This window comes from Rana temporaria, chromosome 4 (assembly GCF_905171775.1).
Source record: "Rana temporaria chromosome 4, aRanTem1.1, whole genome shotgun sequence".
In the NCBI taxonomy this organism is placed as follows: Eukaryota; Metazoa; Chordata; class Amphibia; order Anura; family Ranidae; genus Rana; species Rana temporaria.
The window spans coordinates 183,252,028-183,383,336 of NC_053492.1; the positions used below are offsets into that span (position 1 = coordinate 183,252,028).

The 131,309-nt window shown below is 44.2% G+C and overlaps 1 protein-coding gene across 1 annotated transcript; it reads right to left on the reverse strand.

The window, feature by feature from the left end:
• Nucleotides 1-2,669: 2,669 nt before the first annotated feature.
• On the reverse strand, nucleotides 2,670-119,547 carry LOC120935667. The gene is made up of 20 exons (XM_040347720.1): nucleotides 118,842-119,547; nucleotides 117,464-117,577; nucleotides 110,923-111,013; nucleotides 106,468-106,643; nucleotides 103,050-103,160; nucleotides 101,185-101,266; nucleotides 99,068-99,213; nucleotides 94,635-94,742; nucleotides 87,062-87,145; nucleotides 80,702-81,433; nucleotides 67,423-67,629; nucleotides 62,630-62,743; nucleotides 58,778-58,865; nucleotides 49,091-49,269; nucleotides 38,195-38,305; nucleotides 36,148-36,232; nucleotides 27,424-27,569; nucleotides 19,708-19,815; nucleotides 16,242-16,328; nucleotides 2,670-3,368 (listed from the first exon to the last, which is right to left on the reverse strand). Exons 1-20 carry the CDS (start codon nucleotides 119,127-119,129, stop codon nucleotides 2,808-2,810), a joined length of 3,618 nt encoding a protein of 1,205 aa, XP_040203654.1. The 5' UTR covers nucleotides 119,130-119,547; the 3' UTR covers nucleotides 2,670-2,807.
• Nucleotides 119,548-131,309: the final 11,762 nt, after the last annotated feature.

Here is a 131,309-nt window from a genome sequence, read left to right on the forward strand (position 1 = left end):
AAATGCGTAGTGGTTAAGCGGTACATACATTGAAATCTATATCTATATTGAAATTACGCCAATTAAGCAGAGACCAGCCATAGTCGATCTATGTATGGGCTAGCTGGTTTTACACAAGTCAATCTATTATCTGACTTGAGTACAACCAGCCTGTCCGTTTTTTCCCAAAACAATCAGTGCTGCCAGCTATAGTTAGCAACACTGATCAATGTATTCACAGGCAGAACACAATAACACTGCATGAGTGATTCCCCCATCCACAGGTCAGCAGGTGAGAGGGTGTGTGGGGACAGGCTGGGGAGAGATACTAGTCAGTCCCTGGGAAGGCCCTGGCTAGTATCAGAGCCAGATACACACAGGTTACATACGCCACGATCATTAGAATGAGAGCAATAATTCTAGCACTAGACCTCCTCTGTAACTCTAAACATGTAACCTGTAAAAAAATGTAAAGCATCGCTTAGGACAGTGGTCATCAACTCCTGTCCTCAGGGCCCACTAACAGGCCAGGTTTGCAAGATAACTGAAATACATCACAGGTGAGATCATTTGCTGCTCAGTGATCCCCAAGGTAATCCATAAAACCTGGCCTGTTAGTGGGCCCTGAGGACAGGGTTGATGACCGCTGGCTAAGTATCCAAAAAAAATTGCGCTAAGTTTAGTGTTTTTTTATATATATATATGCCCACATTCTCGTAGAATCGCCTATCTTTATTCGGGCGTAGCACATCTGAGACACACTACGCCGCCATAACTTAGAGCGGCATGTCCCCGTATTCTCAAAGAACTTGCGCTTTAAGTTACACCGGCGTAGTGTAACTGGGCCGGCGTAAGCCCGCCTAATTCAAATGTGGAAGTGGTGGGCGTGTTTTATGGAAATTAATTAATTGATGCTTTTTTCGAACGGCGCATGCGCGCGCATGCTCAGTATCACGTCGAATTTTCAAATTATATTGTGCCCGCTCAATGCCTAGTCGACGTGAACGTAACTTACGTCCAGCCCCATTCACGGACGTCTTACACAAACAACGTAAAACGTGAAAAAAATGACGCTTGTTCGACGTCCATACCTAACATTGGTACGCCTCATCTACGCCTCATAGAACAGGGGTAACTTTACGCCCAAAAAAGCCTAATGTAAACTACGTAAAAAAAAGCACCGGTCGCACGTACGTTTTGAGAATCGGCGTATCTAGCTCATTACCATATTCGACGCGTAAATCGACGGAAGCGCCACCTAGCGGCCAGCATAAATATGCAACTTAGATACGACGGCGTAAGAGAATTACGCCGGTCGGATCTAAGACAAATCTATGCGTAACTGATTCTAAGAATCAGGCGCATAGATACGACGCCTCAAACTCAGAGTTACGACGGCGTATCTGGAGATACGCCGACGTAACTCCAACGAGAATCTGGGCCATAATGTTTGAAGGTTCTGAGTAATTTTCTAGCAAAAAACAAAAGATGATTTTTACATGTAGGAGAGAAGTGTCAGAATCGGCCTGGGTGGCGAGGGGTTAATTACCATAAGTAATATACAAATAATTATTATAAGCCCTGTGATCTAATTCTCTCAGTCTGCTGCAGAGTGTGTCAGCTTATATTTAAACTGGTCGCTCTGTATGTAGCTTCTAACAGGCTGTGCAAGCAGCCCTGTATCTCCAGAACCATAAATGATAGGAGCCCCATATTTTGACCAGTGGTGGGGTGTGTCTTCAGCTACATAGCCCCTGGTCGCCGAGCTACAATCCCCGGTATAGGCAAGATAGGCAAATGGGCCTATCTTGAGGAAGGGGCATGGAACTGCAGCTCCAATAGCCCCTATGTTAATCCGGCCCTGTCCAGGATCCATCGATGAGCTGTCCATCCAGCGCAGCGCATCACCTGTTTCCACCGGAGACAGCCCAGGAATGATGCGGCTTCAGCCAGTGACAGCTCACTCTTTTTTTTTATAATTGCTTCTTTTCTTTATTTTTTTCCAAATTGTACCACATACACAAAAACAAATAACAATAACAAAAGAAAATATAAGAAGACATATCAATACATAGAAAAAAACCTTCATACATTACATTACCCCCCCACCCCATGAGCACCATCATCCTCCCCCTCCCTCTCCTCCCCCCCGTCCCGCCCCCCACCTACAAGAGGCAGGGAGGGACGCTAGGGAGGGAAAGAGACAGCTCACTCTTACATCACTAAAGACAGGTATTTGCACCCACTTCCGGCCACACAGTCTTGGGCAGACTGCGGGCATGACGTCACCTCCCCCCCGTCCCCCCCCATTGTGTTCTGGGAACACTCGGCTCCCTGTACACAGCGGGAGGCAATGGGCAGGCGTAGCGCGGCTTGCGCATGCGCCGTAGGGAACCGGGCAGTGAAGCCGGAGCGCTTCACTTCCTGGTTCCCTCACCGAGGATGGCGGGGGGCGCTGGACTCCAGGACAGGTAAGTGTCCTAATATTAAAAGTCAGCAGCTGCAGTTTTTGTAGCTGCTGGCTTTTAATATTTTTTTCAGCGGACATCCGCTTTAATTCAGGAAGAGACAAAGGTAGAATTTATTTCAGATTTTAAGATTTGATAGATTTAACAATCTTACCATTGCACTTATACTTTACATTATCTTTGTTTTCAACAGCAAACAAACACGGATTTGAAATGACTGTATTCTCGCAGCATTTTCCAAGATTTTATTGTGATGTATAAGACAACCATCTTTACAATACATTACATCAACAAATATTGGTTAACATGATTTTAGATTCAATTGAACAGCATCATGAATTTATTTGCTCTTGTTATGACTCACATCAACAGGTCTTCGTCGTTAATGACTGAAATTTGTTTTGGGGTGTAAGGTTTGCTCTGTTCTTCTTTTTCTGGCAGAGGTTTGAAATCAGAAATAGCAAATGCAAGATCATCGTCGGTTAAAACTTTGGCTGTTGTAGTCAAACTTATTGGTTGCCATATCTTGCCAGGACATTTTGGCACAGCAGGAAGCTCTAACGTTGATGTTGTTTCAACATCTTTTGGAACTCCCTGTTTACCTGGCATTATAGATTGTGCACTTGACAAATCTGGAACCTGGTGTGAAGCTGCAGTGGCTCCATTTACATTGGCTTTATTTTCAATTTTAACCACCTCCTTTGAAGAAGAGCCATCTTCATGATCATGTTTGTGCTCTCGATGGGATTTTTTGGACCGTTTTCCCTTCTTTTCTTGTTTGTGTTCTTTCTGGTGGTTATTTTTCTTACCTTCGGATTTCTGATTTATTATCTTAGGATTGAAGAGATTCAGGTTTTCATCTCTTTTACCAGGTCTATAGATGTTGCGTAGAGGAGAAAGACCATATATGCGCAGCAGTCTCTGCAACACAATTATATCATATTTATATAACATTGAAAATCCCACATGTTTTTCCACAAATACACCTTTGTGGCCCATGTAATATTTGTAAAAAGTGCTTAAATCTGAGTTGAATAGAACACAAATGGGTTTAATGTTTGCAAAGTTAGTCACTTGAAATATACACATTACAGTCACATATTGCATATGTGTTTAAACGTTTTTCATTCTTGTTTAACCTAAAAGCATATTTATATATGCTATTATATATGCCCACTATAAATTAGCTGACTAATAAAATGTCTATGGGAGGGTTCAGACAGTACCAGACTCTGCAAGTTGGCTGATCTTGGGGTCTACTGTACATAGGTAACTGCGAAATGTGAAAATAAATCTTTATTATATTCTTCACTCATTTTCAGTATTTGGGTTCCCTGCAGTGCCACTGGAACCATACAGCTAAAACTATAGAGCTGTTTTTTGCAGCTTTGTATATCCATTTTTTAAACTTTTCCACACAAATAGATTCTTAAAATTTCCATATATTTTTTTGTCAAATGCCTTTACTTTTTAATAATTATAGCTTAAAGGGATACTAAAGGTTCCTTTTTTTTTTTTTTTATCACAAACCTGTCATAATTACCTCCACTGTGCAGCTCATTTTGCACAGAGTGGCCCCGAACAACCTCTTCTGGGGTCCCTCGGCGGCTCTCGTGGCTCCTCCCCACATTAATAAGCCCCTTGGAGAAGAGCACTCCCGAGGGGTTAGCTTGCAGGTGCGCTCCATAGACGCCGACTGTATGACTCGGCTTGCCCCCCGGAGCCCACGTCATTGGATTTGATTGACAGCAGCGGCAGCCAATGGCTTCGCTGCTATCTAGCCAATCAACGCCAGGACTTCATGGAGAAGAGGACGCCAGGGATGCGCCGAGCAGGTGCATTGGCTCAGGTAAGTAAAACTGGGGGGCTGGGAGGCCGATAATTGCCATGTGTTTTTTCACCTTAATGCATCAAGGTGAAAAAACACGAACCATTACAACCCCTTTAATGCCCTGTACACGCAAGCGGTTTTCCCATCAGAAAAGAAACGGATGGTTTTTCCGACGGATTTCCGCTCAAGCCTGCCTTGCATACACACGGTCACACAAAAGTTTGGTGAACTTTTGACTGCCAAGAATACGGTGACGTAAAAGACTACGACGAGCCGAGAAAATTAAGTTCTATGCTTCCGAGCATGTGTTGATTTGTTCCCGAGCATGCGTCGGAATTTTGCGTGTCAGAATGTGTACACATGATTGGAAATTCCTAGATTTTTTCCTAAAGGGAAAAAAGAGAACCTGCTCTCTATCTTTTTCCAGCAGTTTTTCCGTTGGAAAAAGTCTGATGGAGCATGCACACGATCGGGATTCCCGACCAAAAGCTCTCATCGGACTTTTTCCAACGGGAAAACCGATTGTGTGTACAGGGCATACTTTTGTTAAAACATTTTATGTAATATATACAAACACTACAATAGTAATTTTGCACTTTACTAGGTATGAAAATAAACTTTTTTTATTTAATTTGCAGGCACAAGTATTTGTCTAAAAAAAAGTGAACTGGGCAAGGCTGATAACACTGCTTGGGATTTCAGTGCAGCACAGCTAAGTTAAATTTGTTTATATCAAAAAGATATGTTTTTATACAGGGGCGTAACTAGAAATCACAGGGCCCCATAGCAAAATGTTGTATGGGGCCCCCCAGAGCCGCCCTAGTGTCAATGCAGCGTGACCTGTGCCCCATACAGCGTGACCTATGCCCCATACAGCGTGACCTGTGCCCCATACAGCGCGACCTGTGCCCCATACAGCGCGACCTGTGCCCCATGCAACGTGACCTGTGCCCAATGCAACGTGACCTGTGCCCAATGCAGCGTGACCTGTGCCCCATACAGCGTGACCTGTGCCCCATACAGCGTGACCTGTGCCCCATACAGCGTGACCTGTGCCCCATACAGCCTGGCCTGCCTGTGCCCAATACAGCCTGGCCTGCCTGTGCCCAATACAGCCTGGCCTGCCTGTGCCCAATACAGCCTGGCCTGCCTGTGCCCAATACAGCCTGGCCTGCCTGTGCCCAATACAGCCTGGCCTGTGCCCAATACAGCATTGCCTGTGCCCAATACAGCATTGCCTGTGCCCAATGCGGCATGACCTGTGCCCAATACAGCGTTGCCTGTGCCCAATACAGCCTGGCCTGCCTGTGCCCAGTACAGTCTGAACTGCCTGTTCCCAATACAGCATTGCCTGTGCCCAATACAGCCTGGCCTGCCTGTGCCCAATACAGCCTCACTTGTGCAGAGGAAGAGGCAAGCCTGCCGGATCAGCAGAGAGCGGGATTGCCCGCTGTAATAGCTTTCATTTGAATTTCCCGTCTTCCCGGGGCTCATCGTCACATAGCCCCACCTCTTAGCCCAACGCATTTGATGACGTCACATGTCCGACACTGGACCGGCGTTCTGTCGATCAAAGGTGCCGAACCAAGAGGTGGAGCTATGTGACATGACCCCCGGGAACACTGGAAATTCTAATGAAAGCTGTTACAGCGGGCAATTCCACTCTCTGCTGATACAGACAGCTCGCCTCTTCCTCTCCTCTCTCTTCCCCTGGCTGGGAGACCATGCCGGCGATGCTCTTTTCCTCAGTGTTGCCAACCCCCCCCAAGTGAAATTTACTGGCAAGTTCCCGCGCCGAACGTTCTGCGCATGCTCCGTGTTAAAATTTTTAGACGTGCTTTGCGCGAAATTACGGCGCCCCAATGTTTTTTTTGAACGGCGACGTGCGTTGCGGCGTTTCGTATTCCCGGACGTCTTACGCAAAAAAAAAACGAAATTCGACGCGGGAACGACGGCCATACTTTAACATGGCTGATCTAAAGATAAGCCATGTTAAAGCAGGTGTAACTTTGCGACAGGAAAAAACGACTAGCGTCGACGTACGAGATTGTGACGAACGCGCGGATCTTCGTGGATCGCCGTAACTAGTCATTTGCATATTCTACGCCGACCGCTATGGAATCGCCACCTAGCGGCCCGCCTAGAATTGCATCCTAAGATCCGACGGTGTAAGTCAATTACACCTGTTGGATCTTTTGGCTATCTATGCGTAACTGATTCTATGAATCAGCCGCATAGTTAGGACGGGCGCATCACAGAGATACGACGGCGTATCTCTTCTGTGAATCTGGCCCATAGTATTTAGTCACTAAATTAAGACACTAAACTACAACGGCAAGCATGGCTGGTGCAAAACTATTTTGCACCCAAGGCGAGACCAGCTACTTGCGCGCCCCCCCCCCCCCCCTTTAAAAAAATTAATAATCAACATTAATTCAATAATTTTAGCACCAGAACTCCTGGTGGAAGGATGGAAACAGGTGGACAGGAGTGCAGCAAGTTGGAGGGAGGATGGAGCCAGGTGGACAAGAGAGGGGGGGTCAGCCAGGTAAGGGGATGGAGCCAGGTGGACAGGAGAGGGATGTGTAGCCAGATGGAGGGATGGAGCCAGGTGGACAGGAGAGGGATGTGTAGCCAGATGGAGGGATGGAGCCAGGTGGACAGGAGAGGGATGTGTAGCCAGATGGAGGGATGGAGCCAGGTGGATAGGAGGGGGTGTAGCCAGATGGAGGGATGGAGCCAGGTGGATAGGAGGGGGGTGTAGCCAGGTGGAGAGATGGAGCCAGGTGGATAGGAGGGGGTGTAGCCAGGTGGAGGGATGGAGACAGGTGGATAGGAGGGGGGTGTAGCCAAGCAAAAGGGATGGACCCAGGTGGGTAGGAGGGGGTGTAGCCAGGTGGATAGGAGGGGGTGTAGCCAGGTGGAGGGATGGAGCCAGGTGGATAGGAGGGGGTGTAGCCAGGTGGAGGGATGGAGCCAGGTGGATAGGAGGGGGGTGTAGCCAGGTGGAGGGATGGAGCCAGGTGGATAGGAGGGGGGTGTAGCCAGGTGGAGGGATGGAGCCAGGTGGAAAGAAGGGGGTGTAGCCAGGTGGAGGGATGGAGCCAGGTGTACAGGAGAGGGATGTGTAGTCAGATGGAGGGAGGGAGCCAGGTGGATAGGAGGGGGTGTAGCCAGGTGGAGAGATGGAGCCAGGTGGATAGGAGGGGGTGTAGCCAGGTGGAGGGATGGAGCCAGGTGGATAGGAGGGGGGTGTAGCCAGGCGAAAGGGATGGAGCAAGGTGGATAGGAGGGGGGTGTAGCCAGGCGAAAGGGATGGAGCCAGGTGGATAGGAGGGGGGTGTAGCCAGGTGGAGGGATGGAGCCAGGTGTACAGGAGAGGGATGTGTAGTCAGATGGAGGGAGGGAGCCAGGTGGATAGGAGGGGGTGTAGCCAGGTGGAGAGATGGAGCCAGGTGGATAGGAGGGGGTGTAGCCAGGAGGAGGGATGGAGCCAGGTGGATAGGAGGGGGGTGTAGCCAGGCGAAAGGGATGGAGCAAGGTGGATAGGAGGGGGGTGTAGCCAGGCGAAAGGGATGGAGCCAGGTGGATAGGAGGGGGGTGTAGCCAGGTGGAGGGATGGAGCCAGGTGTATAAGAGGGGGGTGTAGCCAGGTGGATAGGAGGGGGTGGAGCCAGACGAAAGGAATGGAGAGCCAGGTGGATAGGAGGGGCTGCAGCCAGGTGTATAAAAGGGGGGTGTAGCCAGGTGGATAGGGGGGGCTGCAGCCAGGTGTATAAAAGGGGGGGTGTAGCCAGGTGGATAGGAGGGGCTGCATCCAGGTGTATGAGGGGGGTGTAGCCAGGTGGATAGGAGGGGCTGCAGCCAGGTGTATAAGGGGGGTGTAGCCAGGTGGATAGGAGGGGCTGCAGCCAGGTGTATAAGAGGGGGGGGGTGTAGCCAGGTGGATAGGAGGGGCTGCAGCCAGGTGTATAAGAGGGGGGGTGTAGCCAGGTGGATAGGAGGGGCTGCAGCCAGGTGTATAAGAGGGGGGTGTAGCCAGGTGGATAGGAGGGGCTGCAGCCAGGTGTATAAGAGGGGGGGTGTAGCCAGGTGGATAGGAGGGGCTGCAGCCAGGTGTATAAGAGGGGGGTGTAGCCAGGTGGATAGGAGGGGCTGCAGCCAGGTGTATAAGAGGGGGGTGTAGCCAGGTGGATAGGAGGGGCTGCAGCCAGGTGTATAAGAGGGGGGGTGTAGCCAGGTGGATAGGAGGGGCTGCAGCCAGGTGTATAAGAGGGGGGTGTAGCCAGGTGGATAGGAGGGGCTGCAGCCAGGTGTATAAGAGGGGGGTGTAGCCAGGTGGATAGGAGGGGGTGGAGCCAGGTGTATAAGAGGGGGGTGTAGCCAGGTGGATAGGAGGGGGTGGAGCCAGGTGGAGGGAGTCACACATCAGTGATAAGGTCTGACTAGAACTTGGAATCCTTCACCCCCAGCGCTTCCCCGACCACCTCTTACCTTGTACACTTCTCTTCAGATCAGCTCCCTCCACATGGCAGCGGGCAGCAGTCGGTGTCACAAGTCCCAGGATTAGCAGATGAGGTCTCTTACAGGCTGTGAGTCACAGCTCATGCAGGGAGACCTCCTCCAGCTTGTCCCCCGTCCGATCAGCTGATCTGTTGGTTCCACCCCCGGGCTTCGGCAGACGACCGCGGAGAGGCTGGGAAAGCAGGGCAGGCTGCAGGACCCAGCGTGTGTCCTATGGCTAGTCCATCCGGCCGTCTCTGTGCACAATGTCCCTCATCCTGCTCCTCCAATGGCTGCACGCCTGCACATCACCCAGGGAGGGAGGCGGGGCGGGCAGAGAGCTAACACCCACAGCTGCTGGACATTGACATGGTCACTCTCTGGGGGAGGGGGGGTCTGCCTGCTCCTTCTCCCAGCCAGCCAGATGGAGCTGCGGGAGCCGTTTCCCACTACACTACACTCCGCACCGCACCAGCCACCACCTGCCAGGTCCGGCCCGGGCCCCCCTGATCCTCACTCAGCTGCGGGCCCCATAACGCCCGCGTGGGTCGCTATGGCGGTAGTTCCGCCACTGTTTTTATATAAAAAAGAAGGGATGGGCAGAGGTAATGAGTTTGCCCAGATTTCATTTATTTAAATTTGTTTCTCTTTGACAAAAAAAAGTTGGGTTATATATGTATTTTTCCCTTCGCTTCACTTATTTCTCTCTGTTGCCATGCAGTCCAACCTGCACGTTTCGGTTCTTCCACCAGCATGAGTCTAACACCACATAACAAAGACCACCGCAATACCAGACAAGGGCCATCTTTGGGTAAGTAAGAAAATGCGGGGGAAAAGAGTGCATTATGGGCCAGATTCTCAGAAGAGATACGACGGTGTATCTCAGGAAACACCGTCGTATCTCTGCTTTTGGCCCGGGTATCTATGCGTATGATTCCTAGAATCATTTTCGCATTGATACGGCGTAGATCCGACAGGTGTAAGTCACTTACACCGTTGGATCCCAGATGTAATTCGACGCTGGCCGCTAGGTAGCGTTTACGTTCAGTTCTCATTTGACTATGCAAATGAGCCTGATACGCCGATTCCTGAACGAATTTGCGCCGCGTCGTCGTCGTTTACGTCGTTTCCGTAAGCGTAAGGTTACCCCTGCTATATGAGGGGTAACCTTACGCCAGTCCGCCGTATGCCATGTTAAGTATGGCGTCGGGTCAGCGTCGTCTTTTTCCGTCGGTTACGTCGTTTTACTAAGTCGTCCGCGAATACGACTTTACGTCAATGACGCTCACGTCGGCGTTTTCCGTTGTGAGCTGGAGCATGCGCACTGGGCTATTTTTCCGCCCGGCGCATGCGCAGTTCGGTCGGCGCGGGGGCGCGCTTAATTTGAATACAAGCCACCCCCTTTCAATTACGCGGCCATACGCCGGGCCATTTACACTACGCCGCCGCAAATTACGGAGCAAGTGCTTGGAGAATACGGCACTTGCTCCAGTAAGTTGCGGTGGCGTGGTGTAAATGGCTTACACTACGCCGCCGCCGATTCTATGAGAATCTGGCCCTATGTCTGGACGAGCGTGTCTTCTTGTCTATTGCAGCCCCAGCCCCTCACAACCCCGATCTAGGAGGTCCAGGGGCCCTCTGGATCGTTAGGATTTTTTCAGGGCAGAAAGTGACTCCTCCAGTCCTAGCAGACCACAGTACAAAGGCCTTATATCCATTAAGGTGAAAAAACTTTAGAGTATACCAGCCCCCCGTTATACTTACCTGACCCTTCGAAAGTCCTGCGCTCGGTCCTGAGATCCTCTTCGCTGCTCAGCCTGGCCGCTGATTCGGCTAGAGCGAATGGATTGAGCGGATGTCGATGCGGTCAATCACATCCAGTGATGCGGCACACCGAGGGGCGGGGCCGAGTGATACAGTGAGCGACTATGGCCGCTCGCTGTATCACGGGAGTGCGCCCGCAAGTACTACACACAATGCAAGCTCTCTCACATGAACGTGTGTAGTTTGTGCGGGGAGGACCAGAGACAGCCGCCGAGGGACCCCAGAAGACGTGGATCGGGGGCCACTCTGTGCAAAACAAACTGCACAGTGGAGGTAAGAATAACATGTTTGTTATTTTAAACAAAAATTTTTTTTTCCTTTAGTGACCCTTTAAGAGAAAGCTTCTCCTCTGAGTGCTCAGCGCCCGAAAGGAAAATGTTGCAGCAACTGCTTCAGGCAGCTTTCCACAGACCAGGAGTACGAGAGTCAGCAGGTGTCAACCTTGCTCAAGAAAGTAGTCCATGACTCCCTGGCAGAATTTTCCAATCATCTCGGACAACCAGAGACAGAAGCGGACAGAGTGTGAGCCCTGCACCAGGTCTAAACCAAGCCATTCAACCCATTCTAACTAGAGGGGTACCAGGCACTTTAGGGGTGACTCCAGCCCAGCGGATTAGGTGGACTGATTCCCCAGACCCAGTATTACAGCCAACCTTCCAGGCAGAGGGAGAAGATACCAGACTGGCCAAGAATGTGACACTTCCGATGGAAGACTCTTCCTTTTTTTCGCAATATCCTTGATAGACGCATTGACATGAACTTAAGAAAGTTTTACCTGACGGTAGGTGGTGCTTGTAAGCTCGCCATTGCTTAACATCTGTAGCAAGCGTTGTGCGAGTGTGGGTGCAGAACTTGGAGTATGCGATCAAAAACCAGCTGCCAAAAGAAAAAAATCATCAAGGCACTTGATGAGATAAGTCTCTCTGTGGACTTCGCAGGTGAGGCAACTATAGACATCATTCGATGGTCCTCCAGAGCTATGCTCAGCTCAGTCACAGCCAAAAGAGCATTGTGGCTAAAACCCTGGGTGGCCGACCCATCCTCAAAGCAGAATTGCTGTAAACTGCCTTTTGACGGGCGCTGTTTGGCCAAAAAACTGTAAACTACCATCTCCATGGTTACAGGAGGAAAATCGGATCTTCTGCCCCAAGATCGAAGGTCCAGACGCCAGAGGGAGCAACCACCCAGAGGAGCGCCAAACAGGTAACTGGATTTTGGAGGCTTTTGCCCATCCAAGGACTCCAGGAGGGGTTGGAGGGGTACACAGTCAACCTTCGTAAGATCGTGGAGAGCTAAGGCTCCTTCGGCTCCCTCAGATACCTAGAAGCCCAGAAGGCAGATGGAGCCAGGCTGCCCAAAGGACCCAGTTCTGGCAAGACCACTGCCAAAATCAGCATATTCAGTCCACAGTGGCGTAAGGCTATTATTTGCTGTTCAAACAACCGCCTCCAGAACGACCACAAGTGGCTGAATCAATTTATCCGGATAGAGAGATAACCTAATCCAGGTTATTCAACCAGAAGACTGGAGAATTTCAGTAGACTTGCAGGATGCCTACCAGCAGATCCTTCAGTCATACTAGCAGTTCCTCAGATTTGCGTTGGGGGACAGGCATTATCAGAGCCAGCTGGAGCCTACACAGAATATGGTCTACCTAGGTGCCCAATTCAATACTCAGGCGGTCACAGTTTCTTTGCAAAATCAGAAACTCCCCAAAATCAGGAAGCAGTACCAACAGGCATTGGGTGCACCAGTGATGTCAGCATCCCAGTGCATGAGTCTTCTCGGGAGAATGGCTTCATGTATTCCAATGATCCCCTGGGCTCACTGGAAACTTAGACTTATCCAACAAGGCTTCCTGATGCAGTGGAAGAGAGTTCATCTAGCTCAGCCAATCAGGATCACCAGCCGTGGGCCAAAGTCTCTGGTGGTAGACAAAACAAGAAACGCTAAACAGCATCGTCCATTAGGGCTGTAGCCATGGATCATTGTTAACACAGATCCCAGCGCAGCAGGGTAGGGCACCACCTGTGAACAACTCAAGATCCAGGGCAGAGGGAAAATTTCTCACTCAGGGCCTAGTTTCCAATATTCTGGAACTTCGGGCAGCATTCATGGCATTGGCCACCTTACTGCCTCACATACAGGGTCCTACTCCGTCTGGACAACACGGCAGCAGTGTCCTATATACAGCAATAAGGCGGGACACACAGCCAACCCCTCTTGAGAGAGGTGGAACCGACCATGACATTGGCACAACGATATCTCCCAGATTTGAGGGCCATATATCTTCCAGACTGTCAAAACTTGGAAGCGGATCGCCTATCCAGACAATTCAAGGATCCAACGAATGGTCCCTTTACCCCGAAGTGTTCAAACAGATCATCCACGGGTGGGGGTGTCTGCAACTGGATCTTTTTGCCTCATCAACCAACTGAAAGGTGAGCCGGTTCCTCTCACGCCACCCTCATCCATTAGTGGAGGAGACGGATGCATTGACCAGAAAATGGCCTATGCCTTCCCTCCAATTTCTTTAATCCTGAAATTCCTGAGGAGATTGTTGACAGAGACCATTGCAGACCATGGTTCTCTCTGACAATGGATCTCAGCGTGTGCCCACCGATCACTCTGTCGATGACTCCTCATTTCCAGTCACAAGGAGATATCCTACATCCTCAACCATCATGACTGGCCTTAGCGGCCTGGAGATTGAAAGGCAAGGGATACAAGAGTTAGGATGTTCTCCAGAGGTTATTAGAACTTTACATAATTGCAGAAAGGGGTCAACCAATGCCATCTAATACAGAATATGGAATAGGTTCATGAGCTTTGTAGCTGGATGTCTGTTTGACCCTAGTAACCAAATGTATCTCAAATTATGTCTTTCCTACAATCCGGATTGGATTGGGGCTTAGTTTGCTTAAGGTGCAAGTTTCAGTCATCTTGGTTTTTACTCAAAAGAAAGGGGCAGCAAAACTGCTGGTGGAGCACTTCATGAGAGCAATACTTAGACTACGCCCTCACAAGAGAAATAGGTTCCCTCAATGGGACCTGGCAGTAGTCCTCAATTTTCTAGCAAACCCTCCTTGTGCTCGAACATAAGCCTGTTTATTGGGGGATATCACCTTAAAAACAGCTTCCCCAATAGCCATAACTTCAGGGGGTAGAATGTCGGAATGCCAAGAATTTGGGGGCAGCCTCACCTTATTACATGTTCTTCCCAGACAGGGTTATGCTGAGACCATTGGATCACTTTGTCCCAAAAGTGGCATTGATATTTCACCTCTTCAGTGAATGGGAGCTTCCAGCCTTTCCAGTGGAATCAGATGCTGATCTGCACGAGATGGACATTCCAAAAGTTCTCAAAGCCCGTTTCCAGGCTACTTCTACATTTAGACGTTCTGACAGACCTTTAATCATACATACTGGAAAATTTAAAGAGGAAAGAGGCCTTGGCCAGAACCATCTCAGCCTGAATAATAAAAACTATTCACCGGGCATATAGAGCGGCCGGGAAGGATCCTTTAGAGGTGGTTAGAGCTCACTCAACCAGGACGATGTCTTCTTCTTGGGTGGCACGGGCAGGAGTGTCTCTGGAGACAGTCTGCAAAGTGGCTATCAGGTCATCACATCATATGTTCTTAAAACACTACGGGGTGCACCCAGCAGCTCTTACAAATTGGGAGGAAAACTATCCAAGCTTCTAAGTCTATTGTTAAATAAAGACTAGGTTTGCAGCATTAAACCCTTATCATATGTATGCTGCCATGTTGGCGTCAGGAAAATGGAAAGTTGTATTAAATACTTACTGTAATTTTCCTTTCCTCACGCCAATACATGGCAGCATACGAACCCTCCCTCTGATCTTTGTGCTTCATACGGAGAATGGGGGAGGTAGCTCTTAGTAAGAATTTTATAGAGCTAAACAGGTCCTGTGGGTGGATATAGGGGCGGAGCTATATCATATGTATACTGCCATGTATTGGCGTCTGGAAAGGAAAATTACGGTAAGTAGTTGACAAAATGTTCCATTTTGTGTGTGTAAACACACAAATCCACATTCTATCAGGGGTGAGGAGACAGATCGCGTGTTCCTAGTATATAGGAACAACAATCGGTCTCCTCCCCAAGTCAGTCCCATCCTCCCACAGAACACACACTGAGGGAGCACATTTAACCCCTTGATCACCCCCTAGTGTTAACCCTTTTCCTGCCAGTGACATTTATACAGTAATCAGTGGCTATTTATAGCACTGATCGCTGTATAAATGTCAATGGTCCAAAAAATGTGTCAAAAGTGTCCGATCTGTCTGCCGCAATGTCGCAGTCCCAATAAAAGGTGCAGATTGCTGCTATTACTAGTAAAAAAAAAAAAGATAAAAATGCCATAAATCTATCCCCTATTTTGTAGATGCTATAACTTTTGGGCAAACCAATCAATATACACTTATTGCGATTTGTTTATTTATTTGAAAAATATGTAGAAGAAAATGTTTTATTTTTTTATTTTTATTGTGATATTTCATATATCAAAAAGTAAAAAATATTGAGCTAGATTCACAAACACTTTACGTCGGAGTATCTATTGATACGCCGCATAAGTTGAAAGATGCGCCGTCGTATCTATGTGCGCTATTCAGGGAACTAAATACGCCTGAATTCCTGCTTCATCCGACCGACGTAAGTCTTAGTACGCCGTCGTATCTAGGGTGCATATTTACGTTGGCCGCTAGGGGCGCTTCCATAGATTTACGCGCAGAATATGTAAATGAGCTAGATATGCCGATTCACGAACCTACTTGCGCCCGCTACGCCGTTTACGTAAGACTTACGTCCAGGGTAAAGTTATCCCTGCTATATGAGGCGCAGCCAATGTTAAGGTATGGACGTCGGAACAGCCGTCGAATTTTACGTCTTTTACGTAAGTGGTACGTGAATGGGGCTGTGCGTAGGGTTACGTTCACGTCGAAAGCATTGAGCCGACGTTTCTTAGGGAGTATATGCAACGTGATTCTGAGCATGCGCACGCATGCGCCGTACAAACGGCCATTCATTTACATGGGGTCACGGCTAATTTAAATGAAGCACGCCCCCTACCTGCCTATTTTGAATTAGGCGGGCTTACGCTGGCGCAACGTACGGCGCGAGATCTTTGAGAATACTGTTCTGGGCTCCCTGTTTTACGTCGGCGTAGTGCATATGAGATGCGCTACGCCGGCCAAAAGAAGCGCCAAGCTACCTAAATCTAGCTCATTGTGTTTTTTTTAAATAAATTTACACTTTTCTTTTGTTTATAGCGCAAAAAGTAAAATACCACCAAAAGAAGGCTCTATTTGTGGGGAAAAAAGTACATACATTTTGTTTGGGAGCCACGTCGCACGACCGCGCAATTGTTCGTTAAACCGACGCTGTGCCGAATCGCAAAACGTGGCCTGGTCTTTGACCAGCCAAATGGTCCGGGGCTGAAGTGGTTAAAAATGGTAGATTTTGTGATACCCTGATCTTTAGCAAATGCTACTCAGTTAGAGTTTCCTTATTTTAAAGTAAAAACAAAATAAGAGATGCAATATTTCTAATTACATTTGATTTTTATATTACAAATTACCATTTTTCCACTATAAAGGAACACCACTTACCTGTGTTTGTACTATACATTCAGGAGCTGAATGAACATTAATCCTCTTGTCTGTAACATGAATTGTGGTATCACATGATAGTGGACACTAAAAGAAACAAGGAAATGGGAAAGCTTATTTTTAAATATCTTTAAAGGCCAACTCCCCCCAATCCTATTTGTAATATTTCCTAACCCAAAGGCGGAAAGGGTTTCGCAATAGAGTCACCAGGTATTTATTCCACTCTTTTTACATCCATACGCCAGTTTGGAAAATTGAAAATTTAAGTGAAGCCCCCTAAAAATGTAGGAAGCCAGGTTTGATTACACTCGCCAGCAACCATACAAAACCAAAATATTAGCTCTGTAGTGAGCTAGTCTTTATTAATTATCATAGGCAAAAAAACATATACGTTTTTGTTAATGACATTCCACAAAAAAAACAAATCCTTTCTATATTTTTTCCAGCAGTATTTTGTACAGTATGTATGTTCTAACTCAACCCTTTTGTGGGAAAACCCTCAACCTTCCTGGTTTTATAAGTTCTTTGTGTCAAAATTGGATGTAGATTACTACATGTTATTTGTCTATTTCAACTTAAAAAGTATGTTATTGTTGACTTGTGTTGAATTAAAATTAATGGTTTTGTATACATTTTCTTATCTCAGGGTTAAAAAATAACAATTTAAATTATATTTTTATTTTTTGTCTTAAGCCAGGTCAGCATGAAATATTACCTGACTAAACAGCTATGACTTATCCCGGCGCTGGCGCCTTAGGCCGCGTACACACGGTCGGTCCAAACCGTTGAAAACGGCCTGAAGTCCAGTTTCATCGGTCCAAACCGACCGTGTGTACGGCCCATCGGTCTGTTGTCCCTCGGACAAAAATTAGAGAACTTGCTTTAAAATCGAACCGATGGACGGCTGACCATCGGTCCAAACCGATGGTTAGTACACAAAAGCATCGGTTCAAAACCCGCGCATGCTCAGAATCAAGTCGACGCATGCTGGGAAGCATTGAACTTCGTTTTTTTCAGCACGTCATGTGTTTGACGTCACCGCGTTCTGACCCGATCGGATTTTGAACTGATGGTGTGTACGCACATCAGACCATCAGGCCACTTCAGCGGTGAACCGATGAAAACGGTCCGTCGGACCATTCTCATCAGATGGATCGACCGTGTGTACAAGGCCTCACTCTGTCGAAGGTTTCAACATCTTCTCTTGGTATCATTTATCATATATTACAATGTTTATTTGTCAAACATTGTGTGTGTTTCTATGTATGTATGTATATACTGTATGTGTATGATATAACAACAGTTAAAAATACAGTAATAATACTTATAATACTAATCCAAATCCATTATAGTCTTCCTTTTAAGGGCCTTTGACACTTTTGCCAGTTTTGCAGGTGGGTCCAATCGGAAGGTTCATGCATTACTATAGACCCGCGGTTGAAAATGGGCTTGTGCTCGTTTACACCTGCCTCCCTCTGGGTCCGATGAGGCCCGCTAAAAAAGATGGAGGAGGACTGTGTTCTCTTCTGTTTGGGCGGACCAGATCAGAGGCAGCCAGGTGTAAACAGACAGCGGAGTCTGTTTACTCTCAGCTGCCCATAGAGCAGAGCCAATCTGCACAAACTGAGTGGACACGGACCTGTCATCCAGCCCACTCTGCTCTGATGAGCAGGGGATCAGCAGCCAGATCCCCTGCCTATTGGAACAGAAGGTGTCCATGTGAAATGTTTTAACAAGAATTATAATATCCAGGTCACACCCAAAATGCAGCATGCTAGACTTTTTTTTTTGTCTTGTTTTTGCAACGTGGTAAAATGCAGCTAAACTACATTTTTGAGTGTTTTTGATCCCATAGCTTGTGCTTGCTTGCTAAAAATGCAAAAAAAAACACGGCAAAATGCTAATGCCAAAATATGGAAAATATTACATTTTTAACGAAGCAACACTACTGCCATTTTGACTATGTCCAGTGTGCATGGGGCCTAAGTGTGAACAAACTCTCATTCAAAGATAGGCTTCTTTGCTAACTCGGTACACAGTGTACTGAGCAGAATTGATTCAGGATAGGAAACCTTCAGGCTGGGTCCACACTGATGCGAATTAGATGCTGGTTTCCCTGCATCCAATTTGCATGACAGGAGAATGTGATGGGTTCTCAATGGAGCTGGGTCACATATCTCCGGGGTGGCCGTGGCCGTGAAGTGCATTGCACACGGGTCCTGTGTGTTTTTGGCTCAGTTTCAGGTCCGAATTCAGGCATAAATTCTGGCCTTATTCATCCCTAAAACAGAGAACAGGGACGCACCGACCCCTGCTGTGAACACAGCATATGAGTCTTATACCACCCCAATGCTACAGTCTGGCACATCAGTCTGTCAGGTAAATGCCCAAATTGCCAGATTGACAAGCTGGGCCAGATCTTAAATTACTTTTACATGGCCACTAAAGAAAATGGAATGATCCTTACTTGACATCAGATGTTTCAAAATGTTGGAAAATCTCTACAAGATGGCTGAAAAAACTGCCAGAACCTCTGGCAGAAAAAGCAGCATAAAAAACGCTCATAATGGCTTGTATTGCACACGCATTTATGTGCGTTTGCGTTTCTAAGTGTTTTTTTCCAAAACATTCCCCACTGCTCATTTTTCACTATAATCAATTTATACTTGAAAACGCCAAATGCGGATAAAACATTTATTTCTGCCAGAAAGCTCCTCTCAAAAATACGCTTGTGATGTTTTTTTTGTTTAATCTTGCTCAGGTCAATCTTTCCTAAGTCAAATTGGTATTGAAATACAGTGGACCCTCGGATTGCGAGTTACGCGGTTAAAGAGCGTTTCGCAATATGAGCACTGTATTTAAAAAAATCGAGTGTTGTCTCACAAAACAAGCAGGATTCAAGCCAAAGCGGTGTGCAGTACCGCGTTTGGCCTCAGTTGGGGGGCACTGGAGCCGAACGCGCCGATCAGAGGCGATCAGATTTGGATATACTCCATTCCTGAGCCTTTCTGAGGTTTGCCGAGGTCAGCCGAGGTGTCCTCTGGCCTTTCCGTGTTTTTTCCGAGGCTCTTCAGTGCCCCCCCACCTCTGGCCACATGCATTGCTTTGGGAATTTTTTTGAATTTATCCTCAGTGCTGGCTTGCATACCTGTATTTTAATTTGTTTTCTGTTTTATATCCCAGCGCTGAATTTTTTCACTTTATTTCACATGCATTGCATGCCATTGAAGTCAATGCGGAACAAATTATTTTTGTTTCCATTGACTTATACTGGGAAACTCGCTTTGATATGTGAGTACTTTGGATTACGAGCATTCTCCTGTAACGGAATTATGCTCGTAATCCGAGGTTCCGCTGTACCTATTTTCTGTCCTGGAGCTAAAAGCACACCTGTGTGCTGTTAGACTTATTAGAATCCCTTTTCTTGCTAAATACTAATATACCAAGCATTTGTACAAGAACTTACAGCTTTTTCTTCATTGTTACATTCATCTCCCAGCATGGTGTAGTCAGGTTTGGAGCAATTGGTCGGCATCATCGTAAACAAGACTTCATATATCTGTTTATCAAATCCCTGCAATTTAAAGATGCAAGTGTAAGAAAGTATTTATTACAGTGAGGTACTTGTAGCCAATATAATACATTTGTAAAAAAAAAGCTACCACCAGTCCTGAGCATAGAGGATGGGGGTATATCGAAGCCATGGAACTACAACAGCCAATGAAAGTGGTTTACAGAAACCCTTCAGGTATGAGTATGTACCATGTGGTGCATACTGTACAGACTTAATTTTACTTTTGAGCAGAGCTTTTTTTCTCAGAAAATAGGTGCAGGAACTCAACCACGACCCGTTCAGATTTCACAAACAGTAGAAGGGTCTTAAAGGGGCATTAAATACCAGGATTGCATTACATACAGAGTGCAGAGTTCAGGGGGTTACACCCAGTGCAGAGCTGTCACTTGTAAACACAGAAACCAGACTTCTGTGTTACAAGTGATTGTGGTGAGCAGGCACTAAAGGGTCTGAGCCAGAGGTGGTGGAACTGAGTTCCCCCTGAAAAAAAGCCCTGCTTTTGAGTATTTTTCAATCAAAATCATCACAATACAATAAGAGTTTTAGCAAAGAGTTTTAGCAAACAGTAAATCATACCCAGGGCCGTGCTGCCCATGAGGCCAATTGAGGCCACATTCCTGGAGGCACAGTGGGGTGTAGCACATACATATTATGTCCAGGTATGCCCTGTGTATGTTCATCCGCCCGAGCCACACACTGTCAGTGATGGTTATGGTGCAGATGGCCTACGGCTGCTGCCTGTATCCTTGCAATGAATGATGCAATGTGGGCTGCCTGCCAGTTTCCTAGTAACCAATGATGCTATGCAGTACCAATGGTACACAGTGGGATGTATTTACTAAAACTGGAGATTGGAGAGGGCTACATACTGTAAATGGTGACCTCAGGCAACATCCTTTCTTTTTTTAACAAAAGAAAATCTTTTATTCAGATATTTACATTACAAGCGATGCAAACACAGAATCCGTCACATGAATAACATTACACATAGTGACGTAGAAAACAGCAATATTGTTAACCACCGGATGGATGGGATCAAAAGCCTTATGGTTCAATCAAACTTTGTTGAATATGTTGGGGACTTTGCCTTCAGAAAAGAAGGAGCATTGGGGTAATCATATATATCGTAGTGATGGTGCATGCCTATAACAGCACTAGTTATTCCCCCTGTAGCGCCCCCCTTACTTCCAGTAGGGGCGCAACGCTAAAGTTAGTGAGAATGGGAGGGTTAGTTTACTCCCATTCACAATTTGTGGAAATTTAGGCTGTTGTCATTTCAGAGCTGTCCTGTAGGTCAGTCTGCGTTCCAGGGGTGCGTTACCACCCCTGGGTGACAGTTGGCGCTAAAGGGGCTCTGACGGACCCACCTTCTCCTCAGCAGCCAATCAGAGGTGTGGTTTCCTCGTTGGGCATGCTGGGAGGGGGTATATCCGTGGCAACCGCCATTAGTTGTGCTGTTCTGTGCGGGGCCCAAGTTCCAGGTGCGGTATCCACCTTCAGGGTACGCGCATCCATGGGCCCCGCCACCGTGGTCTGCTTCACCGAGGTAGCGCACAATGCAGAGCCTCACCCTAACATTGAAAGGGGCCCCAGCGCCTTGCTGGGTCCCAGTCTTCTGCTGAAAGGATCCTAAGCTGCGAGCTGTGCGATGGGGGATCGGCTCGGGGAGAACCAAGAGATAGAGGTTGTCCAGGAAGCCTAGACGAACCATCGGGGATCCAGTCACCACACTGCATGACAGGTATGCCTGAGCTGTCAGTTGGTGACACTATCTGAACTGACTGGGAGGATTTACTCAATCTGATCTTTATACCTTAAGTTACTAAGCCTGTGGCAGAGGCCTTGAGTCGGGCCTGTGGCAGAGGTCTGTTTCCTCCCAGTGATCTTTAAGTGGCGCTCCGGCTGCCAGGTCTGTGATAACCGCCTGTCCGGGGGCACTTTACCCACCCTGATCTGGGGTGGCGTGGCGACGAACTGAGTCAAGTTGTTGCCGAGAGCAGGCTTGCTCTCCTTCATATCCAAGGCCTGATACTGAAGTTCTCTCTATGCTCATCAACCTTTCTCTATTGTGTGCAATGTTGATGTTGGCCGTGTTGGGCCGTGGAATAAAGCATTGAAAACATATTGGATGTCTGGACACTTGCTCTTTATCTGCACTCACAAGTATCACCCCTAGACCAAGCCAAAAAGGGTAACTTAATACGCCGATCCCAAACTAATCAGCGGTTCCTTCGGGGGTGAGTGCTACACCCCTATGACCTTATGTCTCCACCCAGGACTCGCTCACAAAAGAAAATTCCCTCCCCTGCTGTTCTGACAGATGAAGAGGATGAGGAGTTTGAGGAAGATTATGTGCCAACACAAGTTCCTAGCCCTGTGTTATCTTCAGGAAGAAAAAGGATTGAAAGAGAGGAGGAGGAGGAAGATACAGTGACTGTGCCTTATTGGCTGTGGCTTTTCTTTCCATATGTAGCGCCCCCTTACTTTCAGTATGGGCATAACGCTAAAGTTAGTAAGGAATGGGAGAGTTATTTTGCTCTTATTCACAATTTGCTAAATTGAGGGCTGCTGTCGTTCCTGAACTGTCCTGTAGGTCAGTCTGCGCTCCAGGGGGGTGTTGTTTCCACCCCTGGGCGACAGGTGGCGCTAGAGGGGTTCTGGCAGAGCCACTTTTCCCCAGCAGCCAATTGGAGGAGTTTTCCCTCGCGGAGCATGCTGGGGGAGAGTATATCTGTGGCAGACGCCATTTTGTGTGGTTCTTCCTGCGGGTTCCAGGTGCGGAATCCACCTTTAGGGTGCGCGCATCCAACGGACCCCGGCGATGGCCTTCCAGGCCGGGGTCGCATGCTACGCGGAGCTCCATATTGCAGAGAGGGGCCCCAGTAACTTGCTGGGTCTCCCGCTTTACTGAGAAGATCCCAAGCTGGGTGCCACTCGATTGGGGGGTCGGCTTGAGGAGAACCCGGAGGCAGGTTATCCAACAGGGCTTGAACGAACCATCGGGGATCTGGTGACCGGAATGCTGACAGGTACACTTTGCTGTCATCCGGTGACCCTAACTAAATCTACTGGGAGGATCAGCTCAATTCATTCAGCTTATCTACTTACTAGGCCTGTGGCAGAGGCCCTAGAGCCAGGCCTGTGGCAGAGGCCTGTTCCTCCCAGCAACACAAAGTGACACTTCGGCTGCCAGGCTTGTGGCAGAGGTCTGTCCGGGGGCACTTCACCCACTCTGGCTAGAGTGGCGACGAACTGAGATTACTACTTCTGTGCTACTGAGAGCAGGACTGCTCTTTTCTGTATCCAGGCCTGATACCGCAAAGTTCTCTATCACTTCATCAACCTTTTCCTTCCTACTGCATGTTGATGTTGGCTATGTTGGGCCTGAAATAAAGCATTTGAAAACCTTCCTTCATTGTACTGGACATTCGCTCACTACTTTATTCATCAACTACACCCCTAGACAACGTTAAGGTAACTTAATATGCCAATCCCAACAACAAACCAGCGGCTCCTGCGGGGGTAGCGCTACACATAAACATATTTTTAATTGACTTGCAATGTGCTTCTGAGCTTGCTAGCTAATTTGACTTTAGCAAGAGTTGATCCCCAGTCCCCTTCCTTATAGCTCTCTCTCTTTTTGGGGGAGTCTAATTGCTTTTGCTATCCCAGATCCTGTGCCCCTCCAGCCAGGTTAGGAGCAACTGGGGATGCCATATTGGAGTGACAGTTCTGAGTCTGTTAGAACTGCTGACCTAACATCCAAGATTCAGAGCTCTTTAAAATCTGCACAAGGAGGCGTTTGCTGACAAATAATATGCAAAAAATAATATACAAATAATATACTTAAACTGGTAAATGCATATTTTTTTTTTTTTAATTGGTTGAACTAGATGGACTTGCGTCTTTTTTCAACCTGACTAACTCTATAATTAATAATCTTATAGGAAGATTTTTGATAGATTGAGTCTCTTTAACACAGTAGGGGAAGTCATAAAGGAAATATTTGCATGGCTGCACCCACTATACTAAATTCGTTTTTATCGATTTGTGTTGGAAATGATCATGTGTAAGTGCTTGCTGTTTTGAACGAGCATACAGTACAACGGAGATATCAACTGCAGAAAATTAGGTAAAGATTAAATACAGACTATATACAGTGGATATAAAAAGTCTACACATTCCTGTTAAAATTTCAGGTTTCTGTGATGTAAAAAATGAGACAACGATAAATAATTCCAGAACTTTTTCCACCTTTAGTGTGACCTCTAAACTGAACAACTCAGTGGAAAAACAAACTGAAATCTTTTCGGTGGAGGGAAGTAAAATAAATAAATAATAATAATGATAATATGGTTGCATAAGTGTGCACACCCTTAAACTAATACTTTGTTGAAGCACTGTTTGATTTTATTACAGCACTCAATCTTTTTGGGTTTGAGTCTATCAGCATAGCACATCTTGACTTGCCAATATTTACTCACTCTACTTTGCAAAAACACTCCAAATCTGTCAGATTGCGAGGGCATCTCACGTGCACAGCCTTCTTCAGATCACCCCACAGATTTCCAATAGGATTCAGGTCAGGGCTCTGGCTGGCCCATTCCAAAACTTTAATCTTCTTCTGGTGAAGCAATTCCTTTGTTGATTTGGGTGTATGCTTTGGGTCATGAAGTTCCTCTTCATGTTCAGCTTTCTAGCAAAAGCCTGGAGATTTTGTGCCAATATTGATGGGTATTTGGAACTGTTCATAATTCCCTCTACTTTGACTAAAGCATGATGCTGCCACCACCATGCTTCACGGTGGGTATGGTGTTCTTTTGGTCATGTGCAGTTGTGTTTTTCCTGCAAACATATCTTTTGGAATTATGGCCAAAAAGTTCAAACTTGGTTTTATCAGACCATAACACATTTTCCCACATGCTTTTGGGAGACTTTGATGCATTTTTGCAAAATTTGACCGGGCTTGGATGTTTTTCTTGGTAAGAAAAGGCTTCCGTCTCACCACTCTACTCCATAGCACAGACATATGGAGAATACGGGAGATTGTTGTCACATGTACCACACATACAGTACTTGCCAGATATTCCTGCAGCTCCTTTAATGTTGCTGTAACCTTCTTGGCAGTCTCCCTGACCAGTTTTCTTCTCATCTTTTGATACATTTTTGAGGGATGTCCAGTTCTTGGTAATGTCACTGTTGAGCCATATTTTCTCCACTTGATGATGACTGTCTTTACTGTGTTCCATGGTATATCTAATGCCTTGGAAATTCTTTTGTACCCTTCTCCTGACTGATACCTTTTAACAATGAGATTCCTCTGATGCTTTGGAAGCTATCTGCGTACCATGGCTTTTTCTGTAGGATGCAACTAAGAAAATGTCAGGAAAGACCTACTAGAACAGCTGAACTTTATTTGAGGTTAATCAGAGGCACTTTAAATGATGGCAGGTGTGTACTGACTCCTATTTAACATGAGTTTGAATGTGATTGCCTAATTCTAAACACAGCTGCATCCCCCAGTTATAAGAGGGTGTGCACACTTATGCATCCACATTATTTTAGGTTTTTGTTTTTACTCCCCCTTCCTAAAATATTTCAGTTTGTTTTTCAATTGAATTGTACAGTTTATAGGTCACATTAAATGTGGAAACAGTTCTAAAGTGATTTATCCTTGTCATATTTTTTTACATCACAGAAACCTGACTTTTTATATCCACTGTAAATGAACAATCACACATAAATGAAAAACACATGTCAGCACTTCAAGTACCTCTGCTCTTTTCCACAGTGGCGATGGTAAGCAATGCTTTCCTCGTTTCTGCACTATTATTGAAGACTGGACAGTCATTGTCGAGAGTCGTTGCTGGACCATGCACTGTAGGTGAGATTTACTAAAAGTCGAGCGCTCAGAATCTGGTGCAGCTGTGCTTGGTAGCCAATCAGCTTCTAACTTCAGCTTGTTCAATAGCTTTCACAATAAGGCCTCATGCACACTGGACATTTTTACAGCAGCTGTTTTTGGCTTCAGACATTTTTTCTACAGTCAATAAACTCCCCATCAGGTTATCCTTATCGCTTCCTGAAGACATAGAATACAAAACATATGTCGAGGCGGTACCTGGTCACGCACCAATCGTAACTTCTGGTCCCGCTGGTCTGTGGCGTCAGCAAGGTGGAACGCACGCCACTACAGGCAGAAAGTCGGGACCTCCATCCACCTAGACACGCGAGCAAGCCTCAGTGCCGGGTTCCGGGCACTTTTAAAAGTAAGAAGCCATTTGGCCTTTTTATGTTACCCTTTTTATTAAACAATATTACACTATATTGGCATCATCTTCGTTTTTACATATCTGCATGGGAGCCTTCTGCTAATAGAGGAGAGAGGTGCATCGATCCATCCAATTAAACAGGTTTAACCTGACACAGCGCATTTGACCTCTTTTTCATACCAAAAAAGGGTCAACTTCATTTGGTAGGAGGCCATCTAACTATTGATCACTTCGGGTGTGCACATCAACGGTTGGTGAAGCTGGAACGCTACATTGTCCATTTGACCCTAATCACATAGGAGGAATATTTGGACTTTTTTGATGGACTGAATTTTGCATGCAGCACTTTATTTCACTTGTAATTCTCATATACAGTTACTTTGCACAGTTTCTAGTGACGTATTCATCATTGGCTAATGAGTGGGTTTGCACACTGTTTTTTGTGGATTGTTCATTTATATATTTATTTATTTATGATTACACAAATATGAGGTTATCTTATTTGTTTAATCAAGCTTTGATTATTTCTGGAGCAGCTTACATTAATCTATTTATATTTTTTGGCGCGAGATACTCTTTTCTTTCACAGGTTATCCTATGTGTCCATGCACACATAGGCTGTTAGCTGTAGTGGGTTCTGATAGGAGTTTTTCAGTTGTTTTCAGCTGTAAAAAACGCTGATAAACACTCAAAAATGTGTCTCACCAGCGGTTTTTGATGTTTTTGATTTTTGAAGAAAAAACTCTAATGCGAAAAAATGCTAAAATACGCTAATAAACGTTATATTAACGTCCAGTGTGCATGAGGCCTAAACTTGAAAGCTGAGAGCTGCACCAGATATTGCACTCCAGTTTTAGTATATGAACCCCTCTGTGGCCCCAGTTAGGGTGATTGTGCCTCACTTCCAGCTGTTCTCTTTAGTGTAGGTTCACACTGACAGCGGGAATGAAATTGTGTGAGTTTAGATGAACATGCAGGATTTCAGTCCCACATTTCAGTCCCGACTTCGGGGACGATTTCAGAGACATCTGTGTGGATTGCTGCACAGATGTCAATGGAAATCACAACCCAAAGTCTCCAAAAGTAGTACAGAAACTACTTTTGGGAAGCGGGGTCGCACCAGTTCGGACGGTGCCATTGCCGGCAATTTCCACCGATTTGGCATGCAATTTCACATATCAAATGGCTCCAATGTGAACCAGGACTTAATAAATGAATTCTCCTCAGGCACACTCATAAGCACCTGTGTTTGTGGATGGCAATCATTTCATATTTAGAGATCATTTTATAAATACATATTTTTTAAATAATATCATGAATGCACATATGAACTTACGTATTTTGTTGCCTTCATCACTCTCAATAGCTTGTGCAGATTTGTAACGTTAATGTTGGAATTGTACTCATCTATAACTTGACTTAATAGAGTCAGGAGTTCAGGATCATCAGGGTCCACCTTTAAAGGACAGCTAAGGCAAACTCCTGGGAACATAGTAGTTTACATAAAAAGTAGTCATTTTTTTGAATGTCAGAACATTGTTTTTATTATATTTTAAATACGGAAAACAAGAAGACCGTCGTCCAGGTAAGAAGGATGTCAAATCATTAGGCAGCATAAAGGTTCACATACACAAGAATTTTTGCTTTGATGTGCCAGTGCCAAGCTAGGTCATCCTATTCTTGAAAAGATTACATGTACAATTCAATATGTAAAGAACAGCTGCTAAAGTGCTACTGAATAATTAAAATCTGTCTTAGTACTGGACAATGGAATCAAGGTAGATTTCCATGGTCTACTTCCCAACTGCCATTGGTAATTACTTCATCCATTCAATAGGACCTATGCAACCACAACAAATCCTGCTGTATAAACAAAGAAATTAACCAGAGAATATGGAATGGACTATAACAGTCTGTCTCTGTTCATGGTCTGGTACTTCTAGAGTGCTTTTCAGTTAACAGTCATTCAGCAGCTGATGAAAGCAGTAAGGACCAATTGCCTTCTCAAAATTCACCTTAGATGGGGAATTTCAAAAATAACACCAGATATGGCATGGCATAAAATGAATAGAAAGAGAATAAAAGCTTCTAGTTGTTCCTATTATTTATTAAAAACAGTGTGTTTTGCTTTCAATAAAGTTAATGCACCATGGTAAATGGGTAAAGGGGTTCAAGAAACTCTACCAGTTGGAAAAGAAAGGAGTAACAACCTGCCAGTTCTTTTTTTTTTTTTTTTTTTTTTTTTTCTCTTTTTTTTCTTTTTTTTACCACCTCAGCTTTTGTCATATTCTAGAGACCAGCTCATAATTTGATGCTTCTTACGTCTCTGATTGCAGTTTGCATCATATGTGGTGTTTTTTTTTTTTTTTTTTTTTTATGTATACATATGAAAAAAGTTTGTATATGTCGCCTTCCCACTAGGGTACTTAGAGCTTATCCACACTCCTTTATATTCTTCACCCAGCAAGGGTGGCTGAGACATGCTTTCTCGTAATACATTCACCCCCCGGCCCCCCCTCCAACCCCCCCCCCACCCGCCCCGTGGCTCCCAGAGGTCTAATGCTTATCCAAGGAAAGGCAAAATATAGAGATTCACCAAAATAAATAAAATTTTACAAATAGCGGTCGGGGAGTCAAACTTGAACCGGGACAGCATATAAGTACTGTGTTTATCCGGAATATATAAATTAAGGGCCTCTTAATCTCTCTGCATAGCTCCATGTTTTTTTGTATTCCTTCCACTTTTCCCATTTGGCCTTAATGTCACTATTTGTCTCCAAGAGGCTGTCCTTTAGCTCTTCTAACCTATAGGTTTCCTCCACTGCGTCCACCCAGTTCCACAAATGTGGGCTTTCCATTTCGTGCCACCTTTTTGGGATCAGTCTCTTGGCTGCGTTCAGAAGGTGAGGAATTAGGGATTGCTTGTATTTTTTTATACCCTCTTGACACCCATGGAAGAGCACTACCCAAGGGTCTTTCTTTAACTCCTTGCCTGTGATCTCCTTTATTTGCTTTAAGATTGTGTCCCAGAAAATTTGTATTTTAGGGCATGTCCACCATAAATGGGCCATAGTTCCCCTTTCAGGGCATCCACGCCAGCACTCCGCGGGCTGGGCGGCATTAATTTTGTTAGCTTTATCGGGTGTGATATACCACCCTGAAATGCACTTATAGTTTGCCTCGGCAGTTTGTATGTCTATTGCTGAGGAATGTACTAGTTGCATAGTCCTCTGAAAAGTGTTAGTCCCTCTCGTGATTTTTAACTCCTTTTCCCATTTTTCCAGAAACGGTGCCTCCCCCCGTGACCCTATCTTAACCAATATCCCATATAATTTCGTGATCGTGCCCTTAGAAATCTTAGATTTACATATTTTCTCCAATTGTGTCAGCTCCGCCACCGTCCGCAGAGGGCAGGGGAGGCTTCGTGTAAAGTGAGACAGCTGGGAGTAATGCCACCTATCAAGATCCCAAAAATCTGTTCTAGACTTGAGATCCTCATAGGTCATCATCTCCCCGTCTTTTATAATATCGCCTAAGTGAACCGTGTCCTTTCTAATCCAGTTCCCTCCTATTTTTATTTCCCCAGGTGCAAAGTAAGCGTTTTCTTTCAAATTCATTAGTGGAGAATTGAATTTCCTTTCAAGTAGTGACTGGGTCCTATCCCACATACGTAAAGTGTCCCGTGTTATGTCAAATGCTTTGTGATCCAGTGCTCTGTATTGTGCAGGAATCCAGATAGAGTTGCTCAATTGTGTGTTAGCTTGTGCGTTTTCAATTTGCACCCATCTTTTTTCTTTCCTATCGCGCGCCCATTCCACCGCTCGAGACAGAACCGCCGCCTTATGATAGCTTTTTATGTCCGGCAGTGCCAGCCCTCCCTGAAGCTTACCCTGTTTTAGGATAGATAGAGAAATTCTGTGCTTTTTCTTTTTCCATACATAGTTTAATAAGAGGGAATTAAGAATTCTCAAAAATTGCTGAGGCAGGGCAATTGGAATTAAGAGAAATTTATATAGTATTTTTGGAACTATGACCATCTTCAGCATATTTATGCGTCCGATCCATGATATAGGTTTATTTTCCGTTCTTTTTAATTCATTTTTAATCTCATTTAATAGTGGCACATAATTTATTTTATATATCTTCTGAGCTGTATTAGCAAGTTTAATACCAAGGTATTTTAATTCTTTTTTCCATGGATAAATACAAATTGCTTTGACACAAGCTTTTTCGCTTTTACTTAAGTTTATATTTAAGATTTCAGATTTTGTGGCATTAACTTTAAAGTTGGAGATATCGCCATATTGTTGTAATATCATAGAGAGCTTGGGAATAGATTTAACCGGATTGGTTAAATAAAATATAATATCGTCGGCGAATGCCGAGAGCTTATGTTCCTCCTCTTTTATTCTAACCCCATTGATTTCTGGGTCGTTTCGAATGGTGGCCAGGAGGGGCTCCAAAGACAAAATAAACAAAAGAGGGGACAAAGGGCAACCCTGTCTTGTCCCATTTTTCATCTCGAAGGAATCTGATAGCGAGCCATTTATTTTAATTTTGGCAGAGGGATGGTAATATAGTGTGTTGATCCAGCGGATCATCCTGTTCCCTATTCCCATAGCTGTAAGAGTCTCCATCATAAGCCCCCAGTCTACCCTATCGAATGCTTTTTCAGCATCAACTGATAGGAATAGACCTGGGGGCGCATTCTGCCTTATATTCTGGAGCAGGAGAATCGCTCTTATACTATTGTCTTTGCCCTCTCTGTTGGGGATAAAACCTACCTGATCGGGGTGCACCAAAAAGTGCATCACCCCTTTCAGGCGTTCTGCAAGGATTTTAGCAAAGAGCTTGGTGTCTGCATTGAGCAACGAGATCGGTCTATATCCCGAACAGAGCGAGCTATCTTTCCCCTCCTTCAGGATTATTGCCACCGTGGCCGCTATTGCTTCCCTACTGGCTTCGAATTCGGACCCTAGACCATTAAAATACTTACACATCCTCGGTATTAAGATGTTACTAAATCTCTTATAGTATAGGGCCGAAAATCCGTCCGGGCCGGGGCTTTTCCCGCACGTCGTGTTTTTTAGAGCAATTTTAATTTCTTCTTCAGTTATTGGAAGGCACATATTTAAACTTTCTACCCTCTCCAGTCTAGGAAGACCCGCTTTCTGCAGAAAATCATGAGTTTTAGCCTCTTTTTCACCAACCTGCCACCCTAACTGTTTTATTGTGTATAATTCCTCATAGTAGTTTTTAAAGGTATCTGCAATTTCTCTAGTTGTATGTACCAATTTCCCATCTTTCCTTTTAATTTTTTCAATGTAATTTCTGGTTTTCTTTTTTTGGGCCATTTTGGCTAAGTGCTTACTGGGTTTGTTACCCCATAGATACCTCTCTCTGGCAATGCAGTTCAGTTTGTTCCTTGCTTCCTGTTCCATAATCTCCTTGAGCGCATCTCTTTTCACAATTAGATTATGGTAATTCTCTTTTTGCGCGTGCTCCTTGTGTTTACGTTCTAATATCACTATCTCTTTGATCAGGGTATCAGATTTACATTTTCTCTCTTTTTTTTCCCTGGCGCCCTCAGCGATTAGTATCCCTCTAATATATGCTTTGTGTGTCTCCCACAGGGTTGCGCTTGAAATCCCTTCAGTGTCATTGAAAAGGAAGAATTGTTTTAGTTCCGCCTCCACCCTACTTGCCCTTTCTTCATCGCGAATCAGACTATCATTAAGGTGCCATACCGGCCGTTGGCTCTTTTGTATGGAGAGTTTAATTTTCATGGTTACTGGCGCATGGTCTGAGACCGTCATAATTCCAATGTCTGTCTCAGTGATCAAGTCAAGCAGCCTGTGATCTACCAAAATGTAGTCTATTCTAGTGTACGTTCCGTGGGGAGGGGAAAAGAACGTGTAATCCTTTGTATTTGGATGGAATATCCTCCAAGCATCCACTAATTGGCTGTCATGGATCTTGTGCTTAATTTTTTGTAACTGCACGTTCGTTGTCTCCCTCCCCCGGGACGTACTATCTTCTTTCGGATTCATGGCGAAATTAAGATCCCCCATCATGATAGTGTACCCCTCTGCGAAATTTTTCAATTTGCCCAGGATTCTGCTTAAAAAATGGGTTGGATGTACATTCGGGGCATAGATGTTTGCTAGAGTGTAGGCGGTATCACCAAGTCTTCCTTTTAAGAATAGAAATCTCCCTTCCGGGTCTGTCAACCTCGCTTCCAAAATAAACGCAGTCTCTTTTGCGAAACCAATTGCTACGCCCCTAGAACGCTTAGAGATGGAATCACTGTAGAACCAGGAAGGATACCTAGGTGAATATAACCTTACGTTTGAATTTATCGACAGGTGAGATTCCTGGAGAAAAACTATGTCCGCTCTGTATGATTCAATCTCTGCTAGCACCTTCAATCTTTTAATAGGGGAGTTCAATCCCTTCACATTGTAAGATAAAAATTTTATTTCTGTCATTCCCTACCAGTGAAACCTTTCCCTATATTTTCCAAAAGATCTACTGGGAGCCACTTTCCCTGTCTCTCCTCCCCTCCCCCACCCTCCCCTCTCCCCTCCCCAGCCCTCCCTTCTCCCCTCCCCCCCTGCCCAGGCCTAAACATGGCCTCTGAACCGTAGAGGTTTTCACACCCCACTACTCGTCGGTTCTTCAAGAATGAGGTGAGGCCTCCCAACACCCAACCCTCCCATTCACCCCCTTGGGAAAATCCCTTGGGGTTGTTCTTATCTGGGTGGGGTTGCGGACCTGCTCTCCTAGCCCTCCTCTCTGGTCCCCCTCCCTCTAACCTCCCCTACCTCCCACAGATCCCACCTCTCCTACCCACCCCTCATGAGAACTGGAAGGAAAGAAAAAAAAAGAAAAATGGAGAAAAAATGAGAAACCAAAAAAGAAAAAAAAACACTACAAATCAGTGAGTAGCAAATAGGGGCAGGATAGCCGAAGCAATCCGAGGCTATTCTACCCAACCGGGTAATTCCATAGCTGGCATATCAAATTTGCGGCAGAAAGCTGGCATGTCCTCTGGGAATATTATTTTTGCTGATACCCCATCTTTGTAGCCTATCAGACATGCCGGGAACCCCCATTGATAATTGATATTGAGCTGGCGCATCTGTTCCAGTAGGGGTTTCAGATGTCTTCTTCTGGCTAAAGTTTCCCAGGCTAGATCAGTAAAAATCTGGATCTCCGCTCCATCATAGCTCAGGGGTGGCTTCCTTCTCAATTTTGACCATACCACAGCTTTATCTTCAAAATATCTGAACCTTACGATAATATCCCTAGACCAATTCCCTCCCCCCTCTCTGATTCTTCCTATGCGGTGGACCCGTTCAATTTTTAGGGGTTCCTCCGCACCGTTTTCCAGCAAGGGGAGAAACAGATTGTTAAGAATTTTTCTAAGATCTTCCCCTTTCTCCTCCTTGATTGATCGTATTCTTAAATTTTTCCTTCTATTTCGGTTCTCTTGGTCTTCTAATCGGTATTGTAGTTGCCTCTGATTTTGTTTCAGTGTATGAAACTGATTTTTTAATTCATTTAATTCTGAGTCCTGTTGTTCAATTTTTGCCTCGGCTTTCTCAACTCTCTCCAACATATAAGTTATGTCCGTTCTGAGTGCACTAACTTCTTCTCGTATTACATTTTCCAGTCTCTTTAACATCCCCTCCAATTCTACCTTTGTGGGGATATGGGTGTCTGTGCGGGGGTCCTCAATTTGGCTGGCTTCCTGTTCGCCCTCTGTTGACGTGTCTACTATTGGAGGGAACCCCCCTCCCGCTCCCTTTTTAGTTCCGCTCGTTTTTTCTACTTTTTTTCCCAATACTGGGCTTTTAGAGCTCCCCTCCGGTGTCATGTAGTGTCTAATGGTGGAAGTAGGAGGATTGTCTTTGGGAATTTTCGGGGCATTTCCCCTTGTTGACTTATTCATGTTGTATTTTTTTGTTATTCTAATCCGTTTCCCCAGTTTGGACGGCGGGTATTACCCCTTTTGGTTTTTAATGTCCAACAGTAACTCACTGTATTAAGTATAATGGGGTATAATTTTTGAAGGTCCAGCGATTGTGTTGAATCATTTAGGATGGTGGATGTTTTGTGAGTAATTACCCTCCGCTAATTTCTCTACCGGGGCACCGCCACCATCTCACGAATTAACCTCCCTTGCTGCGTTCTGTGTGCCGTGCTCACTTATCACCCCAAGTACGGTTATCGTGATACAATGGATTTGCACAAAAGTACAGGCCCAGCCCAACCACTTGCGGTGATCAAGGGAGGTTTAAAGGCAGGTATAGTACCTCTGTTAAAGTCTGGAATTGCCCCTTATATACCGAGCCTCCCCCGACCAACGCCCTCAGCGAGCACCGGACAACAACCCCCGGGAAACAATAGGCCAACACCACCAGAGAGCATGAAAGGGTAGAATCAATTTTATGCCTTTGCCTTTACCTTTGCTTGGGGGCTTATCGTCTGTGCCAGTTTATTGGTGTTCTCTGATATTCTGGTATGTTTATATTCCTATTGAAATTATACTTGCAATATATCGCTGAGTTTATTGCGGGGTTGGGATGCTTACCCTCTTGCCGTGCACCCGAAATCTAGACTCAAAACAATAGCAGTAAACCAGTTGCTGAGTACTGTTCAGGGACCGGGGGGAGCGTTGCGTTGCGTTGCGTTGCGTTCTGCCTGGGTAGGCACAGTACAAAGATAAGAGGTCATAAGACAAGTCCCGCTATAAATTCCATCCATCAGTGGCTTCCTTCACACTGTTAACCCGTCATCACTATATCAGTGTATCACAGTCCCATTTCCAATACCCAATCTGTGATATATTTCAATTCAAAAAAAGTTTAAGAGGAGCAGTATACAATCGGTGACTTATACCAGAGAAAGAGTTCTTACCAGTCCCATGTTGTTTTACCTTGATGTTCACTCTTGATAAGCACCTTCCCCGTAGCTGGAGCTGATAAAGCGAGTATATTACCTTACTAAGGCTGTGCTTCCTGATAGCAAAGGGGGGGTGTCGGCATCCACAGGGGGGCGAGTGACCGGGAACCCTCCAACACCTCCGTACTGAGCGGCGCTTCCAAACTACAGCTTCCCGATCAGCTGGTGAGCGGGGATGAGAGAGAGCGAGGGGGGGCCTCGTCTGGGCGGCACAAGGAGGACAGGAGAGAGGGACGCGTGTGGTGTACCATCAGCAAGCTAGCGGCTCAGCAGTCTCACACCCTGCTTCATAGCCGCCGCTGCTGAGACATCCTTACATCCTCCGGCGTCCTCCATCTCCCGTCAGCAGGCTAGGTCCGTGGCGTGGGCTGCTCCTCCCTCAGCATGCGGACCTCACGCACGCCGCGTCATGCCGCTCTTGACCGGGAAATCATTTTTGAAAAGGTTCATGCGCCTTTTTTTTGTGACCTACCCAACCTGCCAGTTCTTATAGGGCACCAATTGTGTGTAAAAGCTCAGCGTCTGACTGATGCTTTGTTATAGCTTTTTCTGCCCATCCCTCAAAGCAGCCTGGAATTAAAGCATGGTAGGTGCCCACTTTAATTAGCCCTTACCAAGCTTGGCACATTGGGCTTCTATCTCTGAGGAGGGAGGACTATCTTTTTTTGTAGGAAATATAAAAAAAAGAGAAAACATTTACAGTAATTGAGTGGCACTGATCCCAGTAATTATAGGAGCAAGGTCAATCGTCTGACCTGATTAAAATCTCTGAAAATAATTGATTAGACTGCTGACACCCTACATTTGCAGTTATTTTATATTGGATTTTTTTTTTAACTTGCACCGTTAGCACTTTATAAACCAGTGTACTGTAAATATTTGGTGATATGCTGCAAATTGTCAGCAAAACACATTGGTAATGAAGACATTTTTTGGATCCTCTGTCAATAGGCCATAGAGATAGTTGTACACCTCCATCTGCTGGCAAAAAGCTGCAGTGCAGCATTGGAAAGAAAAAAAGGAGGCATTACTTTTCTGTTCTTGCACATCTAAAATGGTAAATGGCATATTATTTTGTAGTTTGGTTACTTACCAGCTTGTGTTTTGCACATCAAGAGGATATCATTTACTTGGCCATCGGGTGTTATAGATACGTTGAGTTCACATTCACCTGTTTCCTGGAAGAAACATTTTTTTTTATTTTTTTTTTATTTTGCACTGACTGTGTTTTAGCAATCAGATTCTTTTTTTATTTTGCAAAGAATTTCAAGCTAAAGCCCCTATTACTGTAGTGGCAAGGACTTTTGCTCCTCTGAAAAGCAATCCATGCTCAGATTGCTTTTTAGAGGCATTTGCCAGACACTGAGGAGGCAATGTTTAACATTGACAGGGGGGTATTCCTGCAGCGGCATATGTGCACCCTTGGTCATTGCTTGCCTAGCCTAATGCCCCCCCCCCCCCCTACAAATTAGCCTGATTTAGCCAGTCACACACCTCTGCAACAGGCCATTGGCCCTGCTGAGTTTATCTGTCAACTAAGAATGTTTAATATAATTGCGTACACAATTTTTTTTCTTTAAGGCACATTTGGAAAATTTGGTATATGTACAACAGTTATTTCCAATACTCACACACATGCTTCCTATAGGTTGTACCTGTGGTATATTTATTCTGCAGTACTGCTAGTTTTCCTTTACCCATATTAATTTGCAGTCGTGTGGAATATTATCTAAATATACTAATGGGACCAGATACATTGTTATAGTCATAAAGATGAATTTTTGTTTTCTATGATATCAAACAATACAGTATACATGTCAAAGCTGCAGTAGTTTTCATTGGTTAAAATTAAAGTGGTTGTAAAGCTTAGATATGAAATATGAACAAAGCAGATCCTTCTATAATTTGTACTTGTCTCATTTAAGAGCAATAAGTGTAATTTCTGTCTGCTGCTTTATGCCTCTGCTATCAGCATGAGCCACTTCTGACAAGTTTTCCTGACACCCAGAGGAAAAGGGTGACAGAGGAGGGATCACAAACAGATTGACAGCTTCAGCTATGGCTCCTGTGTGCTGTGTGGAGGGGTGTGTATCTATTCCCTCCAATCAGAAAGCTCTCCTCACTGAGCTCTGCAGAGTGTAACTTCAGCTCTCCACCCCTTTTTTTCTGACATCTCAGAGAAGCTTTATAATTAGGCACTTTGAACAGATGTAGAGAAGAGAAGACTGCCAATAGACAGATACAACTTATGTAGAAGGATTTGTTTTATCTCTGCGTATCACCTGAGGCCAGTATTGGGTATATGTAAGGGTTTACAACCACTTTAAGTCTTAGCCCCTAATCTGATCTAAAAACATATTATCACACTCTTACACCACGTACACACGATCGGATTTTCCATCAAGAAAAGTCTGATGTGAGCTTTTCGGAAATTCCGACCGTGTGTATGCTCCATCGTACTTCGCCTGCTGGAATTTCTGCCCAAAAAAATTGGAGAGCTTGTTTCCCAATTTTTCCAATGGAAAAAATTCCAATCGGAAATTCCGATCGTGTGTAGCAATTCGGACACACACAATTCCGACGCATGCTCGGAAACTATTTGACGCATGCTCGGAAGCATTGAACTTTATTTTCTTGGCTTGTCGTAGTGTTGTACGTCACCTCGTTCTTGACGGTCGAATGTTCAGAGAACTTTTGTGTGACCGTGTGTATGCAAGCCAAGCTTGAGCGGAATTCCGTCGGAAAAACATCCAAGGTTTTTCAGACGGAAAATCCGATCGTGTGTACGTGGCATTACAGACAATGCCTACTTGCTTGTGAGTCGATGTTTGGTGCCATGCTCCTAATGTATTTATAAAGCTCATTCCCTGTCGATCAGTAAGCAGTTAAATTTCCATGTGATATCCACAGTATTTTACACATAATAAACTTCAACATAGACAAAAAATAAGATGTTTCCAACTAGTGATAGAAAAGTCTGGTACCTAATTGAATTGAGATATTACACCGTGGGCTATAATTTGGAATCTACATAGAAGAGGGTCAATAGAGCGTTGTGAGATTTTTAGGCTATATATCAAATTACTGAACTTACTTTTTATGTATATTTATTTTATATCATGATTATTAAAGAAACGTACCCCTTCTTTGTCAAGTTTGCACTCGTTTGAATCTTTGGTTTTAAAATCATGTTTTGAGCAGTTTGTCTTTCTGACCAAATAGTGTATATAGTAGTCCCATCCACTCACCACCTAAAGCATAAGAAGGAAAGAGTGATATAATTACATAGTTAACTAGATTGGAAAAGGACAAATGTCCAAGTTCACATCTTTATAAAACTTAAATAGAATTAGTTTAGAGCAGGAGTATCCAGACTTTTCAGTAAGATGGCCATAAATATTCACAGGCCAAAAAAAAAAAAAAAACAGGAAAAAATTAAATAAAGTAAAACAAAGCAAAACAATATATATATATAAAAAAAAATTAAGCCCCACTTACATCAGAGTTCCCCCTTACTTAAGATTCCCCATGAAAGTCCCCTCTTAGGGCTCTTTCTCACTGGTGGCCAGGGGGCATTAAAACAGGCAATTTAACTGCAGTTTGACTGGGGTTGATTTGCTAAAGGCAATTTCTCCTTACTTCCTGATCCCTAGTAAGCCAAGATCCATCTCCTCTTACTCAATAGAACCAACCACCCTATAAGTGTAAGCCCCACTTAGCCTGAATTCTAGTCACGATACAAGCTGCAAATAAGGATTGGACTCTTATGCTGTCATGTTTATGTGCCAGGAAATGTAAATTGCCAATAGAAAAGTATAACAATTTTCCAGTTTTCCTGCCACAAGCATGGTAACATATGGGGCCAGATCCACAAAGAAGTTACGCTGGCGTATCTATTGATACGCCGCGTAACTTCTAGGATGCTCCAGCGTATCTTTTTTCTGTATTCAGAAAACAAGATACGCCAGAATTTTGCAAAGATACGACCAACCTAAGTCGCCTACGCCGTTGTATCTTAACTGCATATTTACACTGGCCGCTAGGGGCGTGTACGCTGATTTACGCCTAGAATATGTAAATCAGCTAGATACGCCAATTCACGAACGTAAGCCCGGCCGTCACAGTACAGATACACCGTTTACGTTAGGCTTTTTCCAGCGTAAAGTTACCCCTGCTATATGAGGCGCAGCCAATGTTAAGTATGGACGTCGGGCCAGCGTCAAATTTTCCGTCGATTACGTTGTTTGCGTAAGTTGTTCGTGAATAGGGCTGTGCGTCATTTATGTTCACGTCGAAAGCATTGGCTTTTTGCGGGTTAATTTGGAGCATGCGCACTGGGATACTTTCACGGACGGCGCATGCGCCGTTCGTAAAAAGCGTCATTTACGTGGGGTCACAATACATTAACATAAAACACGCCCACATGTTCCATATTATAATTAGGCGGGCTTACGCCGGCCTATTTACGCTACGCCGCCGCAACTTTGCTTTGAAAATACTGCACTTGCCTGTCAAAGTAGCGGCGGCGTAGCGTAACTACGATACGATACGCCTGCTTAAAATTACGCCGTTCTACGTGGATCTGGCCCTTGATGTCCAAGTTTCTTCCCTGCAGATGATTTGTGACTAAACACCTTTGCAGGATGCCCCAGACAGTGAAACTGTTTAGACTCACTGAAGGATCAACCCCTTTTGGAGATATAGGCTTGAGCCAAATTGGTATTGTCCTTGTGGAATCTGTATGCCCCTTTTCGAGTGTGACCATGCTGTAAGCCTTTCAGTCCTCTTAACATACACCTTGAGAACCATGCCCAATAACCTACATACACCTTGGAAGCCCAAAATCCACATTTTGAAATAACGGCAGCACCACATCTTGAGCCAGGTACAATGCAAAACCACCTAATTGTGAATTGGACACAGATAAGTCTCTCTGCACCCCACTGCTTGCAGTTCTGACACTCTTCAGCTGGAAGTTATGGCCATAAGGAAGGCCACCTTCAGCATGAAATTCAATAAAGAGCAGGAGTCTTTTGATTGGAAAGTTGAGGTCTGTCAAAACATCTAGGACCTAAGATAAGTTCCATGGTAGGAAGAGAACTTCATACATGCTTTGATAAACTGGACAATCAGCTCATATGACGCCTAGCAAGTACCTGCCATGGCGGATAAGGCCTCTATGTGTACCTTGAGGGTGTTTGCCCCCAAACCCGTATTCCAATCCTAACTGCAGGATGTTCGACATCTCTAGATTCAGGTGATTGAAGGAGTCTTCACTGCTCACAATCTGGCATAGGCTTACATGGTAATTTAATTTTGGGCTTTCAGCAGCATCTAAATGACTTGAGGGGAACTGCCCCAAATTTCTTGTTTGCCCCTCTCAACCTGTATGCCACCTAGTACAGTCTGCACTAGTTGGAGTTGTTGGCGTTGAATTAAAGGACTGGTCTTGGGTCAGAAGATCTCAGACCACCATTACTTCTGCTGGAAAGGATGTATGATAATTTAAAACTATTCATTGATATTATTATTTAAACATTTTTACTCTGTATTCTAAAAAGAGCTAGGTCAAGAGCTGTATATTATTAGGAAAAAAGGTACTTATATATAATATTTTTATTAAAGTAATTACAGTGCCATCACCCACATTCAGAAAGAGAAGAGACAATGGGGGTTATTTATGAAAGGCAAATCCACTTTGCACTACAAGTGCAAATTAAAAGTGCAAAGCTTGAAAGTGCACTTGGAAGTGCAGTCGCTGTAGATCTGAGGGGTAGATCTGAAATGAGGGGAAGCTCTGCTGATTTTATCATCCAATCATGTGCAAGCTAAAATGCTTTTTTTTTCCCCCTTGCATGTCCCTCTCGGATCTACAGCGACTGCACTTCCAAGTGCACTTTCACTGCAATTTCAAGTGCACTTTGCACTTGTAGGCCACTTTCACACTGAGGTGCTTCTAAACTGCTAGTAAAAACACTGGGCGCTTTTCAGGCGCTTTTGAAGAGCTTTCCATTCATTTCAATTAAGAGGGGAGTTTTTCACAGCCCTGCCAGCACACTGCCCCAGTGTGAAAGCATTCATTGATTTTAATGGAAATACGTTTTCGTGAGCTTTTTAGGTGCTGTTTTTGCGACCTCAGTGTGAAAGTGGTCGTAGTTTGCACTTGTAGTGCAAAGTGGATTTGCCTTTCCTAAATAACCCCCTTTGTAAATTAAACATGTTTAAATTACAATGGGTGTTGTTTACGAAAGGCAAATCCTCTTTGCATTACAAGTGCAAAGTGCACTTGGAAATGTAGTCACTGTAGATCTGAGGGGGACATGCAAGGAAAATTAAAAACAGCATTTTATCTTGCACATGATTGGATGATAAAATCAGCAGAGCTTCCCCTCATTTTAGATCTTCCTCTTAGATTTACAGTGACTGCACTTCCAAGTGCACTTTCAGTGAAATTTCAAGTGCACTTTGCACTTGTAGTGCAAAGTGGATTTGCCTTTTGTAAATAACCCCCTTTATGTCTTAACTGATAACATAATTGAACAGCAGAGGGTGCCAAAAGTCTGCTTACTGTGTATAGTCTGGTGAGACCTCTAGGAAACGACTCAACACTAATATTAGTCCTGGTTATTTTCCTGGTTATTTTCCAAACCATTTTTTTTTCTCTTCACAATTCTCAGCCAAGTCAAGAGTATTACATTAAAGTAAGAGGTTAGAAATGTTTTCATTTTTAAAATGGCTTGGGTTTACTTTTGCTCTTAAATTAAGATTTGACAGATTAAAATCCAATCAGAGGCTTTTATAACTACAATACCGTTCAAGGTGAGCCCATGGAGTTGAATAAATGTAATTAATAACCGGAAGCCGACCCGTCTTGTATATTTCATGGCAATGTTGGTGCAATCAAGAGGTCTATCAATAACAAGAAATATAGCAAATCCAGGCAATGTGCCAACTATGCAGCAAACCCAAATTCTTAGCAGAACGCATACACAAAAGCTCTGGGTTCTGTTTTTGAGTACTCCACCCTGCATTAAAAAAAATTGCGTGAATGCACACTTGGGCTTAGTTTACAAAATGTTCTCGGCACAATAAAGGGCATCCTTCTAAAATTTCAGACACTGCAGTGAAGGGGGAGGATTATAAAACTGCAGCATTTAATAATTCCTTTAACCTGCCACATCGACTTCACATGGAGAAGTAGGTAGCATTTCCGATGCAAGGCCATTGCCTGTGCACAACCATCCAGGTTAAATACTGTAAATGCGTAAGTAGTTGTGCAGGTAAGTAGTTGACAAATTAGTGTACAGTATACTGCCCACTGATTAGAAGAAGAAATTACAAGGGACTGGATGAACAGGCAAATATTACTGAAGGCTAAATTTAAATTTATGTAAACCCTATCGATTAAGTTTTCTTTTTTCCTCCCTTATGGTTTAAAAAATGGCCTGGTCATGAAGGGGGGAAATTTTATGGAGTTAAAGTGGTCAACACCAACTCTGAGCTGGTGTACAGGGAGACGATGATGAGTAAATCTGTACTGGGAACTCATTATGAATGGGACAGCTTCCCTCGAAGGGATGTATCCACTGATGGAAATCTGGGTGTAAAGAAAAAGGCTGGGAATACAGGTGAAGTTTTTAAACAAATATTGTAACGTCCATATTTGGGAAATGGTGAGTAATATGGGAGGCAGACCTGATGGGGAACTGGTTTTCAAGGCTGCAGTGCCTGTTGGGTGGGAAGAGCCTACTACAAAATTCCTCAGTCATGTGCCTGTTTGTGTAATGGGTGTTGTAGCCGGGAAGGGAGTTCAGTAATGCTGTACTACGCTAAGGACAGAATGTCTGGTAGGAACGCTCTGGCCTCAGTGCCACCACAGACAACAAAAGAAAAGGGTGCACCAACCTAGCGCATTTCCTCCATAAAACATATTCAAAATGTAAAAACAATAGATATACTCACAAACACATATTGTCTAAACGCCTGTCATTACAAGTGGGACCAGTCATCGCCAGGTCTAATGTAGCCTATCGCGGTACTGTGGAAAGACCAGGCGGTGTCCGTGATGGCTGATGAGTTTCGAGGGTGAACTCTCTTCCTCAGAGTTAAGGTAGTAAATGACTGTCATTTACCCTCAATGCACATACAGTACAGTATCTCACAAAAGTGAGTACACCACCAAAATTTTTGTAAATATTTTATTATATCTTTTCATGTAATAACACTGAAGAAATTACACTTTGCTACAATGTGAAGATGTGAGTGTACAGCTTGTATAACTGTAAATTTGTTGTCCCCTCAAAATAACTTAACACACAGCCACTAATGTCTAAACCTCTGGAAACAAAAACGAGTACACTCCTAAGGTAAAATGTCCAAATTGGGCCCAATTATAAATTTTCCCTCCCCGGTGTCATGCGACTTGTTAGTGTTACAAGGTCTCGGGTGTGAATGGGGAGCAGGTGTGTTAAAATTTGGTGTTATCGCTCTCACTCTCTCATACTGGTCACTGGAAGTTCAACATGGCACCTCATGGCAAAGAACTCTCTGAGGATCTGAAAAAAAACGATTGTTGCTCTACGAAAAGATGGCCTAGGCTATAAAAAGATTGCCAAGACCCTAAAACTGAGCTGCAACAAGGTGGCCAAGACCATAACGTGGTTTAACAGGACAGGTTTCACTTAGACTTGCCATGGTTGACCAAAGAAGTTGAGTGCACGTGCTCAGCGTCATATCCAGAGGTTGTCTTTGGGAAATAGACATATGAGTGCTGCCAGCATTGTTGCAGAGGTTGAAGGGGTGGGGGGTCAGCCTGTCAGTGCTCAGACCTTACGCTGCACATTGCATCAAATTGGTCTGCATGGCTATCGTCCCAGAAGGAAGCCTCTTCTAAAGATGATGCACAAGAAAGCCAGCAAACAGTTAGCTAAAGACAGGCAGACTAAGGACAAGAATTACTGGAACCATGTCCTGTGGTCTGATGAGACCAAGATAAACTTGTTTGGTTCAGATGGTGTCAAGTGTATGTGGCGGCAACCAGGTGAGGAGTACAAAGACAAGTGTCTCTTGCCTACAGTCAAGCATGGTGGTGGGAGTGTCATGGGCTGGGGCTGCATGAGCGCTGTTGGCACTGGGGAGCTGCAGTTCATTGAGGGAACCATGAATGCCAACATGTACTGTGATATACTGAAGCAGTGCATTATCCCCTCCTTTCAGAGACTGGAGCCACAGGGCAGTATTCCAACATGATAATGATCCCAAACACACCTCCTAGACGACCACTGCCTTGCTAAAGAAGCTGAAGGTAAAGGTGATGGACTTGGCAAGCATGTCTCCAGACCTAAACCCTATTGACCATCTGTGGGGCATTCTCAAATGAAAGGTGGAGGAGCGCAAGGTCGCTAACATCCACCAGTTTGGTGATGTCGTCATGGAGGAGTGGAAGAGGACTCCCATGGCAACCTGTGAAGCTCTGGTGAACTCCATGCCCAAGAGGGTTAAGGCAGTGCTGGAAAATAATGGTGGCCACACAAAATATTTACACTTTGGACCCAATTTGGACATTTTTACTTAGGGGTGTACTCGCTTTTGTTGCCAGCGGTTTAGATATTAATGGTTGTGTGTTGAGTTATTTTGAGGGGACAGCAAATTTACCCTGTTATACGAGCTGTACACTCACTACTTTACATTGTAACAAAGTGTAATTTCTTGGGTGTTGTCACATGAAAAAATATAATAAAATATTTACAAACATGTGAGTGGTGTACTCACTTTTGTGAGATACTATATAAACACCCATCCAGCAGCTCCACCCCTAAGATATTTTTGCTGCATGGGTGTATACAGTATATGTTCATTGAGGGTGTATGACAGTCATTTACTACCCTGGCTCTGAGAAAGAGGGTTCACCCTCGAAACACACCAGCCATCACAGACGCCACCTGGTCTTTCCACAGTACCAATAGACTAAATTACACTTGAAGGTGACTTGTCCCACTTGGTATGAAATGCGTTTAGACAATATGTGTCTGTGAGTATATCTATTGTTTTTTTTAACTTTTAGAATACATTTTTATAGAGGTAATGCACTGGGTCGGTGCGCCCTTTTCTTTTGTTGTCTTTTTTTTTTTTTAAAGGATGTTTATTGAAACATATGTAAAAAAAAAAAACAGGGTTGCACACATTTTTCTTTTTCATAACACAATACAGAAAAATAAAAGAAAATAAACCATGCTACAGTCTCTCCATTAAGAACAACAATGCGCTGCAATAATACAATTAAAGAATAACTGTAAACTCTCACACTCCACAACCCATTCCAGTGCAAACAATGAACCATCCCAGAACCTACTCATCCTCCCCCTATTGTGGGGGTCTATTGATCAAGCTGTGTACATTTACCCCCAACTTTTTAAATAAGCAACCTGTCCATCACCAATTCAAGTGGGGCTAGCCCCGGCGTATTTAGCCAGGGAGCCCATAGCAAATCAAACCTCCCCCGTTGACCCCTGTGCTGGTATATATAAATTTCTCTGCCCGGAGAGTGAATTCCATCTGAGCTATCCATTCACCCAACCTGGGGGGTTCCACATCCTTCCAATGACTGAGGATAAGTTTACGGGCTTGAAAGAGGGCCCTACCAATGGCTTTCTTCGAATTATCCTCAAGTGGCAGATCATCTATAATACCCAAAATACACACTTTAGGGGTCTGTGGTACCTGAACCACAAACACCTCATTCAGGGTTTTAAGAACCCCCGTCCCTTTTGTTGTCTTTCAGTCTATAAGGATACTCAATATCCTAGGAGGGCAGCAAGACAATTGGCGCAGAGAAAAAATCTTTACACTGTGTACCTCTTGCTTAGTGTTACTAAACCCACAACAGTAGCATGCTTGTTATACTCACTGTGGAACTTAAGAGGTTAATCCTCTGCATTGTGTAAAAAGGCTGTTTTATCCTGTATGCACTGATCCTTCCCTCCTGCATTGTCTATCTGGGGAAGGCCAGCTAAAACAGGCAGGGTAGCCAACCTGCACATGCTCAGTTGTGTCTTTTATGCTGGATAGAACATTCGGTTGTTCTCAGAGCTAGCCAGGTCACATGATATTGGTATCATACATGTGGGAATCTCCTCCTACCTGAACTCTCAGCACTGGAGAAACTGCAGTTTATCACTAACCGTGGTATACAAATCAGCCAAAAAGGTATATAGTGGCAATATTTTAATGTGAAAAGAAGATTTATAAGCTGTGGGCACCGTGGGTGGGGGCAGATGAACTGTTTTCATATTTCTGGGTTTAGTAACACTTTAACCATTGTGAGCACAGGATAATGGTTTTTGAACTCAGTACCACCACCTAAGCCAGATTCATATACATGAATCTGTCACAAAAAACACAACAATTTAGGTGCAGAGGTGCAAAAGAATGCTAAAGAAAGTCAACGACATCCCTTATGATTTCTTCCCAAAGTGTTTTACAGGCAGGGTCACCAGGTGAAAATAAAGAAAATATAACCTTAGAAAAGGAAACTAATATAACCAGAACATCTAAAGACCGGTAAGCTGGAAATAAATTTGTGTTCCTGAGTGCAGATAAAAAACTGGCCAAAAATACAAGCTTTTTTTTATCTAGTAGATATGCAGATTTATACCATATGTCTGTGTCAACACACATTGATGCTAAAATTTTATTTATATTGTAGCATTTGAATTGTCACAGAAATTAGGTAGTTTAGAGCAATGACACCATACATGCTGAAGGTTTTACACTTCTTGAAAGTCCAGAAAAAGTCGACACATGGCAGGACCTAATTAAAGTATAAAGGCTTTATGGAAAAATAGGGTTAAAATCTGTAAAATCAGACCTGCTTATGTGTTTCAGCCAAGAGATCTAAGACATCCATACATGCTTTTTTTTTTTTAACCATTGAGTGCAATGAAAAAAAATAACACAATTTTACCATTTACACACTCGATTGAGTTATTGTATTCTGACAGCGGAAATCACTGACCAGTGCTACTAGCTATAGCTAGCAGGACTGAGTGGTAGGGAAAACCCAACAGGGTGGTTGTACAGAAGTCGATTGGTAGATCGACTTCTGTACAACCAGCCTACCCATACATGGATCAAAAATGTATCTGGTCCCTGCTCAATCAGCCGATTTTTGATCCATATATGGCCAGCATTAGTCACAGCTATGACTAAGGCTGCTAGGCCTAAATACGTTTCATTCTTTGGATTTTAACCCTATGTTCCAATAAAGCCTTCAAATGTTTTATTGCATCCTGCCGTGGGCTAACTTTTGCTTTCTTTACTTGAACCTTGCCTACAGCGGAGGTTGTCTTAGCACTAGTGTATCTTGTTTACCTGCATTGGAGACTGGCTTGCGCACAATGGATCTCTTTTGTCTGTATACAGTTTTTGAAGCAGAAAGGGTAATGTTAGTTTACAACAGAATGCCTGAAGAGCACTTCCTTGAAGTTATCTGGCTGCCAGAAGAAGACCACTCCAAGAAGCAGGCAGAAGAGACACCCTGTAAAGTAAAAACTACTCTCCCTTCTCATTTGATACCTATCCCTTACATTGCTCCTTCTCTCTCCTTATACAGTGGGTCTGTATTCCTAACCTACTCCCACACAGCGGGCAAGATGGCTGCACAAATCTCACAGGATTTTTGGCATCCATCGTAAGATGCCAGCTTTGCCAGGATGTCTGCCTTGGAGCCCATAATAGGAGCCAAGTTAGTTGCCAATGGTCTCCTGCTAACTTGAAGAAATGGCACAACTCCACCTTCAGATCTGTGTTTAAACCACAGCCCAACATCTGCTTACACTGTCTATGTACTCAGAAGACACTCTTGCTCCAGCTTTGTCTATTGAGAACAAGAGCTGTTTTCCAAGAAATCCAGCCTAACCCAATCAATTTACTTTTTCCTGACACAATGAGACATGCTAGTCAGGTTTTCTTTATGCATCTAACAGTGCCCACAGGTATCCAGACACATTCCCAATATTGGCAAGACTAGCAGGAAGAAAATGTTCCTCAATCAGTGCTTGTATTACTGAAAATCTATGCAGTATAATGATACTACCTTGATTATATTTGATCTTTAAGGAAACTTTTTTGCTCTGTGGATCTAATGAGTAACATTACATTTCCCTCTAACACAGTGGTTCTCAACCTGGGGGTCGGGACCCCCATGGGGGTCAAATGAAGATTTACCAGGGGTCACCAAATCCTGGGCTGTTCCTGAAGCCTGTACCACTCTCCCAGCCCTTTCGTGGGCTGCCCAGTACGGCTGTCCCTGGAGCCTGTGGAAGCCCAGCTGGGCTGTTCCTGGAGCCCGCGGCCGCCCACTCAGCCTCTTCACAGCCTCCCATTCAGTTCATGGCATGGGTGGGGGGCAGAGACTAGAGGTCAGAGGGACTGCAGACACTAGAGAGAGGGATTGGGGGAAAAACAAGAAATTAGAATAGAGAGAGATAAAAGGGAAAGAAAGGAGAACAAAGAGAGAGAGAGGTACATCCTAAACTGTACCATAAGGGGTTTTTAATATTGTACGAGTGGAAGGGACTCAGGGAGCTCTAAATGTCCTGGGTTAGGGGTGCAAATTACTTGTCTTGCCTTGGGTGCTGACAACCCACACTACGAAAATAATTTTTTTCTTGGGCGTACACACGCCCAAGAAACTCGACGGGCAAAACACATCGTTTTGCTCGTCGAGTTCCTTGTGAAGCCTCCGAGGATCTCGGCGAGCCAACTTTTCCCATTGACTAACGAGGAAATAGAGAACATGTTCTCTTTTTGGCCCGACCAGATCCTCGTCGGTTTCCTCGATGAAAAGTGTACACATGACCGGTTTTCTCGGCAGAATACGTCTCCCATCGAGTTTCTGGCTAAATTCTGCCGGGAAAAACCGTCGTGTGTACGGGGCCTTAGGGGTCCCCACAACTTGGGAAATTTTATTAAGGGGTCACGGCACTAGAAGGTTGAGAACCACTGCTCTAACATAAATAATTTTGTATTGTACTGACCTGGCGAGTGGCATTCACTATTTGGTCCAAATCAAAGTAGTATAGATGACTCCCCTGCGTGTTCATTTTTTCAATAGCAAAGTGTACAAAGTTCAGTATTTCTTCATTGTTTGTGTCTAGTGAATGAGGACAACCAAGGCATTGGTGATGAACTGCAGTCACATGGGCTTCCAATGGCACTGAGGAAAATAAATGACATATTACTTTAATTACAATAAGTCCTGTTTGACATTTTAGGGCCCATTCACAACAGTGCACTGTATATGCCTGACCACCCTGAAATCAAATGAAAAGTAGCACAGTGTTCTGCCTGCTGTATAAAAATTACAGATTATTATTATACAGTATATCAAGCTTACCCAACAAAATTCAGCCCATATTTTTGCTATTCATTTCACACCTTTACAGTAATGTTCATAAATGCTGAAGGAGTTAAACCCATAAAAACCAACATTCAGTCCAAAAATGTTTATTATGCTCCCCAGGACTCCATAAACCCATTCTACAGTATGGTGACACACAGGACAAGAATGTATTATCTTTCTCCCCTGCCATTCTTCCCAGAATTTGATTACTGGAAAACTATTATTTAAAATATAGCTGAAAGCAATCAACTGGTTCTGAACAAGCTTCTCAGTCTGTATAAATGTCACAAAGTAACATAGTTAGTCTGGTTTAAAAAAGACACAAGTCTATCTAGTTCAAAACAATAACACTGAAGAACGTATTAAAATGTATTAAATCACATTTAGTTTGTAGTTGTATATGTTTGGGACTGAAAATATTCTCTACAGTAATGATTGGTAGCCATAAGCTATATAATTTAGGCAAATTAAGCAGGGAAACATATTTATTTTTACCCACTAGCAAATATGTGGCCACTCATGAGTGAGTTATTATAGACTGAATCGTTTTTGGCCTCTAGGTGACACATATAACACATCAGTATTCATTACTGCCCAATCAAACAATATTTTAGTTGGACAAGTATTACTTAGTCACAGAGTGTAGCTGATTGAGGACAAAGAAAACAAGAAGACTTAAAGCTGTTGTAAAGGCAGAAGTATTTAAAAAAAGAAACCTTCTGTGTGTATCAGCCCCTCTCAGCACCCCCTAGTACTTACCTGAGACCCATCTCTCTCCAGTGATGTCCAGGAGTGTCTTAGTTGTCCATTACTCCCCTCATGATTGGCTGTGACAATACAGCAGCGTCATTGCCTCAAACAGCTGTAGTCATTTAGCCAATCAGAGGACAGATGGGGTGGGGCCGGGTCGGGGCTCTGTGTCTAAATGGGCACACGGAGCTGTAACTTGGCTCGGGTGCCCCCATAGGAAGCTGCTAGCTATTGGGGCACTCTATAGGAGGGAGAGGCCAGGAGCAGCAAATAGGGACCTGAGAAAAGGAGGATCCAGGCTTCTCTGTGCAAAACAAAGTATAACATGTTTGTTATGTAAAAAGCAAACAAAAAAAACAAACTAAAAACAAAACAAAATGAGACTTTACAATGACTTTATGACTTTATGTTCGAAGGAAAAAATACTGTAGGTAGAGTGGGACTAAGCATGGCAGGAGGGCAGTAAGGAGAATAATGGTAGGGCTATAATAACTGATTGCTGCTGAAAGGTAAATAAAAGACAGCACTGGGATAGGATGCAGAGAAAAAAAGTTGTCATGGACTAAAGCGTGAAAAGATAGGTGTCAGAAAGATAGCTGATAGTGGAGTGGGTGGAGGGGGTCACGTATGAGCCATCATTTCCCCCTGTTTGCTCTAGTCATGACACACCTTCAACTAGTGGTATGACCAGAGCTTTTTTTAACAGGAACGCGGGGAACACAGTCCTGGCAGCCCAGCAATGAATGTATGTAATGGTAAGAGATATTGGGGAGTGCTAAAGGGTCTATTGATGCTGGCTGCTAAGGGATCGATTGTCACTAGGAGGATATGTTGTTGCGGAAGGTCTATTGTTGCTGGGGGATCTATTTTTGTGGCAGGTCTATTGTTGCTGGGAGGAACTACTGTTGCTTAGAAGGATCTACTGTTGAGGGAGAGGTCTCCTTATGCTGGCTGCTGAGAGATCAATTGTTGCTGGCTGCAGGGGATTTATTTTACTGATTTTCTGGTTTTCATTAACACTTGTACATTTGGTTCTGTATTCTAAAAAAAAGGGCGATATTGGGAGGTGGGTAGGGGGTGGAACCAAGGGAAGGTGCTCTGAGGTGGAGACAATGGGTGACAAAAAAGCCCTGGGTATGACTTAGCCAAAGTAGTGGGACTTACTATTATGGGACAGGTCTTACAAGTTAGCACATAGAGAACTGCATATAAAATGATAGGAGATATTTAGCTCTGAACTTCATGTCCTCTATAGCAGGCAGGGGACAGTGCAATGTACCATGACAGCATACCAAAGAATGGATAACATTATAGAGAATGGGGAGCACAGAAGTGCAGAGATACTAGTGTAGCGGGGTCATTCTGTCAGAGACTAATGACAAGCCTGAATCCCCGCTGGAACTTTATCCACGCTTGTAAATATGTATGATACCTTTAAGAAGTTATGCATTGTGGGATTAGAAGTAGCGGGAGATATGGACTCCATTGACTCTTCGGAGAAACAGATTACGCTTCCCACTATGCCCTGCATTACTGGAACATGTGACACCTCCGCACAGACTTATGGGGGAGGTTACTTAAGGGAAAAAAGGGGCTGATCTCGCTCTCTCGGGACCTGCATCTTCTCCTCTCCCTATGGACTCCATTGACTCTTCGGAGAAACAGATTACGCTTCCCACTATGCCCTGCATTACTGGAACATGTGACACCTCCGCACAGACTTATGGGGGAGGTTACTTAAGGGAAAGAAGGGGCTGATCTCGCTCTCTCGGGACCTGCATCTTCTCCTTTGCAGAGCTGTGGAGAACAGCCCAGTCGTTCTGCTAGGCCTGAAGCCTGGGCCTGGATCCATCGGGAGACCAACTATCCGGAGGGAAGCAAGACCACAGTATCCAGCTCATGTTCTAGGAGACCGGAGAAGCCGTCCAGCTGACGATTGAAACAGTGGAGAGCCTGGTACCGGAAACCCTCGTGCTGTGGAACAGTGATCTACCAACACGTCTTTGAGAAGAATACAGGCGGGTCGGGCCTGTCCTGGTGAGAGAGCACCTGCTCAACTTCCAACTCTCCCTTTAGACAGATAACTTAGTGCCACCCTACAAGCCGGAGACACGTGTTTGGCATCTAGCTGAAACTTAGAGGCCCACCAGTTTAATAGTCATTACGCAGAAGTGGCTGACGCTGACAAGCGATCAGTTCACCAACGCTGTTATTCAGGAATACCTTGTTTGACTAACTTTATTCTATCGCTTACCACTTGTGGATTACAAATCTAAAGTGCACCAACGGCCGCAACGTGGTTTTGTTCTCGAGAGGATCTTTCGATAGCTGTTCTGCAGGACTGCCCGCTAGGGGGAGCCCGCGAACATAGACTGCCTATATTAGTTTAACTGAATGGTACCATTCCTTAGCTTAGATCTTTTCCTTATCATTATTTACTGACCCTCGCAAGGGCCCTTGCAGAGTCATTGTGTGTCATTGCATAACAGTTGTTGACTTGTAATTTAAACCCATGTTTGCTCTCTCTAGTCTACTTAAAGTAAACTCATTCTCTTTGGTTTAAATATATTAACTGTGTGAAGTGTATTTTCTCATCTGGAGGAACCACCCATCAAAGCAGGTAATACTGTCATTATACATTATATGCCTGCTATTGTGACCCCAGCCAAGCAGAGGTCCCAATACACTCACTAGACATCCGATGTGTCAAGGGAGGGTTCGAGCCAGTTAAATAGGGGTGAGTCAAATCTAATCAGCGGCTCCTTTGGGGGTAGCGCTACACTAGAAAACACAAAAGTTTAAATATGTAAGATATTAGAAGGCTCAGAGCAGCAGATAGAAATCAGGGTATAAAGCAGTATAAATAGGTGCACAGATCATCTGTGGGGTGATGCCTGCAAGAGAGACTATTGCATGCAGTGGAGGAAGTATGGCCACAGCACATGGCACAATATAGAATGGTGTAGAATAGATGGTGAATAAAGCTGGTGGAATACAACGTTTGAACAGTAGGGGGAGAACTGTCAGAAAAATTGGCTAAGACATTGGATGGTGAACTGCCAGAGAACAGAGTATGGACAAGGGAGAGCTACCAGAATTTGAACAATGGAGAGGAGCTGACTGAGAACATAGTATGGACAAGAAAGAACAACCAGAATGTGGACAAATGGAGGGAGAGCTGAAAGAGAATATAGTATGGACAAGGGATAGCTACCAGAATGTGGACAATGGAGAGGAGCTGACAGGGAACATAGCATGGACAAGGATATTTAAAGAAAAACTGTGTCACCACATAAGATACACTATGCCACATCCTATTAATTCTGGGAACAAGTTTTGCAAAGATAAAACTAATAAAGATGTATAATTGTGCCTAAAAAAGTCAGTGTTCTCATTTCATCATATGCAGGGCCGGTGCAAGGATTGTTGCCAACTCAGGCGAAGGTGCTTCTTGCCGCACTGCCCCCCCCCCCGGCGCGCGCGCGCACAGGGCACAACACATCAGGGTACAGTGCACATCAGGGCACAGGGCACAGCACATCAGAGCACATGAGGGCACAGTGAACATCAGGGCATAGTACATCAGGGTACAGCACACCAGGCCACATCAGGGTAAAGGGCACAGCACATCAGGGCACACGACATTGAGGCACAGCAGACTGGGGCACAGGACATCAGGGCACGGGACATCAGGACACATGGCACATCAGGGCACGGGGCACTTGGTGCACATCAGGGCATATTGGCACACATCGGGGCATATTGGGGCACATTGGGGCACAGCGTTTACCTGGTAGCCAGTATGCAGGAAGCATCTGTGATAAGTTCTCTCTCATGTCACGCTACCCCGGGGGCCTCTCCTGTCTTCTCGTCCATCCCAGATGATGTCACAAGCAAATGGGGATGGACGAGAAGAGAGGAGGGGCGGCCGAGCAGCGTGACATGAGAGAGAACCTATCACACACACTGCCAGTGTGGCTGCAGCACTCCCCTCCCTCCTCCTCTACACTTCACCGCCACTGCCACGTAGCCAAGGTGGATGAGACAGACAGTGAGACTGTCTGTCACACACACACACACTGACCTAGCGCTGGCCCTGTGCACATGTGCTTCATTCAAACTGCCTGAGTGCGTAGACCCTGAAGGAAGACCAGGTGAAGGTGGAAGCCCTGGCAGCCATGACAGCACGCCCTCAGACTGAGAGTTTTGGCTAAATAAATCTACTGTAATGTGCTAGTTCCTGGTGCATACTAGAACATTATGGTGTAGGCTTGCAGTGGGGGCCTTTTTAATTCCATTAATACCACTTTAGGAGACCATTCACAGAAGCAGGTGTGCATTCTACAATGTTGTGTGTGGTGTAGGAGGGCAGTGTGATGCTTGGCTACTTTTAAAACTGAAGGTCCCAACTCCTTATTGTTACTTGCATTTGATATGTTACATTATATTTAAGAATCCGGTACCTATTTTTTTTTTTTATGTACATACATGTCAGTTGTTGTATTTCAATAAAAGAAAAACTGACCAGGGGGTGTGTATATGAAAGCAGACACCCTCCATGCTGTGGAAGGAAGAGGTGGGGGCTGAAGGGAGGAGTGAGTGGCTGGGGCTGCTGTGACACCAATCAGGGCTTTCCGCCATACAGGAGAAGGGGATTCCTGGGAAGAAATCTGCAGCCTCACTGTATGCCCCATCTGCTGTCAGCGTGTTTGGAGCTGGAGGGCAGACAATGAAGAGCAGTGGGGCGTCCCCTCCCACCCCGACACAGGTGACCCCCGGCAGTCCTTAGCCCCCAGTCCCCGCCTTCCCCGCCCTCTATCCCCGCACACATTACCTATAAATACCCGGTAGAGCTGGGCACCGTCCGCCATCATTCATCCACAGCTCCTTCCCGACAGCAACAGGTGGAGCGGAGAACCAGAAGAAGCTCAGCGCCCGAGGAAGTGTGTTTTAGTGTGAAACTAGTTGAGCAGTAATTCCTCATTTTGGGCTGCAACAGCCCCTGATCGATTGTCACCATACAGAACTTCTACTGGTGTCATATATAATCATATTCTGTATCGAGGAACCTAGCAAATCCTATAGGTGCAATTGGTATATCTATTAGGGTTGAGCGAACCCAAACTGTAAAGTTCGGGTTCGTACCGGACATTTGGGTTTTTGGTACCCGAGCCCGAACCTGAACAATTTGCTGTAAGTTCGGCTTCGGGTTCGGTGTTCGGCAATGTAATGGCGCGCTGCAGGGCAGCCAATCACCATTTGTTTTATTTGTGTGACCTAGAAGCCATCACAGCCATGCCTACTAATGGCATGGCTGTGATTGGCCAGTGCAGCATGTGACCCAACCTCTATATAAGCTAGAGGCACATAGCACAGCACGTCACTCTGCTTTAGTTAGGGTAGGGAAAGGCTGCTGCTGCTTGTAGGGAGAGAAATATATAGGAGTCAGACTGTCCTGCTTCAGAAATCAAATTACACCAGCACTGCATATGTTCCTGTGAGATACTCTGCATTAGATACTTTAGGGCAGTGGTCTCAAAGTACCGGCCCGCGGACCAGTTATAAATGGCCCGCAGGCAGGGCAGAAGTGGGGGGAGCAAAGAGGAAAACATTTTTTATTTTTTTGTGAGCTGGCGCCATCTGGTGGTGAGCCGTTGGTATTACAAGTTATTACCACCAGATGTGAGCTGGCGCCATCTGGTGGTGGCCGTTGGCATTACAAGTTAAACAGCAATTCTAATGTCATTTTACACTATTTTCACTGCCATCTTCTTCCCTCTAATTAGAACCCCCAAACATTACATATATTTTTTATCCTAACACCCTAGAGAATAAAATGGCGATCGTTGCAATACTTTCTGTTACGCCGTATTTGCGCAGCGGTCTTACAAGCGCACTTTTTTGGGAAAAAATTACACTTTTTTTAATTAAAAAATAAGACAACAGTAAAGTTATCCCCATTTTTTTTAATATTATGAAAGATAATGTTACACCGAGTAAATTCATACCCAACAGGTCACGCTTCAAAATTGTGTCCGCTCGTGGAATGCCGACAAACTTTTTTACCCTTTAAAATCTTCATGGGCGACGTTTAAAAAAATCTACAGGTTGCATGTTTTAAGTTACAGAGGAGGTCTAGTGCTAGAATTATTGCTCTCGCTCTACCAATTGCGGCGATACCTCACATGTGTGGTTTGAACACCGTTTACATATGTGGGCGCTGCTCACATATGCGTTCGCTTCTGCGCGCAAGCTCGTCGGGACGGGGTGCGTTTTCTGGCTCCTAACTTTTTTTGCTGGCTCCTAGATTCCAAGCAAATTTGTCAAACCCTGACTTACACCAGTGCTGGTGGTAATAATGCGCTCGCTGACACCAGTGCTGGGGGTTAATAATGTGTTCGCTGACACCAGTACTGTTGTTTTTGAAGTTTGAAAGTTTGCATGCGGCCCCCCATGGCATATGAAAACTTGTCTTGTGGCCCTCAGGTAATTTGAGTTTGAGACCCCTGCTTTAGGGAAAGGTTCCTGATTGTGCTTATAGGGACAGAAATATATAGGAGTCAGTGCTGCTTCTGAAATCATATTACACCAGCGCTGCATATGTTCCTGTGAGATACTCTGCATTAGATACTTTAGGGAAAGGTTCCTGATTGTGCTTATAGGGACAGACATATATAGGAGTTAGTCCTGCTTCATAAATCATATTACACCAGAGCTGCATATGTCCCTGTGAGATACTCTGCATTAGATACTTTAGGGAAAGGTTCATGATTGTGCTTATAGGGACAATAATATAGGAGTCAATCCTGCTTCAGAAATCATATTACACCAGCGCTGCATATGTTCCTGTGAGATACTCTGCATTAGATACTTTAGGGAAAGGTTACTGATTTTGCTTATAGGGACAGAAATATATAGGAGTCAGTCCTGCTTCAGAAATCAAATTACACCAGCACTGCATATGTTACTGTGAGATACACCCTTTAGATACTTTTCTTCTATTGTGCTATTCAAAAAACATCCATTTAGGGCAAAAAAAAATTTTTTTTGCAGTGTTTCCTCTAGTGTTTGCAGTTTTTCCTCCATATCTGTACATGTGAGATAAACACTTTAGCTAGTGTTCTTCTATTGTTCTATTCAAAAAACACCCATTTAGGGCAAAAAACCCTAATTTAAAAAATAAATCAATTAAAAACAAAAACCTGCTGTGTTGGCTACCTCGTCCTCCTCCACCGCCGCTTTCACCTACACCGCCACATCCACCGCCACCTCAACCTCCTACTCCATATGGACCTTGTCCTCCTAGGTCAAGATTATTTTAAGTTATTTCCCTATCCACATTTATTTGCAGAGTACTTGCCATGCTCTTACCAACATTTTGCTGCCATTTGCAGCCCTCTAGCCCTTTCCATTCGTTTTTTAGAGACATTTTAGTAGTCAAAAGTTTGGGTCGCCATTGACTTCAATGGGGTTCGGGTTCGGGGTCAAGTTCGGGTCCCAAACCTGGACTATTTTCCGAAGTTCGGCCGAACCCGTCGAACACGAACATCCAGGTGTCCGCTCAACTCTAATATCTATGTAAAAGATACATTTTTTGATACGTCTTCATAGTATGGACAAGGGAGAGCTAACAGAATGTGGACAATGGATGGAGAGCTGACAGAGAACATAGTATGTACAAGGGCGAGCTACCAGAATGTGGACAATGGGGGGAGAGCTGACACAGAGAAGATAGTGTGGACAAGAGGATAGCTACCGGAATGTGGGCAATGGAGGGAGGGCTGCAGAGAACATAGTATACACAAAGGAGAGCTACCAGAATGTGGACAATGGAAGGAGAGCTTACGGAGAACATAGTATGTACAAGGGCGAGCTACCAGAATGTGGACAATGGGGGGAGAGCTGACACAGAGAAGATAGTGTGGACAAGAGGATAGCTACCGGAATGTGGACAATGGAGGGAGGGCTGCAGAGAACATAGTATACACAAAGGAGAGCTACCAGAATGTGGACAACGGAAGGAGAGCTTACAGAGAACATAGTATGTACAAGTGAGAACCACTAGAATGTAGACAATGGAGGGAACATAGTATGGACAAGGGAGAACTACCAGAATATGGACAATGGAGGGAGAGCTGACAGAGAACATAGTATGTACAAGGGAGAGCTACCAGAGCTGCAGGGAACATAGTATGGACAAGGGAGAACTACCAGAATATGGACAATGGAGGGAGAGCTGACAGATAACATAGTATGCACAAGGGAGAGCTACCAGAGCTGCAGGGAACATAGTATGGACAAGGGAGAACTACCAGAATATGGACAATGGAGGGAGAGCTGACAGAGAACATAGTATGTACAAGGGAGAGCCACCAGAATATGCACAATGGAGAGGAGCTGCCAGATAACATGGACAATGGAGATGTACCAGAATGTGGATTATGGAGGAAAAGCTGAGAACATAGTATGGACAAGGTAGAGGTACCAGAACATAGACAATAGAGGGATTGCTGTCAGAGAACAAAGTATGGAGTATGGTGAATGTGGGATTTACCAGTTTTAATGATCATACCTTTACTGATATTGCAATTGTGGGACACAACAGTCTGAATCTTCTTTTCTTCTTTGACGAGGAGATGTGTTGAACATTTTCCCCATTCCTGCACAGATAGTTATCGATTGACTGACTAGTAAGAAAACTTTTTTAATAAATGACATACTAATAGTGCATTGTTTAGAGCCAAAATTAGAAATTCCAAAACCATTCTTTAAATCGTACTTTCACCCCCCCTTAACCCTCCCCTCCCACTTCAGTTTGCAGCAGGAAACCTCTCCTTTACCCCCAAACACACTTACCCTAATATTGACCTTGGTACTAGTTAGGTATATAGTAGGGATCATGGATACAGGTTTTGTAAGACCGAGCACAAGTACTGATACTTTTTCTCAAGTACTCGCTGATATGAATTACCGATGCCTATTTTAAGTGTCAAGTAACAGTTTTTTTTAGGGCTCGTTCACACCATACACGCATGAAAACTGATGGGATAACTGCACAGATTTCACTTGCAGAGACATCAGTTTCACGTCAGTTTTCTTGTGTGTTTCGGTGACTTTTTACAGCCCATTCACATATGTGTGGGCCAACTACAGTGTGATTTGAGAAATAGTCCTTTGTGATTTCAGTCTAGTTTAGGTGCGATTTGTAATCTCATCTACAATCTGCATTTAAATCGCACCTTAACCACTGAACGAAATCGCACCGGACCGGACTTTGAAATTGCACTGCAAACCGGCCTGTACATATGTGAACCTGAGTCTGAAGGTATCAGTTTTAGAATCAGAGCATTTGCATGAGTACAAGTACTCGTGTAAATGCTTAGTATCGGCACCGATACTGGTATTTGTGCAACGCTAGTATAGAGCAGCCTTTCTCAACCAGTGTGCCGCGGCACACTGGTGTGCCGTCAGAGGTTTTCAGGTGTGCCGCGGGGGTCAGTGGAGAGAAGGCTGTCAGATGAGCTCTCCTGCCGAACTGTGAGAAGCTCTGTCGGCTTCAAAAATGAAAGTGAAGTGCAGAGGAGTGTGCTGTGCTCTCTGCTTCCCCCTAGAGTGCAGTACCCGGCTAAAGAGAAATCTGAAAAGCTACTGAGCTAGAAGCTACATTATTTTTTTTTAAAATGGCTTTACACATTTGTCTGTGTGTGTGTGCACATGTGACTGTCTCTGTGTGTGTGTGCACATGTGACTGTCTGTGTGCCTGTGTGTGTGCACATGTGACTGTCTGTATGTGTGTGTGCGTGTGTGCACATGTGACTGTGTATGTGTGTGTGTGCACATGTGACTGTCTGTCTGTATGTGTGTGTGCGTGTGTGTGTGCACATGTGACTGTCTGTCTGTATGTGTGTGTGCGTGTGTGTGTGCACATGTGACTGTGTATGTGTGCACATGTGACTGTCTGTCAGTATGCGTGTGTGTATCAGGTTTGCCAACTTTCAGTAAATTTACGAAGTTTGTAAAATCCATACTTTTTGCATTTGTCCATGAATGTCCGTTACAGACATGCAGCCTACATGTCCGCAATGGACATTCAAGGACAGATGAAAAAAGTACGGATTTTACAAACTTCGTAAATTTACTGAAAGTTGGCAACCCTGGTATGTATGTGTATGCATGTGTAAGCCTGTGTCTGTAGTCTGTATGTATGTTACTTTTAATCCTGCCCCCCCCATTCCTGTACCATGACAATGGATTTTGTAGGGCTTGTTTGATAGCAAGGACTGCTGCTTCTCTGAAAAGCAATCCATGCACAGATCGCTTTTCAGAGGCATTTGACAGGCCGTAAAGAGGCATTATGTTGCCTCTTTACTACCTGTTTTAAGCCCGTAAATGCAGCATCACTACACCGCAACCGTGCAATGCACACAGTTGCGGGGTAGTTGCAGTGCACCCCCATTCACCCTCGGTATACCTCCAGTTGCAGCCACAGCATGTGAACACCCCAGCTGCTGCCTCTGCAGCTAAAGGTAGAGAAGTTGGGGGTGGTAAAAACGTCTCAACCATGTGGTTTTACCGCCCCTTTGACATGTTAACAAGCCCTTGGTTCACATCTGTGCAGCTGCATGTAGGGCAGACCATTCATTTCGATGGGCTTCTGTACCCACAAAAATGCAGGGAAACAAGTCCCCAACCTTCTTCTTTTTTTTTTTAATTGCACTGCAGCTAAAGCACTCGACATTTTCCAATGTGTGGGTGTACCATTAAGAATTAATGGTACCTCTAAAGAGCAGAGCATTATTCTGTGTGTCAGGAATGAGCGCGATTTTGCGCGTGTTCTGCGACACACCATAATGTGAACCAAGCCTTGGACTGGGGTGCCTCAAGACTGAAAATACTTTTTAAGGGTGCCCCGACTGGAAAAAGGTTGAGAAACACTGGTATAGAGTAATACAAATTTATAGTATTTGTAGCACTACCCCCAAAGGAGCTGCTGGTTTGTTTTGGGCGGCATGTTACCTCTATTCCTTCGCCGTCTAGGGTATATGATGAGAGCTGAGAAAAGAAACTTCAATGTCCACACTTTAGGTTTCTTTTTTTGTGCTTTATTACCCAACGGGGTAAAAGAATAAAAGTAGTACCTGAGTGAGTATTGCGCACCTGGATAGGCCTTTCTCACTAGCCTAGCAGCCTTAGCAAAGTCTCTATCACAGACCTTCCCAAAGGGTGGAGATGTATTTGCTCCAGAATCCTTCTCAACACAGGATTAAGCACCCGGATCTCTCTTGAATAAACTTTTGTGAATTCAGAACTGACAGGCGACCAACACTCAGCCTCTCAGCAATCGTGCGTCCTTCGATGAAGTTCAAGGCCTCTCCTGAGATACCAGCCTCGTGCTCGGTGCTCTCCAAGACTGGTGCTTCATTGGGTGGCATCCTCCCTCAGGACAGACAGCACAGGACCACTCTGCGAACGTAGACACAGTCTGACTACCGGGCCTACTTGGTAGATCACAGTTCCGGACCAGCGTGGTCCCGGAATCAGGAAGACTTGAACACGCACCCCCGGCCATGAGGGCCACACACGGGGGGTGGTGGGAAGACAGCCAGGATCGGCAACGACGGTGACCCAGAACTAATAATGTCTGCCCCTTAAGTACTCTCCCCCAGCATGCACAGCGAGGGCGATCAACCCCCACTGATTGGCTGCTGAGGAAAAACACCCAAAACACCTTGACCTGATTGCTGCCACCCTTGGCCAATAGTGGTCACTCAGGCCTTGTACACACGAGAGGATCTATCCGCTGGAACTGATCCGCAGATAAATACCAGCGGATAGATCCTCTCGTGTGTACAGGGCCTCACAGTACAGCCATGGCTGCAACAGAGGCCCACATTTTGTAGAAAACAGACAGTCTGAGTAAACTAACCCTCAGACTACCCCTTAAATTTAAAGTAGCGCCGGCCAGAAAGTAGCAGACCGCTACATATTTATTTGGGTATCCATAGAGCAATTAGTTAATAGATGGGAAATTGATATTTTAATTCACAGTGGATACAGGCCTTACAGATCACATGTTGACCTCTTTTACTGTTTTTTCATGTTTTACCAACCTCCGGTGTCTTTTAAATGAAAATTTCCCTCATGTGACTGCATTTTCTGATTAGTTAACAGAAAATGCAGCAGGAGGTGTGAGACTTTCTTTCTTGGCTACATAACTGGTAGGTTGGGAATGTCAGAGCAGGACAAGTTGGTATGTAAAACTCTTCTCTGGGAAATTAGTAAAAAATCAGCCCATTGGCGCCCACCCATTTTTTTAACATAAGAAACATCCAAACAAGAAAAATCAAATCAAATAATAATACTGATTTGTTAGTAAAACGGAAAGTACACATATCAAAGAGAATAAGTACATAAATACTCTTACTGGTTTGTTTGCCTGGAACTGGCAATTTTGCCAACTGTGCTCGCTCTTCACTGTGCAGGTGCTTTCACGTATTTCATACTCAATATAATAATGTGCTTGACCATATTCATCATGCTGGTAAAAAGGAGAGAAACAGACCAAATTTGCAGCTTCACAGTTAAACACAGTAGAGAAGATATATATAGATACAGTATATAGATATAAAAACACACACATTTAACTTGATTTATGGTGTGAGGAAGATTATGACAATGTAATATAAAGATATAATTCATGTAAATATATTATATTAGTACTTCAAATTAAGGGCCCATCCACAAAGAAGCGCTCTTCCGTGGTGCATTTAACGCATGCCTAGGATTAGGCAAAGTTTAGAAGCGTTGCAAAATTGTCACTCCTCTGAAAAGTAATCCACATTCAGATCCCTTATCAGAGGCGTTTGACATTGCCTCCTTACCTCCCGTTTTAGCCCCATAAATGCTGCCCCACCACGCCACAACATTGCACGCGGTTAGGTGAGGCCCCATTTGCTTGAATGGGTCACGTTTAGCAGCGCTAACAACCATAAAATGTGACATGGGGATAATTTTTGAAGCAACCCAAAGCAAAGTGGCCATAGCATGTGCACACCCCTGGCCGCTGTCTTTGTATCACAATGAACAAACAGATTGCTCAAATGGAACAGAAATAACATGTACTGAGATAAACATATGTAGGTTGTCATTACTGATCTCATTTGGAAATTGCTAGTTGCCTGACTGTCTAGTTTTATTATTTTCTGGGTCATTCACCAGAAAAACAGCATGCAACCAGATAAAGTGCAATCTAAAGCCTTTGTTATTTTTTTTAATTGAGTGATGTAGGGTTAGAAGCTCTGTCAAGTTTTTATAGCTGTCTGTGTCCCTTTTAGGGTGTATCATCCTTTATGTCATTGTGACAATTGGCACTGGGACTGAAATTCAAATACTAGCAGCCTACATAGTACAGATTTCATGATTACTGATTTGTTATATACTTTCTTATGATTACTTATTCCTATTGTTATCCTGTGTGTCCATTTGTACCTGTACTGACATGAGAGCAAAAATAGAGGCTCATGAAGGCACAAGTATTTCATTTCTGTGTGCTATAGCAGGAATATGTTTTATTTTTTTTCTGTGGACATGTGAAATACATTAGTTTGCATTTTGGTTAACCTTGCAAACCCCATAGGCTATGCAAAAACTGAATTTCTTTATGTTGCTTGCTTTAAGTTGAAAAACACACGTAATGTAACCAGTGACCTAGGAATTGTTTAAAAAGCAAGAATCATGTTTATTCTGCTCCCACACTGTCCTTGTCCTAGATCAAAACAGATAAAGATGAGAGACATGCATTTTTTATAAATTTTTTGTTCAATCCGCTGGAAATGCCCAAGTTTCCCCATCCACCCATTTGAAATGGATGGGAGAATCGCTTTCGCTGGGGTAGGCCGGAGCCTTCCCCGCCATCAAAATACACTGATTAGAGTTGCTGCCGGCTATAACCCCTTTCTCAAGTGAGATCCACCTATTTTATTTACTTTTTTTTAATTAATTTTTTATCACTTAGGGTGTATCATCACCTATGGAGAGCTACTGCTCATGTTCAGAAGAAGCTAAAATCTGAATTTTTATAAGCATTCCTGGGAGGTTAATTATACAGTTACTATTGTGTTTATGCTGATTGACATTCGTGTGCCAATATACTCTTTTATAATTTATGACTTTAATCTGCCAATACAGTTTGCTGATCTTTTAAAGGGTTGTGAGTATAAATCATATAATATGACATCAAGCCTAATCACTTTCAATTTTTGTATGCAATCGGACATGCCCTTGCTCTACACTAGGGGGTCTCCAAACATTTTAATTAAAGGGCCAGTTTACTGTCCTATAAACTTAAGGGGGGCCGGACTGTGGCCATTGGGAGTAGAAAAGGTCACAATGTCAGTGAAAAAAAAGACAATGCTCCATTTTTTGTTTTAGTGGGAGGAATTGTACCATAACAGTGGTTTCATTAGGCCCTATTGTTGGTGTCACTGGGAGAAACTGTGCCCCATCGTTGGTGTAATTTGGAGAAATTGTGCCCCTTCGTTGGTGTCATCGAAAGGAATTTTGTCATATCGGTGTCATTAGAAGAAATTGTCCAACATCTTTGGTGTCAGTGGGGGGAATTATGCCCCATTGTTGGTATTGGTGGATCAAATAGTGCCCTGAGGGCCAGATAAAAGCAAACAAAGGGCCGCATCTGGCCCCCGGGCCACAGTTTAGAGACCACTGCTCTACACAGTTGAAGGTAAACATAAAGGAAATTGAACAAGAAAATTGCATAATAACTTCTGGCAGCAACAGGGCCCTTGGCTTTTCGATAACAGATACGCCACCCTAAGTTAGAACAATATACCCTAATTTCCTAATCTCAGGAAATATGACCATATTTTCATACTTTGTTATTAGATGTTTCTACTGCATACAGCCTTTATGTTTTAATATGTTATTTCTCCTTCTTTCTTTCTTTCTTTCTTTCTTTCTTTCTTTTTTTCTTATCTTGACAAACCACACTGTAAGGGGGTACAAATTGTTCTGCTGGTTCTACTTTTCCCATCATTAGACCCAAGTTAACAACTGTAACAATAGCTTGATACTCTTGACATACCAAACTATGTACTGTGTACTCCTTATTGAACTAATTGATTGTTATTGATCGACGATTGGATGATGGAGAGCTCCCTCAAACTTAATGGATCCAAAACAAAACTCCTCTTCCTTCATGCAAACCGAAACAAAAACCCTAGCACGACGTTCACACCACCCACCATCCTTTGACAAACCCCCAGCACTAAAGCCAAAAGCCTCAAAGTCATCTTTGACTCAGACATGACAATGGATGCACAAATAGGATCAGTAGTCAGCGGATCTCACCACCTTCTTCACCTGTTACGTAGACTTATCCCCTTCATCCCGGAAGGAGACACAGCAGCAGTAGTTGGAACAATCATCAATTCCCGACTTGACAACGCAAACTTCCTCTACCTAGGACTTCCCAAATACCAAATTTCATGTCTACAAGTTGTCCAGAATACAGCAGCCAAACTGGTAACTGGAAAAAAAACCTGGGAATCAATCACCCCAGCCCTGAGGACCCTCCATTGGCTAGCCATGAAGGATTGGGTTACATTTAAGACCCTTTGCCTCAGTCACAAATGTACACAAGGAAAAGCCCCGCAATATCTCTGCGACAAAATAAAGCACTACACCCCAAGTCGCCCCCTCTGGTCAACTAACCAGAACCTTCTCCACATTCCCGCTACAAATCAAAAGGCGAACAAAGATTCGCAGTCCAAGGACTCTGGCTTTGGAACGCTCTACCCGCGGACATCCGCCTTGGAAGAAAACCATTTGGCCTTCAGGAAGAAGCTTAAGACCTATCTCTTCTGAAGACACAGGCTGACACAGGCTTCAAAAGTGCCTTGAGTCAATTTAGTTTGCGTTTGTAGCGCTATACAAGTTACTCATTTTATTCATACTCAAGTACTTATTTCTATAACTAATAAAGAAACAAACTTGAAAGAAAACCTGAAAAAAATAAAAAAAGGGTGTAAAAAAAGTTAATAATTGACTTGGTGCTTCTATTACTCTTTGCATTGAATAATCTGCTATAGATATACAGTAGAAGGTGAAGTCAGTTACTTTGATAACACCTCTTTTCTTCAGTCCATTTTAAAGAATCAGCCAATATAAAATGAATGTTTACGTTTTGTCTGGATAGTGGAGGATTAATACATTTACCAACTTATTATATTTAACAGTAATGTCAAAGTTATGATCTCCCTGCCCAGTTTCTTTGTTTTGTCCCTCTAGTACAATGGATTCTTATGCCGCGTACACACGATCATTTTTCGGCATGAAAGAAAACGTTGTTTTTCAGCATGTCCAAAAAACGAAGTTTTTCCAACTTCATCATTAAAAACGTTGTTGCCCACACACCATCGTTTAAAAAAAATTATGAACAAAGCGCAGCGGCGTACAACACGTACAACGGCACTCTAAAGGGGAAGTTCTATTCGCCTTTGGGCTGCTTTAGCTGATTCCTTGTTAGTAAAAGACGATTCGTGCTTTTTTGTCTGTTACAGCATTATAAATGTGCTTACTCCATTATGAACGGTAGTTTTACCAGAACGAGCGCTCCTGTCTCATAACTTGCTTCTGAGCATGCGCTGGTTTAAAACTTAGTTTCAGCCCACACACGATCATTTTTTACAACCCGAAAAAGAAATTTTTTAAAACGACGTTAAAAAATGCAGCATGTTCGATTTTTTTTTTTTGTCATTTTTCAGAAACTGAAAAACAATGTGCAGCCCACACACGATCATTTTAAATGACGTTTTTAAAAACGTCGTTTTTTTTCATGCCGAAAAATGATCGTGTGTACGCTGCATTACTTCCCTCCACAGCAGGGGTCTCACTTTTTTTGTTGTATTCTCATTATTTGTTGTGACTCTCTTGCAATGGTCATCACAGGTCGACAAACATAAAAATGTATGGCATTTATTATTATTATTATTTGGGTTCCTAAGAGATGTAAAAAAAAAAAAAATTCTGTCTAATTAAAAGTTTTTGCCATACTGATAGTTCAGTTTTGGGGCATTAAGCCTTTAACACGTAAATGCTCAAACAGATTTAAAGCTTTGCAGGTTACAATAGAATGAGTCCCTAATGGCAGGGCACATGATGCTAATGTCATAATGCTATGATGTTGAGATGTATACATACCCTTTTTTTTACATCTTCTACTCTGAACAGAACAAATTGGTTCCCATCTTCTTTAGCATTATTGTAGGACCTCAGTGTTTCATCCACTGTCTTGAAAATACTTGAGTCATCGCAGTCCACACCAACATCTGGAACTGGAACAGCAGCATTTAAATAACAATAAAAACAGAGAAACAGTACTGACAGGAGCTTCATTGCTTGAAGAGATCAGAAGTAGTGCAATTACAAATGAATTACAAAGAAAAAACAATTTTCCTTTCACAGGAAAAGGTCATCAGACTTTGAATACAAATAGTACCCCCCTTTGCACTTTGCAAATACTCTGCAAGATTTGCACAAACAAAGCTGTGCATGTCAATCAGGGCAAGGTTTTTCTAGGATGTAAGAAGTCTCTGGTGTTTCCTCTCTTTGGCTTTTTACACTTCTCTTCCTATACATAAACTCAGACAAAATTTTAATTATTATGTTTCATTCTCCCTCTTTTTTTTTATCACCAGTGTGTCTTATTTATCCGTGTATTTTTTATCTTCATGTGAAGGTATACCTTTTTGTCATGTTACAATCAAAAACGTAAATGTATTTAATGTGATAGATGAACAGAAAGTGCACATAATTGTGAATTGGATGAAAAATTATAAAAGTTCTTAATTTTTTTTTACAAATAAATATCTGAAAAGTGTGGCTTGCGTTTGTATTCAGCCCATTTTACTCTAATACCCCTAACTAAAATCTAGTGGAAACAATTGCCTTCAGAAGTCTAGAGCCGCTGTCTGACCTGCTGCAAGGTCCCACAGCTCGCCGCTGTCGCCTGCTGCCTGACCCACCACCGAGATAGGGTTAGTGCCAGGCAGATGGCGAGTGGGCGCAGGGGGTCACAGTGGCAACTTTTGATGGGCACAGTGGTGGCATTTGATGGGCACAGTGGCTGCATTTGATGGGGCACAGTGACAGCATTTGATGGGCACAGTGGCAGCATTTGATGGGGAACAGTGACAGCATTTGATGGGCACAGTGGTTGCATTTGATGGGCACAGTGGCAGCTTTTGATAGGCACAGTGGCTGCAATTGATAAGCACAGTGGCGGCATTTGATGGCACAATGGCTGCGTTTAAAGGGCACAGTTGCTGCAATTGATGGGCACAGAGGCTGCATTTAATGGGCACAGTGGCTGCGTTTGATGGGCACAGTGGCTGCGTTTGATGGGCACAGTGGCTGCATTTAATTGCACAGCGGCTGCGTTTGATGGCACAGTGGCTGCAATTAATGGGCACAATGAGGCTGCAATTTATATTATTTTTTCAAAAATGTTCAGTTTGTTTGCGCCCCCCCCCCCCCCAAAAAAAAAATTTTTAAGCACCAGCCGCCACTTATCCTTGGCCACTTAGAGTCATCCTATTTTTTTTTTGGTTCTTTAGCTAGTTAATCACCAAAATGTTAAAGTTTCTTTCAAGTAAGAGTACTGTAACACAATATACATGAACAATTGCACAAAATATTGACATAGTGTATACAAGCTCATAATCTATTTGATTAAATCCAGCTTTGGTTCATGCAAAAAAAAGCACACCTACATTTACCACCACTTCAAGTCCATGAAATTAGAACAAGCTGTTCCAGATGCCAGTGGTTAGAACCTTCTTAGAGTCTGGCATTGTCTTCACTATTGACGTCTGTGGTGTCATCATGGCAAGATCAAAAGAGATCTGTCTCACTCAGAAAGATGGTTGTGGATGACTATTAAACTTCCCCATTCTTTCCCTCAAAAAAATATGTGACAATAATTATATTATCTGTAATTTCAGGTATCTAAACATTAAAGGGTCCCCTCACATCTTGGGGGCTGGTGGGAGTAAGTATATATAACCTCCCCCCTAGTGTTTTTTTGAAAGTGTGTACCCTCATCAAAAATCCACAGACTTTTATTACCCACCTTTGTCAGCCAATGTAAACCATTACCTACTGAATTTGCCCCTTTCTCTTATATGGTGCTGACTTGATACCTGAAGCATTGCTTACTTGCGCATTTTTTACTTGTATTACTTGTATTGTGGATGACTATTAAGCCTCCTACACATTAACGTATTTTCTGACGGAGATTGTGTCATGACAGGCTGTTGTCGGAAAATCCGACCATTTGTATGCTCCATCGGACTATTGTTGTCAGATTTTTCGCCAGCAAATGTTGGATAGTATGCTTTAGAATTTTCCAACACGCGGAGAGAGCCGTGAGGTAAAGCTGCCATCCCATTCATTACCAGCGGCTCCTTCAGGAGTGAGCGCTACATGTGGGGGCCCGTCCGGGATTGGCTATTACCTCAACATCCTCAAGTTCAGAAGTTCAATCAATAATTGATTCAAGGAATTTTCGTGTGTCAAAGATGTGCTTGGTAAGGAAGGAGTTAACGTCGCCATTAAAACTGGGCGCACGTGCGACAAAGCCATGTGCGCCTGCCACGTGTGGGGAAAAGTATTCAAGTGGGAGGAGTTACCCACCCCTGCGTGTGACGTGGGCTGAGTTTGGCGCCAAAGGACAGAGTGATTGCCCACCCATGAGAGAAGGTCGTGCGAACATGTCTGTGCTATCGACGCCATTTGGAAAGCTAAGACCCCCGATGTCAGAGAAGAAAGGAGTTCCCCAGGTAGGACTTTTAGGCTGCGGGTCAAAACGTAAGTTAAGTAGTTTCAGTAAAAAAAATGACATTTATTTTCCGATGATGTCTGCCCCGGGAGTCAACGCTATGTCTGCTGCTGCTGGAATTTCCCTAACGGATACTGGAATCCGAATGCGGACCCAGGGGAGATTTGTGCTGTTTTCCAGCGGTAGCGTGGAGGCCCTCGGACTGTCCTGCCCCCGCTGTTCGGAGCTGGCCGTCCGGATTTTGCCCTTTGCCCGGTGCAAGAAGTGCCGGGCCTACTTGTTTCAGATCGATTCACCGACCAAATCTCATCGGGAGTACAAGGTTGACTGGATCGCTGGGACTGTGACTGCGGAGGAGGAGGCCCCATTGCCGGAACCCTCCTTAACTACAGTAGTTATTAATCCGGAGGTGGTGACCGGCTCATCCACGCTTACCCTGCCATCGGCTGCTACCCCAACCCTATCACCCGAGGTAAGCGACATGGATGAGAACAAGTGTGTGCTCAGTGTAAAAGCGGATGCTGTACCGGAGACGACACCAACTAATGTGGTCTCAGTGTGGCACGCTATGGGCCCCAAACAGGCCTCCCACGGCTGTGGTAGAGGCCTACCAGTAGGTGCGAGGGATTCAACCAACGTCCCTGTTGGGGGGCGAAACTGCTTGCCCGCAGAAGAGAGTGAATCTTCAGATCTGGACTCTCTGTCTGACGATGGGGACGGCAAATGGTTTCGAACCAGAGTTTCCTGAGTCCCAGAGTGGTAGAAGTTCCCGAGCCAACAAGTCCTGGAGACGCAAGAAATGCTCCGGCCATGTCGCACCAAATGCAAGTGCCCCGCAATTGACATGGGGAGCTGGAGCGTCAAGCCCTAGTGTCACTAACCCCATGCCTACTCTTCTACTTGTAGTGAAGAAAGCTCCTGATGCTATAGCGTTACAAGGCCACGGAGACCCCCATACTCTACCTAAGTTGGCCCGTCTGCAGCGTATGTTCATGAGGAGAGTGGCCACCGACTACGGGTGGGAATACCCATACGTGCCTCCAGCCCTCCTGCCCGAGCTCGAAAAGATGGGAGAGGATTGGTACAGGGATGCAGTCTGGGAGCGTTTGAATGTCTCCAAACTTGCCCGTGACACGGAATATGCATTCATCTGTGTTGGCAGCAGGTTTGAAGATTGCCTGAAGAATTGGAGCCCTGGCTGGTACATCTTCAACAATAGAGTGGTCCTTAAATGTCCCGGAAAAGTGGATCAAGTCTTCTCTGTCACCACTACCAATTCTCGATGGGGCATTGTCATGTTGCCAGATCCACAGTTCTATAAGTAGGCCTCATGCCTGCGTTGTTACTTTCACTTGCTGCTTTAAAGAAGTTACGGATAAGAACTGTTGCCCCTTTCCATTTTTTTTTTTTGTGTTTTTATCCCACCGGATTCACACTTTATTGTTTGTGCAGAACTTTGGGAGGGTTGATAAGTTAGTAAGGATAGGGTCTTGCCGGCTTCTTCACAGCACTAGGAACAAGAAGGGGAGAAGATGCAGTTTTTTTTATATATCTTCCTTTTCTGCTGATTGCTCCATTTGAGCGTAGACTGCCTTACGCTGGTAGTACCAGTGCACTGACCGCTAGGGGCAGTGTTCTTCAACTTCTACCACTGCAGAGACTAACTTGTACATATATTTCTTTTAAGTCTTGCAACTTGAGAAATTCTCAGCACTTAGTTTGTTTTATATGATGTGTCTCTTTGGGAGGAAAGGAGGTTTCGCCTTAATACCAAAGGTGGAGCTTCATTTCACCCTCAGGGACTGTATGTGTATATTTTTGTGTGTTTTTCCATTTCGTTTTGCTGGTTGTTGTCCTTCTATCAGAACTGTCGGAGAATGGGGCAGTGTAGATAGTTAGGAGTGTGTAATGTCATAATGTATCAATGTGAATATTTATACTAAGTAATGTTTTTATATTTTAAGATTTTCTATCTCTTTCTTCACTGTTATGCGGATTCAGGTCATGTATTCAGGCTTGAATACTTTTTGTTGAGACACTGAGGACAGTGTCTATTTAAGTGGGGGGAGTGTGTGGCGCCTAGTTACTTCCAAGGTAACCAGTGCTATCAAAATTTAGAGTATAATCAGACTGTAAGTGACTCTGATTTTAATTTAAATTCTAGAGAGGGTCTCTGTTTCAGTTTGGCTGTGCTGTGGGCTCATTCTGTCGTGCTGGGGTGTTTTCCCACCCCGGTGCGGTAGGTGGCAGCAGTGGAGTTGAGGTTTGGGTGTTCTCTCCCAGCGGCCAATCAGGAGGATTTGGGCCCCACTGGGCATGCTGGGAGGGGGTACTTATGAGACAGACGCCATTTTGTGAGTTGGTCTTCCGGTGTGGCACCCACCTTCAGGGTGGCCATATCACAGCGCTCCGGTGTTATGGCCTATCTGGCGGGAGTGTGCGTGCTATGCAGTGTTCCTGGTTTCGGGCCTAAGTTGGTACGGAGCATTTGAACAGGACGGGGACCTAGTGATTGACTGGGTTCCCACTTTGAGAATCCCAAGCGAGTTTAGCTGTTCGGTGGGGAGTCCATCTGAGGAGCACCAAAGAGAGGCTGGCGGTCCAATAGGATTATGACGAACCACCGGGGATCGAGGTGACCGGACACTGAAGGATTGACTCCTCTTTCAGTCGGTACCTGGGCGACGTTCAACGAAAGGAGGATCCAGGCGTAACTTTACCTAGGAGGGTTATCTCGGTATCTACGATCAGAGAAGGCCTGTGGCAGAGGCGTCTCTCTGAACATTCATTCAAGAGAGTCTGTGGCAGAGACTTTGTTCTAAAGAGATTTGAGCGGTGTTCCGGCTGCTAGGTCAGTGAGAGAGGCCTATCCGGGAACGCTAAGCCCACTTAAGCTGAAGTGGTGTAAGAGTGTTACGCATGGGAACAGGACTGTTCCAGATACTACGCCTGAATATGCTGTTCTCCTTTCCATCTTTATTCCTTTCATCACCTGTTTACTGTTTTTACCCGGCTGGGTAATAAAGAGCACATAAAAAGACATTTCTTCGTGGACATTCCCTTGTTGCTGCTGTGTGCATCATTCATCCCTAGACACGCGGAGAGAGCCATGAGGTAAATCTGCCATTCCATTCATTACCAGCGGCTCCTTCGGGGGTGAGCGATACATTTATTTGGTCCAGTGTAGCATCCACCTGATGTTTTAAGGTTTCTTTAATAGTTCAAGGGTACTTAACCGATATGACTGTACTTCTAGCACTTACATCGGGTAATTTTTGGGTAATTGTCATCTGTGCCCGAGAGGTTCTTCCTCTACTGCTACTTTCTCATCTGCTTTTGCCCATTTTATTTTTTCTTGTTTCCATATTTACTTGATCTAACCAGTAGAATGTTTTATGATGGAAGTGAATGCTGCAGATGAACGCTGTACTATTACATCAGGCGTGAAGACGATATTTAAAACTTGTGCCATTCTACATCTCATTCTACCATTGTTGTATAACGATTTTTTGCTGTGTAACTTTCTTATACTGTAAAACAGTCTTTCTCAACATTTTCATATAGTTGGTTAGTACTATTTATTATTAATAGAGGTGTATATATATATTTTTATACAGATCTCTCTCTCTCTCTCTCTCTCTCTCTCTCTCTCTCTCTATATATATAATAAATATATATATATTTATTTATTTATTTGCGCATGATGAACATTTTTTTTTCTCCGTATTTTCCCTTTTTCTTTTACCAAATACAGATACTGCTGTCATCATAGTGCAATATCCCACCCCTGAAGAAGATGTTCTACAAACAAAACAAACCTTGAAAAAACGTTGCCTGTCTTACCCCACAGACAGAGTCCGGTCCTGCATTGTCACTGTCATTCCTTATTTGTTATTTGTTATCTGTCATTTTTTTGCCGATGCTTTCTCCCATTCTGCTTCTCACATTCATCTGGATGTGTTTTTCATGTTGAGAACAGCCGTTCATTTATGTATTTATATAAGATTTTTTCAAATAAATTATGTCTATTAGAACCTTTTGGTCCAAACAACTTCTTTACTAAGTCATTTAGTCCAATCAAATCATCCAATCAAAAGTCCCAATTGAGGAAACACACTCTTCGGAGTGTATTGCCGCGTACACACCATCACTTTATGTGATGAAACAAAATGCCGTTTTTAAAAACGTCACTTTAAATGACCGTGTGTGGGGGAAAACGTTGTTTTATGTCTTGTAAAAAACGACCAAAAAAAATTGAAGCATGCTTCAATTTTATGTGTCGTTTTTCAAAACTTCATTTTTTACTTCACAGAAATTGACCGTGTGTAGCAAAAAACATCGTTTAAAACGACGTTTTTTCACCCGCGCATGCCCAGAAGCTAGTTATGAAGCAAGCTTCAATGGAAAAACATGGTGGAACGTAACCTCGCTTTGCTAGAACATTGTGAGAAAAACAATGGTGTGTAGGCAACTTCGTCCTTGAAAATTGAAGTTTCAAAAACGTCATTTTTTACTTCACAGAAAACGTCGTTTTTTTTTTCAACACATAAAGTGATGGTGTGTACGGGGCATAACTCTATATTTTCAACCCAGAGGAACCCTTGAAATGGTTCTTCTGGTCTCAGGGAACCCCTGCTAAAAACTAGAAATCAGCGGGAGGCTGAGCCACGAATCCATGATATAATGTTGTAATAAGTGTCACAAGAATACTGTTGAGATGCATATTCACTTTATGCTGTTAATGTTATATGCGCCTGTTAGCATCAACAGATGCACTGTTTGTATTGTGGTCCGTGTGGACCGGCCTCATGTGGTATATAAATAAACAATTAAAAAAAAAAACTAGAAATCTATAACTCATGATACATTAGTGTGATGGTCAGTGGGAGGATTGGTCCTTACACTTATGGTCATTGGGAAAAATTACCTCCTTACAGATAGCTAAAAATATCAAATATTGTCAGTCACTTATCTGAGAGGCAGAAATTGCCCAATGCTGAAGGAACCCCTAGCAACTTCTGGAGTAACCCTAGGGTTCCATAGAACCCTGGTTGAGAATCACTGTTGTAAAACATAAAACCTTGTTTCAATAAAAACTATCTGACCCCAAAAATATTGTCTCACAGGAATGAGGTTTCTGGATGATGTTTTTGGTGTCTGGCAGGACCACCTAAACCAGGCATGTCCAAAGTCCGGCCCGCATTCTGGTTTAATGTGGCCCCCCTGGTAACTTGGATATAAATATCTTTTGTGGCCCCCCAGAAAACATATATACTGTATTGTACATATATAATGGCCCAGATTCACAAAGAGTTACGCCGGCGTATCAGTAGATACGCCGACGTAACTCCGAATCTAAGCCCGTCGTATGTTTAAGTGTATGCTCAAACTGAGATACACTTAAACATGCCTAAGATACGACGGCCTGCGCCGTCGTATCTTAGGGTGCAATATTTACGCTGGCCGCTAGGTGGCGCTTCCATTGAGGTCGGTGTAGAATATGCAAATGAGTCGTTACGCCGATTCACGAACGTACGCTTGCCCGTCGCAGTAAAGATACGCCGTTTCCGTAAGAGATACGCGGCGTAAAGATAAACATGCCCCCTAGGTGGCGTATCCAATGTTAAGTATGGCCGTCGTTACCGCGTTGCAATTTGCAAATTTTACGTCGTTTGCGTAAGTCGTCCGTGAATGGGGCTGGACGCCATTTACGTTCACGTCGAAACCAATGACGTCCTTGCAATGTCATTTAGCGCAATGCGCGTCGGGAAATTCTAGGGACGGCGCATGCGCCGTACGTTTGGCGCGGGAACGCGCCTAATTTAAATGCTCTACGCCCCCTACCCGGCTCATTTGAATTAGGCGGGCTTGCGCTGGGGGATTTACGCTACGCCGCCGCAACTTTACAGGCAAGTTCTTTGTGAATAAAGCACTTGCCTGTAAAACTTGCGTCGGCGTAACGTTAATGACATACGTTACGCCACCGCAGTTTTACGCCCATCTACGAGAATCTGGGCCACTGTATTTATCTACGCTGCCTCAGAGGGGACAGGGAGGGGCGGGACGAGCGTGGTCATATTACATACAGGAGAATCTCCTGTTTACTCATCTGTAATAGGAAGTCCCATCTCCTGGGCTGCCATTGGACAAGTGTTTTGTCTATCATAGGAACTTTGCAGGCCACTGAGTAAGCAGGAGATTCTCCTGTATGAAATCTGTTGGCGCTCGTCCTGCCCCCTCCTTGTCCCCTCCAAGGCTGCAGATGGGCATCAATCAGGCTGCATTCATGGCAATGGTGAGGCTGCTTTAATGGCAATGGTGAGGCTGCATTCATGGCAATGGTGAGGCTGCATTCATGGCAATGGTGAGGCTGCATTCATGGCAATGGTGAGGCTGCAGATGGGCACTGATTAGGCTGCATTGATGGACACTGACCCTTATTTTGCTTCAAAGTTCTTTATTTAAAATATTTATTTTTCCCTGAACCTTACCTCTAAATGTGAAGGTGCGTGTTATACGCCGAAAAAAGGATGGTATATCCAAAAAACACGCCCAAGCTCATCCTTAGTCCAGAGCGAGCCTGCGGGGATTTGTTGGGGGGGCCACAAAAGATATGTATATATCCAAATAACACGCCCAAGCTCATATCTTTATCACACACAGCCACAAAGGCAATAGAATTCTTGTTGGGCAATATATTAGTGCGCGGACAAACACGCTTAGACAGAATTGTAATGGTTCTAAGAATGTCAGGTAAAATGGTCGGCCCTCGCGCATGTTCACTTCATCAAATCTGGCCCTCTTTGAAAAAAGTTTGGACACCCCTGACCTAGACGCTCTTCTTGTGTTTCACCAGCATTTGAATTCGGTGGTTCTCAACTTCAATTTAACATCATCTATGATCGGTCTTCTATTTAATTTTTGGACATCAGGACATCCTGTTCTAAGGAACAGGATCTGATACTAATGACCAATCAGATTAAAACTCGATCACAAACTTAATATAGAGTTCAGTTCATATCTCAATATCATGGAATGTCACAAAATATTTTTTTCTTGTAATAAACAACATTGGCACATACTGAGGAGAATTTTGTAATTTTCCCCTGCAATGATATAGAAGAGGACAAACGATTTATATCAAGTGTCTCGTGCTGACTGTGAGCAGCCAACTGTATGATCTACTAGTACTTTTAGATGCCAGAAACAGAGGTAGTTTCCCCTCCCTATCATGCATTCATTGTTCAAATATAAAAAAAGGGTATTTTTTTATTTATTTCACCCACACCAAGGTTCAAATTATTTTACTTTCTTGAGTTTTTCCATTATATATGTAATGTGTGGACTTTGTTATATAGGGAAGACAACCCAGCAGGCTAACGAAAGAATTGCGAGGCAAAATATGTGATTAGGGAAAACAAGTGGAACAGCTGTTGGCATGGCGTTTTGTTGAACAGGGACAACTTTGGGGGGGGGGGGGGAGTTACTGAAACTTGAGCACTCAGAATGTGGTGCAGCTATGCATAGTAGCCACTCAGCTTGTTCAATTAAGCTTTGACAGTAAAACCTGGAAGCTGATTGGTTACCATGCAGAGCTGCACCAGACCTCACATTGGAGTTTTTGTAAATCTCCCCATCAGCGTCCAAATTGTAATATACTGGGATTGATTCAGTGTCTAGGCATAAAAGTGGAGGTAATAAAGAATTGCTTCCTAGAAAGAGGGAATTCTTCAGTATGGGGAAAGTAGGCATTATGGCCCAGATTCACATACCTTTGCAGCGGCGTAATGTATCCCGTTTACGTTACTCCGCCGCAAGTTTTCAGCGTAAGTGCTTGATTCACAAAGCACTTGCGTGTAAACTTGCGGCGGCGTAGCGTAAAGCTGTCCGGCGCAAGCCCGCCTAATTCAAATGGGGCACGTACCATTTAAATTAGGCGCGTTCCTGCGTCGAACGTACTGCGCATGCTCCGTTTTGAAATTTCCCACCGTGCTTTGCGCGAAATGACGTCGCCCCGATGTAATGTTTTGAACGGTGACCTTCGTGGATCGCCGTAAACAGCTAATTTGCATACCCGACGCGGAAAACGACACGAACTCCACCCAGCGGTCGCCAAAGTATTGCATCCTAAGATCCGAAGGCGTACGAAGCCGTACGCCTGTCGGATCTTAGCCAAATGCCGTTGTATCTTTGTTTGTGAATTACAAATAAAGATACGACGCGGCAAATTTGAAAGTACGCCGGAGTATCAGCAGATACTCCGGCGTACTTTTTCTGTGAATCTGTTTAATCTGCTGCATCAAGTGTTCTTGACCAACCAGAGTGTCTACAGTCCTCAATGTTACCTGTTTCTTTGTGCTTCTTTAAAAGAGCTGTGCCAGCACATCTTGAAACCCCAGTCTGCTTTGAAATCTTTGCTTTGCCTGGAAGAGACCTCGTTGATGCAGTATAACTACTTGTTGCTGTCCTCAGTCTTGCCATGGTGTATGACCTGTGAACATGAAACTATCTTCCACATCCTCACCTTAGTAGCAGAGTTTGACTGTTCCTCACCCAGTTTTAAGCCTCCCAAACAGTTGTTTCTGTTTGAGTTAATTACTGTGTTTCAACCTACATATGAAATGGATGATCATTATCACCTGCTTAGTATAATTGGTTGATCATACACCTGATTCTACAAAAAAAAAAGATTTTTCCACTGTTCACTTACTTTGCATTTTGTAAATAGATAAAAATAAACAATGAAAAAATATTTTTGAAAGCATTCTTACTTTACAGCATTTCTCCACATCTGCCTAAAACTTTTGCACAGTACTGTATTCACACACACACCGATCAGCCATAACTTGAAAACAATCGCCCCCTTTTGTCGTCAGGACAGTCCTGTCAAATCAAGGCATGGATGTCATTAGACCTCTGAAGGTATGCTGTGGTATCTGGTACCAAGCCTTCAGAAGCAGAATCTATAATTCATGTAAGTTGTGAGGTGGGGCCTCCATGGATCAGACATGTTTTCCCAGCACATCCTACAGATCCTCCATTAGATTTTGATCTGAAAAATGTGGATGTGAAGTCAACAACTGGACCTGTTGTTGTGTTCCTCAAACTATTAGTGCACCATTTTTGCAGTGTGGCAAGGCGCATTTTCATGAAGTGGTGTACTTGGTCAGCAACAATGTTTAGGTATGGGGTTAAGCGTCAAGTAAATGTCAGGACTCAAATTTTCCCAACAGAACATTGCCCAAAGCATCAAACTGCCTCAGCCGGCTTGCCTTTTTTCCATACTGCATCCTTGTGCCATCTCTTCCTCATGATGTAGAAAACCTGATTCATCCGACTAGGCCACCTACCTTCTTCCATTGATTCGTGGTCCACTTCTGATGCTCATGTGCCCATTGTAGATGCTTTTGGCTGTGGATACAGGTCAGTATGGGCTACACAGCCCCATCACAACAAACTGTGATACCCATTTTTGTCTGTTTTCAACACATCAACTTCAGGGACATGTTCACATACATTAGAAACATGTTCACTTGCTGCCTAGTATATCGCTCTGATTTTCAGATGCCATTGTAATGAGAAAATCAATGGTATTCACTTAACTCGTCAGTGATCATGAAGTTATGCCTGATCGGAATGCAACATATATATATATATATATATATATATATATATATATATATATATATATATATATATATATATATATATATATATATATATAAATATACATATACATACAAGCACACACTCTCACACTTACTGAGTAAAGTGTGCTGAAGATATGGGGTTCAGCGTACAGTACAGAGTATTTTTGTTAAGAAATTACCGTATTTTCCGGCGTATAAGACTACTTTTTGCATCCAAAATCATGCCCCAAAAGTCAGGGGTCATCTTATACGCTGGGTACCTGTTGTCAGACGGCAGCCATCCATTATTCAAAAGCCGCACCTCCTCCTCTGACTGTTCAGTGTTCCGCCTATCACAGGTGTCTTCTCATCCTTAGCCTCGGACGAGAGGACATCCGTGATAGGCGGAACACTGAACAGAGGCTCTGCTGGAAAAATTAGTGTTCAGCCTATCACGGAACAGCCTGAGGAGGAGGCGCGGCTTTTGAATAATGGAATCGCCGCCGTCTGACATACTCTGCAAAAAGGAGAAGGTAGGGAGATCGTCGAGGCAGGGAATGGAATGGCACAGTGAGGCATGTATAGATGGCACAGTGAGGCATGTATAGATGGCACAGTGAGGCATGTATAGATGGCACAGTGAGGCATGTATAGATGGCACAGTAAGGCAAGTATAATGGCACAGTGAGGCATGTATAGATGGCACAGTAAGGCAAGTATAATGGCACAGTGAGGCATGTATAATGGCACAGTGAGCGGTCGTCTTATACAGTGAGTATATCCCAAAACCAACATTTAGCTGGAAAATTAGGGGGTCGTCTTATACGCCCAGTCATCTTATACACCGGCAAATACGGTAGTAATGTAAATGTGATGATTTAAATTTTTTTAATTCAGTTGCAAAACATCCACTTTTTAAAACATTGTTACTGATTTTTCCTAATACGTATAAAGCAATGCAATAGCTTTTTGTGCTGTGACCTCTTGTGAATAAACTGCTTTTTGAGTATTAAAAATCAAAGAAAGAGAGCAGGTCTTCATTGGTAAACAAATCGTTTGTGTTTAGACTACTAGATTGATTCTGATCTTCTGGAGGGGCTAGATCATCAACGGCTTGTGACAGACCACCAATAATGAAGGGTTCCTCTGTGGCAAACTTTGGAATAATCAACAAGGGCTTCCACACTTTACCAGGACATTTTGAAGTATTCGGAGGAGGCAGCATTGGAAAATCTAGAACGGTTTCATCAATGGTGGGCGGAGTCCCTTTGTAGTCTGGAATTGCTGGTGCCAATGTAAAAGATGACAGCTCAAGTTTGAGTGTTCCTTGGTTGTGTGGACCTCCAGCTGACTGTGAAGAGGATGGCAATTCAGGTATGAATGGAGTAGGTGATTGCATTGCAGGCTGCCTGGTAATTTTCTCTGTAACTATTGGACGTTGGGTTACTTTTTCTCCCTCTGGTACTCTGGGAATTTCAAACCCTGGCTGACTTGGTGGTGCTTTAGGTTTCTTCCTATGGTCTTCTTCAGACTCTTCAGAAGAGTGATCTTTCTTCTTTTTATGCTCTTTTTTCCTTTCATGTTCTTTTTTCTTTTCGTGCTTTTTTTCTTTTTTATCAAGTTTTTCTTCCTTATTAGGATTTTGTCCATGCCCTCTTTCTTTTGATTTCTCAGATGCTCGTCTGCCTCGTTTTGGTTCTGCCATGCGGAGAGGGGAAAATCCCTTTACTGATATCCTACGAGCCTGAAATCAAAACAAACACTGCAGGCTTAAATGTAATACATAAAATAAAAAGCGTATTAAACTGAAACATGGTTAGAATGTACAATGGATATAAAAAGGCTACACACCCATGTTAAAATGTCAGGTTTCTGTGGTGTAAAAAAATTAGAAAAAAATAAATAATTTCAGAACTTTTTCCACCTGTGACCTATAAACTGTACAACTCAGCTGAACAACAAACTGAAATCTTAGGTAGAGGTAAGTAAATAAAAAAACAACAACATAATATGGTTGCATAAGTGTACACACCCTTAAACTAATACTTTGTTGAAGAACCTTTTGATTTTATTACAGCACTCAGTCTTTTTGGGTATGAGTCTATCAGCATAGCACATCTTGACTTGGGAGGGCATCTCCTGTGCACAGCCCTCTTCAGATCACCCTACAGATTTTCAATAAGATTTAGGTCTGGGCTCTGTCTGGCCCATTCCAAAACTTTAGTCTTCTTCTGGTGAAGCCATTCCTTTGTTGATTTGGATGCAGGGCCGAGCCTAGGGTCACAGACTCCTCGGTGCAGAAATATTTCTGGCACCCCCACATGATCATGGTCATCTTACTAACTCCTCCCCTTTACAAATGTTTCTATGGCTACCATGTATCCATGTAGCCCGGACGCGCTGTGAGCAGAAGCACATTACAGGGGGAGGGGCATACCTGGCATCTTTGGTTACTCGGAGGGTGGCACTCAGAGAGCATTTCTGGGAGTGCACGGGATGATTGGCAGCAGCTCCAGCCAACCCAGAAGCCTATCATCACACTGCCTATTGGAAAAGAGCAGACATACGCAGAGGGAGCGAGGCAAACAGGAGACTGCTCCATGCACACCAGACAGAATTAGTGAAGCCTAGTACCGGAACATGTTCCAGTACTAGGCTCCGCTGTGGTACCCAGCCTGGATTTCGGGGACAGCGGGAGGTATGCGCTATTGTCAGTTGCCAGCAGAGAGAGCAAGTGGGCTTGGGAACCGCAGCACCCGCTACATGCGCTCCTCCTCTGGACAAAGACAAGAAGGAGGGAGGGGAGCACTTTGGAGCTTCGGCGCCCCCACCTCTGCGGCGCTTGGGTGCGGAGCACCCCGTGCACCCTGCCTAGGATCAGCCCTGTTTGGATGTATGCTTTGGGTCATTGTCATGCTGAAAGATGAAGTTCCTCTTCATGTATAGCTTTCTAGCAGAAGTCTGAAGGTTTTGTACCAATATTGACTGGTCCTTGGAACTGTTCATAATTCCCTCTACTATGACTAAGGCTCCTGTTCCAGCTGAAGAAAAACTGCCCCAAAGCATGATGCTGCCACCACCATGCTTCACCGTGGGTATGGTGTTATTTTGGTGATGTGCAGTGTTGTTGTCATGAATCGCCAGTAATACCTTCATGTCCTGTCTGTCTGCTTACCTCTGGTCTGTGAATCAGCCTTGGGCCTGCACTCTCACACCTGCATGGTTAAGTAATCTTCCCTCAGCGTGGCTCCACCCTAGCCTCTACAGGATACACTATTTACACTGTGCTGTCCAAGTCTGCCTTGCCCGAGCAATATTGTGTGTTTGGTTTCCTGTCTGCTGCTTGCCGTGTGCTCTACGTCTGTTTCTGTTACCGATCTTGGCTTGTTCTTTGACTATCCCTGCCTGCTTGTTACCCTAACCTGTGTTCTCTGTATATCCTTGTCTGCTAGTTGCCCCGACCTTTGGCTTACCTCCTGACTATCTCTTGCTGTCCTGGGCTGCTGCTTCCTCTCTATCCTCCTGTAGCCTACCGTAAGTGTGATCTGGGAGACCCCGGGGGCCTGGGACCCAGTGGCAGCACAGTCCATCTTTACCACTAGAGGCTCTGGTGAACACCTGCTGGCTCTTAGACTCTACACCCTGGGAAATCGTATGCTCTAGATCCCATTGGGATCCGTGTTGGTGCTCCAGTGTACCTGCTTTCCTGTACCACCCAAAGTTCCATCTGCAGCAGTCAGCCATAGGGTCCACTACCTTAGCGGTGCGCTCCTAAACCCCAAACGTGTGCATCTGTCACCTGGCCTCAGGTGACCTGACAGTTGTTTTTTCACCAAACATTTCTTTTTAAATTATAGCCAAAAAGTTCAACCTTGGTTTCATCAGACCATAACACATTTTTTCACATGCTTTTGGGAGACTTCAGATGTGTTTTTGAAAAATTTAACCTGGCTTGGATGTTTTTCTTCGTAAGAAAAGGCTTCTGTCTTGCCACTCTACTCCGTAGTTCAGACATATGAAGAATAAGGGAGATTGCTGTCACATGTACCACACAGTCAGTACTTGCCAGATATTCCTGCAGCTCCTTTAAATGTTGCTGTAGGCATCTTGGCAGCCTCCCTGACCAGTTTTCTTCTTGTCTTTTCATCAATTTTGGAAGGAAGTCAAGTTATTCATAATGTCATTGTTGTGCCATATTTCCTCCACTTGATGATGACTGTCTTCACTGTGTTCCATGGTATATCTAATGCCTTGGAAATTCTTTTGTACTCTTCTCCTGACTGATACCTTTTAACAAGGAGATCCCTCTGATGCTTTGGAAGCTCTCTGTGGACCATGGCTTTTGCGGTAGGATGCAACCATGAAAATGTCAGGAAAGACCTACTAGAACAGCTGAATTTTATTTGGGATTAATCAGGTAGGGATGAGCCGAACACCCCCCAATTTGGTTTGCACAGAACATCTGAACAGGCTACGAACAATACCGCCGCATAGGAGGCGCCCGGCCGAATGACGCTCTGCCGGGTTGACAGCTCTTTTATAGCTGAGGGCGGGGCCACATGTCATGTGTGCGTGTGACCCCTGACCCCTCTCTGACGCAAGGAGAAAGTCGGGGTTACCATTTGACGTGTACGGGTGACCTCACCCCCTCTGACGCATCACAGGAAATCCGCATTGTGCAAGAGGGTGCGGGGTCACCCGTACAGCTCATTGGGTAACCCCGGGCTTTCTCCTTCTGTCAGAGAGGGGGGCGGAGTCACCCGTGCATGTGACGTGTGGCCCCGCTCTCAGCTATAAAAGAGCTGTCAACCCGGCAGTGTCATTCGGCCGGGCGCCTCCTATGAGGCAGTATCATTCGTAGCTGCGTTTTATTCCCTATCTCTCAAGAGTGGATTACATCGTTGGAACTTTTTTTTTTTTTTTTAAATAAAGGACTTTCTTCTGTGGTTTTTAACATTTTGACACCTTTTTTGTGTGAAATGGTAGAGGTACAATGTACCCCATTACCAATTCACATAGGGGGGGCTGGCATCTGGAGTTCCCCTTTGTTAAAGGGGCTTCCAGATTCCGATAAGCCCCCTGCCCGCAGGCCCCCACAACCACTCGTACAACGGTGCCCTGAAGGGTCTGGTATGGATTTTTGGGGGGAACCCCCACGCCATTTTTAAAAAAAAAATATGGCGCAGTGTTCCCCTGAATATCCATACCAGACATAAAGGGCCTAATATGGAATTTTGAGGGACCCCACGTATTTTGGTGTTTTTTTCAATTACTTTTTTCTGTATTGCCGGGACCCGACAATTCATTATAGCCGCGAGGAGTTTTAAATGACTTTTTTTCCTTTAGAAATGTCACTTTGTGCAGGGACATTTCTAAGCACGGGAAACATGCACTACTTTACAGGCATACTATAGACACCCCCCAGGTATGGCCGTTTTTAATACTTTTTTTGCATTGATACATGTCCCCTGGGGCAGGACCCAGGTCCCCAAACACTTTTTATGACAATAACTTGCATATTAACCTTTGAAATTAGCACTTTTGATTTCTCCCATAGACTTTTAAAGGGTGTTCCGAGGCTTTTCGAATTTGCCGCAAACACCCCAAATTGTTCGCTGTTCGGTGAACGGGCGAACAGCCAATGTTTGAGTCGAACATAAAGCTCATCCCTAATCAGAGGCACATTAAATGATGGCAGGTGTGTTCTGACTCCTATTTAAAGCGGAGGTCCACCCAATTTTTTTTTTTAAAGCCAGCTGCTACAAATAGCGCAGCTGCTGACTTTTAAAAAATAGACACTTACCTGTCCAGCACTCCCGCAATATCAGCAGCCGAGGCCGAGCAATCGATCGTCTCTCGGCTGCCTCACGCCATCCTGGGTGAGGGAATCAGGAAGTGAAGCATTGCACGCGGCACACCCTCACTGGTCCCCGCTGTCTCCTGGGACCAGTGTGTTTCCCAGAAGACAGCGGGGGTGATGCGAAGGGGCGTTACTCCCGCAGCAGTCTATTGCCAGAAGTGGGTGCAAATACCTGTATGATACAGGTATCTGCACCCCCCTGAGAGGTGCCAAATGTGACACCGGAGGTGGGGGGGGGGCGTTCTGAAAAGCGAAGGTTCACTTTTTGTGTGGACCACTGCGCACTCGGCTAAGCTCGGCCACGCTCGGCTCCGCCCGCAGGACCGCGAGAGAAGCCGAGAGAAGCCGACATAGACCGAGTCGAGCCGAGTGTACTACGCACTCGGCTAGGCTCGGCCCTGCCTGCAGGACACAGGAAATCCGGCAAGACAGCAGATGGACACCTCCAAAGCCACAGATGGACACCCACAAGGCTGGATGGGCCGCAGACGGACGCCGGACAAGACAGCAGACGGACAACGAAAATTTTTTTTTTTTTCCTTCCCTTCTAAGTTTAGGGTGCACGTTATACGCCGGCGCGCGGTATACGCAGATAAATACAGCATCTGTGTCTCATTTTTTTACATCACAGAAACCTGACATTGAGGTGTGTAGACTTTTTATATACACTGTAAGCATTTGGTCTTAGCTGCCAACTCTATCCATCAATTTTAAGGGAAACTTTGAATACACATATACATATATTACATTAAATCTGAACTCAAGGAAATCAATAATTTTGTAAAATGTGCACGCATACTATGAGTTAAAGGGGTTGTAAAGGTTTGTTTTTTTATTTTCTAAATAGGTTCCTTTAAGCTAGTGCATTGTTGGTTCAATTACCTTTTCCTTCGATTTCCCTTCTAAATGTTTTTTTTCTTTGTCTGAATTTCTCACTTCCTGTTTCTCCTCAGTAAACTTGCCACCATCACCCGAGCGGTGGTTAGTCAGCCAGAACAGCTTACGGAACAGCTTACTGAGGAGGAACAGGACAACCCTTGTAAGTCCAATTATTCATCTGATAATTTTATAGAGCATCGGGAGGAAAGCTATCACTACATTTCCAGGGCTCCTACGCTAGACTCACTGGTCTCAGCTGCTGCAGCTACAGTCACATGCAGCTGCTGTGCCCACCCTCTTTCTCCCCCTGCCCAGTCACAGAGTGCTTTGTACTATTTTAACTCATTCACAAAATACAAAGGCTTCTGTGAATGGGCAGCAGAGGGTAGAGAAGAGCTGGTGTGTGAGAAGACAGCACCTCTCTTCTCAGAGCTCTGGAGTGTAGCAAAAGCTATCCTTCTGGAGCTCCATAAAACTGTCAGATGTAAATTAAAGAAATAAGTTCACAAGGTAGCATGCACCTCGCTGGACTTAACTCATAGTATGCCCATATATTTTATAAAGCAGCTGAATGCTTGGAGTTCCACTTTAAATGTTAATTTGTCAGATTTAAACATTGAAAAAAAAGTTTACCTTATCATCCAAACATTTATAATCAGGCAGGATGTTAGCTGTTTCATTGACAACATCAATGTTGACATTACATGTATAATCGATCTACAACAGAGAAGACAAAAATGTGTCAAACTTAATTATATTACCAGATCATGTTTTTCATTTGCTTATTAGCTGTATTAATCACATTGCTTATTTAACTTTCCTAAAAAAGTAATGAATGGAGAAGAGCCAACATTCCAAACAAACAATGGAATGTACACAAATAAAGGTCAAAAAGAGGCAACATGAGATTTCAGGGTAAAAGAAAAGAATACTGTAGTTTTAATGAATGTATTTTTTCATTTATTAGTATGGTGCCAACGTATTCAGCAATGTTTTACAGAGATTGCTAATGCATCATATCAATTCCTGCAAAGTTTAATGATCTAATGTTTCTTCCACAGTCAGGGCACGCATAAGCATATTAAAGCGGAGCTCCGCTGTTAAAAAAAAATTAAAAGCCAGCAGCTACAAATACTGCAGCTGCTGACTTTTAATAAATGGACACTTACCTGTCCTGGAGTCCAGCGACGTCGGCAGCAGAAGACTAAGGAATTGTTCGTCTCTCTGCTTCCCCCACCACCATCCTCAGTGAGGGAATCAGGAAGTGAAGCGTTGCGGCTTCACTGCCCGATTCCCAACTACGTATACGTGAGACGCGCTGCGACGTCCTCATTGGTCCCCTGCTGTGTTTCCCAGAACACAATAGGGGGGGGGGGGTTAAGTGACGCACTACCCGCAGGTCCCCGCAGAGTGTATTTCCGCAAGTGGGTGCGAATACCTGTCTTAGACAAGTATCTGCATCCCCCTCCCCCCTGAAAGGTGTCGGCGGGAACGACGGCAGAGGAAGAACAACAGCGGACAAAAAAGGCAGAAGAAGAGTGGAAGAACAAGCAGGGAGAGGAGGAGAAGACCGGAGGATAAAAATGTGGGAGAAGATGGAGGAAGACCATAGGAAGAGGTGGAGAAGAATGAAGATTTTTAATAAAAGACTTGTCAAAAACTGACTACTGGATTTTTTAACACTACACTACTTTTTTTTTTTGGTGAATGGGTAGGGGTACAATGTACCCCATACTCATTCACATAGGGGGGGCGGGATCTGGGGGCCCCCTTGTTAAAGCGGATGTCCGCTGAAAAAAAATATTAAAAGCCAGCAGCTACAAATACTGCAGCTGCTGACTTTTAATATTAGGACACTTACCTGTCCTGGAGTCCAGCGCCGTCCGCAGCAGAGGACGAGCGATCGCTCGTCACTCTGCTGCCCCCCGCCATCCTCGGTGAGGGAACCAGGAAGTGAAGCGCTCCGGCTTCACTACCCGGTTCCCTACGGCGCATGCGCAAGTTGCGCTACGCCTGCCGATTGGCTCCCGCTGTGTACTGGGAGCCGAGTGTTCCCAGAACACAACGGGGGGGGGGGGAGATGACGTCATGCTGTGGCTGGAAGTGGATGCAAATACCTGTCTTTAGACAGGTATCTGCACCCCCCTTCCCCCTGAAAAGTGTCAAATGTGACACCGGAGGGGGGGAGGGTTCCGATCAGCGGGAGTTCCACCTTAGGGTGGAGCTCCGCTTTAAAGAGGGCTTCCAGATTCCGATAAGCCCCGTGCTCACAGACCCCGACAATCACCGGGCAAGGGTTGTCGGGAAGAGGCACTTGTCCCCATCAACATGGGGGCACGGTGCTTTGGGGTGGGGGGCGCAAAGCACCCTCTCCTCATGTTGAGGGCATGTGGCCTGGTATGGTTCATGAGGGGGGGGCGCTCGCTCATCCCCTCCCTTTCCTGACCTGCCAGGCTGCATGCTCAGATAAGGGTCTGGTATGGATTTTGGGGGAACCCCACACCATTTTTTTTGGCATCGGGGTCTCTCCGTATCCATGGACCTGGTGGGGGGGAACCCCACGCTGTTTTTTTTCTTGTTTTTTTTTAGCCGGCAATTTTTTTTTTTACATTTAACGGGAAGCCCGCTGACAACTGATGACTCATCGTTTTTTAAGGATGCGGCGGCCGGCTTCCTGGCCCCCTCCTTAGCAACCAGCTATATACAGTGTTTTTTTTTAAAGCGAAACGTGGCAAAATCGTGGTAAAAATGAGTGTTCAAAAATGCGGCAAGCACTGCAGAAACGCTCAAAAGCAACATGCAAAGATGTAAATCAAGCCTTAGGTAGTATCTGACTAACCAATATGTTAAAAGACCTTAAGAAGAAATAGGATCCCACAGGCAGCCCTAGATAGAAGTAAAAACCTAAGTTCTTTTTCTCCCCCAGTCTATTCAAATCTAGTAAAAATGAAAGAATAAGTAAATAAATGAAGAACATCTGTTTTTATTGATATTAGGGTTGTCCCGATACCGATACTAGTATTGGTATCGGGACCGATTCAGAGTATTTACTCCCGCAAATACCCCCGATACCGAAATAGAATACCCCCCCCCCCGCCGCCGCTACGCCGCATCCCGCCGCCGTTACGCCGCATCCCCGCTGCCGCCGACTGGTTAATACGCGCGGGGAACATTTTATTTGAATAGCTGTAATGATTTGCGCCGCGTATAGACACTCCCCCTTGCTCGGGTGAACTGTCCAATCCCGAGCAAGGGGGAGTGTCTATACGCAGCGCGGCGCAAATCATTACAGCTATTCAAAGCTGTAATGTTCCCCGCGCGTATTAACCAGTCGGCGGCAGCGGGATTCAGGTAAGGGGGACATGGCTGGATATGGGGGGAGACAATGGCTGCATATGGGGGACATGGCTGGATATGGGGGGAGACATGGCTGCTTATAGGGGAAATGGCTGGATATGGGGGGAGACATGGCTGCATATGGGGGACATGGCTGGATATGGGGGGAGACATGGCTGCATATGGGGGACATGGCTGGATATGGGGGGGGGACATGGCTGGATATGGGGGGGGACATGGCTGGATATGGGGGGAGACATGGCTGCATATGGGGGACATGGCTGGATATGGGGGGAGACATGGCTGCATATGGGGGACATGGCTGGATATGGGGGGGAGACATGGCTGCATATGGGGGGACATGGCTGGATATGGGGGGGAGACATGGCTGCATATGGGGGACATGGCTGGATATGGGGGGGAGACATGGCTGCATATGGGGGGACATGGCTGCATGGGGGGGATATGGGGGGAGACATGGCTGCATATGGGGGACATGGCTGGATATGGGGGGAGACATGGCTGCATATGGGGGGACATGGCTGCATGGGGGGGACATGGCTGGATATGGGGGGACATGGCTGGATATGGGGGGAACATGGCTGCATATGGGGGGGACATGGCTGGATATGGGGGGAGACATGGCTGGATATGGGGGGAGACATGGCTGGATATGGGGGGAGACATTGCTGCATCTGTGGGGGGACATGGCTGCATCTGTGGGGGGACATGGCTGCATTTGTGGGGGGGACATGGCTGCATTTGGGGACAGATTTTAAAAAAAGTATCGGTATTCGGTATCGGCGAGTACTTGAAAAAAAGTATCGGTACTCGTACTCAGTCCTAAAAAAGTTGTATCGGGACAACCCTAATTGATATGCAATGTGCCTCTGAACCTGCTAGACCAGGGGTGTCATTGTGTACCACATCAGCATCATGGTTGCCTTTAAAGGACTGATTGTATTTGTAAGAATGTCCAAAGCACCCCAACCCATTTACATCAGATGTCAAGCGCCCCCCCCCCCACAATTAGAAACCAAGAGTCCCCCATCCTCCCCTACAAGACAGTGCACCCCTTTTTTTTTTGCTGGGTCTGGAGGAGGACCAGAGGAGGGCTGGGGTTCGCTTCCCCAGAGTCTGCTAAATGCTGAGACTGAGGGAAGCGGAGATGAGGGGATGCTGTGTCTGCACAGAGAGAAGCAGGATCTATAGGAGGTATCGGTATCGGGACAACCCTAATATCAATAAAAACAGATGTTTTTCATTTATTTACTCATTCTTTCATTTTTACTAGATTTGAATAGACTGGGGGAGAAAAAGAACTTAGGTTTTTACTTCTATCTAGGGCTGCCTGTGGGATCCTATTTCTTCTTAAGGTCTTTTAACATATTGGTTAGTCAGATACTACCTAAGGCTTGATTTACATCTATGCATGTTGCTTTTGAGCGTTTCTGCAGTATACATACATTTTTTCACATAGGTCAAAAGTATAAACAAAATATGTTTTTTGCCTAACAGGTAATAAAACTGACATAAAAGCACGGCAAATCCTATAGTTTTTCCTGCAGACTTAGACAGACTTGGTTGTAAGTGGATGTAAATGGACATGCACCTATCCTACCCGCCCATAGGCATTTATTGTGGTTCAATCTGGATCCATCTGAAAAACTGACAGGTGGATCTAAACGAAATGCCTGGTCAGATGAATGATTGTCCGTTTTTTTTTTGCATGCCAGTCTCCATATTGAAAATGAAGAGGTTGCTAAAACTACAACAATTCTCGTACGACAGAATAAAAATTAGTATCATATTGTATTTGTATTGTATTTTTTGGACGGAAACTGTACTGATTAAAAAAAAAAATCAATCTGCTATCATACGGAAAAAAAAATTGTGTTTGTCCCATTGGATAATTTCACATGAATTTCCGTGATCGGCTCTCGAAAGCTGTGTACTAACGATTAGATTATCGTACGAGTGGTATTTTTTCATACGATTTTCTGACCGTGTGTACGGGCCAAAACACTCATGTGATAGGGCGCTAAATCAATGCTACAGATGAGATTCATCTGAGTAATCCCCCACGATATATATACAGTGCCTTGCAAAAGTATTCACCCCCTTGGCATTTTTCGTGTTTTCTTGCCTCACAGCCTGGAATTAACATAGATTGTTTGAGGATTTGCATCATTTAATTTACAGAACATGCCCACAACTTTGAAGATAAGAAAAATATATAGGAGGTATGGCGCCACTAGATGAATGGTCAATGCAACCAATACATTAGTGGATACTAATAGATAAATGTGAAGTGATATAGGGAGCAGAGAACCATATGTGAAATTAAGAAAAACACATTCTACAATCAATCAACAAACAAATATATATATAGTCCATATGTAAAAAAAAATCAAATATATTGTGTACAGGCAGAATTCTTCTGTATATCCAATCACCATGACTTTTCTAACATGTGCAAATAATATTCAATAAAGTGCATCACCCGAAGTGATAATGGTTGAACTCTCACCAGAAATCTTTGTCCACCAAGTGACCCACAAGCATGTAATACAGGGCATCAGTGGTCTTCAGGAATCGCACAACAGATCACATCAGATAACAATGGATTCTCCCATCCAATCAGCATCAAAATGTGTGTGGTATCAAGCTCTTATCCCCAACATCTGCAGATATTTGCATGTAAGCCAGATGCAGCAAACAATCATGCGCAGCTTAAGGGAAAGTGTGAGCCAGTCTGTCCCCAATGGTTCGCTCTATGGGCTGGCAGTGTGTGTCAGCATACATCTCAGCTGTGTGCTTCAACAATGTGAAAGAGGAGGACTCCTGTACTTTGTATAGAGCCTCAATTTTCAACTTCGAAGATGTTTTTTTTTTTTTTTATTGTGAAGCAACCAACAAATAGGACAAAATACCAGAAAAAGTCAATGTGCATAACTATTCACCCCCCTAAAGTCAATACTTTGTAGATCCACATTTTGCGGCTATCACAGCTCCAAGTCGCTTTGGATAAGTCTCTATGAGCTTGCCACATCTTACCACTGGCATTTTTGCCCATTCCTCCTTGTAAAACTGCTCCTCCAAGTTGGATGGTTTGTGCTTGTGAACAGCAATCTTTAAGTCTGACCACAGATTTTCTATTGGATTGAGGTCTGGGCTTTGACTAGGCCATTCCAACACATTTACATGTTTCCCCTTAAACCACTCAAGTATTGCTTTAGCAGTGTGTTTGGGGTCATTGTCCTGCTGAAAGGTGAAACTTCGTCCTAGCTTCAAATCACACACAGAGTGGTACAGGTTTTGCTCAAGAATATCCCTGTATTTAGCACCATCCATCTTTCCCTCAACTCTGACCAGTTTCCCAGTCCCGACTGCTGAAAAAATGGTGTTCTTTGTGTGATGTGATGTGTTGGGTTTGCGCCAGACATAGCGTTTCCTTTGATGGCCAAAAAGTAAAATTTTAGTCTCATCAGACCAGCACCTTCCTCCATACATTTTTGAAAATTCCCACATGTATGTAACAGGAAAAAAAAACTGGGAATCAATCACTCCCTCAGGTCCCTCCACTGGTTGCCCGTAAAAGATTGAATCACGTTTAAGGCGCTCTGCCTGATGCACAAATGTGTACAAGGAAGCGCGCCCCAATATTTATGTGATAAATTAAACTGCCACAACCCCAATCGCGTTCTCCGATCTACCAACCAAAATGTACTGCAAATACCCAAGGCCCGCTACAAGTCTAAAGGAGAACGAAGATTTGCAGTCCAAGGACCTTGACTGTGGAACGCATTACCAACCAATATCCGAACGGAAGTGAATCACCAGGCCTTCAGAAAAAAACTCAAAACCCACCTATTCTGAAGGCAAAAAATAGAAGGAAATGGATACCCAGCTCCTTGAGGCGATTCAGTTCGCATGTGTAGCGCTATACAAGTTTTGCACTCACTCACATGCCTTTTCACAAATTCAAATTGTGCCATTTTGTTTTTTGCTGAAAGTAATGGCTTTCTTCTGGCCACTTTGCCATAAAGCCCAACTCTATGGAGCGTTTGGCTTATTGTCATCCTATGTACAGATACTCCAGTCTCTGCTGTGGAACTCTGTAGCTCCTCCAGGGTTACCTTAGGTCTCTGTGCTGCCTCTCTGATTAATGCCCCTCCTTGCCCAGTCCGTGAGTTTTGGTGTGCGGCCATTTCTTGGCAAGTTTGCTGTCGTGCCATGTTCTTTGCCTTTGGTTATGATAGATTTGATGGTGCTCCTAGGGATCATCAAAGATTTGGATATTTTTTTATAACCTAACCTTGACTTGTACTTCTCAACAACAATGTCCCTTACTTGTTTGGAGAGTTCCTTAGACTTCATGGCAGTGTTTGTTTAGCGGTGCCTCTTGCTTAGGTGTTGCAGCCTCTGGAGCCTTTGAAAAAGGTGTGTATATGTAATGACAGATCATGTGACACTTAGATTGCACACAGGTGGACATCATTTCACTAATTATGTGACTTCTGAAGGCAATTGGTTGCACAGAGCTTTTCCTGGGCTTCATAACAAAGGGGGTGAATACATACGCACATGCCAATTATCAGTTTTTTATTTCTGAAAAATAGTTTTATGTATATATTTTTCCAATTGTACTTCACCAACTTAGACTATTGTGTTCTGATCCATCACATATAATTCAGATTAAGAAAAACATTGAACTAAAGGCTGTAACAAAATAGGTAAAAAGCCAAGGGGGTGAATACTTTTGCAAGGCACTGTACATGATCATAATATCAATTCTGTATTTACAGCAATTTAAATTGTATATGTATAAAAGCAAGGCCAGACTAACACAATTTAAAATTACACTTACGCTATCTTGTTCAATGGCACATTCATCTTCCAGAACAGTATGATCAGACTTTGAACAGTTGGTGGCTTTTATTATGAATTTTAAATTATACTGTTTGTTCTGTGCATCCTGGAGATTAAAAATCAGAATAGTTATACTAAAATGCATACCATAGATAGAACAACAGAATAAAACTGTATTACAAAACCTGAGAAACATCTCCAGTTATCTTCATTTTTAAGTCCTTTCCCCCAGTTATATTTTACCAAGGTGCTGACAAGTCTACAACCTATAGGCCTTCAGCCTATAAGATTTCAGCTGTTTTTTAGAGAATATTTGAAAGTGAAAGAAAGAATTTGCTTGGTTTTGTAGGCAGCACCTCCATGCTTCATCTCCTATATTTTGCTAAACACGAAGAATGACGTGGGACACCAAACTTAATGCCAAATGAATGCTGCATTATCTTCATACAAGTTTTCAAGACTGTTTTTTTGAATGATCTATAGTATGGATGTTTCAGATTAAAAATACATTTCCATATCTGGGAACTTTTAAAAATCTGATTTTTTTGAGGATGGGGGTGGAGTAATGGGTGAGGATAATAACAGCAAATAGTGGGTATGGCAAAATTGTACTAACACTGGGAGGGGCCTTAAAACATCAGCCTACATACAAGATGCAGGAGTCAGACGTATGTAAATGTAAATATTCCAGGGGTCCAAGTTGGTTAACGTACATAGTGCAGGGATCTAGTGTGTTATGTACAGGGTGTGGGGGTCAATAATAGGTCATGCACAGAGTGCAGTGGTAAGGTTTATATACCATATATAGTTTCGGAGCCAGAAGTATATACAGCCCAGCGCATAGCACCCCTTTTGATTATTTTCACTGAATACTCAACATGCATGGAGGGATAAGGAACTCCAGTATATGTCAATTGTAAGGCAACAGCTTTTGATTAACAGCAGGAACCTAGCACTGGAACAATGACCAGGGCCTGATTTATAAGGGGGCTAAAGGGGAAATTGCCAGGCCCCCCCCTCTATACAAAAATGATATAAAACAATATAAAAAATGATATACAAAATATAAAAAAAAATAATAATAATAGAAAGAAAGAAAGAAAGCCTCTATCCACACGCACACAATTTACATACACATAACATACACATGTGCACTACTACACACATTGGCCCAGATTCAAGAAGCACTTGCGCCCGCGCAACCATAGGTTACGCAGCGCAAGTGCTTACTTGCTCCGGTGTAACGAGTGCTCCTGATTCAGGAACCTCGTTACACCGACTGCAGGCTAAAATCTGCGCGGCATAAGGCTCTTATGCCTCGAAGATTTTAGGCTGCATTCTTGCGGGGGCCGCTAGGGGGCGCTCCCATTGTGTATCAGCGTGTAGTATGCAAATTGCATACTACCACGGCTACTTTTAGCGCAAGGCTGCCCCTTCTAATAGTAGGGGCAGCCAATGCTAAAGTATAGCCGGCCTTCCCGCACCGTGAAATTTGAATTTCACGGCGTTTGCGTAAGTGAAACGTGAATGGCGCTGGACGCCATTCACGTTCACTTAGAAGCAAATGACGTCCTTGCAAAGTCATTTGCCGCAATGCACGTCGGGAAAGTTTCCCGACGGAGCATGCGCTGTACGCTCGGCGCGGGAGCGCGCCTAATTTAAATGATTCCCGCCCCCGGCGGGATCATTTAACTTGCGCGCGCTTACGCCGGGCAAATTTGCCGGCTCACCCTCGCAATTCACGGAGCTACTGCTCCGTGAATCGAGGGCAGCGCAAAATATTTGCGGGGGCGCAGGGCAAAATCGTTGCCCTGCTCCACCGCAAATATCTCGCAATTCTACTTGAATCTGGGCCATTGTGGGTTATTTTCCAAAATGCAAATCCACTTTGCACTACAAGTGCAAACTACTAGTGCAAAGTGCACATGAAATTGCACTGAAAGTGCACTTGGAAGTGCAGTCGCTCTAAATCCGAGGGGTAGATCTGTAATGAGGTCGAATCTCTGCTGATTTTATCATCCAATCCTGTGCAAGCTAAAATGCTGTTTTTATATTTTCCTTGCATGTCCCCCTCGGATCTACAGCGACTGCACTTCCAAGTGCACTTTCAGTGGATTTTGAAGTGCACTTTGCACTTGTAGTTTGCACTTGCAGTGCAAAGTGAATTTACCTTTCGTAAATAACCCCCATTGTGTTGATACACTGTTTATCAAATATTTTTCTTGTTCAATTTTTTTTTTATTAGTTTCAGAATCATGACAAATAATACAGAGTGTAGCATTAGGTAAACTAAACTATAATAGAAAGTTAAAGGTGGAGAATTCAACCTCAATAAGCCATCTAGCAAAACAATACAATTAGCTAGGTCAAGTGTTAGATGAGAGTAATCTAAAATTTCTGATCTGTCCGTACTGCTATTTGTATCATGTATCATAGCTTGTGTATTGCAGTTTTTGTTTCATCTATGCTTAGAAAGGACAATTTCCAGACCCTGGCTATTATTTGTTTAGAAGCTGTTGTAACCTGTAGTAGTAATTTAAATTAGGGTCGAGTAAGGTCTTCTGGGTGCTTTTTTACTAGAGCTATCAGAGGGTTTGGTGTCATAGTGACGTGAAACGTGTTTCAGCATCATCAGCAGGTATATTTCAGGATACAAACAAGTTGCCATTGCCTACACCTATAACTAGCCTTTGCAGCAAGGAGCACTGGAAGGGCAACGTATGTCAAATAAAGCCAAAGATATTTTGCCTACACCTATAACTAGCCTTTGCAGCAAGGAGCACTGGAAGGGCAACGTATGTCAAATAAAGCCAAAGATATTTCCAAGCTCAAGTTACAAACAGCCTGCGACTAACTGAATTGACCTGTCTAACAGTATGCTATAAAAACAGGGGTTTAGTTTATACACATTTACAAATACATGCATAATCTATAGGCCCCGTCAAGGCACCCCATTTTCTGTAGTCCCTAACTCTAAGGCCGGGTACACACGAACAAACATGTATGGTGAAAGCGGTCCGTCGGACCGTTTTCACCATACATGTCTGCCAGAGGGCTTCTGTACGATGGTTGTACACACCATCGTACAGAAGTCCGCGCGTAAACAATACGCGGGGCGTGTCCGCGGTGTCGCCGCGTCGATGACGCGGTGTTGCCGCGACGATGACGCAGCGATGTGGGCGGCCCGCCTTTAAAATGCTTCCACGCATGCGTCGAAGTCATTCGACGCATGCGAGGGACGGCGGGCGCCTGGACATGTACGGTAGGTCTGTACTGACGACCGTACATGTCCGAGCGGGCAGGATTCCAGCGGACTGTTTTAAAACAAGTCCAGGAATATTTGTCCGCTGGGAAAAGGCCCGGCGGGCAAATGTTTGCTGGAATTCGGCCCGCTCGCGCCCACACACGACCAAACATGTCTGCTGAAACTGGCCTGCGGACCAGTTTCAGCAGACATGTTTGGTCGTGAGTACGGGGCCTTACTTCTAAGGCCCCGTACACACGGTCGGACAAAACCGATGAGAATGGTCCGACGGACCGTTTTCATCGGTTCACCTCTGAAGTGGCTGTACGGCCTGATGTGTGTACACACCATCAGTTCAAAATCTGATCGGGTCAGAACGCGGTGACGTCAAACACACGATGTGCTGAAAAAAAACGAAGTTCAATGCTTCCAAGCATGCGTCGACTTGATTCTGAGCATGCGCGGGTTTTGAACCGATGCTTTTCTGTACTAACCATCGCTTTGGTCCGATGGGGCAGCGGTCCATCGGTTCAGTTTTGAAGCATGTTTTAAAATTTTGGACCGAAGGAAAACAGACCGATAGCCTATACACACGGTCGGTTTGGTCCGATGAAAATGAACTTCGGTTCATTCTCATCGGACCAAACTGACCGTGTGTACGGGGCCTAAGAGTCTTTACAGTGGAAGCACATGCATTTTTAATGGATAGGCAGAGAGCAGGTGAGCCTGGAGGGTGCCCACCCCTCTTAAAAAGGTACAGAGGCACACTGAACACCCAGCATATAGCACTATGGCAGCAAAGGTGTCCGTGCGTTGCCTGACTAATATATTCAAAATACAAACAAGCAGCCACTGCCCCCACCTGTAACTGGCCTTTGCTGCAAGGAGCGCTGAAAGGGCAACATATCCTTGTATTTTGAATATATTGGCCAGGCAACAATATATTATGCATGTATTTACAAATGTGAGCAGACTAAACCCCTGTTTTTAATGCATACTGTTAGACAGGTCAATCGGTTGGTATGTTGGTCACAGGCTGGTTGGTAAGTTGAGCTTGGAAATTTCTTTGGTTGTATTTCATATTTAAATTAAAGTAGGGTTAACTACTATCAATACTCCCTGTATGCATCTCAAGGTTTCATTTTCAATGTGGATCGCAATGAGCTTTTTGGCATTAGTACACCTACCATTTTTCTAGTACCTTCTGTAAAACTGGCCATATTATAAAGATTTGTGTGGTTCCCTAAATTATATTGTTCAATGAACTTCTGTATCAAAGCCTGTATCTCTGGGTCATCTATTTTCACATCAACAGGGCAGTGAAGGCAAAACCCTAAAGAAGAAAAAGAAAAAATATTTACTTTTGTAATTGTTTTACTACAATAATTCAGTATCACTGTATGGTATTATGCACGTAGCATAGTCTGTTATGTTATATAAGTTATACTGTATGTTATATGAATTCCCTTCTATTTAAAATGAATCTGCAGGGATTAAAATGTTGGAGCTAAAAATGAAACTCCCCCATTTCTGTCCTCCCAGCATCACTTTAATTAATTAAGTACTTATTATATTATCAGAGTAGTGCATTATTGAAAACAGTCAGCATTAGCAATATTTTTTTCCATAAGGAAACCATATTTGTTTTTTCTTTAAATATTCATGTTCTATGTATATGCATTGCATACACTGTTCAAAACTATATACTGTACATTGTTTACAATGGAAGCATCTCAAGCATGTTTTCAATTTTAATGAAAAAGTGGAAAACCCTTCTACCCTTAAAGCTTTGTACACATGCATGGTTTTCTTGGCAAGAAAGCTGCTGGGAGAGCGTTTTGCCGTGAAAACCGTGCGTGTGTATGCCTTTTCGGCGAGAAAACTCCCGGGAATCCCCTACGAGAAAAATAGAGAACCTGTTCTCTATTTTCTCCTCGGGATACTTGGCAGAGTATTTCCTGCCAAGAAAGCCATTCTTGTGTATACTTACCTGTCCCAGGTAAACCCGCGCATGCACAAAGAGACTTCGACGTATGCGAGGTAGCATACAAGAAACATATAGGGTGTAGCAAGATGGCGGCGACGGCATCGAATGTGATGAGCGCAGGCTCGTCATAGTCGATGACGTCACTGTGTTCTTGCCATTCAGAAGAACGGCGGTTCTTTTGAATGCCCGTGTGTACACAGGGCTAGGCAAGGCTAGCTTGCTGGGAATCCCATTGGGAAAACCAAAGTTTTTTGTCCCAACGGGATTCCCACCCTTTTCCCGCCCATTTGTACAGGGCTTAACAGTTTGAAGGAGACTTCCATTTAAGACCCAGGGTGTTCTACTTAGTTCTACTCCGATCTTTTCTTCAGCAGAAAACTGAGAAGCTTGTCAATTAACGCAATTCCTTTACGAGCCTTTTATTGACTTTCATCATCTCACTAACAAGTGTTGTGCAACAAGAGCAGGAATCAGTAATCAGGGCTCTAGGGAATTTGAGAAGTAAGACCATTACACTTCAGCAGAATCAAAAGGCAACTAGTGTTTTTCATTCTAAGGATCGAAAATGGCTTAAAAATATTTATATCTATAAATAGCAGTATAAGAATTGGTTCACACTGCTGCGACAGCAAAGTCGTACAATTTTGTCTGTGACTTCCAACTTGGATGCTATTTAGGAGCATGTCCAAGGGCTGAAATTGCACCCAAGTCGGACCAAAGTAGTGCAGGAACCTTTTCTAAAGTCAGAGCGACTTATCAGTTAAGACAGCTCTTATAGGAAAACATTGAATTTGACATGTCATGCGACCTGCGGTCTCACAAGTCGGATCCCATGTCGCAGTAGTGCGAACCGAGCCTAAAGGTGAGATTGCATTCAACACCTTGAGTGGTTGATAAAGAAGTAGATTTTTCAAAGTGAATTTACACTTAGATTAGTAAGTGAGGTGAATCCAAGTGAAAATTCTCATGGTTTTCTACAGAGTACTTCAAAAACATGGTAGTATGTTAATTTTATCCTGTCCAAAATTGTCACCTGTGTGTACGCTATGCTCATGTGTTATCACATTATGCATGACAGTCCCAAGCCAAGCAATTGTAAAAACTTTACCAAGAACATTCTATTGAAAAGTCTTTCAAGCTTTTCAGACATGGCGCCCAGACAGCTGGCCCACCGAATTGCAGAGAGTTGGCTACGACTGGACATATACATTCTATTTAAACTCACTACTATAAATAAGATATGGTATGTCAAACAAAGTGTTTAGCAGATGTATGTATATACCTATCTGTAGTATTATAAATAAATAAACGTTTTACCTGTGAAGTAACATTCTGAAAGGATATCATTGATCTCTCCTCGTGGAGTCACTTTCACCTTGGACAAACAGTGTCCTCTATCCTGCAGAAACAAATTTGTTTACTATCTTCATAATAAATATTTATCAGCTTATTTTATTTCTGCTGTTTCAATAAAGGAAACGCTTTTGCAAAGTCGGAAATCAATAAACAACTCTTCCAATTATACAAATAAGTCAATTTCTGCAGCGTTTACAGCTTAACTCGCATGATTTCAAACCCACATTTTATTGCGAGTTCAGGGGCGATTTGAACTGTGTGGGTTAATGCCCAGATTTCTATTGAAATCGCCCCCGAAATCGCCAAAAGTAGTGCGGGAACGGTGTCGGACGGTGCCGCTGCCTGCAATAGGCTCCGATTTGGTATGATTACAAATGGTCGGATTGTCCGATAAAACCGGTCCGTCGGACTGTTGTCGAAAGTTCCGATCGTGTGTATGGGACTTTTCCGACAACAAAGGTCCGACGGACGTGTTTTAGTGGACAATCTGACCGTCTGTATGCTCCATCGGACAATTGTTCTCGGTTTTTCAACAGACAAATGTTCGCTGTGCATGCTCTCAAACTTTCCGACAACAAATGTCCGATGGAGGATCATCCGATCCCGTGTACACAAGTCCATCGGACTAAAGTCCAAAGTAAAAATACGCATGCTCCGAACCAATGCTAAACATCAGACAACAATAGCAGAAGTTGCCCAAAGTGTGGCGGTAAAGAGCTGAAAAAACACGTGATTTGGTGAATGTTGGCTGAAAAAGTTCTGCCGTGTGTATGCATACCAAGTTCACGGCCAACTTTCCTTCAGACAAAAATCCACGAAAAAGTCAGAACGCGTGGATGAGGCTTAAGTGTTGCTGAGATGCAACAGGAAAAAATTGTGTCTCCTCCCTTGACAGACAGGGTTGTGTAATGTGGCAGAGCTTTGTGAGCACACCTTCACATTGGGCCAATTTGACATGCGATTTGACATTTCAAATCGCATGCCAAATTGGAGCATTTTGCCGGCAATGGCACCACCAAAATCAGTGCGATGCCGACTTTGCGGCGCCGCACCAATTCCCAAAAGTAGTTTCTGCACTACTTTTGGCGACTTCGGGGGCGATTTCAATAGATGCCAAATGTAAAAACCGGCTTGAGCTGCTGATTAGCTCTTTACCCAGATCTGTGATCAGTTGTGTCACAGAGAACGCCATCATATGACACCCTCTCAGAACTGGCCGGCCGCGCTGTAGCCAACAATCGGCTATATCGTGGTCGGCAAGTGGTTAAAGAATAAAGAACTTCTCTGCAAACAAAGTAAGTGTGTGAAATAATTTTTTTACATTATTTTAGTTTTTAAGAATTATACATTTGGGGAGCAGGCAACAAAGATGTTATAATCTGTCATGAAATTAATCCTTTTTGCAACTTTATGGATTGTTTCCTGATATTTGTAAAAGGATACTAAGATTTTTCTTTGCTCATAGAAACCAATACGTTTTTAACTATCATTTTTCTAGTTTATATCTGAAACTGAAACATGATTGCTACACAGTTTACTGTTTGCATTTTTTACCTACACCAGCCTCTACCATTTTTGTAATAATACCAGTTTGGGCACTCTTCTTTCAACTATTTCTTGCAGTGGGCAAAGATGGCACGATTTTGCCCAAAGATTCAAAATTGTTTGCTAGCTTTGAATTTCAGGATTTTGATATAAAATTTTACAAAGAACAAAATGTGGTTAAAATTGTGTTGTTCAACAAAAAGATAGAATTGATCAAGGTCTGAATACTTTTACAAGGACATGTACTTCACAATATCCTTTTAAGCGGTCAAAACACTCACCCCATTTCTATCAATTGTGCATTCTTCTGTGTTCCCACTACTAAATAAACTCATAGAACAACTTGTTTGTATGATATTCAATTCCAGATTATACATCCATCCACTGATAACCTAAAACAGATTAAACATGGGTTAGATAGCAAATATGTCTTATCCATCTGAAAAGGATGGTAGGAAAACTTTTCAGACCTCAGGCATTTCATCTACACCTCTGTGGCTTCCTGACTATATAAAAAGTTATAAAAGGTGGATAGAAAAGTTAAAGTGGTGTTTGAGCCGCAATTTTTTAATAATAATAATAAAAAAAAAACCACTGTAGCTGCTGACTTTTAACCACTTAAGACCCGGACCAAAATGCAGGTAAAGGACCAGGCCCCTTTTTGCGATTTGGCACTGCGTCGCTTTAACTGACAATTGCGCGGTCGTGCGACGTGGCTCCCAAACAAAATTGGCTTCCTTTTTTTCCCACAAATAGAGCTTTCTTTTGGTGGTATTTGATCACCTCTGCGGTTTTTATTGTTTGCGCTATAAACAAAAATAGAGCGACAATTTTGAAAAAAATTCAATATTTTTTACTTTTTGCTATAATAAATATCCCCCAAAAACATATATAACAAATTTTTTTCCTCAGTTTAGGCCGATACGTATTCTTCTACCTATTTTTGGTAAAAAAATCACAATAAGCGGTTATTGATTGGTTTGCGCTAAATTTATAGCGTTTACAAAATAGGTGGTAGTTTTATTGCATTTTTATTAATTTTTTTTACTACTAATGGCGGCGATCAGCGATTTTTTTCGTGACTGCGACATTATGGCGGACACTTCGGACAATTTTGACACTTTTTGACACATTTTTTGGACCATTGTAATTTTCACAGCAAAAAATGCATTTAAAATGCATTGTTTATTGTGAAAATTACAGTTGCAGTTTGGGAGTTAACCACAAGGGGGCGCTGAAGAGGTTATGTGTTCCCTGAAGTGTGTTTACAACTGTAGGGGGGTGGGGCTGTAGGTCTGACGTCATTGATTGTGCATCGCTATATTAGGGAACACACAATCGATGACAGCGCCACAGTGAAGAACGGGGAAGCCGTGTTTACACGCGTCTCTCCCCGTTCTTCAGCTCCGGGGACCGATCGCGGGACTTTTTATTCTATGCAGCACTGTGCTACAGTATTTTACCTGACAATTACGCGGTCATGCAATGCTGTACCCAAACAAAATGTTTTCACAGATGGAGCTTTCTTTTGGTGGTATTTGACCACCTCTCTTTATTTTTTATTATATCAACAAAAAAAGACAGACAATTTAAAAAAAAAAATATATAGATTTTTATTTTCTGCTATACAGTAAAACATATCTATTAAAAAAGGTAAAATCTCAAAAATGTTGGCCAAAGTGGATTCTGATATATGTCTTTTGGTAAAAAAAAAAAATCCCAAAAAGGGTCTATTGATTGGTTTGCGTGAAAGTTATAGCGTCTACAAACTATAGGATATATACTGTACTGGAATTTAAGTATAAGTGGTTTAGAGAAGTCGATATGCATATGAAAATAAGGAATCCTCTGTGGTAAAATAGCATACGTCTCTTAGGCCTCATTCACACTATGGGCCGTTCGGGTCCGTCTGTCACAGACCTGAACGGCCGCCGATGCATTCCTATGGAGCGTCGGATGTCAGCGGAGACATGTCCGCTGACATCCGACCCCGATCCGATCTGCTGAAAACAGACGTATGGGGGCCACGTCCCCATCTGTCCATGCGGATCGGGTAAGATCTGATGAAAACGGACATGCTGGCCGTTTTCATCAGATCGCTCCATAGGACACAGCAGTGCCCGACAAGCCCCTCCCCACTCAGTGAGCAGAGAGGAGCTTGTCATCCGTCGGCTCAGTGGAGATCTGCGGACTGATCTCCCGCTGAGCTGACGGGAGACGGAGTCCGCCAAGTGTGAATGAGGCCTTAGACAGGTCTCTACTGGCCACCCTCCAAAGCTCCAAGATGTTCATGCAAAAGAAGCCAAAATGCTACATAATGTAAAATTGTATGTGTAATAATTTATTAAAAACAGTCAAAATACTCACAAACATGCAGATACACATTGGGGGTTATTTACAAAAGGCAAATCCACTTTGCACTACAAGTGCTAACTACAAGTGCAAAGTGCACTTGAAATTGCACTGAAAGTACACTTGGAAGTGCAGTCGCTGTAAATCTGAGTAGGCCTTTCACTCACTTCCACCGGGTGATATATGTGAAGCTTTTCCATTGGTGACGGTGCACTGATTGAAGTCGAATTACAATCAATATATGGACTTTTGTTGATGAAATATTCACCTGTTGTCTATTTTTTGCACTTTTTTGAACATATATGTATTGATTAATATTATGCACTTTATTATTGTATAACTTGCACTTTATATGTGATGCATATAAAAAATTAGCATTTTGCACTTTATTATTGTTATAGTTAAAGATGATCAGAACAATAGCGCCCCCTATATTTACACATTTCACTAGTTATTGTTATAGTTAAAGCTGATCCGAACAATAGCGCCCCCTATATTTACACATTTCACTAGTTAAAGTCAGCACTTTTCAGGGGAGCAGCTTTATTATACCACCTACTTAATTACTATCTTTTTTCTTGTCCAAGTTTGGGGCTGCATTTCTGCAAATGGAGTTGAAGATTTGGTCAGGATCAATGGTGTCCTCAATACTGAGAAATACAGGTAGATACTTATACATCATGTCATACTATCGGGGAGGCTTGTGCTTGGCCCCAATTTTTCTGCAGCTGGACAAAGACCCCAAGTGTGCAGCGTGCATTAAAAACTATCTTCAGTATAAAGAAGAACAAGGGCCCGGATTCAGAAAGGAGTTACGATGGCGTATCTCCAGATACGCTGTCGTAACTCTGAGTGTGAGGCGTCGCATCTCTGTGCCTGATTCATAGAATCAGATACGCCTCACTGTTGCCTAGATACGAGCGGCGTAAGTCTCCTACGCCGTCGTATCTTGGGATGCATATTTACGCTGGCCGCTAGGTGGCGCTTCCGTTGATTTCCGCGTAGAATATGCAAATGAGTTAGATATGCCGATTCAGAAACGTACGTGTGCCTGGCGCATTGATTTACGTCGTTTACGTAAGGCTTTTTTCGGCGTAAAGTTACCCCTGCTATATGAGGCGTAGCCAATGTTAAGTATGGACGTCGGGACAGCGTAGAATTTTGCGTCGTTTACGTCGTTTGCGTAATTCGTACGCGAATAGGGCTGTGCGTAAGTTACGTTCATGTCTAAAGCATTGACTAAAAATAGCAGCGTTTTACAGCCTACGCCTGGGCGCTGTGTGTGTGAGGGCACTCTAATCATTAATAAAGGTTAGCGAATACATTTAAAAAATAAATATTGCTCACCTTGCGCTCAGCTTTTGTAACATTTTCCAACTCAAAGTAGAATGGGTGGTTTAAAATCCTGTTGACGTTTTTCATTGCAGATGGTAAAATTGTTGACAGCTCGTCATTGTTTGGGTCTATAGGTTGATAACACCCCAGGCATTGAGCAGTAACGACTCTCACAGGAGGTTCGGTAACTAGCAATAAAGCATGAAACAGAAATGTACTTTTACATAAAAGCAGTATAAAGTACCATTAAGTAATGAAATTACATTTTTTTAAATAACTTAATAACTCAAGTATTTGATTGTGCAGTTTAGACTACATGAAGTATAGAAAATGACACTTCAAGTAGATATTAATGAAGATGTTGTTGTTACCTACCTACATTACATTAAAGTATAATTAACAAAAAAAATTATTCTTTTAAATTTTATATAGAGTGGGGAGAGATTAGCACACCTGTGAGCTTTTTATAGCTGTCTTTGCCCATGTTAGGTAGATTCACCATTTCTATTTGTCCTGTTTGTGATTACCACAGAAATGGAAAGAAAACCTCAAATGTTGGGATGTCACCAAAACAGGAGTAAAAGGGAAATCTTTCGATGGGGACACTAGCTCTGGTGACCCTGGTGAAAACCTGAGACTACCTCACTTTGGCGGGATCTCCTCTTACTTATTTTGGCTATGGAACAGGAGTTGAAGGGAAATCTTCACAATGGACACAGGTAGCAAAAAAAACCTGACAGGGGTTATAACCCTCCCTTACTGTCATTTTATTAGTACATCTGCAAGTTAATTTAGTATGAGAACAATTGGGAATGGGTCAATATTTCCCACCTACAAAATTCTAATGTCTCATTATTGCTAGGGCTAACTCACAGGCGGTGACTGGTGTTTTACTGCATTGTAATGTCAATGGCCTAGATTCAGGTACGACTTGCGCCCTCTTACGGAGGCGCAGCGTACCGTTTTAACGCTGCGCCTCCGTAAATTACCTGCGCTACGCTTCATTCACGAAGCAGTAGCTCGGTAATTTGCGTGGGCGCTCCGTAAAAATGGCCGACGTAAGCGCGCGTAATTTAAATGATCCCGTAGGGGGCGTGGATCATTTAAATTAGGCGCGTTCCTGCGCCGAACGTAGTGCGCATGCTCCGTCGGGAAACTTTCCCGACGTGCATTGCGGCAAATAAAGTCGCAAGGACGTCATTTGCTTTAACGTGAACGTAAATGGCGTCCAGCGCCATTCACGATTCACTTACGCAAACGATGTAATTTTCAAACATCGCGACGCGGGAACGACGGGTATACTTAGCATTGGCTGTCCCTGCTAATAGCAGGAGCAGCCTTACGCGGAACCCGACGAACGCAAACGACGTAAAATGCGTACGCAGGGCACGCATACGGTTGTGAATCGGCATGAGTATGCAATTTGCATACTCTACGCTGACCACTATGGGAACGCCACCTAGCGGCCATCGTAAGAATGCAGCTTACGATACGACGGCATAAGAGCCTTATGCCAGTCATATCTTAGGCTGCAGTCGGCGTAACGAGCTTTCTGAATACAGAAAAGTCGTTACGCCGGCGCAACTAAGCAATTGCGCTGCGTAACTATGGATACAATGACGCAATTGCTTACTGAATCCACCCCAATATTTCCATTGCATACATTCCTGAATGAGGCTTTAGGAGTAGTGGGTGCTGAAGCAACAACCAGCTGGAAAAATCATAGATCAAAAGCACATATTCGCCAGCACACCCTGGATCATCAAATAATGTCCAAATATTTATTGAAGGACGATTACATCACAGAGGACATAGTGCAACGTTTCGGAGCTGCACATGACCCCTTTTTTCTGGCACGTTTTTTACTGCATTGTAAAACTCCGGTCACTACAAGGACACGCAGAAAACAATTGTCCCATTCACACTGCAACTCAGCCCAGCTGCATTGTATCGTGCTGTACAGAATCACATGGTACTGTAACATACTTACTCAAATTCTAAATCAAATTTGAGCAAGTATGGTACATGTATCCCTATATTTACTATCTGGGATATACTCCCTGGGATTGGGGGTAACTCACTATCCCTTTTGCATATTTAGATCTTATTCTGGCTGTCTGTGCTTGGATGTGTTTTTTCTCTGGGTTGGCTGGACCTGCTGTGACCTAGACATTGTTTGGGCGGACACACTGGTATGAGCACACTGATCTGTTACATCTTGTTTCGTTGTATTGTGAATTATGATATATTGTTGAATATTTTTATACTAATATGCATGTTAATGAATAAGGAAAAGGAAACAGTATCCTCACATGTGTGAACAAGTGGATACTTAATAATGTAAAAAGGTGCCACGTCCTAATAAGCATGGAGAGAAAAAGTAACTAGGGGCGAGTTGTTGGACTGCTGCAGTCTCCCGGGAGGCTTATGGACTACACCCACTGCCAATTTAACCACTAGAACTATTACTGCCTCTGGGCCACAAGCCCTTAAACTTTAGGCTTAAATCCTGGCACAAACCTTCTAATACTTGAATATTACAATAGGGTTGGGAGCCACGCCCCCCCCCCCTCTCTGGCAGTGCAACACTCCATCTAAGATCTTTTTGCCCATAAGGGTTCTTTTCCACCTATCTAGTGTCCAGCAGCCCGGACCTAGTTACTAAGCCTCTATAAGAAGTCTTTTCTTCTATGCTGTATACCTACTATTGGAATTTACTGATGTTTTAATACTATATCAAACTACACCTAAGAGACTCTGTGAAGAAGCGCTGTAAGATGCGCAAAACCGGTCGAGTCATTACATTGCAAGTTCCATCTTTCAGACAGTTCATGTCTGAACCTCCTTCATTGATACAGGATGTTCTAATTATCTAACTAATCTTTTATAGTTTGTACTTTATCTTTGAAACGCTGTATTACTTCCTGTTATGTCTTGGAGGCATCTTGCAATGTCTAGTTAGTTTGTTAGATAGTTCCGTTGGAACGTCAAGTTTTTAATATGTGAACTGTACTTTTATGTTCAAATAAATTCAATTTTAGAAAATTTCTCTCTGTGCGACTATATTCTCACCAGCATACAGTGCCTGAAAAGTCTAATATGCATGTTATTTCATACAGCATGCCCACCTTAATTTGTCTGAGAACTGAAGAAGCCAAAATAACTGGCAAAACACGTTAACCTTACAGGCATTTTGAAAGCTCATTATATTGGGCTGCTACCATTCTAGTCTGTATATGTATTGTTGATTGTATCAATAAAATATTTTGGAGGTCTTATTCTAATAATGTATGGTATATAATACCACTGTCTTTGCCTCTTTTTTTATCCTTGTATCAACAAAGTATAGGTTTTGGTGTCTCCAGTGTTGTACAGTTATATAGCCAGATTCATAGAGACTTACGATGGCGTATCAGTAGATACGCCGTCGTAAGTCCGAATGAGCGTCGTATCTTTAAGCGTATTCTCAAACTGAGATACGCTTCACTGTTGCTAAGATACGACCGACGTAAGTCTCCTACGCCGTCGTATCTTATGTGCATATTTACGCTGGCCGCTAGGGGCGTGTACGTGGATTTATGTGTCGAATATGTAAATGAGCAAGATACGCCGATTCACGAACGTACGTACGTACGTACGCCCGTCGCAGTAAGATACGCCGTTTACGTAAGACATAAAGATAAACCACCAAAAAGATGGCGCAGCCCATGCAAGGTATGGACGACGGAACAGCCGTCGTATTTTACTTTGTTTGCATAAACGTACGTGAATGGGGCTGGGCGTAGGTGACGTTCACGTTGAAAGCAATGAGTATTTGCGACGTGATTCTGAGAATGCGCCGTACCAACGGCCCTCATTTACATGGGGTCACGGGTACTTTACATGGAGCACGCCCACTACCTGCCTAATTTGAATTAGGTGGGGTTACGCTGGGCCATTTGCGCTACGCCGACGTAACTTAGGGACCAAGTGCTTTGTGAATACAGTACTTGCCTCACTATGTTACGTTGGCGTAGTGCAAATAGGATGCGCTATGCCGGCATAAACATACGCCGCGATACGTGAATCTGGCTAATAGTCCCTATCTATAGGCAACAGGAGATCTTTTTTCCAGTATTCCAGTATTTTCAGTATTCTATGCATGTTTTAGGAGCCATGCAGGCTTATTTATAAATGCAGATCACAAAGAAGCCTAGCAGTGAATCAGCAATCAATTGCCTTAGATTTAATAAGTGAGAACATAAATCTTGTTGGTTTTGATATTGTTTTTCATTTTACATAATTTTATCACTTTGCACTACCTTGAATACCTCTAATTGTATCAACAATGATTATTCACTACCTAGAGATCCTTTTTGATTTCCATATAGTTACTGTATATAGTTTATAAGTTTGAGAAAGACACATATCCATCCATTTCAACCTTGTTCAATTTAAAAATATAACAATAACAATGTGCTGACATACCTGTAGGAATAATATAACAGTTTTTGGATAAAACCGTCTTTGTGTTTTGTGCTGTATTGACCAGAATATGTGCTGAGCATTCCCCTCTTTCCTGAATGAAAAAACAGGTTAAGAAATAAATTATGCTAGAAAGTAATCATATTCCAAAACATGAAGGAACTATTTATGTGAATGTCTGACATTGCTTTGGTACTGGGCATACTAGTGAGTCTGAGGAAACCATCCTTTACATCTCCACCTGTAGCACCTTACTAGGGCTTAGAAGCAACCAGTAGCGGAATATATTCTCTGTATATGCCTTGAAGCATGTTATAAATTCAAGAATATTTAAGCCCAAAAATAACTATTTGATGTAATAAAGCTTACAAGTCCTTAAATGTGGTGGTAGCATTCGTTTTCCTTTTTCAGGCTAAGAAAATGTTCATCAAGTACAGAAATACTTGTTGATTTTCCCAGAAATTAAGTGGCCTTGTCATTTCCTGTGAGTTCAATTGGAAGCATAAAAACATTTGACCTTCCTTGTGTAATTCACTATTCCCCTCACCTACTGTGTTATGGAGGTAAAAAGAGTCCAGCCTGGAAGACAGCAATGGCTCCCTTCACAGACACGGAAGTTAGTGTAGCCACCCTAGGACAGGAAGTGTGTTATTCACCAGGGAAAAATGAAGGAAAAAATAAACTGAAGAAAGAAAACCTCATCTAAGAACTTGGGGCCAGATTCACAAAAGAGATACGACGGCGTATCTCCTGATACGCCGTCGTATCTCTGTGATCCGCCCATCCTAACTATGCGGCTGATTCATAGAATCAGTTACGCATAGCTAGCCCTAAGATCCCACAGGTGTAATTGACTTACACTGTCGGATCTTAGGATGCAATTCTATGCCGGCCGCTAGGTGGCGAGGCCATTGCGGTCGGCGTAGAATATGCAAATGACTAGTTACGGCGATCCACGAAGATCCGCGCGTTCGTCGCAATCCTGTACGTCGCCGCTAGTCGTTTTTACCCGTCGCAAAGTTACACCTGCTTTAACATGGCTTATCTTTAGATCAGCCATGTTAAAGTATGGCCGTCGTTCCCACGTCGAATTTCGATTTTTTTTTTTGCGTAAGACGTCCGGGAATACGAAACGCCGTAACGCACGTCGGATTTAAGAAAAACGTTGGGGCGCCGTAATTTCGCGCAATGCACATCGGGAAATTTGAACACGGAGCATGCGCACAACGTTCGGCGCGGGAACGCGCCTAATTTAAATGGTGCCCACCCCATTTGAATTAGGCGGGCTTGCGCCGAGCGCATTTACATTACACCGCCGCAAGTTTACAGGTAAGAGCTTTGTGAATCAGGCACTTACGCTGTAAACCTGCGGCGGTGTAACGTAAATCAGATAGGTTACGCCGCGGGGGAGCAACTTAAATGTCTGTGAATCTGGCCCTTATTGTTTTAAAGTTTAGATACATTTTCAGCATTAATAAGAAATATATTCACGCACTTTAATAGTTGCCAACATTTTAAAAAAAAACTTTCCTGGGACACCCTTTGTGTTGTGCGTATAGCAAGCCCTTGTAGGCAGTGAATGTACTTTCATTAGGGGCAGAGAATTCATTTATAATGGCCCTGGTTCTTCAAAAGGCATATTGTTATACTAATCATTTATTACAGGTATATATAGTAGCGTATAAAGAAGAAAGGAGGGCGCAGCCATCTTTTGCATTACCAAAGATAAAATGTATTAAAAACTATAACAGCAGTAGTCATACTCACAAACAAACGTTCTAAAAAGGCTTGTCAGTATACCAGCAAATGGAACCATGTCCCTAGACACCTGCAACCTGGACTGGGTGTTGAAGGGGACCAGATGGCATTGCAAACAGTTACCACGTTTCGAGGGAGGACCTTCTTCTTCAGACACTAGGTTGCAGGTGTCTAGGGAAACAGTTCCATTTTCTGGTGTACTGACAAGCCTTTTTTTTTTTTTTTAAGTGTATTTTGTGCGTGTACTCGAGAGAGGAGCCAGACTGCAGGAGTTGGGAGTAGGCAGGCCTCCCCCAGAGGCAATCTGCCACCTTTCTCCATGCCCCGGGTGGCAATGGCAGGTGTGTGAGGGGGTCCTCCCACACAGCCCGTCCTACCTGCTCCGCTTTGAAGCCCAACGGGGCAGAGGGACTCCCTATAAGGGAGTGAGAGGATTTGCCCGCTCAACCAGCCCCGTTAGTCCTTTGCCTCTCTTTTTAGAGACCACGTGGTCAAAGTGCGTGCATGTTAACCCAATTTCGAGTGCGTGTAAGTGTGGTGGTTTTTGTGGGAGGGGGGTGGGCGTACTAAGCGCAGGCCTACCTCGCATAGCACACCGGGAGCCGGGCTGAGACCACCAAACTCAATTCACATGTAGCTGAGACCGGGATCCGAACCCCTAGCTGCAGAGGTGAATGGCTTGTCAGCGCAGTGCCAATCACGTTGAGCCACCGCAGCTCCGACAAGCCTTTTTAACACGTTTGTTTGTGAGTATTGCTGTTATAGTTTTTTAATACATTTTATCTTTGGTAATGCACAAGGTCAGTGCACCCTCCTTTCTTCTTTATATGTTTCAGTTCTAAGGATACCCATTGTTCTGAGAAGGGCAGCAAGACCACTGGCATTCCACCTTTCATCCAAAGGGTTGGCTGCACCACCTACCTATAGACTAAGCCCCCAAGCACAGTATATTGTGTTGTATACAGTATATGTAGTAGCAAGAGTTCTGCCTGTTTTCAATTTAATTTTTTCCCCTCAGTTCCAATTATAATTATGTGTATCTGCTTGGGGGAACGATGAAGGCAATGTAAAGATAAGATTTAAAAAAAGATTTAAAAAAGTCCCCTACAGTGCCTTGAAAACGTATTCATACCCCTTTCACTTTTGCTAATTTTGTCATGTTACTACCAAAAACGTAAATATATTTTATTGGGATTTTATGTGGTAGACCAACAAAAAGTGGCACATAATTGTGAAGTGGATGAAAAATTATAAATGGTTTTCCAAATCTTTACAAATAAATATGTGCATTTGCATTCATCCCCCTTTACTCTGATACCCCTAACTAAAATCTAGTGGAACCAATTGCCTTCAGAAGTCACCAAATTAGTAAATATAGTCCACCTGTGTGTAATTTAGTATAAATACAGCTGTTTTGTTAGAGAACCTTAGTGAACAAACAGCATCATGAAGGCCAAGGAACACACCAGACAGGTCAGGGATAAAGTTGTGGAGAAGTTTAAAGCAAGATTAGGTTATAAAAAAAATATCCCAAACTTTGAGCATTTCATGGAGCACTGTTCAATCCATAATCCGAAAATGGAAAGAATATGGCACAACTGCAAACCTACCAGGACATGGCCGTCCATCTAAGCTAACAGGCCAGGGAATTTATAAGAGAAGCAGCCAAGAGGCCTATGGTAACTCTGTAGGAGCTGCAGAGATCCACAGCTCACGAATAATCTGTCCACAGTACAACTATGAGGCCTCGTACACACGACCGAGGAACTCGACGGGCGAAATACATCGTTTTCCTCGTCGAGTTCCTTGTTAGACTGTCGAGGAACTCGACAAGCCAATTTTCTCCATTCCCGTCAAGGAAATAGAGAACTTGCTCGCTTTTTGGCTCGTCGAGTTTCTCGACAGTTTCCTCGACGAAAATGTACACACGACCGGTTTCCTCGGCAAAAAAATATCTCCCAGCAAGTTTCTTGCTGGTTTTTGCAGAGAAACTCGGTCGTGTGTACGAGGCCTTAGTTGTGCACTCCACAAATCTGGCCTTTATGGAAGAGTGGCAAGAAGAAATTGTTGAAAGAAAGCCATAAGAAGTCCTCTTTTGCAGTTTACTAGAAGCCATGTGGGGGGCACAACAAACATGTGGAAGAAGGTGCTCTGGTCAGATGAGACCAAATTTGAACTTTGTGGCCTAAAAGCAAAGCGCTATGTGTGGCGGAAAATGCACACTGCACATCACCCTGAACACACCACCGCCACCATAAAACATGTTGGTGGCAGCATCATGTTGTGGGGTTGCCTTTCTTCAGCAGAGACAAAAAAGCTGATCAGAGTTGATGGGAAGATGGGTGGAGCCAAATACTTAGAAGAAAACCTGTTAGAGTCTGCAAAAGACTTGAGACTGGGGCAGAGGTTCACCTTTCAGCAGGACAACGACCCTAAACATACAGCCAGAGCTACAATGGAATGGTTTAGATCAGTGGTCTCCAAACTGCGGCCCGAGGGCCGGATACGGCCCTTTGCGTGCCTTTATCCGGCCCTTGTGGCACTATCCCTCCCACTGATACGAGACACTATTCTGCCATCTGACACCAACAATGGAGCACCATTTCTCCCACTGACACAACTAATAGAGCACTATTCCTCCCTATGATACCAGCAATGGGGCACTATTCCTCCCCCTAATACCAGCTGTTTACTAACAATGATGCCAGGAAAATTTCCACTCCCGCTGGCCAAAGTCCGGCCCTCCAAGAGTCTGAAGGACAATAAACCGGCCCTTTGTTTAGAATGTTTTGAGACCCCTGGTTTAGATCAAAGCATATTCATGTGTTAAAATGGCCCAGTCAAATTCCAGACCTAAATCCAATTGAAAATCTGTGGCAAGACTTGAAAATTGCTGTTCACAGATGCTCCATCCAATCTGACAGAGCTTGAGCTATTTTGCAAAGAATGGGCAAAAATGCAATTCTCTACCCAAAAAGACTTGCAGCTGTAATTTGCAGTGAAAGGTGGTTCTATAAAGTATTGACTCTGGATACAAATGCACGCCACACTTTTTACATAATTAAAAAATTTGAGCACCGTTTATTATTTTTCCTTCCACTTCACAATTATGTGTTGGTCTATCACATAAAATACATTTACATTTTCGGTTGTAACATGACAAAATGTGGAAAGGGGTATGGATATTTTTCAAGGCACCGTATCTCCTACCATCCAAAGACTCACATTTCCTGGTTTACACCAAAGAGCAAATTAATGTAAAGTTCCAGGAGAGGGTTACCTTATGACCACCTCTCCAAAAAACAGAATTACAAATATATTAAGACAGATATAAAATATCAATTTAAAAATGCAAACTAAAAAAAAAACAACAACAACAACATTGTAGTTTTCTTTTAAGCCTATTTCAGGAGTTGCATCATTGGCATGCAAACAAGGTCCCGGCTCCCACGACATGCAGTTTGTTTACTTCTAACATCACATCACTTAAAGTGGAAGTAAACCCTTCAATTTGATAGTTACAAAAAACAGTTAACATTCCCAGCATGCCGGAAATGCTAACTGTCACATTTGCTTGTGCTCTCAACCAAACTGTCAAACCATCCAATTGCTGGTTTCATAACAGGTCACATGTACAGCATTATGGCAGTTGCAGATTAAACAGAGGTCAGGATGGCCGCTTCCTTGGCTGAAAACGATAGGAGGGTTTACTTCCACTTTCAATCATGTCTATATTGTACACTAATAGAGTAACTTCCCCTGCTACCACTCCCCTGTAATGTATTGAGGGCTTACCTGTGTCACCCCTGAGTGCACCACTGAATACCCAGGAATGAGAACAATAATTATAGGGCCATCATTCACAATTAACTCAGAATTGATAACCTGTAAATGCTTTAAGAATCCCCTTTGGATAATGTGGAGTACTGTAGTTACAGTACAGTGGTACCTCGGATTGTGAGTAACGTGGTTAGTGAGCATTTCGCAATACGAGCACTGTATTTTAAAAAATCCTAACTCGCATTGCGAGTGTTTTCTCGCAAAACGAGCAGGATTCAAGCCAAAGCGGTGTGCAGTACCACGTTTGGCCTGAGGTGGGGGGGGGGCGCCTGAGCCGATCGGAGCCGTTCGGAAATGCTCCCTAAGACTCTGTTCACAAGCCTTTCCGAGGTTTGCTGAGGTCGGCCGAGCTGTCCTCTGGCCTTTCCGTGCATTTCCGAGGCTCTCCGGCACCCCCCACCTCTGGCCGCATGCGGTATTGCATGCCATTGAAGTCAATGCGGAACAAATAATTTTTGTTTCAATTAACTTCAATGGGGAAACTCGCTTTGATATGCAAGTACTTTGGATTACGAGCATTCTCCTGGAACGGGTTATGCTCGTAATCCAAGGTTCCATCCACTCTACACAGGCATGTACAGGTTTTTGGCTTGACATATTTGGCATTTGTTTACTCACTGAACCTCATCTTTCATAGTTAACCAAAAACTTGGACATTACGCTGTGTTTGTGTATACTAGAATTAATCTAAGAGTATTTTATACTGAAAATATAGATTTAATAAACAGCTGATAAAATATTGTGTAACATAAAAAAAAAATATTAAACTTACCATCATTATATTCTACAGGGTGTCTGCCTTTAGCAAAGATGTAATGTTTGGGGGTTTAAGTGGGTTTTCATATACAAAATAAGCATTTATTTTTTGTGCACTAAATAAAAACAATCGCTCTGGCAGCAAAAGGGTTAGGTTTACACACAAGTTAGTACAGCCATGTGAACTTACTGCATCTTCTGCTTTGAAGTCACACTGTTTCCAAGATGTATCAATTCTCAGGGGACACACACTTTCTCGTATTTCAAAATTCACAAACTGATGTGTTAGGCTGTCATTTTCTTGCTGTTAGTAAAAATACAACAGAAATGTTACTAAAGAATTTTTACACCTTTGATATTTTTTTTATAGCATTTATTTGAAAGTTGCTTCATGCTTTTTGTAAAAAACATATTACTTAAAGTAATACAAATGTATAATGCTCCAGCACACCCTCTTAGTGCCAACTGTCCTATTTATTAAGCAGTTGGACTGCTAGTCACGTTAAAGCTGGTCTTCAGTCTTATCTCCCCACCCCACACTAAGCATTACTCAGCCCCCCCCCCCCCCCCCCCCACAGCTAATCTCTCACACTTAGATTTGAAAAACAAAACTACCTTCTTGCGTGCTCCATCACACCTGAATGGACTGGAGCCTTACTTCTGCATCAAACAACACTTTTATAGTGATCCTTTTTCTTTTTTTTTAATCAAGATCTCCTGTTTTTTTTGTTTTTTTTTTATTATTTCTAGTGATCCCCATAATATTTTCTTTCGTTTTGTGTGTCGAGTTACCAGAACACCATTATTATCTTGTATTTTTTAACCTCAAGGAGGTTGGTTGGTGTTGGTGTCCCTTGTTAATTTGACATTGTATTTTTGTTATGTACCTGCCAACTCACAAACAAACTGTCCTTTTTGAAGTAAACACATAGTCAAGTATTTGTGAAAAAAATAGACATTTATTAGGGGTCATAACAAAATAAAGAGGAATGCAATGCTGGACAAACTGGTGAAATTGGCGAAGCCTTTGTACCCCAGGGCACACGTCATCTATTTGACAGGCAAAATTGGTAGCCTGAGGAGTCCATATAATAGGGAGCACAATCTGGTCCAGAACTCAGAGAGATCGGAACAGCAGCAGATGACATAAGCGCGAATCGCCTCTCACCAAATGCCTACTAACAAGAGATTAGCAGAAGGAGCCCAATGGGTGGCGCACTTGGTATTGAACTTCCCTCTTATAGTGCCGTCATACGTGTTGTACGTGACCGCGTTCTTGGCGATCGGAATTTCCGACAACATTTGTGTGACTGTGTGTATGCAAGACAAGTTTGAGCCAACATCTGTCGGAAAAACATCCACGGTTTTGTTGTCGAAATGTCCGAACGTGTGTACGCGGCAATACGGTTAAACAATATGTCAAACTGAATGTTTATGTCTATGCAGCAAACAGCCAAAAGGGGTGCCTCAGATCTCACCTGCACATCTAACCACCCTCTTAAATCTATGAACACCGTTACTTAGCAAATCTCAATAGTAAACATAGAAAGAATGGAAAATGTACCTACCTTTATCTTGGCCTCTGTGATTCTATACAAAATAAACTTGTTTCCATCAACTTTTGCTTCATTGTAGGATTTGAGCGCTTCATCGACTGCATTAAAAATATTCTCGTCATCACAGTCCACATTAATAGCTGGAACTGGAACAGCAGAACCTGAGAAACAATAGGAGAAAAGCAGCAGAATGGGTAAGAGCCCCATTGCTGACCGTGATTTCCCAAAAGACTGATCAGGAAAATGTGAACTTATGAACTCCAGGCAAAAGCAAAGGCGAATAAAAAGCAAACAGAACATTGCTTGAACAGAGAATGGTCAATAAACTCTGCTGATACGTATTACTCAATCCCACAATGCAAACTCCAGTATAGGTTTACATAAACATTTGTTTGAGTGGGCATTGCATGTCATGAAGGTTGTCCACATTTACGAGTATTAACAGAATTTCATGGCTACTTAAAGCAGAACTAAAGTCTCCTTTTCAAAAACGACAAGAAGACAGGCTCTTTAAATGCAGTGTCTATTCTGCAATACAATTAAACCTACTTGCCTGCTCACAGGCTTCTTTAGAATGTACACTGAGCTTGGCAAGTACACCTCAGTTTACATTCTGGCACAGATTCTGTGTACCGGGATGACTGAACTCCTGTGCATGCGCAGCAGTGAAGTCATACCGTGACACTCGAAGAAGACAGCCCTAGCTAAGCACATGAAAGAAGCAGGGTAGAAGATGCTGACACCGGTGAGGTAGGGTGACCACATTTCCAAACTGCCATTCAGGGACAACCCCCCCTTCCCATAAATCAGCTTGTGCTGTAACGAATCACAGCACAACCGGCGGGTGAGCGCTCTACCCAGAAGTACTGATCACACCCCCAAAAAAGGCTGCCACGTTGCCACTTTACTCACTAACGGTGCTTGCCTTGACCGACCGAGACCGGTTTTACCTTGTTTCAACGCTGGCCCTTCAGTAATTAGACACAAGAGGCAGGATTTATGATTTCTCCAATCACAAGCAGGTGGAGATTGTGCCTCTCCAGACATTCCCAGCCAGGGCAAGTACTGCGAGTAAAGCGGTGATGTGGCAGCATTTTTTGGGGGCATCAGATTGCCCTGGGTGGGGGGGGGGTGGTGGCTGTGTCAGTTTCATTCCGGGACACTGTATTGTCCCGGAATGAAGGTGCTCAGGACAGCCCGGCAAAATGCGGGACTGTCCCGGCCAATTCGGGACATGTGGTCACCCTAAGTGGGACAGAGTGCGATGGGGAGGACAGCGGGATTGACGGTGCTTGTCCTGGCTGACCGAGACCCATTTTACCTTGTTCCAACCCTGGCTCTACACAAGACAATTAGACACAAGAGGCGGGATTCATGATTTCTCCAATCACAGCAGGGGGTGGAGATTGTGCCTCTCCAGACATTCCCATCCAGGGCAAGTACTGTAAGTAAAGCGGCGATGTGGCGGTATTTTTTGGGGGCATCAGATCGCTCTGGGGAGGGGGGGGGGGGGTGGTGGCTGTGTCAGTTTCATTCCGGGACACTGTATTGTCCTGGAATGAAGGTGCCCAGGACAGACCTGCAAAATGCGGGACTGTCCCGGGCAATTCGGGACATGTGGTCACCCTACAGTGAGGGACCTCAGACCATTGAGATAGATAAGTATTGTAGACTTTAGTTCCACTTTAAATGGTCCAAGTACAGAAAAATACCTGTTGAATTGCCAAAACAAAGCACCTGGCACCAAAGTTTCTGTTGTGGGCTGACAGCACACAAATAATAAGAAATTGAGTCAGCCCTGCTCAGTTATCTTTTGGTAAACTACTGAATTCCACCCAATCTCAACAAAATACAGATCACACTTGCGGATGCACCCTGGCTGCAATTATATGCAAGAACCACAGTGGGGGTTCCTGGGATTAGCTGGGAGAGGAAGCCTCATTGAAAGCAACGGGAGGCAGCCGGCTCTCACAGCTAATTGCACCCACTCGCATGTAATCACTCATAAGAAATTTTGGGGGTGCGCAAACCCCTCCAGCTCCTTACCTGCCCATCCTCTACTGTCACAGCTCCCAATACCCGAACACACTATACACAGAGCACACACAATACATACAGAGCACACAGAACACACAGTGCATACACAACATACCGTGCATACACAGAACACACAGTGCATACACAGAACATACCGTGCATACACAGAACATACACAAAACACACCGTGCATACACAGAACACACAGAACACACCGTGCAGACACAGAACACACCGTGCACACACAGAACACACTGTGCATACACAGAACATACACAGAACACACCGTACATACACAGAACACACCGTACAGAACATACACAGAACACACAGTACATACACAGAACACACCGTACATACACAGAATGCACCGTATACACACAGAACACACCGTACATACACAGAACATACACAGAACACACCGTGCATACAATACATACAGAGAACACACAGTACATACAAAGAACGCACCATACATACACAGAACATACACAGAACACACAGTACATACAATACATACACAGAACACACAGCACATACAATGCATACACAGAACACACAGTACATACAATACATACAGAGAACACACAGTACATACAGAGAGCACAGCACACTATATACAGAGGTGGAGGGGATCCAGCAGCACTCACATTAGTTATATTGGAACCAGTGGTGGCTGGTGATAAAAAAAATTGGGGGGGCGCAAACCCCCCCCAGCTCCTTACATCCTCTGCTGTCACAGCTCCCAATACCCAAACACACTATACAGAGAGCACACACAATACATACAGAGCACACAGAACACACAGTGCATACACAACATACCGTGCATACACAGAACATACACAGAACACACCGTGCAAATACACAGAACACACAGTGCATACACAGAACATACACAGAACATACCGTGCATACACAGAACATACACAGAACACACCGTGCATACACAGAACACACAGAACACACCGTGCAGACACAGAACACACCGTGCATACACAGAACACATCGTACATACACAGAATACGCCGTACAGAACATACACAGAACACACAGTACATACACAGAACACACCGTACATACACAGAACGCACCATACACACACAGAACACACCGTACATACACAGAACACACCGTGCATACAATACATACAGAGAACACACAGTACATACAAAGAATGCACCGTACATACACAGAACATACACAGAACACACAGTACATACAATACATACACAGAACACACGGCACATACAATACATACACAGAACACACACTACATACAATACATACAAAGAACACACAGTACATACAATACATACAGAAGAACACACAGTACATATAATACATACAGAGAACACACAGTACATACAGAGAACACAGCACACTATATACAGAGCTGGAGGGGATCCAGCAGCACTCACATTAGTTATATTGGAACCAGTGGTGGCTGGTGATAAAAAAATTGGGGGGGCGCAAACCCCTCCAGCTCCTTACATCCTCTGCTGTCACAGCTCCCAATACCCGAACACACTATACACAGAGCACACACAATACATACAGAGCACACAGAACACACAGTGCATACACAACATACCGTGCATACACAGAACATACACAGAACACACCGTGCAAATACACAGAACACACAGTGCATACACAGAACATACCGTGCATACACAGAACATACACAGAACACACCGTGCATACACAGAACACACAGAACACACCGTGCAGACACAGAACACACCGTGCATACACAGAACACACCGTACAGAACATACACAGAACACACAGTACATACACAGAACACACCGTACATACACAGAACACACCGTACAGAACATACACAGAACACACAGTACATACACAGAACACACCGTACATACACAGAACACACCATACACACACAGAACACACCGTACATACACAGAACACACTGTGCATACAATACATACAGAGAACACACAGTACATACAAAGAATGCACCGTACATACACAGAACATACACAGAACACACAGTACATACAATACATACACAGAACACACCGCACATACAATACATACAAAGAACACACAGTACATACAATACATACAGAAGAACACACAGTACATACAATACATACAGAGAACACACAGTACATACAGAGAACACAGCACACTATATACAGTTGTGGCCAAAAGTTTTGAGAATGACACAAATATTAGTTTTCACAAAGTTTGCTGCTAAACTGCTTTTAGATCTTTATTTCAGTTGTTTCTGTAATGTAGTGAAATATAATTACACACACTTCATACGTTTCAAAGGCTTTTATCGACAATTACATGACATTTATGCAAAGAGTCAGTATTTGCAGTGTTGGCCCTTCTTTTTCAGGACCTCTGCAATTCGACTGGGCATGCTTTCAATCAACTTCTGGGGCAATTCCTGACTGATAGCAACCCATTCTTGCATAATCACTTCTTGGAGTTTGTCAGAATTAGTGGGTTTTTGTTTGTCCACCCGCCTCTTGAGGATTGACCACAAGTTCTCAATGGGATTAAGATCTGGGGAGTTTCCAGGCCATGGACCCAAAATGTCAACGTTTTGGTCCCCGAGCCACTTAGTTATCACTTTTGCCTTATGGCACGGTGCTCCATCGTGCTGGAAAATGCATTGTTCTTCACCAAACTGTTGTTTGATTGTTGGAAGAAGTTGCTGTTGGAGGGCGTTTTGGTACCATTCTTTATTCATGGCTGTGTTTTTGGGCAAAATTGTGAGTGAGCCCACTCCCTTGGATGAGAAGCAACCCCACACATGAATGGTCTCAGGATGCTTTACTGTTGGCATGACACAGGACTGATGGTAGCGCTCACCTTTTCTTCTCCGGACAAGCCTTTTTCCTGATGCCCAAAACAATCGGAAAGAGGCTTCATCGGGGAATATGACTTTGCCCCAGTCCTCAGCAGTCCATTCACCATATTTTCTGCACAAGATCAATCTGTCCCTGATGTTTTTTTTGGAGAGAAGTGGCTTCTTTGCTGCCCTTCTTGACACCAGGCCATCTTCCAAAAGTCTTTGCCTCACTGTGCGTGCAGATGCGCTCACACCTGCCTGCTGCCATTCCTGAGCAAGCTCTGCACTGGTGGCACTCCGATCCCGCAGCTGAATCCTCTTTAGGAGACGGTCCTGGCGCTTGCTGGACTTTCTTGGCCACCCTGAAGCCTTCTTCACAAATGCAGTGGAATTTTTTTTATGGGATTAAGTTCATTTTCATGGCAAAGAGGAACTTTGCAATTAATTGCAATTCGTCTGATCACTCTTCATAAGATTCTGGAGTATATGCAATTTCCCATCTTAAAAACTGAGGCCGCAGACTTTGTTAAATTAGTATTTGTGTCATTCTCAAAACTTTTGGCCATGGCCAAATTTGATGTTCTCACCTTCCCCCACAGACCGTGCTCTCTCTCTCTTCCAAAGCTATAGGCAAAAAAAAAAGTAACTTCCCTGCCTGAATGCTTGTTTTTGACATATTTTCTGTTCAAATTTTTTATTGAAAAGTAAAGTACACAGAGTAACATTGTCAACATTTCAGATTGAGTCAGTAAGGGAATACAATGGTACATCTCAGTTATAATGGATACAAGCGTGACATCGGGAACTTCTGAGCACAGATAGCTTGAGAACAATGCAGACATACTAGAAAGGCTTGTACAACGGATACTATTGGGAACATTGTATGTAGGTACAACTAGATCCAAGAAAGCAATGAAGACGACTCCATTCCAAAGATAGTGCAAAACAACAGTATGTACTCTGTAAGTTCAAAACTAAAGAAATATAGACTGAATGAGGACGGTAGAACACAACACCGCCCACGGATATAAAGTAACACTTTTTAGTACAGGAGCAAGAGAGCCCCAAGAAATAAGGACAGAGAGGAGGAGATAAGAAGAGGAAAACTAGAAATGAAGTCAGGAAGGAGGAAGAAAAAGTAGGGAGGGAGATTGTCGGCGTGGGCGCGTGAACCCACAAGGGGTCATAACGTTACAGCGAGGTAATGACCTACTATTCATGGAGAAGATAAGGTGACTTCAAACTCAGGGGGGAGGAAATTCTCCACCCAGGGGGACCATATTTTGTCGTGCCGAGAAACCCGGTCCAGGACAATCGCTTCGGTCTTACTATGGATCATTGCTTGGGTCACTCTGTGTTTTACTTCGGTTATGTGGAGTTTAGGGGTCTTCCAGGCCTTGGCTATAGTCTGTTTAGCGGCCGTGGTCAGTTGAAGGAGGAGGCGGACCTGGGCCTTAGTGTAATCACCTTCAATATGATTTAGCAAGGCTAAAGATGGATCAGGGGGAAGGTTGTCGTGTAATAGGGTAGAGGCCATACAAAATATAGTTTTCCAGAACTGTTGCACAACAGGGCACGTCCACCAAATATGTACGTGAGTACCTCTTTCTCCACAACCTCGGAAACAGACGGCCGGGTAGGAAGGGGAAAACTTTGCTATCCTAGCTGGGACTAGGTACCATCGCATGAGCACCTTATAGTTGGCCTCTAATGCTACCACATTTTGAGTAGAGGTTTTAGTGTTGGCCCAAATATCCATCCAGTCCTCCGGTTCTAACGTTACTTGTAAATCTTTGGACCACTGTGCAGCATACAGAGGGAGTGCAGATGGTGGAGCAGTAAGGTGACTGTAGATACGTGATATAATACCTGGAGCATGTGGGTCTGAAGCACAAATGTTTTCATAGAAGGACATACTATCAAGAGATGATTGGACACCTATCGTCGTCCGAATGAAGTGGGCTATTTGTAGATAGCGGAAGTGTTCAGTTTTTGACATATTTTAAAACAACCTGTTGCTGTGAAACACACCCATCTTCTTATTACAGAGTCCCACACAGTAGCTGCCATGCCATGAGTTACTGCATGTGCAGAAGAGACACCCAAAGCAGACTGCCTAAAGGGGAGGAGGGAGGGGGAAGCAGCAGCGTGAGATACAGACTCTAAATACTCTGTGACTGTCAGATATGCTATCTCCTTACTGGAGATTGTTCCTGTAACTGGGAAATAACAGGAGTGAGGGTATAGTGGAATCCCTGTAAAATTCACTTACCTTTCTGCTTCCATGTCCTCCCTCAAAGTGTTTTCTCCCGCCTTGGTGACGCTTCAGCCAATCAGGTTCCTGATAACCAGAATCCGGGAACCTGATTGCCTGAAACGGCAGTCAGTCTTATTCAAGGGACGCAGCCCCCCTACGTTCCGAAGATAAGACATCCGGGAGCCGAGGGGCTGTACTCGGAAAGCCTATCAGAGCCGCTGGCTCTGATAGGCACTTCCGCTCAGCCAACCAGCTGTCGTTATTCAGGTAACCGGCGCCCTATGTCCGGTTATCTGAATAGACCAGCGGCAGCTGGCAACCAACAATAACATACATTCGTGCAATACAATGCATGAATGTATGTTATTTGCGAGAGGGGGTGGCGCTGCAGCGCCCTCTATAGATGGCCGCCATCACTGCAGTTTAAATGTAAAAACGACATTTTAAGCCAAATAGAAATTCTTAAAGGGCCTGTTTTTTTCGTTTTTCTTGTGACTACAGGAGGGGGGGGACGGGCCGCCACTGTACTGCGATCAAATTGGAGTGATTGCTTTCACTTTGTGAGAACCACCACTGGGGTTATTGCATGTGATCACAGCCATGAGAGAACTGGGAGGTTTGATTAGGATTCTTGAGATAACACAAGAAGCAGTGGAGGCCCATCCATACTGGGGCCACCCCGCAATCCATGTGCCTGAGCCTCTACATGCAGGGCGCCAGACACATTTTTTTTTAAAAAGCACGTGACTAGAGCCTGAGGCTTTTGGATTAAAAAAAGGGTGGGCTTGTGGCGCAAAGCACTGGCCAAGGGGAGAAGCGATCCTATTGATCCTAAGACCCCTTTCACACTGAGGAGTTTTTCAGGCGGTACAGCGCTAAAAATAGCGCTGCCATACCACCTGAAAAACTCCTGCCCAGCAACCTCAATGCGAAAGCCGGAGGGCTTTCACACTGAGGCGATGCGCTGGCAGGAGAGGAAAAAATCTCCTGCAAGCAGCATCTTTCGAGTGGTGAGAGGAGCGGTATGTATACCGCTCCTTCACCACTCCTTCCCATTTAAAACAATGGGAAACTGCAGAGGCGCATTGCGGGCAGTTTATCGTCCACTAGCTCCCGCCCCAATGTGAAAGGGGCCTAAAGGAGGAGGGAGGAGGAGACGCAGGTGAAGCCACCGAAGCCAAGGAGACGCAGGTTTAAGCCACCCCCCACCCAGAAGAAGGCTGCTCGCAAGCTAGATGGGGTAGGTGAGGGGCTGGTGACGACCAACCAGGGGGAGGGGGGGGGCGTCGGGAGGCGTTGTTAGCTGCCCCCCCAAAAAATATATCACTAGCCTCCATGAACACATGGAAAAAAAACACTTTTAGGTTTTCTACACACAGGGTTTTACCAGGCATTTTAAAAGTCTAATATATTTTTCCAGTGCTTTTTCATTCTCAGGAAGCCATACATGCCACATTCAACCTGTCATACATGTGAATGACTGTACATGACTGTGTTATCATAAATGCCAATGGAAATTTTAATACATTTCGAAATATCGTCAGACATCGCATGTGATTCGCACCCATTGTGCCGATCACATGCGATGTCTGTGAGATGCGAGTTTAGCCATACAATTGTATGACTGAACTTGCATTGGATTGGCACAGAAAAAAGCGCAGGGACTTGTTTTCCCCGCACTAGAATCGAATCACATGGGTGTTCTCACCTATGCGATCCGATTCCTGTGTGAGTTCACAGTTCGCACTGCAATCTGTGAACTGATCTGTTCCCGCTGGTTCCCGCATTGCATCAGTGTGAACCCAGGCTTAATGCACAAGTGTACACTGCTGCTTGCCTAAATGGTTAATGCTGCATTCACAACTGTGCATATTTTTTTCAGGCAGAAAGTCGTATGTTTTTATTGTGATTTTTGTCGCAATTTTGTAGAGGTCAAAAGGTCACCAATGTAAAAAGCAGAGAAACGCCTGCGATCTGCCTAAAAAGAAGTTCATGTACTATTTTGAACTCAGGCTCTGTTCACACCTAGGCATTTTGGGTGTTTTTCTGCTCTCAGCCTCAGCTCTAAAAACGCCTGACAAGACAAATCCCATTCAGCTGAACTATTTCATACCCGCCCTAATGTAAACCTGGGCTTAACATACAGAGAGGAAGAGGTGGAGCTCTAAGAGGAAAAGGTGGAGCCTAAAGAGGAATGGGTGTGGTTTACAGATGACAGGGTGGGACTTAAACGTGAAGGGGTGTGGCATCAACAGGAAGGGGTGGGTCATATTTAAATTAGGGGGTGCATGAGTTTAGTCAGGCCTAGGGCAGCACAAAACCTAAATACACCACTGAACGGAAGCACTTATCATACAAGGCATGCATTGAATTTAACTGTTATGGGAAACAGTTAAAGCCCTAAATGCCAGAGTGCTATGACTTTAAATAGTTTGTTTGGACCAAACTGCTCCAAATATACTAATTGATGCATCAGTTATTAGCGTTGTATTAATTGTATGTATCATCAACTACATACAGTATACAAAGCTGTGTTGCAGAAGTGGCACAGGGACTTCCCGTTCTGTTCCCGTAACAAAACTGAGTCAGCTTTTCACAGGAAGTTTTGATTTTTTTTTAAATGCCTACAAGGTTTCCTCTGATTAACTGAGACGGAGATCGCTAGATTGCTAATATATGAAGTCACTCAGCCAGCTCCTGCTCCCACCCTCTGTCCAGAATTGTGCTACGTCCCGATCTCTGCTGTGTATACAGGGGGGTGAATTGAAGGGGGCAGAGGACACTGTTACAGGCAGGGTCACCCCCATGTATGTTAAAACATACATTCAACTGGATTATGATGAATGATAAGATGGAGCTTGGGAGGCTGGTCTGGAAGGATCCCACTACAGGAGGCAGTTGGAGGCAGTTTCGTCACTAGGGTTGGTGTCACCCGGTGCGGTAAAACATGGTGTCACCCCCCCTCTGTCTAGGCTGCCCAGCACCAAGCAGGCAGTGCACGGGCACGGGGGGCTACCCAAACCAGCCCCTGTAAATGATAGTATAGAGTGGTATAGTGGCAGGTTGGTGTAGTGGGGTGGTATAGGACAGGTTAAGGTGGTATAGGGCATGTTGGGGTGATATAGGGTAGTTTGGGGTGGTATAGGGCAAGTTAGGGTTGCATAGGGCAGGTTGGGATGGTATAGGGCAAGTTAGGGTGGTACAGGGCAGGTTGGGGTGGTATAGTGCAAGTTAGGGTGGCATAGGGCAAGTTGGGATGGCATGGGAAAGGTTGGGGTGGTACGGGGAAAGTTAGGGTGGCATTGGGCAGGTTGGGGTGGTATAGGGCAAGTTATGGTGGCATAGGGCAGATTGGGGTGGTACAGGGCAAGTTAGGGTGGCACAGGGCAAGTTGGGGTGGCATGGGAACGTTTGGGGTGGCACAGGGCAGGCTGGGGTGGTACAGAGCAAGCTGTGGTGGCACAGGGAAGGCTGGGTGGTACAGGGCAGGCTGGGGTAGTACAGGGCAGGCTGGGGTGGTACAGGGCTGTTTGGGGGGGTACAGGGCAGGCTGGGGTGGTATAGGGCTGTTTGGGGTGGTACAGGGCAGGCTGGGGTAGTACAGGGCAGGCTGGGGTGGTATAGGGCTGTTTGGGGTGGTACAGGGCAGGCTGGGGTGGTACAGGGCAGGCTGGGTGATACAGGGCAGGCTGGGGTGGTACAGGGCAGGCTGGGGTGGCACAGAGCAGGCTGGGGTGGTACAGGGCAGGCTGGGATTTCAGAGGGCAGGCTGGGCATGTCAGCAAAAAAAAAAAAAAACGGGACGTGTCACCCCTCTAGCGGGCGGGTGTCACCTGGTGCGGACTGCACCCCCCCCGCACCCCCCTAGCAACGCCTCTGGTTGGAGGGACCCTAACTGGAGAGGCAGCAGAGAGAGCAAGGAGACAGTGAGTAGATCAGCAAAGTGCAGGGACAGACAAGGGGAGAAACTGCCAGCTGTTGTAGGTCTCTCTTGAAGACAGTGGTGTGCCAAGTTTTCATCCAATCTTGCCCTGGGGAGTCTCCATGTGTGTGTCAGTCAGGAGGACATGAAATAAAAACAGACAGATGGGTTGGCATTTTCTGCAGGCAGTAAAACTGGAATCAGTATCTACAGCAGTGGTTCTCAACCTTACTAGTTCCGTGACCCCTTGATAACATTTCCTAAGTTGTGGGGACCCCTAACTGTAAATTTTTTGTATAGTGGTTTGTCAGCACCCAAGACAAGACAAGTAATTTGCGGCCCTAACCCACAGACATTTAGCGCTCCCTGAGTGCCTTCCACTCGTACAGTTTTAAAACCCTTTTATGGTACATTTTAGGATGTACCCCTCTCTCTTTGTTCTCCTTTCTTTCCCTTTTTATCTCTCTCAATCCTAATTTCTTGTTTTTTTTCCCCCATCCCTCTCTTTAGCCGTCTTTCTTGTTCTTTCTCTTATTCTTTATCTCCCTTTTACTTTGTTCCTCCCCCTCTTTTCCTCTCCCTTCCATGTATTCTCTATTTTTTCCTTCTCTTACTCCTTGGTTGGGGGGGGGGGGGTCTCCTCCAGCCCCTTTTACTTCACATTCCTCACCAGTCAGCTGATCTCTAGTCTCTGCCAGCAATGCCGTGTACTAAATGGGTGGCTGCGAAGAGGCTCCATGAACAGCCCAGCTGGGCGGCCACAAAAAGTCTTGGAGAGCGGTGCAGGCTTCAGGAACAGCCCAGGATTTGGTGACCCCTGGCAAATCGTTATTCGACCCCCGAGGGGGTCCCGACCCCCAGGTTGAGAACCAGTGATCTACAGGAAGGCAGAAGGTGATGCAAGGATGCTGTTTACGCTATATGTGCTACTTCACCAAGGAACTGAGAGTTCCTAGCCTGTAATGGGCTGTTGCTGAGCTAACACAATTATTATTAGTTCCCCCAGGGGTGAGCCAGCAAAGGCTGTACAAAGGGGAACCAAGTTTGTGCAGGAGGAAGGAAGAAGAGGAATTTATAAATAGGGAGGAACAGGGCCGGCCTTAGGTGTTCAGGTATAGAGCAAGGTGTGGTGGCATAGGTCAAGTTGCGGTAGCATAGGGCAGGTTGGGGTGGTATAGGGCAGGTTGCGGTGGCATAGGGCAGGTTGCAGTGGCATAGGACAGGCTGGGGTGGTATAGGTCAGGTTGTGGTGGTATAGGGCAGGTTGGGGTGGTATAGGGCAGGTTGGGGTGGTATAGGGCAGGTTGGGGTGGCATAGGGCAGGTTGGGGTGGTATAGGGCAGGTTGTGGTGGCATAGGGCAGGTTGGGGTGGTATAGGGCAGGCTGGGGCTTGAGCGCCCCCACCTCTGTGGCGCCTGGGTGAACTGCAC

Coding starts and splice junctions, on each gene's coding strand:
- LOC120935667 (XM_040347720.1), bottom strand. CDS start 119,129: ATGTTCTGTTTGCTTTTTATTCGCCTTTGCTTTTGCCTGGAGTTCATA. Junction 101,267..103,049: donor GCACAATTGATAGAAATGGG/GTGAGTGTTTTG, acceptor TTGTTTCTGCAG/GATAGAGGACACTGTTTGTC. Junction 36,233..38,194: donor GCAAACTTGACAAAGAAGGG/GTACGTTTCTTT, acceptor TGTTTCTTCCAG/GAAACAGGTGAATGTGAACT.